The sequence below is a fragment of the Aotus nancymaae genome, unplaced genomic scaffold, assembly GCF_030222135.1.
Source record: "Aotus nancymaae isolate 86718 unplaced genomic scaffold, 86718_ANA_hifiasm-v0.15.2.pri h1tg000030l, whole genome shotgun sequence".
NCBI classification, from domain to species: Eukaryota; Metazoa; Chordata; class Mammalia; order Primates; family Aotidae; genus Aotus; species Aotus nancymaae.
Window position 1 is genome coordinate 12,800,573 of NW_026988443.1, and position 111,656 is coordinate 12,912,228.

Sequence of the window (111,656 nt, forward strand, 5' to 3'; positions counted from 1 at the left end):
GGGGATGTGAGGTAGGAATCAGAAAGCACCCGGAAGAGGGGTGCCTGGGGGTGAGAACTTGAGAAGCTTCCCCTTGAGAATTTCGGGACTGAGACAAGGAGTGAAGGGTGGGATGGGGCGGGGCAGGCACGGTTAGGGGTGACTGGGCCAGGGCCTGCCTGGAGGACTCTGTCCATTGGGGACCCTCCCAGGATGCCTGGAGCAGGGGCCGCTGTGCCCTTTCTGGGAAGAGGCCTCCATCCCTGCCTTTTGTCTACCTCAGTTCTCCCTCTATCTGGTGTCCTGCAGGAGGCTGGGCACTCAGCAGAATGAGCAGGACTCCCCACCCCCCTCGCCTCCGCCTCCCAACCCCACCAGCTGCTGGCTGGGGCCTGTTTTTATTACAGGCAGGTGAGTCTGGGCCCCGGATTCAGGCGGGGCCTGGACGGAGGGAGGAGGCAGGAAGAAACTCACAAAGAGTTGGCAGATTACGAATGAGGGGCAGCATCTCCCAACAGCCCTGGGCAGCCACTGAGACCCAGAGACACCCAAGGACTCCCCCAGGTAAATCCAGCAGCCCCTCTTTCCCGGGAGAGAGGTACTGAAGTCCACAGAGAGGCGAGGGGTGGGGGGACTCAGCACCCAAGGGCCAGGTTGGTCCCTGCAAGGATACCTGGGAATAAGAGAGGGTGGCGGCTTCAGTGGCTGTAGGGCAGCCGGAAATGGGGCGAGACAGCAGGCGGAGCCTTACCTGGGGCCTCCCGCCAGCCCAGACAAGCTCAGACTGTGTGCCTGTGGCCCAGGAGGAGGGGGAGGGGGAGGAGCGGACCACACAGGTGCCGCAGGGCGGTGAGGGACCTGCCCAGACTGGAGGTAAGAGGCGGGTGGTGACGGGTGGGAAAGGTAAGTGGGGCGCCGCCTACAGCCTGTTTCCCTTCACCTTGGTGCCCCCTCAGGTCTAGTTCAATGCCCTGAGGGTCCCAGTGTGTGTGGCCTGGCCCTCAGCCTGTTCAGGGTACTGAGTGTCTCTCTGTGGAGGCCCTGGCTGTTCTGGGGTTACCCCCTGCATCGTACAGTGTGGCCGGACATGCTGGCGTGGTGGCCATCCTAGCACCCGGACACTAGCAGGTGTGAGGTATGTCCCCAGCGTCCAGAGGAGGATGCTGCGGGACGCAGGGCAAGGGTGACGCCGTGGACCCTGAGCGTGGACGGGAGGCAGGCAGCAGGACCCAAAGCCTCCGTCCTGCTTTCCCCAGCGCCCTGAGCGGCTTCCTCCTGGTATCCCACAGAAACCGGTTTGGGAGCAGGTTGGCCCAGGTCAGGTCTTTTGACTTTTGACTTGGGGGAAGAAGACCAGCTCCCCTGGCAAGCCAAGTGGAAGGAAAGGGGTACAGGCCTGGGGGCGTGCCCAGCCAGCGGCCAGCAGAGGGACCCCCTGCTCGCCCCAGCTCCATGCACCCACCAGCACGGCCCTCCCTGCCCAGGCCTCAAGAGGCAGGAGGGGAACCTCAAAGGGTCCCTCCCTCCACCAGCTGCTTGTCTCCTCTGGGCCAGGCTCCTCAATGGTGGCCGAGTACTCTTTGGAACAGGGAACTGTAGTGGAAGAAAGGGCCCGGCCCTGCCACTGCCTCCTGTGGGACTCTGGGCCAGGCTCCCTTTCCCTCGGCCCGTTTCCCTGTCTGTTCCATGAAGGAGGGGCAGGGGCAGTGGTCTATAAACCCAGAAACTGCAGAAGTAGGCCCCTCCCCTGATCTCATGGGCCGCACACATCAGCCAGAGATGGGTGTCTGGAGTTGCGGGTGGGGTGCTGGCGCCGTGCCTGCTCTACCAACTTGGCTCCCTGGGGCGTGTGGGCAGCAAATGGGCCCCCCACATTCCCTCTGTTAATTAGGCAGCCCCTGCTAATGAGTGGCTGTCATCATTACTCCATTATGAGTTCTGAGCCATCTGTGCCCCAGCACTTAGGGGGAAACCCCGGGGGCTCCTGGCTGCTGGGCACGGCACATGCAGAAGGCGGCATTTCTGGGAGGTGTTGGGGGGCTGGGCGCTCCGTGGGCTTTCCACAAAGTAGTGTCAACTGCAGCTCTTTATTTTACCAAGAGAGGTGGTGGCAGCCCTGGTTTCCAGGTGAGGAAACAGAGGCACCGTCTTTATGATCCTCCCAGTGGGAGGTCTCTTGTAGCCAACACCTTAACACATTCTGTGCTGGGCACTGATGGGGTGTTACGTGCGGAGGGAGTAGGGGTGGAGGTGGGGTGCACAGGGAGATCAAAGCTGACATCTGGGGACACTGGCATCGAGTGAGATGATACACAGTCCTCCTCGAGGTGGAGCAAGTACTGCCATCTTTGCACACTGCTGTGCCGCCTTGTGGTTAGTTACTAAACCTCTCTGGGCCTCATTTGCCTCCCTTGGCACAGGAGCGACAATGCCTCACTGCCTGACCAGAGGCACCTGACCCAGGCCTGGCATCCGAGCAGCTGCCACTCAGACCTCACAGGCCAGGGCCAAGGGAGCTGCTGATGGCAGAGGCACAATTTTAGAGGCAAGAGCAGCAACTGGGCTGTGGCCTTGAGGTAAGGGGATGCTGATGACCCCATGCCAAAGCTGGGACCCCAAGTTCAGGAAGGGAGGTGTCTACAGAGGAGTCAGAAGCCTCTTCTAATGCCCTCTCCACCGGGGAAATTTGGATTTTAAAAGAGAACCCAAGCTGGGTGTGGTGGCCTACCTGTAATCCTAGCTCCTCGTCAGGCTGAGGTGGGAGGATCCTGTGAGCTCAGGCGTTGAGGCTGCAGGGAGCTCTGATTGCACCACTGCACTCCAGCCTGGGCGACAGAGCAGGATCCCGTCGCTTAAAAGAGAGTGGGGATCCCATATGTAACCCTAAGATACAGCAGTGGCAGTGACAGAGGTCCTCTAAGCTAGGCTGATAGCCCCATTTTACACATGAGGATACTGAGGCACAGACAGGTCAAATCTGACGATTTGATGCAAAATCTCACAGTTGGCTATTTGGAGCGGTTTAGGGTGATCCTGGGTGGAGTCCAGGTGGCATGATGGGCAGTTTGGAGCCTCCCAACCACTGGGGCTCCCCCAGACAAGGCTGCCTCTAGCCAGGCATCAGGCAGGGATTCTCCCAGGAGCCACACTCGGAGGAGGGGCTGTGCTTCTGGTTCCAATCCCCTGAGCTGCAGAGGGCACCGTGACATTCAGGGATATGTAGAGTCTTACCCAAGAACCCAGGCCCCTGGACGCCCAGTCATGTATACTGTAAGAGGGACCCACAATCACAGTAGGCATGTGATTGGGTGAGGAAGGGCTTGTTAGAGGTAGCTCAGCCTTGCTCTGGGCTCAGGGGCTTTTGAAGGCTGGAGGGGCAGGGATTTGGCCAGAATGACCTGTTCTGGCTGGATCTGACCTTCCTGCCAAGTGCTCTTGGGAGGCTAGGTAAAAGATCAGACATTCCGTCATGCTTAGGAAGAAGGGGTGGCCACGATGTCTACCTTCTATCTCGGGCATCGGGGCACCCAGGCGTGCCTTCCCCGCTGGGGAGGTCAGCAGGCGGGGGTGGGCCTTGGAGGCCCAGCCAGCCTGAACCCTAAGGAACTGCATTCTGCAGTAACCTCTTCCCGGCAGGGAGGGACAGGGTGACCCTGGGGGAGGGAGAACGTCTGTCTGCATCGGGCCCAAGGCCATTTCTTGTTGGCATGTGGTCAAGATGCCATTGGAACTAAGAAGAGGGTATGGAGGGGGGAAAACAGGACTCAAATAAGGCAGCCCTGGGCTCTAATCCTGTGTGATCTTGAGTCAGTCCCTTTCCGTCTCTGAGCCTCAGTCTTCTCTTGCATGTGGGGGAAAATGCGTCACCTGCCTGGCACAGGATAAGTGCTCGATAGGAGTCCACCTGCTCCATGTCTGAAACCTTCAGGGGCAGGGTGGAGAGAGGCCAGTGCTGCAGCCAGGTGTGGACACAGGAGCCCGGCTGGCATCCGGGGAGTGCCTCCTCCCTGACCACAAGCCCCCCGCTTTGAAACCAGATGCAGCTTAAACATGGGCAGAGCACCTGACCAGGCTCCACCCACCAAGGGAGCCAGCTAGGTGGAGTCTGTCCTCGGAGCTCCAAATAAGGTCTCAGAAAATAGACTTGGACCTGGGCACGCTCGCCCCTCCTGTGTGCCCGGCCTTTCATCCTTTCATCCGAGCTGGCACCAACCTCTTGCATCCCAAGGCTGGACTTGAAGTGCCATTAGATTTGTCCCATTTTAGCGGTGAGGATGACCTTGCTTCCCCCGCATCTTGGCTAGGCCAGGCTCCCTGCTTTTTCCCAACTGGGGGATGGGCAGTGGGTGGGGGAGGCAGGCTTAGGGAACCAGACACACAGCTCCCTTTGTGAAGGCGGCTGAGTCACATGTGCGCTGCAATCCCTGCTAGGCCCTGGGGCGGGTGTGATGGGAGATGGTGTTAATAGGGGTACCCCGCGCCTGTGTCCAGGCGGTTTTCCCACAGGAAAGAGCAGGGAGGCAGCTGGGAGCACTGGCTATTAAAACACATGGTCTGAGATCGGGTCCTGACTCTGTTGCCAACTTGCTGTGGGGCTTTGGGAAGGTCCTCTCTCTGAGCCTCAGTTTTCACCTCTGCTAAATGGGAATGATCATCACTGTTTTGTAGAGGAGGTAGTAGATGTGAAAGGCCTCTGCAAACTGCAATTGATGGAGTGCTGGGCCTTTGGCATCCATGTGGACTTTATGATAATAATAATGATGTTGGCCAAGATTTATTGAGCACCTACTGTGTACCAGGCATTGTGCTCAATGGTTGGCATCCATGTGGACTTTATGATAATAATAATGATGTTGGCCAAGATTTATTGAGCACCTACTGTGTACCAGGCATTGTGCTCAATGGTTTACACGGCCACTTGGCTTGCAAGGGGAGAAGCCTGGATGGAACTGCTCTTGTCTGAAAAATAACCACCTCTGAGGCCGGGTGCAGTGGCTCACACCTGGAATCCCAGCATTTTGGGAGGCCACGGTGGGAGGATCACTTGAGCTCAGGAGTTCAAATGTGGGCAACGTAGCAAGACCCCATCTCTCAAAAAAATACAAAAATTAGCCTGTGTGGTGGGGCATGCCTACAGTCCTAGCTACTTGGGAAGCTGAGGTGGGAGGATCATTTGAGTCCAGGAGATTGAGGCTGTAGAGAGCTATGATTGCATCACTGCATTCCAGCAAGGGCAACAGAGCGAGACCCTGCCTGGAAAACAACACAGAACAAAAACCCACTTTTGAGCAGGCAGAGGTTGCTTGGCCATTTGCACAGGTGGGGACAGCTCTTTACTATTTGCTAGGCTGGTTCCCACTACATGCTGCTGCTCTGGCTGGAGGGTTAGAGCTGGAACAAGGGGCTGAAGACCTCCTCCTAACCCTCCCAGCCCCACCACGTCTTCCTGCTCCCCCGGGCCTCAGTCATTGCAGACAGTAAGGATGCCCCAGCCTCTTCTCCCTGTCCTGGGGCCCTCGTGTTCTTGGAGATCTCCTCCTACTCCCCTGGCAGCTCCCTCTCTGCCTCTTTTGCAGGCTGCTCTGAATACCAGTGTCCTGGCCAACGCATCAGCAGTGCCCATTCTGTGCCAGGCCTGGGCTGCAAGATTTACTCCTGTGGCCTCATTTAATTGGCCCAATAGGAGGTGCTATTTTGGTCCCCACTTGGCAGGTGAGGAGATAAATGGATGGAGAGATGCTTTCCCGCGTCATCCAGCTGGCCAGCTGGGAGTAGAAGCCAGTTGGCCTGAACCTGAGTTCAGAGTCTGTAATCAGAGACCCCGGGCTCAGAGAGGGGGAGCAGCAGTGCCGCTCTCCTCCGCCCCTCAAAACGAAGGGCTCCTGCACCTTCAGATTTCTTTCTCCCTACACCATCTCTGAACTCTGTTGCCAGCCATGATCTTCTCTGGGCCTGGGGACCCCAGTCCCTCACTGCTGAGCCCCAGTGACGTGTTTCCAGCTGCCTTGGGAAGCAGGGGGACCCACATGCCACAGAGCTACCCCTGTTCCGCTGCACACAAGGGCAGTCTCTTCCTTGCCCTCCGGATCTGCACCCCATCCTGTGCCCCCAATGCTTCAGGGACGTTTCCAACATCTTCTTCCTCTCCTCTGTCCCCACCTTCACTTGTTGCATTGTGGTGGTTGGGGGTGGGGTGTCCCAGCCCTTTTCTTGGTCTGTAGGACCAAAGTCTCCTCCCCAGCTCTTCCCCCTGTCTGCTGCCTTCAAGGCCCCACCTGGACCTGACTTCCCCCCACCTGGACCTGACTTCCCCCCACCTCAACCTGACTTCCCCCCAGCCTGGACCTGACTTCCCCCAACCCGGACCTGACCACCCCTCCACCCATCCCTCCGCATCCTTGCTGATACAAGTCCCTAGAGTCCAGACCAGGGCTTCTCACGCCTCCCATTCTGGAATCCCCTGGGGATCCTGCTAAAACACCCATTCAGATTCAGCAGGTCTCAGGCTATCTGTAGGTCTGAAGACCACATTTTGAGGGCTAATCAGGCCTCTCCTACCCAAACACCTTCTCTGGCTCCCCAGTGCCTTCGATTGAAGCCAAAACTCCACATTTTCAAAATCTTCCAGAATCTGCCCCCTGCTCTCACTTCCTTCCAAGAAAGGCTCCACGTCCTGCCTCTCCCCCTCAGCCAATGCTGTTCCCTCAGCCTGGGATGCCCTTCCTGCTGCTCTCTGTTTATCAAAGCCCCATTCTTCTCCGTCAAGGCTCAGCAGGGGCTCTGGGGTCCACAAGCTCAGTTCAGATCCTGGCTTTGTTACAGAAAGGCGTGCGTAGCCCTCCCTGTACCTCAGTTCCCCTTCTGGAAAGTGGAGATAGACTGTTGCGAGACACCTGGAGGCCAGTTAGGTCCAGGCTGTGTGAGCTTGGCTAAGTTACTTCATGTCTCTGACCGTCTCTCACATACCAGTGGTATCCAGCCCACAGGGTTGCATGAATAAAATGAGAATGATCCGCATAAGCAGAGCATCTTACACCATAAAACCTCAAGACATAGCAGGTTATTATTGGTCCTGTTATCAGTGCTCATAACAGATTGTTGTGTTTAATCATTCATTGAATTTCTCCCTTTGACTCCCAGAGCCCCTTGGATGCTGATTACTAACTCTGGGTATCACTGCCATGAGAGCCAGGCTTGTCTCCCTGCTTCCCCACCTGCCTGCCCCGAGCACATAGCCTGATGGTGAGAGGGGCAGGCAGAGCGGGGCAGCTAACTCCTGCCTGGCCAGGTGGCCCCATAGGCCTCTCCTGTGTGGCAGAGTGGCAGCTGGCTCTGCATCTCTCCAGCCATCTGCAGAGAGAGTGGCGCCTTCAACTCTCCATCTGTGCCCTTCTGGTCGGCACCCTCTGTCAGGCATGTGTGATGGTGGGGGCGGGGGGACAGCTGCCCTGCGGCCCCGGTCCCTGGGAAATAGCTGAGGCTACCCCAGCTACTAATTGGTCAGGCCCTGAAGGACTGACCTTGGGGATACTGAGGCCGAAGTGGTGATATGCCTCGGACTCCCAGTCTTCCTCTGAATGACTCACTCATCCTCCCTTGATAGCAGGACCCGCAGTGTAGGCTGGCCCCTCTTGCCCTGGCAATAAGGGAGTGCTTACTGCAGCCCTAGGAGGGGTGGCGGGCCTGACATGGGCACAGCGCCCACTGTGCTTGCCTGCCCCAGGCATTGACCCACAGCCTGGACTGGGGGCTGCGAGGGTGGGGAGCTTGGCACTGTTTTCTGGAAGCTCTGGCCTTGTGGCCTCCCTGCACCCCACAGCGGGGCTTTGTGGCCCTTCCTTTCTGCAGCTTGATTTCAGGCAGGTAGGTGAGGGGTGCAGTTCACCTGGTGCAGCCTGGGCTCCTAGGCTGCCTGAGGCCCTCCATTCATTCTGCCTCCACGTGGCATCGTGGCATCGGGAAGCTTTTCCAGGCCCCCTCGTTTAGAATGCAGATCCCTGCCAGAGAGAAGGAATCTCAAATTCCCCTAGCATCCACGCCTGCAGGCCCCACACTGAGGCCTGGGGAGCTGGATTGCTGAGTGGTTAGGAGACCCGGCTATGGAGCCAGACCACCTGCGCCCCAGTCATTCCAACTCTGGCACCTCCCTGCCGTGTGATCTTGGGCAGGTAAATTCTCATCTCTGAGCTGCGCGTCTCTGCCTTATGCTCCCCTTTTCTTCATCCCACATTCATAGGGATATTTATTGAGGGCTTGGCAAGTACCGGGTGCTGGTCTGAGCAGCAGGTTTGCCTTCTCTCCACTGCCGGGGCGCTCTGGGGCTGGAATGCAGACGGTGGTCAGCCAGTGTAATTACTGTTATTGCCACTCACCCTTCTGACATTGTGAAATCCTCCCAGCACTTCTGATGGAGGAACCGTCTATCCTCTTTGCTCGGAGGAGGGCAGATGGGAGTCTCTGCAGGGAGTGTGAGTTATCCAAAGCCTCCCGACCCAGAATGGCACTGAACCCCAGCAGTGGGAGGCGCTGCTGACAGAGGAATGACCAGAAGGGAGATGAGGCTTAGCCAATTTCCACACTTCTCTGAGCTTTTGAGGCCACTGAGAATGGCTCTTCACCTGAGCCTCAGTTTCCCCTTTGGCTCGGCAGATGCATTAAAGGAGGCAGTTTCCAGAAGCCCCTGGGGTCTCAGAATCCAGAATGACTTGGGATGTTGAAACTGTGGGTGCTTGAAGAGCACTGAGAGAGGAGGTGGGTCACGGTGCAGGGGGGACGTGGGTCAGCCGGTCAGTCTCGCATGGCCTGGCTGGCCTCCTGCCCGGCTGCCTGTCACCCTCTCCCTCCCAGCTGCCTTCCGCTCTGCCGGTCAGCACCGGCTCCCATCGGCTGCCAAGGAGGCTGGACTCTCCTTCAGGAAGGGGCAGTTGTCGCCTTGACCTGGGGGGTGGGTGGACAGCATCCAAGGGCCCTGTTGCCGCGGCAACCCCGGCCTCTCTGCGGGAACTTTGGGGAGACTGGCCCTGGGGAAGCAACAGATGGAGGATGAGGAAGCAGAGTGATCCCTGGCCCCTGACTGTCCCTGAAGCCTGGCACCTGCCTGCCTGGATGAGGGGTAAGGCTGAGGTGCCCCTTTGCCTGGCGCTGAGTCATGGGCATCCCCCAGGGTCACTGCCTCAGCGCTCTCAGCCCTGCCCCCTCCTGGTCTCCCTCTGAGAAATCCATGACTCACAAATATCGTCCGTCATCCCCAGCCGAGCTCAGGGAGGAGGGAGGAGCCCAGCTGGGGCAGGAGGTGGGTATCTCCCCAGCAAACACACCCATTCCTCCCTCTTCCCACTGGCTGCCGCCCTGCCCTGCCGCAGGAGATGGGCTGGGAGCATCCCACGCTCTCCAGCTCACTCTGCATGCAGCGGGGACCAGGGCTGGCAGGTTAAGCCTCTGGAGGTGGATCCTGAGAGGTGGTCCGGCCGCCCGGCCCTGTGCGGGACCCTCCACCTGGCAGCAGGTACCCAAACAAGGGCTGGACAGCAGCAGGGAAGAGGAATAGTGTGTGAATGTGAGTGTGGGTGTGTCCATGAGTGCACGTGTGACTGCTGGGCAGTAGTGGGTAGGGGTGGTGGTGAAATGGGGAATTGGGGGGTCTTGGTATCTTGGTGGGATGTAGCCCAGATCAGCATGGCTGTGGGGGAGGTCTCTAGAGTGGGGATGGATCAGCAAGGAGATGCCTGGGAAGGGGCTGGGGCCCAAGGGAGCCGCACCTCTCAGGGTTGCCAGGCATTTTGTAGCTGGGGAAACAGAGGCTCAGAGTGGTACAGTCACTGAGTCTGCTCTCTGGGCTGTGAGATCAGTGCTCCCACTGTCCCAATGGGAGAACTGAGGCTCTGGAAGGGCAGGCGGCTTGCCCAAAGTCACCGAGCACATTCAGAGATGGAAAGGCAGGAACCAGGCTCAGGGAGGAGGGGGTGTTTGAGGGGACTCCTGAGGGCAGCTTTCCTATAGCTGTCCCTGGGGCTGGGTCTGGGGTCACCACTGAGCCAGGGGCCACCATGCTCTTCATCACCAAAGCCAGCTTTGGGAGGAGGTGGTCCCGCAGGGTCTCTGAACATCGAGAGTCCTGGAACCGATGATTGGCAGATGGGGAAGTGCAGGCTGCCGGCTGAACACCCTGCCCATCGCCACCAGACCTGAGGGCTCCGGCTGCCTGGGCCTGATAGGACTTCCCACCCTGGGCCCCTCGGGGGTTAGAGGCGTGTAGAAAGCTGATAGTTTCCTTGTGTGGTAGAGTTGGGGTCTCCCAGTGCCCGACTTGGAGGGGCCTGGTGCTCATTTTATGGAGCAGGGAGGAGGGGATGCATCAAGGTGTCCCATTCCAATGTGGAGCAGCCGTGGCCTGGGGTCCGCTGGCTGGGTAGGAATAGCCTTTATAGCTCCTTCAGCGGACCAAGAAGTTATTTATAGAAGTGTTTATTGAGCGCTTACTGTGCACTCTGTACTCTGCTGGGGACATGGTCGTGAGTGAGGCAAATAAGGTGTCTCAGAACTCGTGAGTGGCCCAGACCCAGAACCAAGTCCCCTGCCCCTCCCAGAGGGTAACCCGGGGCAGCGTGTTGGCTCCTTGGGGTCAGAGACTGTGTGAGAAGGGGCATCTCTGGGCACTAACGGCCATGGGCTGCCATGCTGGCTCCCCAGATCCCAGGCGGGGGTCCTGTTGGGGATCCTTTCTGCCAGCACCCAGGTGTGGGATGAGCTCTTAGGGCCAGATCTGACTGCTTCTTTGCTGTAGGGACCTGAGATATGGACCCACCTTGGTCACAGCATCGCCATGGCCCCTTCCCTTCCTCTCCTCTGGCCTCAGGAGCTCAGCTGCTAAATGGGTGTGTGGGGTGATAGCAGCTGCCCTGGCTCCCGCAGGCCTGGGGGGCTTGGCTCTGAGGGTGTCAGGGTGATGGAGAACACTGCTCCACATGTGGTCTGTGACGGACAGGCTGTGTCCCAGCCTGGGCCACTGGGCAGGGGCTAGTCAGCCTGAAGTGACACTTCCTTTTGTCAGGGACACAAACAAAGCAGGAGGTGAGATGGAGGCATGAGATAAGCTTGCTAACAGAGGGCCAGGGCAGAGGAGAAGGCAGGCTCTGCAGACGGCACTGAGGCTGGGCGTGGGAGAAGGTGGGCGGGGAAGGAGCGATGTCCGTATGAGCACTGTCGGGGGAGTCGTAGTGGAGGAAACTACGTAGGAAAATATCTGGGGACTGATACAAGCTGGGGACTACGTGGAGGGCGACACCGGAAAGCTGGTATGGGTCATTTCATGGGACTTGATGAGCCAGGCCAGCAGGTCCCAATCTGATCTGGGGTGGGAGGAGAGGCGGGAGGACTCGCCAGGTGGGTGCCGTGTGGGGCTGGGGACCCAGGCTGCAAACCCGGCAGGACGGAGAGGGCAGGATGGGTTTGCAGTGTGAGGCTGGTCAGGCAGTCCCAGTCTCTGGCTGCTGGGTAAAGACTCGAGCCTGGGGGCAGTTTCCTGTGTGAAGGAGACGAGGGGGAGGTGGTGCCCAGTGGAGGGGAAGGGCAAGAGAGGGCAGGATTGGTGTGGGGGTCGGCCTCCTGGCAGGGCCCCGAATGACAAAGGTAGGCGTGGGATGTGGGCAGGCCAGTCGTGGAGGGGCCACTGTGGACTGTCCTCCAGCTGGGCTGGGATGCGGGTCCCTCCATCCTGCGCAGAAGCTGCATGTGGTGTGGCCTGGGGGGCTGTATGGTTTCAGGGATGTGGGATGGGCTTCCATGTGGCAGGGCTCCCAGGGAGGTCAGGGAGGAGGCCGTGGGGATGTCGGGTGGATGAAGGGAAGAGAAGGAAGCATGACAACAGAGCCTCAAACCCCAGTGCCACCTCCTCCCAGACCGGAGCCCGAGCAGGGCTCAGCCCCCATCCCCATGCTGGGGGTGGCCTTGTGGACCCCGCCTTCTGACTCACAGCAGATGGGGGCGTCATGTGAGCAAACCCAGCAGTCAGGGGTGACCAAATCTGCCAGCAACTGGGCAGATGGCAAATGGGGGCAGGGCGGGCTGGCACAAAGGGGTCTCTCAAACCGGGTGGGGCGGGGCCCTCAGTCTCCCAGGCCTGCTTTCTCCTGAGCCGTCACTCAGCCGAGACCCTGCCCCTCCTCCTGTCTGTGGTGGTCCTGGAGGTCCCCAGGGGAGCCCTGTAGATTCTAGGCTCAGGCCTGGACTGCTGGGCAGAGGGGCTGAGGGTAGGGGAGGAGGAGGGGACACACGTTTTCTGACTACTGCCCGGTGCCAGCCTGCCCTGGCAGGAGGTCGGCTAAGCCCTAAACTCTCCCTGGTTCCCTGGTGGCTCAGCCTGGACAGGAGCAATCCTGGACCTTCCGTGACCTCAGACTCTGCCAGGCCCTGGGCTCAGTGCCTTGCACACGACACCCACTTTTCAGATGAGGACATTGAGGCAGGGGAGGCTTACCCAGTGAGCAACCCCACATCTTTGGGGATTCAGAATTTGGGCTCTTGTCTCTTGGTGGGGAGGGGCTCCTCAGCCAGCTGGGCACATGCTCGTGTCTTGAAGCCTGCCCCTGCCACTTCCAAATCCATGTGCCTGGGGGGTGACAGGGCCCATGGAGATAGCGAGGCTGGCTTGCTCAGGGAGAATCTCGGCTTTGTTTCTTTCTGGTTGTGTGAACACGGGCCCGTGCCTCAGTTTCTCCATCTGTAAACTGTGGATCACAATCACACCTGCTTCAGAGGCTGTTATGAGCCTGAAGAGAGTTGATATAGGAAAGTGTATGGGACAGTGCCTGCCCCATGGGAATGTCAGGTCTTTCTCATTACCTCTCCCATTGGACAGATGGGTATACTGAGGCCCAGAGCTAACCTGTAATAACTGTGAGCACTTTTTCCTGCCCTGGCTACTGCTGGGAGAGCTGTGGCCACCTGGATGCCAGTGGTGCTCACTTACCCACCTCCAGCCTGACTCGTGCTTTGGTGAGGAGGGCAGTGTGGTAGGCGTCGGGCTCCTGAGCTGGCGCCTGCGCAGGCTCAGGCAGATTGTGGTATGCTTGGCAGCTCCGGGCAGAGATAAAAGCTCAGTGCTGGGGAGCTGGCATGCTTCCAGGCACCGGTGGACAGGGCTCTCTGCATTAGTGGGAGATGGCATGGCGGGGGAGATGGCCTTGCTGTCCAAGTGCCAGCCCAGCCCTGGCAGGCTGAGAAGCTCTGCGGTGAATGGCTCCAGCCTGGCTTCCCAGACTCAGGGCCACTGCCACCAACTCCAAAACAAGGGACAGCGAGACAGAGAGCCGCCTCTGCCGCCTCCTAGCCCTCTTGCCTCCAGGTCTCTCTCCTCCTGCCAGTCCCCCTGGCCTGGATGCTCAGGGCCGAGGCCCACGGGGGAAAGCTGACTTTGGGGAGGAGCTGTGGAGACTCACATTCCACTGCCAAAGATCACAGCTTCTCTGGACCCATTTCCCTGTCTGTCAATGGAGATAACGCTACCACCCCTTTGCAGGGGTGCTGTGATATTTGGGGTGACAAATGGCTGCAAAGTATGTACCTAGCACAATGCATGACTTCAAGAGGTCCTCCCTAAACCTCAGCTCAAGGTTTGATCTTCAGGATCATGGGGTCGTTGAGTTAGGTTCAAATCCTTGAAAAGTGACTTTGAGCAAGCGGCTGGATTTCTCAAAACTTCATTACTTGGGCTGTGAAAGTCTCTGATATCTAAATGCGACCCTGTGGGGATGAACTGAGATTGCCACACGTCGTAGGGGCTCATGAGATGTAGACACTGTCCCCAGCTGTCCCAGACCCTTGCCTCCTCATCCCCAGCCAGGCTGCCTCCTGGGAGAGGCAGCACAAGGTGGGCTGTTAGGGGTATGGGCTCTGGGGCTGCCTGATTCTGTCCCAGCTCCACTGGCTGTGTGACCTGGGACAGGTATATTAACCTCTCTGTGCCTCATGTTCCTAATAGTAAAAATGAGGATGGTAACGGCACCTTGAGGGGGTTACGTGAGCCTCTAGATTTTAAGTGCTTGAGTACAGGGCCAGGCACACTTCAAGTGCTGTTGTCATTGTCCCTTCTGAGCCATGACCAAGCCTTGTTCTTAGAGAGCGACAGAGACTTTATCCAGAACAATGGCACCATCCTCCCAAGATACTACTGGGAAAGCCACCAATCCTGTGACAGCTTCCCCTTTTTGGACACGCCCATTACTGGGGTCTTGATCTGCTGGCCCGAGGCATTGTCCAGCCTGGGGCTCCTTCGTGTTCCCTAAGACCTGAGGCCCAACCCAGGTTTTGGAGTGAGTTGAAGTGACCCTGGGCCAGGGGAGCTGGGCTGGAGCCATTACCCACAGAATGGCTGACCTGTCTGGGAACCAGAGGCCACAGCACTAGCCCTGGAGAGGAGGCCTGGGTTCCAGGGAGCTGGTTTCCTGGGGCAGAGCTGCACTGTGGTCACTTCTCTGCTGGGTGAGCTCCTGTGGCCCCTGGGAGCTAGGCTGAGCAGCTGACCCCTTCTGGGTCCTTGGCTGAGTCTGGGGCTCAGGGCGTGGCTCAGTAGCTGGCACCCTGGGTCTCGGACCCTGTGGCAGGGGTCAGACAACTGCCCAGACCCACCTGCCTCGATGGTGACAGATGCTAGGGGTGAGCCCCAAGGGCTGGCCGGGGCCCCTGACTCATCTCAGCCCTGTGCCCTCTGCCCACTGCTCCTCTGCTGTGTCACCACCTGGGCACGGGCCAAACAGTTCAGGGGCGACTCACAGCCCAAACCCCCACCCCTGGGGCACACACTTCCCTGCCTACAAAGACCCTCATTCAATCGTGAGTGCTGCCAGCTCTCTAAGACTTGGAACTTTATCCACATGTTACAGATGAGGAATCAGGCCCGAGGGCTCGGAGCAGTCAGTGGCAGCAGGGCCCCAACCCAGTCTCCTGCCTCTTAGCCTGGGCTTCTCCCCATCGTATCACAGTGGCCATTCCCATGATAGGTAGTGAGTTCCCCATCTCTGTCGGTGTTCAAGTGTGGCAGGGGAGTTGCAGAGGCAGCTTGGGCAGTGCATGGGGCTCCTCTTCATGGCTCCTTCCAGCCTGAACTTTCCTAGCCTTGGGGGAGATGGGCACCCAATTCCCACGTTCCCCTGAGTAGTTAAGTCTCTAAGCGGCATATGGGTCATTCTAGCTGCATCAGGCCATGCTTGTGGGCAGGTGCTGCCTCCATCTAGACACCTTCTTCATAGCCTGGCCGACTGGCAAGGTTCTTCCAAGGAACTTCCACCATGAATGCCATGAATGCATTTTCGGAGCCTCCTGTCCATGTGTAAACAGCTCAGTGGGCTGGATGGGAGGGGGCAGAGCGGGGAGAAGAACCCAGCTGAAGAGGACGGGGGTGAGCTGGGAGGGCCTGACGGAGAAGTCAGGAGGGGCAGGACACCCACCTCCCGAGTCTTCTGGGCCCCTTGCTCTCCCTCATCCAACAGGCTTGAACCTGAATAGGGGTGTCCCTGACCCCACGGCACTCCCCCGATCCCCACCTGCCTAGAGCCGTGGGCAGTGGGCGAGGCTGGAAGAAACCCTTGTGCACAGCTTCCTCAAAGCTGTATTCCTACCATGGGGGCTCTACCACCTGTGCGCACACCCAGGGGACCAGGTGCCCAGCTGTGTCCTCCCAGTCCCCCCTGCCCGCATCCTGGCGCCTTAGCTGGAGGTCAGGGAGCTGGGACCAGTGCAGCACCCTCAGCAACCATGAAGGCGGAGGACAGCCAGTGCCTCTTCCTGGAGACCCTGCGGCAGGTGGCAGCATGCCCTGGGGTCCCGTCTCTGTCCCTCCACTTGGGTTTGGGAAACTGGAGTCAGAAGCTGTAGTGACTGTGATCTAGGAAGGACAGTAGTGTTTGCAAACCACGTGAGCATTGGAGCCAGCAAGGTCTGGCCCCGCCCCTGTTCCCGGGCCCGAGGCTTGGGCCCCTGGCTCAGCCCCTCTGAGCCTCCCTTTCCCCGTCTATGGAGTAGCTGCTGCTGACTCTCCGTGTCAATGCCAGGGCAGGGCCCAGGGTGCCATGCAGGACAATGGAGGCAGCCCAAGGCAAGGAGTACACCACGCTCCTTTGGATCCAGTTTTACCAGCTCTGTGTTCCTGGGCAAGCTCCGTGTCCCTGTGTCCCTGCTATAAAATGGGAATGATAGTACCTCCTCATAGAGCGGCCGTGGAAGCATGGGAGGCCACGTGCATATCCTATGGTTTGCACTTGTGCGTGGCTCCCTTCCCTGCCCCAGCTGCCTCGTGAGTTTCTGCAGACTAGTGCTTGGGACACCCCCCACCCCCAGCTTGCTAGACCCCAGGACCCATGGCCATAGGCACGTGCTCTTTCTCCTCCTTGCTTTACCTTGGAGAGCACATGGGGAGCCCAGGTAGGAGCTTGGCGTTTGCAGCAAAGGGAAAGTGACCCACTCTCATTGGCAGATCTGCCACCTGGGCCCCCCTTAGATCTGAACCATGGGAATGGGCCTTTGGGGGTCTTGGAGGTGGTAATTTTGCTTTAATGTAGAGAGAAAATCCCAGGTTCATGTTCACAGGTTCAGATGGAATCTCAGACATCTTCTCATCCAGCACCCATTAAAACTGGCTGTGGCCCCAGTGGCATAGGAAAGGCATGGGCTCCCAGGCTTCTGTGCTGCAGGACTTCTCAGAGCCTTTATCAGGAAAGCAAAGGGGAGCTTGCCCACTGTTTCAGGTCCTATCAGGCTATGCACAGTCTTGGAAACCCTTCTCTAGCCAAGCACCTGGCAGAGGTGTGCGTGCTCCTGATCCTGTGAGAGTCTGGGGAGTGGAGGCGGCTCAGTGCTCGAACCTTCCCCATTCCCTACCCCTCACATAGCCTGCGTGGCACTTTGGGGTTGGATCTTCTTGATCTTCTATAGATCTATCAGGAATGGCTCCTTTTGAGAAGAGGTGTGGAGGCTGCCTGCCCTGGCTTAGAGCCCCAGCTCTGCTTCAATCATTCATTTATTCATCCAGCAGTCACTGGGCGTCTTCTGTGGACCAGGCACTGTGCTAGGTACTGAGATGCTGGTGGTGAGGAACATAGGTGAGACAGTAAAGCTGAGCAAGGGATAACACGTAAGCTAATCGCAGAGTCACGTCAGCGTTAGGTGCTGTAAGGGTAAAACAAATCAAAGTCCCATGGAAGAGAGCGATGGATGCGGAAGATAATTTTGGTTGGGTGATCACGGAAGGCTTCTCAGAGGAGGGGACATTTGATTGAGACCTGAGAAGGAGGCAGTCAGGGGAAGGGTCCTGGAAAGGACGTGCTATGTTAGGGAAAAGTGCGTGTGAAGGCCCTGAGATGTGTCCGGTTGGAAGTCTAGAGAGGCTGGAGTTGGTGACTGTGGGAAGGGAAGGGGTGGCGTCAGGTCGGGGAATGGGAGTAGCTTGTGGTTACTGGCCTGTGATTTCAGCAGTCATGCTGCTCCCTGAGCCTTAGTTCCCTGACTTATAAAATGAGCGTCATCATTTCAGTCCCCGCCTCCACCCCGGTCGGGAACGTTGTAGGTGTGAAGTAAGACAGTGCTTCGGGTTTGGGCTCTGGGCGTGATGAGCAGGTATTTTTGTTATTACCACGGGTGGATGTTTAGGGACTGTGGGTGGGGCTGGGGAAGCTGTGCCTCTGTTTCTCTGGGTTGCCGCCATAAGGGAGTGCCCAGTGTGTGTAAAAGGCGTGGTGTGCCTCGTCTGTGCCTCCCACTGGGTCCCCTGAGCCGCAGCCCCTGCCAGCTCCCTTTAAGCGCAGGATCCTTTGATGCCACAGAGACCGCCTTCTCCAGCCCAGCAAGCGCTGTGAGGCTTTCCGGGAGAAGGTTTCACCAGAGAACAGCAAGTCCTTTCTTTGCTTTCTTTCCTCTTCCTCCAGGGGCCAAAAATAGGGCCTGAATGGGACCCAGCTCTGGGCCTGCAGTGAGACAATAGCGGCCTCCTGACTGAAGCCGCCTCCTGGCTCTGCGCCATGGAGGGGCGGGTGAGGAGGGGAGTTGCAGAGACGCCATCCCCTCGGCCCCAAGCCCCTGCTGCCTTTCCCATGGCCTCTGCCAGAAATTGTCCCAAAGCCCCTTCCTCCCTGGACTCCCCTCGGAGTGTGATGGCCAGTGGGGTTGCCCGCTTGTGTTCTGAGAAAGCGCTTGAAGCTCGTCCACTGAGACCCCAGGATCTTTTTCACCCCTGAGCAACCCCATCCTATCTGCTGGGCTGTTGCTTGTCTGGATCTGAAAGCCTCGGTGGGGGTTCTAACTCCTGGTTCTCTCCTGTGCCCTGTTTGGGGCACCCCACGGTTTTTATGTCCTTTTCCCTTTGACTCAGTGGGTATGAAAAACTTATTAGAGATTAAAGGCATGTGCCTTCTTGGAAGGAAGTGAGCTCCCTGTCACTGGAGATGATCAAATAAAATCTGGCCAAGCACTAAACGTTGCGGGGAGTTAGGGATTAGTCAGGCGTCACATGGACAATTGGTCTTGAATTCTTCATGTCCCAGGGAATATCTCTGTTTAAATTCTCTTTAACATCTTGGATGTGACTTGCTGTAAGCCACCCTTACCAGCTAGGTGGCTTACAGCAACTCACATCCCCTGAGCATCTGTTTTCCCATCTGTAAGGTGGGTCTCATAGGGCCAATCTTGAAGAGTGGTAGAAATGGATCTCCAAAATGCCCACTGTAGTTCCTGGCACACAGTAGGAGTTTCAGAAGCTCTGCCTCTATTTTCCCCCCTCTCCAGACTAGAAAAAGAGAATCTGAGCTCCTAGCCACCACACTGGGAGTTCTAGAAGGAAGCGAGGAGGAACCTCCAGGCCTAGGGCTAACTCAGAAGGGGGACTCTTGGTAGGCTGTGGCAATCTGGGAAGGCTTCCTGGAGGAGGAGTTTTCAGAGATCTATGATGCACATGTTGTGCTCACAACAGTCAATGTGGGATTAGAGGGTGTTCAGCTTGCTTTGAGGCCAGGGCCACAGGCTGGCAGCTTCCAGAAGCAAATCCAGCTACCGTCAGGCATAATTCGATTACTGGGCAGCCCGGACTGGGTTCTAAATAGATTTGATTTTAAAGTCAATATTGACAAACTTGCAGATTTCATCTAAAAACCTGAGGTTCTGCGTCTCTCAAGAAATTGAAAGCTGTGGCTCTTTGCGGTCCCGTCAAGACAGGCTCCCGATAAGTCACCGTCCTAAGCCCTGCCCTCCCTCCTGCCAGCTGCCTGTCTGGCCTGGGTAGCATCTGAGTTGAGGACTTGGGCACAGGACAAGTTACGGAGCCACGTTGCTTTGCTGGGTCTGAGCCGAACTGTGACGTAGTCCCTGCAGCTGCCAACGGTCGCCAGGGCAACGGTTGCTAGGGGCTGCTGTCACCTGCGCCCCTTCTCCCGCGCTGGCGGCTGCGGCTTCTCAGCCTCTCTTCCCTGGCTGTCCCCTTTGTTTGGAGCTCCAGTGAGGGAGCAGTGGCTGGGGTGGGCCAGCTTCAAAGTCTCTGTCCTCTTGAAAAGAGGTGGGGGACATTGACCCACCAGCAAAGGAGAATCCCCTCGTCTGCCATGCACATTTTTAATGTAGAGTCAGTAAGTCCACTTGACGCCACAAAGGACTTCAGGTACGATTCTCCCGCCTCCTCTCCCTTCCTCCCTGTCCCTGTCACTCCTGCTCCCTCTCCCCGCTACCCAGCCGCTCCCGTCTTCCTCCTTCACTCCCCTTCCCCTCCAGCTCCCCTCCTTCTTCCCCATCCCTTCCCCCTTTATCTTTTTCCATTCCCCTCCATCTCCCTTCTCCCCAACATTGATGGAGTAGCCAGTGGGTGGGGTGGCACTAGGGACTGTGGGGGGTGGTCACAGACGGCACTCCAAGGGACTTAGACAGTTAAAGACAGCAGTTTCAACTACAAGGAAGTGGTTGGGGGTGAGAGCTCCACACCCCTCCCTTCAGTGCAACCCTTACTGAAGATTCTTTTGGGTCACTGGGCTGCACCCCCGGGGGTCAGAAACAAGCCTCTGACAAGCTCAGGGCGTGAGTGGCCTGGAAGTGCCGTGGAGCTGCAATCCGAGCTCACCTGGGTGAGGTCCCATGCACCCCCTGATTTGGGCCCTTGGAGGGATGGCGTCCTGGTGAACCCATGGAAATTCACTGCTGGAAGCTTTCTTTACCGCGACTTTTCAATAGAATCGCTTTCTCAGAGTCAGGTAAGTTCAGGAGGGAAACATGCTTCGAGGTGAACAGCGTGTGTTGTGGAGCCGGCCCTGGGGTTCACATCCGACCTTTGTTACTTGCTAGCTGTGTGACCTCGGGCAGGTAACTTGAGCTTCCTGGGCTTCTCTGGCCTTATTTGTGGAGTGGGTGTCATGGTAATTGTCTCAAGGATTTTGAGGAGGCTTAAATGAGTCAACATGTGTAAAGGGCTCACAATCCTGTCTTGCACGTTCAAAGACCTTAATGAACACAGTTGTGTCGCTGTAGGCGGTGAGCATCCCCCTGACGCTCAGTGATGGCGTGCCGTGTGCTCAGGAGCTGGGATGGAACTCAGTGCTTCTGCTTCCCTTCCCCGGACAGGGTCCAGGCGCAGCCAGGCTCAGGCCGCCAGCCGTGGCAGCGGAGAACTGTGTCCTACCCAGCCTACTTAGTAGGGAGGGTGCGCTCAGGATCCGGGACCGGGGGAGGAGGAGGAGAAAAGAAAGGGAGGACTGGTGGCTGGCCTGGGGAATGCTAAGTGCCCTGTGCTCCAAAGATGGGAGTTTTGCCAGACCTGGGGTAGCTGAACTGTCTCCCTGAGAAAACAAGGAGGGAGGTGACTGGGCTGACCTTGCGGGCCTGGCCTTGGGCAACGTGGGAATGCAGATGGGGAAGGGGAACTTCAGCCAGACACTGAGGTCCGACTGTGGTTTGAGAGGGGAGAGAGTCTGGCCAGGGCAGGGGAGATGGCTCCGCATCCTCCTTGCCCCTCCCTGCCAGCCCGGAGGTAAGCTCTGCTCTTCCCTGTAGGCCTCCTGAAGCCTGCGGACCTGGAGGGCTCTGGCTCTAGAGAAAGCGGGTGGGGGACAGGCATCAGAGTCGCCCACTTGACAGAGGAGGAAATAAGGCCCAGAGAAGGGGCAGGCTGGCCCCAAGCTTCCAGGTGGCTGCAGAGCTCTTCTGAACCTTATGCCCCTGCTCCAGGCGCTTGTGTTCCCTGTGCAGGTGCTGACTGGTGTGTGCCCTGGCGCCCAGGAGGCTGGCCTCAGCGGCTCCTTGGAGAAGGCCAGGTGGAGACTTGGCCATGAGCCTCTGCCTGGATACAGACCACCCCAGGAGCATGCGCTGAGCAGGCCCGGCACCAGAGTCTTCCGACTGCTGGCTCTTTGGCTCTTTGAGGTCCCTTCAAAACAGGCTGGTGTCCCCAGTGTCAATCAATCCTAAAAGTCCTTTTTTTTTTTTTTGAGACAGGGTCTCACTCTGTCACCCAGGCTGGAGTGCAGTGGCACCATCTCGATTCATTGTAACCTCTGCCTCCCGGGTTCAAGTGATTCTCATGCCTCAGCCTCCCAGGTACCTAAGATTACAGGCATGTGCCACCATGACCAGTTAATTTTTTTTTTGGTAATGGGGTTTCACTGTGTTGTTCAGGCTGGTCGCAAACTCCTGGCCTCAAGTGATCTGCCCACCTCGGCTTCCCAAAGTGCTGGGATTACAGGAGTGAGTCGCTGTGGCTGGCCTCCAAAATTCTTCTTCTTCTTCTTCTTCTTCTTTTTAATTTGTGTTTAGAAACAAGGTCTCACTCTGTTACCCAGGCTAGAATGCTGTGGTGTGATCATAGCTCACTGCAGCCTCAAACTCCTGGGCTCAAACAATCCTCCCGCCTCAGCCTCCCAAGTAGCTGGTCCTATAGGCACACACTGCAGCCCTGGCTTCAGTTCCACAATTCTAAGAGGCTTTGCTTCTCAGCTCCTAAAACTCCTACATCCTCATATTCTCTCTCTTCCCCAACATCCTGAGTGTCTAAGCTGCTTGAGATGAAGCCACAGGCCCAGCTGGCCATGGCTGGCTTTAATGGAATGGCCCACCTGGGGACAGGCCTGGCAGTGCCCTTTTCCCATGAGCTGGTTCCACTGACCGAAGGGAGGTGGGATAGGCCCGAATATATCCCAGGCTCACCGGGGACCTCTTTCCTGGAAGTGTCAGGGATGATGATGAGTGACCCTGGGGAACACTGCAGCCTGCGTCTCCTGTAGCTCATCTCATGCTAGCTAATGACCTTTGGGACAGCTCAAAAAGGAAGAGAGGGGAGGGGGCTGGAGGTGCTGGCAGGCTTCTGTGTGGCGTCAAGATTTCTGAGCTTTTTTCCATGTTGATAACGGGTGTCCATGCAAAAAAGGCTCTACCTTCATGTTGGGCTGGGAAACTGCCCAACCAAGCGTTATGGGTTTCTTCCCTGCAGGACTTATCAGAGCCTTGGATATGCTAATATACAAGAGAAAGTAGGGCCCACAAGCATTTCTCTAATTTGGGAACTAGTGTTCCCTGAAAGTGCTTTGGCAGGCTATCTCATGGTAAATGTGGGGAGACTGAGTTCCAGAGAAGAGAAAGAACTCAGTAGTCCACAATGGCGAAAAGCGTGGGCTTGGAGGTTAGGCTGAGTCTGAGTCCTGGCTGACTACTTATTTGCTGTGTGGTCTTGGGCATTACTTAACCTCTTTGGGATTCAGTTTCCGTATTTTTTTTTTCTTTCAGTCAGAGTCTCACTCTGTCACCCAGGCTGGAGTGCAATAGTGTGATCTCGGCTCAGCACAACCTCTGCCTCCCGGGTTCAAGCAATTCTCCTGCCTTGGCCTCCCAAGTAGCTGGGATTACAGGCATGTGCCACCATGCCCAGCTAATTTTGTATTTTTGGTAGACACGGGGCTTCTCCACGTTGGTCAGGCTGGTCTCGAACTCCCGAACTCAAGTGATCTGCCTGCCTTGGCCACCCAAAGTGCTGGGATTACAGGCGTGAGCCACCGTGCCTGGCCTCTCTGCCTTTAAAGTGGGGGCACTGATACCATTTGCTTCACCAGGTTGTGTGAGGATTGCCTGACCCATGGGCTCTGCTCATAGGGTTATCATGAGGATTGAACAATTAATTTTTGCCAAGTGCTTTGCAGGATGCCAGCGGCTAACGGAGAACTTGGTGAGTAGAAGCTGTGATCCTCCCTCTCCTCCTAGAATCTCCCAGATTCCAAGGCCCTTTTCATTGCCCAGATAAGACCCTGTTTAGTCTCACTCATCTGGTGTCCTGCCAGGTACCATGGGGCCTGGGAGGGTGTGGAGTTTGAGGCCCAGGGCACCGGGACTCTCACAGACGTGTACAAGGCTGCCATCACAGGGAGGAGGACCAGTGTGTGCAAAGGCTTGGAGGTAGGAGCACCCAAGGCCAGGTTCCTTCCTGGCTGGGTGACTATATATTGGCTTCTCTGAGGCCTCTTAAGCAAATGCCCAGTTCCACATATGGGAGGCAGCAGGGTGGCTGACTTTGGACAACTGGCTGTCTGGGAGGACTCAGAGTCCCTGCCATGCCCTCCCAGGCTGGCAGGGAATGCCCCAACCTCTTCCCTTTCTCAGTCTCCCCATAGGGTGTGTCTGGGCAGGCAGAGGGAGTTGTGGCCCAAGGACTTGGGTAGACCAGAAGCCACGGGGACAGTGAGGCCTGAGCTGGTGGTATGGGGGGCAGGGGGATGTCCAGCAGGTCTGGTGAAAGAATTCGAGCCTCACCCTGGGCAGTGAGAGGGCCAGACCTGGGCACCCGCCAGCCTCCGAGGCAGGCAGCTTGCTTCATTTTATTCTCCTTTAGTGTAGGAAAATTCCTGAAAACTGAAGTCACTCTGCTTCCCCCAGTGATCCTGGAACACCCTTGTTGGGGAGGTCTCTGCGGTCACCTTGCTTGGGCTGCAGTCACCCCATTTGGGGAGTGGGAATAAGGATGGGGAATGGTTCGGCCTTTGGAGGCTGTTACCCCAGGACCCTGGGTGCGGCTGAGGAGCTGGGGAACTGGACTGGGAGATGGGTGTGGCCCTGGGTCCTACCTGGGTCTGACAGGGGCGTTTCCTTTGAGCTGTTGGGTACATGCTATTTCCAAGTAAGATTTACTTTTATAAAAAAATTTGGAAACCGTTGGAGGGAGGGTCCTCCCAGCCCACACCTCACCCTCCATGGAGGAAACACCTGCAGGAGCCCTGCTCTTGGCTCTGTTTCCTGCCCACCCCGTGCCCTCCCCGCCTGTGAGGTCTGAGTGGCTCCCTCATTCCTCCTCTGTGGAGCTAACTTGCCCAGTTCCCAGACCTCTCGCATTCTCTTCCTGGCCCCCTGCATCTCTTTATATGCACATGAACACACACTCATGCACAGACTCACACACATGCACACTCACTCATGCACACTCATGCACAGATACACATTCGTGCACAGACACTCATGCACACTCATGCACAGACACATTCGTGCACAGACACACATGCACACTCATGCACAGGCACACACGCATGCACAGACTCACACGCACATGCACACTCATGCACAGGCACACACACTCATGCACAGACACATGCACACTCATGCACAGGCACACACTCATGCACAGACTCACACACATGCACACTCATGCACAGGCACACACACTCATGTACCCTCATGCACAGACTCACATGCACATGCATTCGTGCACACACATGCACACCCACATGCCTGTGTAACTCACAGGAGTTCATCCTCATCCCGCCCCCCCGACCCCTTGGGTCAAATCCTTGCTTCCAAAGGCTCAGCAGCTCCATCTTGAGCCTCAGCAGCCCACGGGAGAGCAGCTGTGACGGGAGGGGAGCTGGGGCAGTGGAAGCTGGGCTGGGGCCTCCCCCCTGCCTCTCCCAGCGAGGGCCCACTTGAGTGGAAGGCCTCCAGGTGGGCAAGACTAGGCTGGAACCTGGAGAAGGCCTCCGGAGCTCCCCTCCCACCACTTCTCCCCCACCCGATGCCAGCTCTTCTCCCAGTGTCTTTCAGGAGGCGCCTTCCAGGGCCCCGCTAAATGCTGGGGAAGCCACAGAGGAGCCCGTCGGGTCCACGTCACAGGGCAGGGAAATGTGGGGGAAGCCACAGGGGAAGCCACAGAGGAACCAGGCGGGTCCGCCTCACAGGGCAGGGAAAAGGCGCTGCTGGGAGGCGGGCTGCCCTGGCCCCCAGTCCAGGCCCTGCCATCTAGCAGCTGAGGGTTGCAGGCCGGTCCCTCCCCTCTGTGACTGTCTCTAAACCTGCTGGTGCCTATCCCAGGTTCATAAACCCATGGTTCCCAAGCCTGCAGTGTGTCCCTCAGCGAGATGCTTGTTGAAGCCCGGCTCCCAAGCCCACCCCATCACATGCTCCGTGGCCCGGGCCTGTGAATCTGCATTTTAGCGCACTCCCAGAGGGAGGTCTGACCCACAGGCAGGCTTGGGAGCCTCCGATGTGAGCGCCTGTGACAATGCAGGGTGGGGGGCATGTTGTGTTCAGGGTGGGTCTCTGCCCGCAGGAACGCGGGTTAATTTTGGCGAGGAATGGACGGGCAGGTGAGGCTTCATGAGGAGGGCTTGTCTCAGCTCGCCTCAAAGATGAGTGGAATGTCACAGGGCTAGGTGCCATCCAAGGCAAAGGGACAGAAAGGGGCAAAGGTCTGGGGGTGGGATGCCTGGCTCAGGGGCGGGCAGTGGCTGCTGTGTGTAAAGGGAAGACGGAAGCAGCGGGGGGGCCAGGTGCAGGAGTCTTCCTGGCAGGAGACAGCAGCGAGGTGTCTGCCCGGGAGGGTTAATCCCAGAGCTGTCCAGGTCCCGTCCACTCAACTTCCATCTCCGAGGAGGAAATGGGTTTTCCAGGAGCTTGGCCTGGGCAGCGGTGACTCGTGGCTCCACAAGGAAGTGACTCAGGCCACCCCCCCACCGCCGGGAGAAAGTGAGCTGTGGGCCCCCCCCCCGACCGCCCACCATGCAGAGGGGCAAGGCTGAGCCGGAACTGGAGCTGGAGCCCTGGGGGATGGGCTGGGGGTGGGGTGGGGTCTCAGCTCAGACAAACTCTGGCCATCCTCCACTCTGCTAGATCCTTGGGGAACCCTGCGATGTGGCCCCCATTGTGTCAGGCTGGGCCAGCCTGTTCTGTCCTGTGCATGTTTACGGAAGGTCTGAGGTCAAAAGCCGCCGCTCTGGAGGGCCAGCGGGGGGTGGTGGGGGCTTTCCTGGGCCTTGGCCCCAGCACTCTATTTCCAGGCTGGATTCTCTGTGCTGCTCCTCTCCTTCCCTTTGGGGGGATTCTAAAGCCAGGGGGTCGGGGAGGACGTGCATCTCTGGGGCCTTTACCAGTGCCAGCTCTACAAGGAGGGGGAGGCTCAGCCCTAAGTCCACGTGATCTGAGAACACACAGCCTTCCCCAGCCTCAGTGTCTGCATCTGTAAAATGGTAGCAATTGGACCCGAATTACAGGATGGTTCTGAGAGTTTGGTGTGATAACGTGGATGTCACCACTGACATGATCATTGTGGGGGTGTCGCTAGAATACCCCCCGCTCAGCTGCCTCCTCTGGCTCCCTGGGAGCTGAGGCAAGGCCCTTGCCTTCGGGACCGTGGTTGGTACTGAGCGCAATGACAGGCCCTGTAGCGCTGGGGTTTCGAAGCTCCAGAGGCTGAGACAGGTCAGATCCCGGGAGTCTGTGTGGAGGCTCATGCTACATCCCTGGAGCCTGGGTGGGTGCGTGGGCAGGTGGCAGTTGTGTGTGCGTGGGGCTGACCTGGACGGGTGGCAGAGGCAGGGATGAAGGAGGGGCGCTAAGCAGACAAGCGGGATGGTGCCCTCCCCCTGCCCAATCTGCATGGCAACTTTCTCGTCCCCAGCCCAGCTCTCCTGCCTCCAGGGGCTTCTGGAGGAGGGAAGTTTTCTGGGTGGGGTTTCAGCCTTCCACTGGACTCCCGGAAAGGAAACTTCATGCAGTAAGAATTTCCCCTCAAGGTGCTCCAGTGGGTGAGCTGGCTGCTAGGGGTGGCACGGAAGAGTGGGAAACAGAGAGGAGGGGCCTGTGACAGGCCCAGGGGGCCGAGATAGGAGCAGACATGAACTGGTTAGAAAGTATGGAGTTACTTAGCGGAGATTCCTGGCCCCTGTCTCTAAGCCCTTTACAGGTATCAATTCATTTAATTCTCACATGACATTTGAGGTGAGCTTGATTTCTGTATTCTTCTTTACAAGTGAGGAAAGCGAGGTGAGTAACTAGCCCAAGGACACACAGCTAGTGAGTGAGTCAGGATTTGAACCCAGGCTGTCTGGCTCTAGAGTCTACCCCATGGGTTAAAGGAAGCCAGGCAGCTCTTCCCCGTCAAACCTCAAGCATGTTAATGGGCCAGAGCTGTCCACCTTGGAGTAGTTGTTCAAACAGCTGAGGTGGAGTGAGGATGGCTCAGGAAGTGGCAGGGACAGTTGGTCCCTTGTGTGTGTTTGGATTTCTTCCATGGCACCCCATGTTGGTGCTGCTTCACTTGTTTCCTTCCAGTGATGGGGAGCTCACTACCTGTACTCCCTCCCTTATTCTCAAGGGCCAATCCAGGAGGGCTAACGTGAGGCAGTGGTTCTGACTGACTTTGAAGGCCAGTGAGCCAGGGAGATGCTGGATTCTGGTCGGTTCCCTCCTTGCTTGCTGTGTGACCTTGAGAGGTCACTGGCCCTCTTTGGGCCTTGGATCCAAATTCTCCAAATGATTTGTCAGCTTCGAGTTTACAGGTGGAGAGCTGTGGTAGCAGTGAGGGCTGCTTGGAGGAAGTGGCATTTGGACTGACAACCAGGGGGACAGCAACAGAGACTGACAGGAAGCAGAAGGAAAGAGGGGGTCTGGGAGGGACGTGTCCCTGTCCCCGGATGTTGGGTTTCCTTGCTGAGAGAAGACACAGCGAAACCTTACAAATCACAACCTGGGAAACGGCGCCCTCCCTAAAACACCTTCCACATCCTTCTTCTCAAAGGGTCCTGTGATGCCGTCAGGGGCAGATGATGAGCCTGTCTGACCTACAACTGAACGACAATGCCTGATAAATTGGGGTTCCATTTCACATGGTGGGACGCAGGAGATTGGCTCTTGACTGAAGGGGCCAGGTTTGTTCGAGGGAGAACTGGCCTAGGAAGGAGATATTCAGCTCCTGCCTGGGACACCCCTCCCTTTAATGCTGCCCTCAATGATTCAGTTCCAAAGCCACCTCTTCCTGAAAGTCCTCCTTGGTTTCTCTCAAACTCATACTCTTGTGTGTATTCTCTGGCTTGTGGCCAGTGAGTTCCTCTGTCCCTGTGGCCAGCTGCCATGCTACACAGGATGAGGTTGCCTGTCCGTGAGCCCCCAGCTTTGCCACAGGGCCAGCTGGCTGTAGGGAGGGCCAAGCCTCCTGGCAACTCTACAAGTGCCAGGGCCTCAGGTTCCCCGCCAGGCACTACACTCCTGACCAGGCAGGGAAAGCCCCTGGCCTCGGGAGCATTTTGGAGCAAGTCATTTGGCCCCTGGGCCTCAGTTTCTCCATCTGTGCAATGGACCAACAGCAGTACCCACTTCATAGGGTTGGAGTGAGAATCAGGGCAGAGGTGCAGAGGTGGGACAGGTTAACACAGAGGCTGGCAGATAGCAGGCGCTCAGTTAATAGAGAGCTCGGAGGGTCAGATGTGCCCCATCCATGCCAGGTTAGGGCAATACCGAGTCCTAGCCCTCAGTGGAGACCATGGTTCCTTTGCTCCAGGCCCGGGAAACTGCCTCCCCCTGGCGGTCATGATAGGAAGCGCCCTTGCCTTCTGGCTCCTGTAGAGGGCGCCGTTGATCCTTTAGTTCCCTCACTCTCCATCCCCACAGCCGTTATCCAGCAACCTCTCAGTACGCCAGGCCCTGCTCACAGAGTGGATCAGGTGCTCCCTGGCTGACGGAGGAGGAGGGAACACACCATCTCCCACTACCTGGAGGAGGCTGATGGGGGATGGGGAGAGGTTTTGGCCAGTGGTGGGAACCAAAGGAGGCTGGGCCTGATTGTGGAGGGAGTTGAGGTAGGCTTCCTGGAGGAGGTGTCCTCTGAGCTAAGTCTCAGGAATGATAATAGGGAGGTAGCTGGTGAGAACTCTGGGACCCCCCTTTTTTCTGTGTTCCCTCCAGGCGTGGAGGGGCAAGGTGGTGGCGGTTCCAAGTGGAACCCTCACCACCAGATTCTAGACAAGATCAACCTGTCACTCTGGGTCCAGGAGAGAGGCATTATGGTTAGCCCGATTTTGAGTGACTTACACAAGGTGCTGCAGCAGGCAAAAGGCGGAGCTGAGACTGGAACTCAGCTGGACTCTGGACAGCCATCGCCTCTTTTCTTTTTTTTCCAGCAGGGTTTCACTCTGTCACCCAGGCTGGATTGCAGTGGCGTGGTCATAGTTCACTGCAGCCTTGACTTCCTGGGCTCAAGTGATCCTGCCACCTCAGCCTCTCTAGTAGCTGGTACCACAGGCATGCACCACCACACCTGGCTAATTCCATTTATTTATTGTAGAGATAGGGTCTCACTATGTTGCCCAGGTGGGTCTGAACGCCTATGCTCAAGAGATCCTCCTTTCTCGGCCTCCCAAAGTGCTGGGATTACAGGCATGAGCCACCGAGCCTGGCCCCACTGCCTCTTGAAGATCAGCTTCTGGCTGCTCTGGGGAGGTCCATGGGCTATTTCCACCTCACCTCCCACATCCTTGCGACACTGGCCTCCTCTTCTGCAGGACCAGCCCAACCCCCACACAGTCTAGACTCCCAGCTAACACTCCTGGCCTCTTCCAGGTGGTGACTTCCAAGAGTGACTTCGCGGGAGGAAGATGACTGCCCAGTGCCTCCTGCAGAGACCACTGCTCCTGCTGAGTCTGCTCTTCCTGGTCCAAGGCAGGTCTTCCCAGGGGTGCCCCGGGGCTGCTGGGACTTATGTTAAAATGCCTCTGTGCCTAGGGTGGCTGCCAGCACTCCTTTAGGCAGGTACAGCTCAGCTAGTGGAGGGTACCTTGGAGAAAAGAAAGATACTCCTTCCTTTTGGTAGACGCAGCCCTGCAGTGCACAGCTTAGGGTATGGAACATGGATGGGATACTGCCCAGCTCACCTTTGCAGCCAGAGCATTTTTGTGCAGTGTGCCACCTGCACAACCGTCTGTGGCAGCCATGACCTCATTAAATTACTTGATTGCTGTTAAAAATTTGTTTTGCCTTTGAAATTACTACTCGTTTTCAGTTTCCTCTTTTTATATTTTGATGCTGATAAGTTTTGAGTGGGAAAGACTAACACATTTTTGTAGACCCTTGGAATGTGTGTGAGTCTCAGGCTCCAGGTTCATGTGTTCTCAGCCCAAGGCCTGTCCCCTTCCCTGCTTCTGCTCAGCCCCTGCCACGGGGTGCCATCTGCAGCCTCTGCCTCCTCAGGTGCCCACGGCAGGGGCCACAAGGAAGACTTTCGCTTCTGCGGCCAGCGCAACCAGACACACAGGAGCAGCCTCCACTACAAACCCACGCCAGACCTGCGCATCTCCATCGAGAACTCCGAGGAGGCCCTCACAGTCCACGCCCCCTTCCCTGCAGCCCACCCTACTTCCCAAGCCTTCCCCGAACCCAGGGGCCTCTACCACTTCTGCCTCTACTGGAACCGACACGCTGGGAGATTGCATCTTCTCTATGGCAAGCATGACTTCCTGCTGAGTGACAAAGCCTCTAGCCTCCTCTGCTTCCAGCACCAGGAGGAGAGCCTGGCCCCGGGTCTCCCGCTGTTCGCCACCTCTGTCACCTCCTGGTGGAGCCCTCAGAACATCAGCCTGCCCAGTGCCGCCAGGTTCACCTTCTCCTTCCACAGTAAGGCAACTTCCAGGCAGAGGGAACAACTGGGCAGTGGGCAAAGTGGACTGGGCTCGCAATGTCAGATCATGAAGCTTGGGCTTTACTCACAGGCACTGGGGAGTCATTGAAGGTGTCTGAGGAGGGGAGGAGTGTGATCCAAGTGCTAGGATTACAGGCATGAACCACCGCGCTTGGCCCCACTGTCCCTCGATGGTTATTTTGTGGGCAGGCAGGGGTGAGGATGGAGGGGCAAGGGTCCATCCTGAGGCTGCAGAGAAGGTCTTGGAGAAGGAGGATGAGGTCTGAACAGGGTGGGAGAGCAGAGACTGGAAACGGAGTGAAGATCAAGGAAGAATTCTTCCCCAGCATCAGTGTAGATTGTTCATTTCCATTTCACAGAGGAGGAAACTGGGGCACCGAGAGGCTGCCCACAGGTGCACAGTTAGCCAATGGGAGAGCCAGGATTTGAACCCAGCAGCTGATTGGAGGGGAGTGGGGGTCAAGGTGGAGCATGAGAGGTCAAAGGTCAGGAGAGCACTGGGGAGGGACTGACTCTGAGGTCCAGAAGCTGCATCTTCACCCTGGAGTGTGGCAGGTACCATGTGGCCACTACCATTCAGCGCCATTCAATGCTGAGTGGAGGCCAGGCAGGGAGGAGCATCAGAAGGAGCTTGAGGGTCTACTGGGGGGCTTTCATGTCTCTCCAGCACCTCAAGTTTGAGGCAGGGCTGTCAGGGGTTGGGGGCACAGCACTTTGATTATGTTCGTGTGACAGGCTAACTGATCATCTCCAGTGCGACAGGCAGGGGTCAGGGCAGACCCCCCAGGGGGGTCCCCACACCCCAGGCTGGGCTTCTGCTCCCAACGTGGGAGGATTTAGGGCAAAGTCAGTCCTAGTTACAAATTGGCATTCTGAAGACCAGACTGAGCCTCGTCTTGTTTGACCTGTAGAAGGTTTTTAAAAACATGCACCAGTTTCCGAATCACCTAAAACCCAGGTTTTTTGGGTGATACATTCAAAAGATGGGGCTACGCAGGGCCTACCTTTCTCGGTGGCACAGAAAATATACCCCTCAACCTCCACTGTCTGTCTTCCTCATCTGAGTCCCACCTGATCCCTGGAGATACCCGAGTCGGCCGCCTTTGGGTACAGGCTACCTGGGCAGAGGGGCCGAGCCTGGGGTCAAGGAGGCTGATGGGTGTGGAGTCCCAGGAACCACCACCAAGCCCCCGACATCCCTCCTAAGCAGGCCTGGCTGGGCCCTCCCTGTTCCGTGTGTGTAGCTGAGGGCACCTGTGGAGGCTGCTGAGCAGGGCGCATCCCACCCCGTCCCGCTGGGGCTGGCATTGCTGGCGGGTTCTGTAAGACACAGCCCCTGGGTCGGCCTCATCTGAGTGACCTTGGCAGCGTCTACTCCACTTCTTTTTTTTTTTTTTTGAGACAGAGTTTCGCTCTTGTAGCCCAGGCTGGAGTGCAATGGCACGATCTTGGCTTGCTGCAACCTCTGCCTCCTGGGTTCAAGCAATTCTCCCGTCTCAGCCTCCTGAGTAGCTGGGATTACAGGCACCTGGCTAATTTTTTTGTACTTTTAGTAGGGACTGGGTTTCACCATGTTGGCCAGGCTGGTCTCAAATTCCTGACCTCGAGTGATCCACCTGCCTTGGCCTCCCAAAGTGCTGGGATTATAGGAGTGAGCCACCGCTCCCGGCCTCCACTCGACTTCTTGAAGCCTCAGTTTCCCCTTTGTAGAGTAAGGATCGAAGCATTCAGAGTCATGTCGGGGTGGCATGGGGCAGAATGGGAGGCTCCTGGGACCTGAATCAGCAGCCTCGGTGGGGGCCTGTCCACCCCTCCCCCAGGTTCTCCCCACACGGCAGCTCACAATGCCTCAGTGGACATGTGCGAGCTCAAAAGGGACCTCCAGCTGCTCAGCCAGTTCCTGAAGCATCCCCAGAAGGCCTCGAGGAGACCGTCGGCCGCCCCCGCCAGCCAGTAAGAATGGTGCCGGGGCAGCAAGGGGATCCAGGAAGGGATCAGAGCCTGGACCTGGAGTGGGGGCCACCGGGAGGCCTTCCGTGGGGCTAGAATACTTCCTTGATTCTCTTTCCTTCCCCTGGGAGTCAGCACACACCCCCCATGCAGAGCCCTCTCCTGTCTGAGTCAGTAACCAACCCCGCGCCTGCCATCCCAAGCTCTCCTCCCCGACATAAAGGAAGGACGGGTGGCCCATGGCACAGCCCAGCAGACTGAGGCTCAGAGATGGCAGAGCCAATCCAAGGCCACAGAGTGGGTTGGCACAGGCAGAGCTGGGCTTGTACCCGCTGTGCTGACTCCCAGGACGGCCCCCACCACCCCATCGCTCTCCTTTCCTGTGGCTCCCAGGCCCCGCCTCCTCTGTCTGCCCCTCCCCAGCTCAGTCGTTCTCTCCATCGCTCAGGTGCCGGCTTTTCTCTTCTGAGGGCTCTCTACGCTCTCCTGCCCACCCCGCCCCTCTCTCTGTCTCTGCCCCTGCCCTGTGTCTCTGTCTGAGTCTCTCCTCTTCCTGCCTCCGTCTAGCTGCCGGCCGGCCCCCTCCCCACCGTCACTGCCGCTTTCTCCTCCCTGCCAGGCAGTTGCAGAACCTGGAGTCGAAGCTGACTTCCGTGAGGTTTGTGGGGGACACGGTGTCCTTTGAGGAGGACCGGGTGAATGCCACAGTATGGAAGCTCCAGCCCACCGCCGGCCTGCAGGACCTGCACATCCACTCCCGGCAGGAGGTCAGGGGCCGGCCCGGGTGGGAGGCAGGTGCGGGCTGGGCCTGGCTGCCAGGAGGTGGGGCTGTGAGCACTCCCCGAAGCTCAGTGCCCCCGTAGCCTCTCCCCAGGGCCTCCCTGGAAGGTTCCAGGCCCAAGGATAGATAGCCATCCTCAGTCAGTAGCTCAACCATGGAATTGAGGACCCTGCCTGGCACAGTGGCAGGACCTGATTCCTGTGCCAGTCTCCTGGGGCCACCTGTGTGAACGGAAGTCTGGCTCCTGAATGCCTGCCATGCACCCCTGTCTTTTTCTCTTTTTCTTTTTTGAGACAGGGTCTTGCTCTGTCACGCAGGCTGGAGTGCAGTGCGATAATCATATCTCACCGCAGCCTCGAATTCCTGGTCTCTCTCAAGTGATTCTCCCACTTCAGCCTCATGAGCAGCTGGGACTACAGGCTTGCCACCACACCTGGCTTAAAAAAAACTCTTTGTAAGGCCAGGCACAGTGGCTCACGCCTGTAATCCCAGCACTTTGGGGGGCCCAGGCAGGCAAATCACTTGAGGGCAGGAGTTTGAGACCAGGCTGGCCAACATGGTGAAACCCTGGCTCTACTAAAAATACAAAAATTAGCTGGGCGTGTTAGTGTGTGCCTGTAATCCCAGCTACTTGGGAGGCTGAGACAGGAGAATTGCTTGAAACCGGGAGGCGGAGGTTGCAGTGAGCCGAGACCACGCCACTGCACTCCAGCCTGGGTGACAGAGCAAGACTCTGTTTCAAATATATATATATATATATATATATATATATATATATATATATATATACATACACACACACACACACACACACACACACACACACACACACATAGTGGTAAAGATAGGTCTCATTCTGCTGCCCAGGTTGGTCTTGACCTCCTGGGTTCAAGCAGTCCTCCCACCTTGGCCTCCCAAAGTGCTGGGATTATAGGCATGAGCCCCTGTGCCCAGCTGCACCCCTGTCTTGAGACTGCCCCTTGAGTGGCTCTGGTTAGCTGGGAACCACGTGCCCTGCCCACATGGCCACCCCCCACCTGGCTGCTGTAGGCAGAGCTGGCATCTGAAGCCCCAGACAACACACCACCACGTGGTTCTCCCAGGCCTATTTGCCCTGGAGTCCTGGAGTCCTGGAGTCCTGGAGTCCAACCACAGGGCTCCCCAGCCAGAGCTGGGAGCAAGGAAGGGAGGGCTGGCATGAGTCAGGCTTGGCTTCTGAAGAAATGGGCTTAGAGGTGGCAGTGTCCGGGAAGGGATGGGTGCGTGTGTGCTGGGGCGGGGTGCACGGATCTGGGGGCCTGTGTTTGGCTGAGCCCTAAAGGGACCCTGGTCTGTAGGAGGAGCAGAGCGAGATCTTGGAGTACTCGGTGCTGCTGCCTCGAACGCTCTTCCAGAGGACCAGGAGCGGGAGGCGGGAGACTGAGAAGAGGCTCCTCCTGGTGGATTTCAGTAGCCAAGCCCTGTTTCAGGTACGAGGCCCTCACCCCCATGGCTCCCCAGGGGAAAGCAGTTTTTGTCAGACAGAGGTGGAAAGAAGGCATGCAGATGAGCTCCTTCCTCTGGGAATCAAAGCCTTCCCTTGTAAAGTCAGAAGTTGCGCTGCAATGTGCAAATCTCCCTGTGAGAGGGCCAAGCAATGTTGTTCTTACTATAGTGTAAATGACTACATGGGCACAATTGGTTCCAGAGGGAGACTCAGCATCTCAAGGGAATATGCTGGGAGAGAGAGTTAGGGGCTTCTGGGCCCTTCTTCTCAGCCCTGAACTCCCTCCCTACTCTCTTCCCCCAACCCCGTGTATCCAGGACAAGAATTCCAGCCAAGTCCTGGGTGAGAAGGTCTTGGGGATTGTGGTACAGAACACCAAAGTGGCCAACCTCACGGAGCCCGTGGTGCTCACCTTCCAGCACCAGCCGCAGCCGGTGAGTGGGGCCAGCCGTCACGGGGACAAGCGTCCCTTCTTGGCCATGTCACCCTTTCCGCTCCTGCCCTCCAGACTCATTTGTCTTCATAACGAAAAGATTGCCTGGTTGAGGGCTCCAGCCAGTCAGGTCCAAATGGGGCAGGTGGTGGCTTGACTGTGTTCTAGACTTCCTCTGCCTGGCCCGTAAATGGGGGGACTGTCACAGAATCCACTCTCCGTCTTTCTTGTCCTTACAGAAGAATGTGACCCTGCAGTGTGTGTTCTGGGTTGAAGACCCGATATGTGAGTATGTGGGGATCTCCGGGCCAGACAAGGATCCGGAAGAGAAATGGAGTCTGGGGGAGTCAGGGAGGTGGGGTTAATCACCGAGGGCTTCTCGGAGAAAGGTGGACTTTGAAGAGAGGGCGATGGCAGGCTTCGGGTAGGCCTGGTGGAAGAAAGCCGCAGTCGTGCTTTTGGGAGTGGGCTCAGTGGGGTCCTGGGGGACTGGATTTGGTTGGAGCCGCATGCCGTCCCCTCCTCAGTGAGCAGCCCAGGGCATTGGAGCAGTGCTGGGTGTGAGACCGTCAGGAGAGAAATGCAAACGTCCTGCTTCTGCAACCACCTGACCTACTTCGCAGTGCTGATGGTGAGGGTCCCGCTCCTGCCTCGCAGCCACACCCCAGGCCGTGTGCTTGCTCTGTATGGGCACTTTTCACGCATTCAGTCATTTATTCCTCATAACAGCTCTCCAAGGTAGCTTCTATTGTGTCCCAGGCGCAGAGAGGTTCAGCAGTGTACCCGCAGCCACACAGCTAGTCAGTGAAAGAGCTGGTTTGTAAAGTCAGCTCTTTATTCCCAAATTTTGGTGTGTGCTAAAATGCAGATTCCTGGCCCTCACCTAGGGTTCTGATTTGGCAGTGCTGAGGCCAAGAGTGTTTCTAATGAGGCCCCTGAGGTGGCCTCCAGTGCCCTCAAGACCTCAGAATTCATGATCCCAGGATTGTAGGATTCTCCCTGTGGGGGTCCAGCTGGGGCTTGGATACCCCCGGGTGTGGGAAGCTCATTCCCTCACAGGAAACCTATTCCCATGTTAAATGTTATAGAGGAGTATCAATGCCGGGACAGAATAGGGCTTCTCTCATGAAGGGTTCTTGGCCTCTGTGGGTCAGGAAGCTGCTTGAGAATGTGGTCAAATCTAAAGATGCCCCCACTCCAGAAAAATTCACTCATGGGACCACATTCTGCTCAGTTGGGAGAGGAGGTTCTTAGGCCCACCAGGGACCCCAGGTTAGCCCGGCACGCAGGGCAAGCCTGCGGGTTGGGTGGGGGACGTGGAGGCCAGCCCTCACCTGTCTCCTGTGGCCAGGTGTCCTCGGTGGAGCTGGACGCTGTGCACAGGCACTACCTGAGCCTCCTCTCCTACGTGGGCTGTGTCATCTCTGCCCTGGCCTGCATCGTTACCATCGCCGCCTACCTCTGGTCCAGGTGAGGCCTGAGGGGGTGGGACAGGGGAGGGGGTCCTCCATGGTATACTCCCCCGCCGGGGCCTGCAGCCGTGGAGACCTGCTCCTGGGATCAGCCTGCCCGAATGACCTGGAACTGTGTGTGTGGTTAGGGGAGCTGTGGGGGGTACAGTGTGTTGACCCCTGGGGGCCACGGCTCCTCCTCAGATCTGTGGTGTTTTGGTAACATAGCAATTACACATTTTAACTAATCGTCAACATTTCATGTATGTATGTATGTATGTAGGACAGAGCCTTGCTCTGTCGCCCAGGCTGGAGTGCAGTAGCACGATCTCAGCTCACTGCAACCTCTGCCTCCCGGGTTCAGGTGATTCTTGTGCCTCAGCCTCCTAAGTAGCTGGGACTACAGGTGTCTGCCACCATGCCCTGCTAATCTATGTATTTTTAGTAGAGACGGGGTTTCACCATGTTGCTCAGGCTGGTCTCAAACTTCTGACCTCAGGTGGTCCATCCACCTCAGCCCCACAAAGTGCTGGGACTATAGGTGTGAGCCACCGCGCCCAGCTAATTTTCAACATTTAAAATTGAGAGAGTCCACCTAAGAATCTGTTCCTGGAGTAAGACGGGAAAGCAAAACAAAAAATTTTAAAAAAGAATCTTCATTTCTGCCTTTGAATAAGCAGATTTGCGAGAGCGCTGGTGGACAGAATAATATCCCAGCAATGATGATGATAGTTAATACGTGTGTCAAACTTCCCACGTGCCATGCACTCTTCTCAGTGCTTTACCCACGTCAGCTCAGTGCGTCCTCACAACAGCACTATGAGGGAACGCTCAGAGAGAGTAAGTGACTTGCCTGAGGTCACACAGTGAGGAAGTGGCAGAGGTTGTCAGATTGTCAGTGCTTGGCTTGGCCTAAATTGGGGTGTGCTTGCCCTCAGCACTGAGTCCATTTGGGGAGAGGAGGGACACCCTCAGTTCTCACTGTCCCCAGGCACGAAGAAGGAGGAGAGGGAGGTGAAGCTGTGTTTATGTGTGTGCACGAGCATGTGTGTGCATATGACTGTCATGTGTGTGCACAAGCATGTGTGTGCATGACTGTCGTGTGTGCACGAGTGTGTGTGTATATGACTGTCATGTGTGTGCACGAGCATGTGTGTATATGACTGTCATGTGTGTGCATGAGCATGTGTGTATATGACTGTCATGCGTGTGCACGAGCATGTGTGTATATGACTGTCATGCGTGTGCACGAGCATGTGTGTATATGACTGTCGTGTGTGCACGAGAGTGTGTGTATATGACTGTCATGCATGTGCACGAGCGTGTGTGTATGACTGTCATGCGTGTGCATGAGCATGTGTGTATATGACTGTCATGTGTGTGCACGAGCGTGTGTGTATATGACTGTCGTGTGTGCACGAGCGTGTGTGTATATGACTGTCATGCGTGTGCACGAGCGTGTGTATGTGACTGTCATGTGTGTGTATGAGCATGTGTGTGCATATGACTGTGATGTGTGTACACGAGCATGTGTGTGTATATATGACTGTCATGCATGTGCACAGCTGTGCACCCGGGGAGCTAAGTAGGTGATGGTGATGAGGAAGGACAGCTGGGTGATGAGATGGGCTCGGTGGAAGGCTGAGGGTGCGGGCAGAAACTCCCGACACCCCGCTGCTCACAACCATGCTGAAGGACACAGCCCAGGGACCCTTAGGAACTGAGCGCCTTATCTGTGCCTGATGCTTTGTATCAGTGTAACTCTCACGCCGACCCTATGAAGGCACCATCCTCCCACTTCACAGATGGGCAAAGTGAATCTCAAGGGGAGGCCGGGCGCGGTGGCTCAAGCCTGTAATCCCAGCACTTTGGGAGGCCGAGGCGGGTGGATCACGAGGTCAAGAGATCGAGACCATCTTGGTCAACATGGTGAAACCCCGTCTCTACTGAAAATACAAAAAATTAGCTGGGCATGGTGGCACGTGCCTGTAATCCCAGCTACTCAGGAGGCTGAGGCAGGAGAATTGCCTGAACCCAGGAGGCGGAGGTTGCGGTGAGCCAAGATCGCGCCATTGCACTCCAGCCTGGGTAACAAGAGCGAAACTCCGTCTCAAAAAAAAAAGGGGGAAAGGACTAGCTCAAGACGGTGCCCTGAGTTAGGGGCAGGGCGGGGTGGGACTCCAGGATGGTGACGCTGGGGCCTGCATGTTCTGCCACACCCTCAAGGGCCACGTAGAATCCTGGAGTGGGGGTGGGGGTGGGATGTGCACACGTTGACTTGCAAACCAGCAGACAGACTGATGCTCACAGCCCACACTCGGACTCACAGACACACGGCTGTGTGGACAGATGGGCAGACACAGAACACGGACGGTGTGGATTCTCCAACGCGGTGGGAATGCCAGTGCTTCCTCTCCGACTTTGGGAGTGTCTGGTTTACTGTAGCGGCTGATTTGTCTTCTTCGCTCTGCCTGGTCGAGGCTTCTGTTAAACGTGCACCTGGTGCCTGAGTCTGTGGGTGCTAGGCACACAGTAGGAGCACAGGGGGAATGTGGGGAGCAGCTTGGCTGCGGCCACAGGAGCAGGATGGGGGAGGGTATGATTGTGTGTGTGTGTGTGTGTGTGTGTGTGTGTGTGTGTGTGTCGGTGGGGGGCAGTCTGGGAAGGCTTCCTGGAGGAGATGTGGGCACACTCCCCTCTCTACCTTCCCACACTGGCCCACCAGGGTACCCCTGCCATGCAGGAGGAAACCTCGGGACTACACCATCAAGGTGCACATGAACCTGCTGCTGGCCGTCTTCCTGTTGGACGTGAGCTTCCTGCTCAGCGAGCCGGTGGCCCTGACGGCCTCGGAGCCCGGCTGCCGTGCCAGTGCCATCTTCCTGCACTTCTCCCTGCTCGCCTGCCTCTCCTGGATGGGCCTCGAGGGCTACAACCTCTACCGACTTGTGGTGGAGGTCTTCGGCACCTATGTCCCTGGCTACCTGCTCAAGCTGAGTGCCTTGGGCTGGGGTAAGTGGGTGGGGCCCCACACCTGCCTCTCCCACGTGGCTCTGGCAAAACCTAGGCACCTGCTTCTGCCTCTCCACCTATCTCTCTGGCTTCCCTCCCGGCTTCCTTCACTCATCCTCAGGTGTCCTTCCTCTTGGCTGGGTCAAGGTCCCCTTTAGGAGGAAGTGGTGAGCCCTGTCCCCAAGAAACACTCCCAAATTCTCCACATCACTCACTCTGTTACAAAGGGGCTTTATGAGCAAGTCCACCATGTGTGAATGTGCAGGTTGTGCACTGCTCAAAGGCACCCAGTTCGGAGATCGGTGGGGCTGAAATCCTGCTCCACTCATTTAATCACTCAGTCTGGCAATGGCCCTGCCTCTGGAGCCCACGGGACCTTGGGTAGCAGATCAGATTCTCTGTGGCTTTGGCACTTTGCTCTTGGCCAGTGACTGTCAATTCCCCTGTGGCCCAGCCCTCTTATGTCAGACCCAGAGCCCAGGGGCTCCTGATGCCACTAGTCTGTTTGGACATTGCACAGACCCCCAGCCTCCGCATGCCCCTGACCCCAGCTTGCTGCTCCTCATGGGTTGGTCATTGGGCCCCTTCTTTGTCCACTCCCTCATTTGCATGAAATTCCTCTGGAGGTGGCTCTGTGTCAGGACACTGTGTCTGGAGGTGGGCAGCCTCCTCTAGGGAGCTTCCAATCTCCACCTAATGGGCGAGGTCAAGGCCTAGTGCAGACGGCCCCTGAAGGCAGAACTCTCGCTGTCCCTCCTAAACTGTCTGCCCCTCCCATCTCCCCCGTGACATCCAGCCCTGCCACAGAGACCCACAGGCCTTTCTTCCAGGGGCCCCCAGGCTGACGAAGGGCAGAGCTAAGGTTGGAGGAGATGGCTTCCCCTTATAGGAAACCCAAACTGGAATGGGGAAGGGGAGGGTCCAAGCTTGTGAGAACTTCTCCACCAGATGGGGCTGGGTGGACTTCAGGAGCCCTGACTTCAGAGGGGGCCTCGCCCTTCAGACCCCCTGAGGCCAGCAGGGAAGGGGCAGGCCTCAGAGAGCAGGAGATGGAGCGCCATGCATTGCCATCCTCAGGCTTCCCCATCTTTCTGGTGACGCTGGTGGCCCTGGTGGATGTGGACAACTACGGCCCCATCATCCTGGCTGTGCATAGGACTCCAGAGAGTGTCATCTACCCTTCCATGTGAGTGGCTGTGAGCGATGGGGACAGGGAGGTGGATCTCTGGGTGTGGAGGCCAGAGTGCAGCCCAGGTCATGCTGGCCAGGAGACGCCTGTGTTCCAGTCTCCTCAAGGAATTGGCCTGGCAGTGGCCTGAGCACTGGTTTAAGAGTCATGGAGCTGAGAAAAGGCCTGGATCCAGCACTCACTCCCCAGGTGACCTTGCACAGGCGCCGGCACTTCTCTGAGCTTTGGTTTCTTCATTTGTGAATGGGTGCATGGGTTGAAGCAGATGAACCTCGCTGCCTTCCTCAGCAGTACCTCTCTGTTTCCCATGGGAAAGACGGAGGCTCAGGGAGGGGAGGGATCTACTCTTGGCCACTCTGAGGTGGGTGTGCTGTTCAAAGGCAGGGGGTGAGTGGGGCTGAAGTCCAGTCGTTCTCCACTCCCCGATTCTCCCAGGCTGGCAGTGGCCCTGCCTGTGGATCCCCTGTGGATTCCTGAGCTCCAGGCTGGGAAGGGTCCTTCCCAACGGCTCAGTGGTTTTGAAATTTTCAGCCCTTCATGTTGTGACCCGGTGATTTCTGCCTCACTTTCGTACTATCTATATTATTACTTACTTAATATTTTCCTTTAAACAATCCAACTTGTTAACGTAAATGTATTTTTAAGATTACATCAACACTGTGAGTAGAAAACAAGCAGCAGTTGCTGTAAGCAGTGAATAATCCTAAAAACAAACAGGACCATCACAGCCTGGGACATGCCGCCCCTGCTGGCTGCGCACTGAGCCTCCGGCCCTTGCCTGCAGGTGCTGGATCCGGGACTCCCTGGTCAGCTACATCACCAACCTGGGCCTCTTCAGCCTGGTGTTTCTGTTCAACATGGCCATGCTGGGCACCATGGTGGTGCAGATCCTGCGGCTGCGCCCCCACACCCAAAAGTGGTCGCATGTGCTAACGCTGCTGGGCCTCAGCCTGGTCCTTGGCCTGCCCTGGGCCTTGATCTTCTTCTCCTTTGCTTCCGGCACCTTCCAGCTTGTCGTCCTCTACCTTTTCAGCATCATTACCTCCTTCCAAGGTAAGGAGAAGATCCGTCCCTCGGCCCAGGCAGGGTGCTCACACATGGAGCACGGGGCAGGGAAGAGATCACCCAGGGAACATGAAGGTTTCCCTTCTCTGGGCCTGTCATCCCATTCATAAAATGGGGCCCTCCGGGCCATAGTGGACAAGTCTTTAGTGAGCACCTACTATGTGCAGGCCCTGTGCTAAGCCACACAGCTATGGCTGAGCTGGTTGGGTGTGGGCCTTGCTCTTGTGCAGCTCAGCTCTAGTGGGGAAGACTGGGCATCGGTGGGCAAGTGTGTAGCCGTCAAAGGTGGTCCCAGATAGTTGAGAAGTCATCGTGAGCATGTGCTGCACAGGGCCTGGACTGGGGTAGGGGACACCCTAAGAAGGGTGGCCAGGGAGGCCTCTCTGGATAGGAGACGTGTGAAGACAACAGAAAGACCCCACTATGGGGGGATGGAGGGCCTCCCTGCTTCAGGTGTGGGACTAGCAGCAGCGCTGTTGGGAGCTTATTGGAAACTCAGCCTCTGGGCCACCCGGGCCCTGCTGCGTCAGACTCTGCATTTTCATAAATGCCCAAGGGGTCACATGCACAGGATAGGTTCAGGAGCCCTGGTCTAGGGGAAGGAAGCTCCAGGCGGAGGGAGAAGCAGGAGCAAAGGTCCTGAGGCTAGAACCGGCTGTATGTAGGAGGGACAGTGAGGGAGAGCGTGGCCAGAGGGCAGTGGGTCAGGGGTGGAGGGGTGAGATCCCAGGGCAGGGTCGTGAGGACCCTGGCTTGATGCCAACCAGGTCCCTTCCTGGGCGCATACCTGTGTGTGTGTATTCAGGTGCACACACAGGCAGGCACACCCCTCTGTTCCTGGCCGTGCAGAATGGGAGGGGGTTGTATGGCCAGGCCCAGGGGCTCACCTGGGGTTCAAGGCCAGCCTCCCATACAGGGTCACCTTAGAATGGAAGCTGAGAGTTGGCGGTGGGGAGATGTTACCAAATTTCAGTTATTTAGTGTTCAAGCCTTCATTCCTGCCTGTGAGACACAGGGGACTCAGGATTGGGAGTGAGGCCCATCCATTCCCACAGACATCTACTGAACTGGGAAGACATCAGAGTGCTAGTAATTTGGGGAGTGCAAAATCGCACAGGGCGTAAGTGGGTGGGCTCCAGAGCCTGTTCACACCGTTTGAGCCCTGGCTCAGACACGTCCCCTTACCTGGGCCTCCTGGGCCTTCGTTTCCTTGTTTACAAGAGAATAGTAATGAATAGGATGGGTCTGCAGGAGGCTTGTGACACAGTGAGAGGCCACACAGGGACTTAGCACAGTGCAGCGTGGTCCCATGGGTGCCCGACAGCACGTGCTGGGCAAACACTGGTGGTGAGGTGGGGCAGACTTGCGTCTTGGTGGCTGGGGACGGAGGAGGAGGGAGGGGCGGGGCTCCCCCACCTGCTGAGCCCGTGCCCTCCCTACCCGCAGGCTTCCTCATCTTCCTCTGGTACTGGTCCATGCGGCTGCAGGCCCGGGGCGGCCCCTCCCCTCTGAAGAGCAGCTCTGACAGCGCCAGGCTCCCCATCAGCTCGGGCAGCACCTCGTCCAGCCGCATCTAGACCTCCAGCCTACCTGCCTGCCTGCATGAGGAAGCAGAGACTCAGGCTCATCTCACACTGCCAGTGGCCCCTGAGCAGGGCCCAGCCCCAGGCCGGTGGGAAGGCCCAAGGACCATGGATGGATGGGCTGTTGCCATGGCGGACGGGCTCCCGGGCTGGGCTTTCTCAATTGGCCTTAGGGACTACTCGGCTCTCATTCAGCTCCCAAGGGGCTCAGGAGCTTGCCGCCTTGCTGGCTGGGGGACTGTCCCCACATCTGTCCTAATCCAGGTGGAGGCCTGGTCTCTCCCCACCACCCCCAGGCCCAGCCTCGTTGCTGGGAGCCAGGCCTTGGATCTTGAGGGTCTGGCACGTCCTTAGTCCTCTGCCCCTTCCTGGAGCAGAAACGTGGCTCCAGCTGCTCTGTCTCTCGCGATCACCCTGAGGGCGCTCTGCATCCTCTGTCATTTTAACCTCAGGTGGCACCCAGGGCAATGGGGCCCCGGGCTGAGCTTCAGGGCCGGAGCCCTGGAGGAGGAGAAGCCCGTTGCCAGGAGCACAGCAGCAGCTCGCCTACCTCTGAGCCCAGGCCCCCTCCCTCCGTTACCTCCCAGCCCTCCCTCGGTCTTCCCCGGGGTTCTCCTCTCCCAGGGCCTCCGCTCCTTCGTTCACAGCCTGGGGTCCCCTATTCCAATGCTGTTTTGTGGGGCGTGGTTTCCAGGAGCCGCCTGGTGTCTGCTGTAAACGTTTATCTACTGCACAAGCCTTGCCCTGCCCCTGACCCAGGCTCAGTACAGATGCCTGGGCTGGGCAGGTCCCTCTGTCCATCTGGGCCTTCTTCTGAGCTGCATTGCCCTTGCGCACACTGACTAAGCACACACCTCACAGGCGCCACGGCCTCTCCTGAAGCCCTGTTGTGGCAAGAACTGGGGACCATGGCAATCCCACCTGGTTTGCATCCCAGCACTCCAAGGACTGAGACCAACCTCCTCTGGTGACACTGGCCTAGAGCCAACACTCTCCTAAGGGATTCTCTCCAAGTCCTGCAAATAACTCCAGGCACACTCGGCCCCCATCATGGTTAATGCTGTCCAACAAACACGCGTGGGTCTATTGCTGGCCTGTGCTAGGTGGTAGGGACATGGATGACCGACCTGGTCACTCCCCCTGCCAACCCTCAGCATGGTATGTGAGGCATGCATGAAGCAAGAGCTCCTGGAGCTACAGGCACGAGGAGAGCGAGCCATCATTCCTGGCTGGGAATCCCGGAAGACTTCCTGCAGGAGGTAGCGTGTGATCTTGACCTTAAAGATGGGAAGGATGCTCTTTTTAAGTACCCATTCTTTTGTCTTTTGATATTAAAAAGAAGTACATGTTCATTGTAGAAAACTTGGAAACTGTAGAAGAGAATCAAGAAGAAAAATTAAAATCAGCTGTCGTTATCATCTAACAAACTGGCGTAAACATGTTGGGGCATTTCCTTCTGAGCTTCTTCCTGTGCTTCTATTAAAAGAGTCACTGAGGCTGGGCGTGGTGGCTCATACCTGTAATCCCAGCACTTTGGGAGGCCGAGGCGGGTGGATCACGAGGTCAAGAGATCGAGACCATCCTGGTCAACATGGTGAAACCCCGTCTCTACTAATACAAAAAATTAGCTGGGCATGGTGGCGCGTGCCTGTAATCCCAGCTACTCAGGAGGCTGAGGCAGGAGAATTGCCTGAACCCAGGAGGCGGAGGTTGCGGTGAGCCGAGATTGCGCCATTGCACTCCAGCCTGGGTAACAAGAGTGAAACTCCATCTCAAAAAAAAAAAAAAAAAAAAGTCACTGACACGAACACCTTGGGGCCAATCAGGAAACGTGAAAGAGAGAAGAGGGCTGTGTGTGAAGGAAAAAAAAAATTGACTGCTAGAAACCTCATCAACCAGGGAAAAGGGGAAAGTAAATGGCAATTGGTGTCTATGCTGGGGAGGTAATAGGGAGTGGTGGGGTCTGTGGCAAACTGGAGACTTCCAATTCCATGCTGAGGGGGCAGCTGCTCATCAGCTCCAGTTGGTCACTGCCTTGTAGGAATGAGGGCCCGTGTAGCCAGACTGCCTGCCTTTTTTTTTTCTTTTTTTTTTTGAGATGGAGTTTTTGCTCTTGTCGCTCAAGCTGGAGTGCAGTGGCACAATCTTGGCTCACTGCAACCTCTGCCTCCTGGGTTCAAGCGATTCTCCTGCCTCAACCTCCGGAGTAGGTGGGATTACAGGTGCCCGCTACCACACCTGGCTAATTTTTTGTATTTTTAGTAGAGACAGGGTTTAACCATGTTGGCCAGGCTGGTCTCGATCTCTTGACCTCATGATCCACCCTCCTTGGCCTCCCAAAGTGCTGGGATTACAGGCATGAGCCACCATGCCCGGCCAAAACCTTATAATTATAGTTGTGTGTGTTTCTCTTTCTGAAATATAACAGTGTCAGAACACAGGAAGGCCCTAAAACGTGAAGATACTGAGGTACAGTGGATGTTCAGAGAAGAATATCACATTTTAAAAACCTGTAAAAAAGTTTTATAAGATCTGCAGGTGGGGGGCTCCTCTTATGCCCCCCAGCTCCAGACGACAGAGGCCAAACCTTCCCAAGCCTCCCACACCCCTGTGTCAGGATTGGGCAGCCCGGGGGGATCAGAGCCAGCTTCCCTCCTTATAGGCCTCTAGGTCTCCGTGAGGAGGTCTCTCAGAGCCCCATGGCTGGGCTAGGTCCTGGGGTGGGGGTTGAGGCAACTCCCTACATCCTCCAGAAGGGAGGGAAAGGACCCAGCCCCCTTCCCCAGGAAGAGAATACCACCCCACCCTGCAATTCTCCCACTTCTCAATCATCTAGTTTCTGTGTCTGAGGCTGGCTCAAGTAATGGGGAGGGTCTTGGATTGGGTTTCACCTTCTTGGGAAGGCCCTGGATGGGGCACTCACAGCTCTGTGCTGCTCCTTTGACCCTGATGGTTCTTATCATGCACTTTCCTGGGCTGTGGGGCTTTGGACAGCGGGATCACCCTTTCTGCCAGCACATGGCCAGGCCTGCATCTGGAAATATCCCTCTAGCTTGAGAATCGGATTGGAGTGGCCGAAGGTTGAATGTTGGCTGGGTCTGACTGGAGGACTTGAGGCCCTGCCCTCTGGAGTCATTGGGAGAAGTGGGGCAGGAGGTGGCAGGAAAGGATGCTACTGTTTTGTTGGCCCTGGGACTCGGGGGTCTCAGGGTTCTGTGAGTGGCTCCAGGCCAGTCCCTGGTCCCCATGGGGCCTTTTTGGGAAGGGGTCGTGGGGAAAGGTTGCTCTCCTTCCAGCCCCACCTGACCTTCCCCTGTTCTCCCCCAGGTGCCCTGATCCCACATTCCCAGGTGGGCAGGGTGCTCAGAGTCCCAGCCCGCTCAACCCCAGGTCCTTCTTCACACACTGGTACCTGTGAGCCTCTCTGGGGGCCCAGGGCCAGGATGGGGCTCCAGCGACAGGCCCAGCTCATACAAGTCCACTGCCCCACCCCACCCTCACCTGCAGCTGGGAGGGAGGCCGGCAGGTCGTGTAGGAGAAGGCTGGGCGGGTGTGGAGCAGTGGCAGGCCCGCCATTCATCTGCCTTCTCGGCCCTCCCTGCAGAGGAAGTTTTTGGGGCTCAGGAAGCCCTGGGCTCTGACCTGCTGCTCCATGCTGGACTCCCACTTGCTCCCACCCTGTGAGTGACCCAGACATTCCCTCCCCACCCCTTCCCAGACCCAGAGGGCTCAGCAGGAGACACTGAGTGAGAGGAAGGGGAAATGGAGGCCAGCAGGGGCCGAGCGGCTCCCCAGTTCAACCCCAAGGCTGAGCAGGGCAGTGCCAGCGCCGTGGGCCAGAGGGAGGTGCCAGTGACCACACACCTTGGCGGGGTGTCCTTCACCTTCCGATCTCCAGGTGGCCCTGGGCTCATCCACTGTGCCTCCCTGGGGCCTCCAGAGCTGAAGCTCGAGTGGCTGGCGGCCCGATTCCTTTAGGCTGAAGCCCAGGCGTGTTTGCCGCCCCCGCTTCCCGTCCGATCAGTGACCAGCTGGGTTGGGAAGACAACGATTTCACAGCACTGTTGATCAGAAATGATATAACGGCCACACCCACCGGCCGAGCGGCTCTGCATGCGTCATCCGTGAGTGCATCACACGCCTCGAGAGGCTCCGGTGACAGACAGCTTGTGCAAGGCCACCCAGCCAGGAAGTGGTCAGGACGGATGTCAGGCCAGGCCTGACCAACCCCTGGGGCTGCACTCCTGTCTTCCCGCTACCCTGTCTCTGAGTACGTTCTGTTATCCAAGCTGGTGGGGGAGGCTCGGGCCACAGGGCCAGCTCCGGCTCTCCCATGCCCTCCAGCCCGGTTCAAGCCTTAGGCACCATCCGGGTCGTCGTCCTCATGCCCAGAGCCAGGATTGTGCCCGGGTTATTGCAGGTCTCATCAAACCCTGACACAGCCTTAGGAGGCAGCCCTATTGCCATCTTCACTTTACAGAGAAGGAAACCGAGGCTCAGAGAAGCCCCCAGCTTGTGAGAGGAGGGGTCTGAGTAGGTGCACCTGGCTCCACGCCTGTGCGCATCACAGTTCCCAGGGGTCTGCTCTAAGGTGAGGCCTCTGTGGCCACTCAATGCCCCCACCCCTCCGCCTCGTAGATCCCACCCCAGTGGGACCCTGGGGCACATCCCTGGGTGGGCTCAGCAGCTCCCTCTGCAGGTGGCCCCGGGGCGCAGTGAGGCTGGGAACACTGCCCAGTTCCCCACACTCACCTTTCACAACGCAACCGATGGCGCCATTGAGCAGGAAGGGTGAGAAAGAGGACACAGGAAGCCAGAGCGGTGGGGCCACAGGGTGGGGGCAGGCCAGCTCAGCGGATCCTGGGGCCAGAGGGCCAGACAGCTGCAGGACTCTGGTGGCGTGGGCAAGGCTGGCCAAGGATGGCGATGCCCAGGGGCCTGGGGGCCCTGCTCCTCCCGCTTCTCCTACTCCTGGCCTTAAGTAAGTGACTGGCTTCTCACCCCTGTGGAGGGAGGGAGGGAGCCAGGGACAGATGCAGGGACAGGAGAGGGTGGGGAGTTGGGGTGTCTGGGACGTGTCCTCCGAGAGTCCCCCGTGGCCGCCTCAGCACCTCCTCTAACCCTGTCCCTTTGGGTCAGTCCTGTCCGCCACTAAACCTTGCTCTTGGATTCCCGTGTGCCCTGGAGATGGGGGAGGTCAGAGGGTGCTCGTGACTCCCCAGCCTGGGCTGCGGCTCCCTGTTAGGCCTGGCTGTGGGACAGGGTTGGCTCTGGGCAGGTGATTCTCCAGCTGGCTTGTGGGATCCTGGGGACAGGATTCGGACACTCAGGAAGCTGAGGCCAGGAAGGCCTATCACCTCATTGGTCTGGCCCTCTCCTCCCGCACCCCACCCTGGCCCCCTCTCCCAGTCTCAGCCATGGCCCCTTGGTCCTCAGTGGCCTGAGCCAGGATCCACACTCCTCCCCGTCACCCTCCCGTCTCACACGGGAACACATGTTGCATCTCCAGAGGCCATGGAAGCACCTGGGCCTTGCCTTTGCTGGCCTCTCTCCCAGGAAAGCTGCTCCCCTACCCCTTGCCCACCTAACTGGCTCCATTTACTCTTCTTGGCTTCTGTGGCATCTTAGCAACCCTCTGGGATAGAGGGAGGTGCTCCCCATTAGTGCTCCCTCCTGAGTGCTCCCTCCTGAGTGCTCCCTCCCGAGTGCTCCCATCTCCGGGTCTTGTGGGCCGCTCTTGTTTTGCTCCTGACTCGGTGAGGGGCCTGCATGTCCATCTCCCTGGGTGTCCAGTGTGTGGTCACATGGCTTTGGCCTCATAGATCAACCTCTTTGGGCTTCAAAGAACCCTCTTCTCTTCAAACATCGGGAGATTCAGTGGAGTGAATCAGTCCCTGGCTCAAAAACAGGGTGGAAGATGGCAGCACTGTCCTCCTAGTGGCCGCGGGAGGTCCTGGTGCAGAGCAGGCCACCAGGCAGCCCTTGATGGATGGATGAACAGAGCCACCGATGGCAGCTGTGACCGGGGCTTATGGGCGTCCTCAGGTCCCAGCCGCCATTGCTGGTTGGGCCTTCGAGGCTCCTCTAGGTGATGCTGTTTTCTGCATGGTGACGTGCATGCTCTGGTTGGGGCAGAGCAGCAGCCCTTTGATTGAGGGAGGAGCTTTGACAGGTCTGCACCCAGAAGTAAGACTCCCTCCTGTGTGGACAGTTATGTGTTAGTCTCCGTTCATCTGTCTGCCCATTCGTTCATTCATTCATTCAAGAAGCATCGATGGTGCCCTCTGCTCCTGCTGGTACCACTCGGCCCCCACCCTCAAAAGGCTCACAGTCTGCAGGAGTGACGCGGTGTGGTGGGCACCAGCATGTGGGACCCAGCTGTTAAGGCTGAGCAGGGGACAGATGCACTGGAGAGGCTGCCATAAAGGGACACGTGACAAAGGTGTGCGCAGGGCACGGGGAGCAAGCAGGGTGGTTGCTGGGCAGGCTGGCACCTGGGGCAGCCTTTGGCACCGTGAGTTCTGGCCACCTGAGCTTTTGGAGCCAGACTGTGGCTGTGGGAGGGAAATGGTGGTGGTCTGCTTGCGGTGAGCCAGCAGGGGCTGAGGGAGCTGTGCCGGGTGGGGGCGAATGCCCACCCTGCCCTCCTCCTGCCCTCTGACCTCCAGTCCACTCCCCATTTGCTGAACCCCAAATGAGGCAGTCCATGGAGGCCAGGCTTTAGAGCACAGAGGGTCTGGAGAGGAGGGGGCGCTATCCCACCCACAGGCCTAGCGCAGGGTCTCCTTGTCTACATGAAGTGCTTCAAAGAATAAACACAGAAAAGATATGTACCGATTGTCTCTGTGCAGGGTGTTTGCCGAGAGCTTCACTTACATGCCTGCACTGAAATTCTTGGCAGGCCAGGCGGGAGGCTCTGATGTCACCCACCAGCAGGCTGTCTGCACCTGTGCCCATTCACGACAGCAGGGCTGGGATGGCAGAGAACCGCACTTGCCCTCAAGCGGACCATATTCTCTCCGCTCCTCTCCCGTCCTCCTCTTCCTTCCCCTCCCATCCCCTCCTCTCCCGTCCTCCTCTTCCTTCCCCTCCCATCCCCTCCTCTCCCGTCCTCCTCTTCCTTCCCCTCCCATCCCCTCCTCTCCCGTCCTCCTCTTCCTTCCCCTCCCATCCCCTCCTCTCCCGTCCTCCTCTTCCTTCCCCTCCCATCCCCTCCTCTTCTCTCCTCTCTTCCTCCCTCTCCTTGCTTCTGTCTTCCTCCTCCTTTCCCTCTTCTCCCCTTTACATAAAAGCAAACATGGATCATATTACATGCATGCTCGTCTATCATTTGCATCTCCCATTAAACAATGCATACAGAAATTTAAAGTTCCTTATAAGCTGTCTAAAACGAATTGTCACATGTCGAATCCATTATTACAAAATCCACTCCCAAATGTTTTTTTGCCCTGCCATTACTCTTTATTCAGCCATTATTTTTATCATGTATTTTTTTTGTCTTAACGTTTAAAAATGAACAGTTTTTTTTAAATGACATTAATAGTGGACATGATTTTTTAAAAATCAAACAGCAGAGAGGGAAATAAAAAAATGGAAAGCAAATGAGCCCCTGCCCGCCTCACCCCCAGCACCACCCGTGGCACAGGGAGCTCCCCTACCAGTTTCTGGGGGAGCAATCCAAAAAATGAGGATTCAGAGCTGAGACCACGTCCCACCATCAATGGGAGAAGGACACGCCAAAGCAATTCAGAGTAGAAGACATATAATCGGCCGCATACAGGCAGGTGCTCAAAAATACAGAAGTTTAGTAAACTATAGAATAATAGGCATGTGGATAAATAGTCTCTCTTACGCACTTTTGGTGAGAGTTTAAATAGGTGCACCAGGTTTTGAGGGAAATTCAGTAACACCCGGCAGTTTTTGAAAGCACATACAGAAAGTTCTATGATAGGAATGTTTTCTTGTTCTTTTTTTTTTTTTTTTTTGAGATGGAGTCTTGCTCTGTGGTCCAAGCTGGAGTACAGTGGTGCGATCTTAGCTCGCTGCAATCTCTGCCTCCCTGATTGAAGTGATTCTCCTGCCTCAGCCTCCTAAGTGACTGAGATTATAGGTGCCTGCCACCAGGTCTGGCTAATTTTTGTATGTTTAGTAAAGGCAGGGTTTCCCCATGTTGGTCACACTGGTCTCAAACTCCTGACCTCAGGTGATCCACCCACCTCAGCCTCCCAAAGTGCTGGGATTACAGGTGTGAGCCACCACGCCTGGCCTTCCTGGCAGAGTTTTAAAGCACATACAGTTAGATCTAGATAGTCCTACGATAGGAACGTTTTCTATGAGTTCTCAACACAAGCTGAAAAGATGCACACTCAGGAATTCTTAGGGCAGATTGTGAAAATCATTGTCCACCAACAGGAGACTGGTTAAAAAAGGGTTGCAATGCCCATGTAATGGAATAGTTTGTAGCTATATAAAGAATGAGGTGGAAAGTTCTTCAAGATATATTGCTCGTCCAAGCGTGGTGGCTCATGCCTATAAATTCCAACACTTTGAGAGGCCAGGGCTGGCGGATCCCTTGAGCCCAGGGATTCGAGATCAGTCTGGGAAACACAGTGAAACCTGTCTCTACAAAAAATAAAAATAAAAAATATAACAAAATGAAAAACTAGCTGGGCATCGTGGCATGTGTCTGTAGTCCCAACTACTTGGGAGGCTGAGGTTGGAGGATAAATCGAGCCTGGGAGCTATAGGTTGCAGTGAGCTGAGATCATGCCACTGCACTCCAGCCTGGGTGACAGCACAAGACTCTGTCTCAAAAGAAAAGAAAAAGCATATATTGCTAAGTGATTTTGTGTAAATTTTAAAATGATGTATTGGCCAGGCATGGTGGCTCACATCTCTAATCCCAGCACTTTGGGCAGCCGAGATGGGAGGATCGCTTGAGGCCAGGAGTTTGAGACCAGCCTGGGCGACACAGTGAGAACCCACTCTTCTCAATAAAAATTGTTTTAAATTAAAAAAAAATGATGTGCTTATAAATACTTGCATATGCATACCTTCTGCAAAATTTCCAGAAGGTTGTGCAATAAACTGTTAAAGGTGGTAACTCTTTGAACACCTACAATGAGCTACGTCCTTTATCTCTAATTCTTCCCAAAACTTGGAAGGAACGCATTATTAGCTCCATTTTGCTGGCAAAAGGTTGAGCCTTAGAGAGTTTAAGTAACTTGCTTCGGGACTTACAGCTAGTAGATGACTCAAAGCTTTCAATTCATGCCCTGTATTAGGTGAAAGGGAACTGAACTTAAAGTCACAAAAGCTGGTCTTCAGTCCTGGAGCAACCTCCAACTAGCTAGTAACCTTTCTCAAGTCATTTTGCTCGAGAGGCCTTGGTTTGCTGCATTTTCTGCCTGTCCCGGGAGGTAGCTGTGAGGGTTGTAGGGTAAACGTGGGAGAAAGTGGCAAACCGAGACAGAAGGCATCCAAGAGTTCCACAAGAGTCCACAGCTGTAAGGGCTTTGGAAGGTCTGATGTGGAATAACTGTGAGAAGCCAGGAAGACTCCCTGGAGGAAGGGGTAAAGAAGCAACAGCATGAACATATGAAACCTTTTATTTACAGAGCCATGTGCCAAGCCTTTTGCACATGCTTTCCCCAAAGCATCCTACCAGCTCTGGGAGATGGGGCATCTCCCTTCACCTTGGATACAGCCTGAGAGAGGGTTTGCGTCCCACTCAAGTGCACTGTTAATGTGACGCATGGAGCTGGGTTCCAGGCCAACCACCAGACTCCGGAGCCCCAGCTCCTTTCCCCCTCCTCCTCCTTGCTGCCCATCTTCGTCCAGCCCATTCACACTCTCTGCATCCCTTCCTTAGGTCAGGAAAAGACCACCGAAAATCCAAGACGCAGCTGCCTGGGGTCCAACATGGACGAGTACGGCGCATTCAACTTGAAAGACAAGGCTGGGTGCTTCACCAAGTGCAGGAAGTCCGAGAGCGAGCCCTGCAATGTGGGAAATTTGCAAAAGTAAGGGGGTTCCCTGAGCTGGAGGGGGAATCTGAAGCTGCCAGGAGGGGGTGCTATCAGGAAGGGATGGGGTCATCTGCCCCCATGGCCCCAGAAAATGCCACTCCCATCTCACCCTTCCACCTTGTTTGACACCACAGTCCCCACACCCAACACCTCCATCCTGGCAATTGGGGTCCCTACTGATCTAGGGGATTCACAGATGAATCCACTCCTATCCCAGCCCTTGGGAGTTGTGGAAGGACAGATACAGACCCAAATAATGATGACTCCAGAGTGTATACACAAGGGCAGACAAGGTGCCAGTTTAGCCTGGAGGAGGGAAGTCGGCCAAGGCTTCACAGAGGAGGAAACCCAGAAAGGGCTTTGAAGGGTGCATAGGAGTTTTCCAGTTGGATCTAAGCAATGGTGGGGATACAGGCAGCAGAACTGAGAGTATTCGGGGATAACTTTCAATGCTTTGAACTGTAACAATGTAAACTGCTTGGGGATGAAAGAGGCAATGGGGAGATGCTATGAGTGGGAGATAGGACTGGAAATATAAGCAGACTAAGGTGTGAAGGATTGTGTAAGTTATACCAATGGCGGGGTGCGGCAAGGCAATGACTTTTTATTTTATTTATTTATTTTTTTGAAATGGAGTCTCACTCTGTTGCTAGGCTGGAGTGCAGTGGCATGATCATGGCTCACTGAAATCTCCGCCTCCTGAGTTCAAGCGATTCTCTTCCCTCAGCCTCTCGAGTAGCTGGGATTACAGGCGTGTGCCACCATACCCAGCTAATTTTTGTATTTTTAGTAGAGACTGGGTTTGACCTTGTTGGCCTCGATCTCCTGACCTCATGATCCGCCAGCCTCAGCCTCCCAAAATGTTGGGATTACAGGCATGAGCCACCGCACCTGGCCGGCAATGACATATTTTAAGCACAGGTAGAGTATAGTCAACTCTGCATTTTGGAAAGATTGCTGAGGCCTCAGGAACGGTGATGGGGGTGGTGATGCAGGAAGACATGACCCCGTAGGATGCACTAGAGGGGCCTGGGTGGGAGTGAGGGCTGAGCCAGCACCACCAGCAGCAACTGGCATGATGTAAGACAAGAGACTGGTTAGATGCGGGGGTGAGGGAGATGGAGGGGTTTAGAATACAACATCTTCAGGAGCCATCTCCAAAAACATCCCTGCCTCTCTTTCCTTCTTCCACTCCTAATAGAAGTTGTCCATAGCTCTTCTGGGATACCTAGCAAAGCACCTGGCTTGTATTAGTACTGAGTAAATATGTGTTAAAGGAATGAATGAAAGCCTGCTCTCAGGCTTGGTGTTAGGACAGCAATCTCATTGGATCATGTTACTTCAGTGGCCTGAAAACACTTCCCTCCCCACCTGCAGCTGATCCAGCAGCTTCTTAACACCGCAGAGCTGTTCAGAGGCTCCTCTCTGTGCTGCTCAGGGACATACCCAAAAGAATTTCAAACAAGTCTCCAAATAAAAGCTTGTACGTGGGCCAGGCACGGCGGCTCACACCTGCAATCCCAGCACTTTGGGAGGCCGAGGTGGGCAGATTATTTGAGGTCCGGAGTTTGAGACCAGCCTGGTCAACATGGTGAAACCCTGTCTCTACTGAAAACACAGAAAGAAAAATTGGCTGGGCGAGGTGGCAGGCACCTGTAATCTCAGTTACTCGGGAGGCTGAGGTCGGAGAATTGCTTGAACTCAGGGGGCGAAAGTTACAGTGACCGGAGATCACTCCACTGCACTCCAGTTTGGGTGACAGAGCGAGACTCAGTCTCAAAAAAAATAAAATAAAAAATAAAAATAAAGCAGCAGCTTGTACATGAATATTTGTAGCAGCACTTTTCACAATAGCCAAAAAAAAGGAAAATCTCCAAATGTCCCTCAATGGTTGAAGGCATAATCAAAATATGATCTCTCCATACAATGAAATAGTATTCATCCATAAAAAGAAAAAAAATACAGGGGCCAGGCACAGTGGCTCACTCCTGTCATCCTAGAACTTTGGGAGGCTGAGGCAGGAAGATCACTTGAGGCCAGGAGTTCAAAGCCAGCCTTGGCAATAGAGTGAGACCCCGACTCTACTAAAAGGAATTTTAAAAAAGAAATAGGGCCAGGTGCAGTGGCTCATGCCTGTAATCCCAGCACTTTGGGAAGCTGAGGCAGGCAGATCGCTTGAGGTCACGAGTTCGAGACCAGTCTGGCCAACGTACTGAAACTCCATGTTTCTAAAAATACAAAAAATGAGTTGGGCATGGTGGTGCACACCTGTAATCCCAGCTACTCAGTAGGCTGAGGCAGCAGAATCACTTGAACCCAGGAGGTGGAGGCTGCAGTGAGCTGAGATTGCACCACTGCACTCCAGCCTGGGCGACACAGTAAGACTCCATCTCAAAAATAAAATAAAATGGAATACTGGTACATGCTACAACTTGGATGAACCCAGAAAACATTACGCTAAGTGAAAGTCAGAAACCAAAGGCTGCATATTGTATAATTCCATTGGTGTGAGGTATCTGAAATAGGCAAACTTGTGGAGACAGAAGGTAGATTAGTGATTGCAGAGGCCAGGGGGAGGGAGAAGGGCGTGCTTCATGGGCATGGGTTTCCTTTGGGGTGATGAAATGTTCTGGAACTAGACAGCATGATGGTTGCACAACATCGTGAGTTACTTAATGCCATTGGATTGGACACTTTATTGTTAAGATGGTAACGTTTATGTTATATGCATTTTACCACATGCACACACAAAAAAAGACAAATGCATGAAATACTCAGAAGGGACTCTAGCTGAAATCCTGCAGGAGCAGTCTGGGTGGCTCCCAAGCCATCTTTCTTCCTCCTGCCGTGATCCCAGGGTCTTTACTTTGATAGTTTGTGTCAGCCCTCTCACCCCAAGAGCCCAAGGTGTGAGTAATTCAGCCTGCGGGATTCTATCCTCCCCTGTCCCTGGCCCCTTGCAGATACTGGCTAAACTACGAGGCCCACCTGGTGGAGGAAGGCTTGACGGAGAAGGTGAACATGTCTTTCCTGAAGGCTTTGGTCCAGAACCTCAGCACCAGCACCGCAGAAGACCTGTACTTCTCTCTCAAGCCCTCTCAGGTGAAGAGCTCCCCAGCCCCCTTGACTGGTTCAGACCCTATCTTTCTTGGACAATATTTCAAAACTCTAAGAGAGTTATATCCTGTGATTGGTTCCCATCAGGGCTTGTTCCCCCCACATCCCGACTGGCAGAGCTGCACCTGTAAAATGAGCTCTAAGCCTCCTCCACGCCTAAAACTCCCATGAGCTCTTCTGCTGAGGCAACATAGTTGAAATGAGGGAAAGGGTTCAGTGGGCAGACTCTGGATTTATGCTGGGCCATATTCAAATCCCAGCTCTGCCCTTGTGATCATGGGCAAATTACTTTTCTGAGCCTCCGTTTCCCGATCTGTAAAAAGATGAAGGTACTGCCCACTTTTAAGATTAACATGGCCAGGTGCAGTGGTGCACACCTGCAATCCCAGCACTTTGGGAGGCTGAGGTAGGAGGATGGCTTGAGGCCAGGAGTTCCAGACCAGCCTGGTCACCACACTGAGATTCCATCTCTACAAAAACAAACAAAACACACAACAAACAAAAGATGAATGAGAGGAGCAAATGAGATAATGCACAGGGAATGCTCGGGACAGTGAGGGCTCAGAAAGTCTCTGGCCTTCCAGAAGAAATGGACATGGTGGTAGAGGTTGAGGCAGCAAGGTGGGTTGGTTAGGAATGAGGGACTTTTGGGTTTGTCTGGAGAAAGGGAAATGGAAGATAGATTTTTTCCTCAACCCTTTATTATGTCACTCAAGCAGCGGAGCCCTCTGCCTGGGTTATGCCCTGGCCCCAGAAATCACCCACCTGTCCTTTTGATGAGAGTCTGGACCGGGAAGGAGAAAGTTGAGGCCTTCAGCTCCAACAATAGCCCCCCTGTGCCAATGCACATGTGGTGCTTCTGAGGCAGGCCCGGGGTGGGTCAGGCTGTAGCCTTTGCGGGGACAGGGAGCTCAGAGAATGAAGGAAACATGCTTTGTAGCCGGGCGCAGTGGCTCACGCCTGTAATCCCAGCACTTTGCGAGGCTGAGGCGGGCTGATCATTTGAGGTCAGGAATTTGAAACCAGCCTGACCAACATGGTAAAATAAAACCTCGTCTCTACTAAAAATACAAAATTAGCCAGGCATGGTGGCACATGCCTGTAATCCCAGCTACTTGGGAGGCTGAGGCAGGAGAATCACTTCAACCTGGGAGGCGGAGGTTGCAGTGAGCCGAGATTGCGCCATTGCACTCCAGCCTGGGCGACAACAGCGAGACTTGGTCTCAAAAAAAAAAAAAAAATGCTTTGCAATGACCACTGATATGTATTTCAATATTTTGACCATTCTTTGTTTTTTAAAACTGTGTTGTGGTTGTTGGGTGGGGAGGATTTCATATTCAGAGTAAACTCGCGTGTCCCCCTCTGCCCTTGTTCCCTCCGTTCCTCAACTTCCTTCCTGATGGTTTCATTCTTTCCATCAAGCCTTGTGTAAACAATGGGACTGTTAGGGCCCTGGCCAAAAGCACGTGGCCTTCAGCCACCCTCACACTTGCACGTTCAGCTTGCCCAGGTGTCAGGTGGCCAAACAGGCACAAGGTTAGCTCTGCTCTCTGTATTGGGAAAACCGAGGCTCCATAAGGGCTGTAACTTGTCTAGGGATGCACCGCCTGTGAGGAGCAGAGCTTGCACTGTGCCCCAGGTGTCCTGCCTCTCAGACCTGACAGTCCTCAGGTGCTGCCCCGACCCAGTATGCCTCAGTTCCCCCTCCCAGCTGGGGGAGGGCAGGGCCCGTGTTGGAGGCTGGGTACAGATGGAGCTGCTGAGTCTGTGGTTGTAGATTCCAAGGCAGGTGATGAAGGATGAAGACAAGCCCCCTGACAGAGTGCGACTTCCCAAGAGCCTTTTCGGATCCCTGCCGGGCAATAGGTCTGTGGTCCGCTTGGCCATCACCGTTCTGGACATCGGTCCGGGGAATCTCTTCAAGGTGAGGACTCGGGGAAGCTCTGAGGTAAAGTGCTAGGTCCTCGGGGGCCCCATGCCACAGCTTGCGGTCACCGGCGTCTGCTGAGGGATCCGATGGGGACGGAGCAGGCGGTGAGTCTCTTAGTGTTTCTAATGCAACCCGTGGTCATCCCAGACCCCTGTCACTAGAGTCTGTGGCCTTCAGACTCACACTGGTCACACGCTCTTGGATGTCTGACCCCATACATCAGTGCCCTCTGACCTGTACCTGTGTCCTGAGGGTGCTCATGTGCCCTTGTGTGTCCTCATGTGTGCGCAAACACGCATGTCCTTTCTATTCCTGTGCACACAGCATCCCCTGTGCTCAGGTGTGACATATCCACATGTGCGAGTGCAGCCATGCCCTGGCACGTATGTGTACCAGGTATGCACACGGTATGCACACCCCAGAGGTGTGCGTCCACTCGTGTGCAGACGTGTGTACCCCTGAGGGCTGTGCTCCCCCCACCAGCCCCCTTTCTACTGAAGCACCCTCACGCTAAGACCCTCAGGGGCACGCTGTCCTCCCCACTGACTTCCATTTCTTGGCTCATCTTGGCCCCGTGCCCCCTCTAGTTAAGAGGGCAGAGGAGCTCTGGAGGCCAGCAGTGGAGAGTGGTCACATGCACAGCTTTGCAGCCAGTTGGCCTGGCCCAGCCCAGGCAGGAGGCCACTGGGAGCATCAGGGAGGAGGCTGCCCATGACTCCTTAGCCCCCTGGTCCCCTGGTCTTGAACTCCGCCCTCCAAGCAAGGGCCGTGGGTTCCTGGAGACTGCTAGGAACCCCAGCCCGGGTGGGTCGGGATGGCCCCTTCTACAGCCTGGCCCCCTGATCTCCCCACTCACAGGGCCCCCAGCTCAGCCTGGGAGATGGCAGCAGCGTGTTGAACAATCGCCTGGTGGGCTTGAGTGTGGGACGAATGCGTGTCACCAGGCTGCCTGAGCCTCTGGAGATCATCTTCTCCCACCAGCGTCCACCCACTGTGAGTCCCCCGACCAGGCCTGGCAGTCACTGTGGGGCAGACAGGTGGGTGGGCACACCCAGGCCTATGGGCCCTGCATGGGACACTGCACATCTGTCCCTCCCCTTCCACAGCCACCCAGGAGGAGTCATTAGGGCCATACATACACCTACGTCCAAGGCCACACACTCTAGAAGTGCACATGAGGACCTGGCAAGCCCACCTGCATCCACACGGCATTCCGCATGCTCCACATGCAGGCTCCCCGACACGTGCACATGCACGCAAACATGCAAACCCCCCGCCCCGCCCACAGCCCCACACCGCAGTCGGCCAAGGGCTCATCAAATGACACACTTAATTTTTCTATGCAGCCCATGGGCATGAAGCTTGCTTTCTACCTCACGCACACTCACGCTAGGACCCAAGGGAGCACAGCGTCCTCCCGCTTCCCCTGCCCTCCCCCAACCTTCCCCTTTCCTGTCTCCTGACTCCCGCTGTTTGGTTTCAGAACATGACCTTCACCTGTGTATTCTGGGATGCGACCAAAGGTAGGGAGCGTATGGGCTGCATTGCGGGGCACAGCCAGCTCCTCTGGCTAAGTCCCTCCCCTCCCCTCCTCTCCACTCCCTCCATCCTCTCCCTTCCCCACCCCTCCTCTCTTCCCCTTCCCCCTTCCCTTCCCTATATTCCCCTCCTCCTCTCCCTATATTGCCTTCCCTTCTGTTCCCCAGGCCTCCCCTCCCCTCCCTATATTCTCTTTTTCTCTGTTCCCCTCCCCTCCCTTCCCCACTCCCCTCCCCTTCCCACTCCCCTCCCCTCTCCTCCATATATTCCCTTCTCCTCTGTTCCCCTCCCCTCCCCTCCCTTTCCCACACCTTCCTTCCCCTCCCTTCCCTATATTCCATTCCCCTTTGTTCCCCTCCTCTCCCCTCCCTTTCCCTCCGCTCTCTATATTCCCTTTCCCTCTGTTCCCCTGGCCTCCTCTCCAGGGCCCACTGGAGACTGGGCTTCTGAGGGCTGCTCCACGGAGGTTGGACCTGAGGGGACCGTGTGCCGTTGTGATCACCTGACCTTTTTCACCCTGCTCCTGGTAACAGCCCCTTCTACTCTGATCCCAGGTGTTCCAGGGATTTCCAGCTCCTGTCTAGGGGAGGGGGCTGCCTGGTGGTCTTGGGGTACCTGGGCCTGGCTTCCAACTGATGTGGTCTCGTTTCCGGGGTCACCCACAGAGACCCATCTTGGACCAGTCCACGGTGCACATCCTCACACGCATCTCCCAGGCAGGCTGTGGGGTCTCCATGATCTTCCTGGCCTTCACCATTGTTCTTTATGCCGTCCTGAGGTGAGTGACCCCCACCTCCCCACCATGTCTCCCTCCCACCCTCAAGAGAGGCAGCAGGGCAGGGTGGGAAGCACTCAGGTTGTGTGGCCTCTGACTAATGTCCTCTCCACACCTTAGTGTCCTTATCCCAAAATGGGGTTGGAGGTTGAAATGTGTCAGGGCTATTTCAGGAAAAGTGGCAGAAATTTAACTCAAATTGGCTTAAACATAGCAGGGAATGTGTGGTTCATGTAACTGGGGATAGCAAATAGTGAATAGGGTTCATGTAATTGAAAAACCCAAGGTGTATGGACTTCAGGCAGGGTTCGATCCAGGGGCTCAAAAGAGGTCCCCAGGACTTCGTCTCCCTCTGCCTCTCACAGCTTTGCTCGCTCTTTGACAGTCACATTGGGCAGTTTCTTTACTCTTGGGGGCTGCCTCAGGATTGCATCACAGCTCCTTTGCTTAGGCAAAAATAAAAGAGGTCTCCTCTTTCCAAGTATTCTAAGCTAAATCCCAGGATTGAGAAGGGTTTTTTTTTTTAACATTTTATTTTGAGATAATTATAAACAGAAAGCTGCAAAAAATAGTGCAAAGAGTCCTGTGGTTCCTTCTTCCAGCTTAACCCCGATGGATATATCCTAGACAGCTGTAGTTCATACCAAAACCAGCAGCTGGTGGTATAGTACTGTTGACTAGAATATAGTCTTTGCTCAGTTTTCACCATTTTTTACATATATTAATGTGTGTGTCTATGTGTGTGTGTGTGCAGGACAGATCATTTGCAGGGCCCAGTCCAAAATGAAAATATAAAAGGTGGGGCATGGTGGATTATATCATGCCTATAATCCCAGCTCTTTGGGAGGCCAAGGTGGGCGGATCATCTGAGGTCAGGAGCTGAGACCAGCCTGACCAACATGGGGAAACCCCGTCTCTACTAAAAATACAAAACAATTAGCCAGGGGTGGTGGCACACGCCTGTAGTCCCAGCTACTTGGGAGGCCGAGGCAGGAGAATCGCTTGAACCCAGGAGGTGGGGGTTGCAGTGAGCAGAGATCATGCCATTGCACTCCTGGCTGGGCAACAAGAGCAAAACTCCATCTCGAAAAAAAAAAAAGAAAGAAAGAAAAAGAAAAAAAAAAAATGGCCCCTTATTCAAAAAATTTTAAGAATGTCAAGATGGCGACAGTAGAACATTAAGTCCTTCTGAGGATGGGGCCCTGCAGAGGTCACACGCTCATGAAACTGGCCCTGTGTGAGCATGTGTGTGCGTGTCTGCGTGTATCAGCCTGTGCAGTGTTATCCCGCGTATACACCAGAGCTGAGTCTTACTGGTCTAACTTGGACCATGTGCCCATGCCTGCCTGGGTCACTGTGGTCAAGGGCTAGAATACACATATTGGCTGGCCAGGCCACGTGCCTGCTCTTGGGTTGGAGCTAACAAAGAACCCCTGGCCCCTGACTTATGTCATCGTCATGAGTGGGGACGGGCGGGCGTTCCTCAGGGAGACCTGGGGCTGTGTCCAGAAGGGGGAGTGAGTACAGGTTAGGCAGAAACAGCAGGGGGCGCTGCAGCCCCGCTTGCCTGGGCCCAGACCATGGCTGAGGGACCCACAGCACTTGCAAGCTTGAAGGTGCCTAGGGGAGCCAGTGCCCCAGCCTGTCCTGTCCCCCAGCATCCTGGGGGTGCCTGAGGGTGGCCTAAAGCAGCCTTTGGGTTTCCTGCCCCTGAGTCCAGGGCTGTCCCACTGCCTTCTCCACGTGCCTCTGTGTCACCATTTGGCTCTGGGCTGCAGCCCCCACTAGGCCCACCTACTCCATCACAGACCAACCCATGAGTGTAAGCGGTGTCCCCTACCCCCACCCTCCAAGCCCTGGCCTAGGACACGGTCTCCATCCCCAACAAGCTGAGCATGCCTTGCCAGCTGGCTGCGTTGCTGGACCCTGTGAGCGGGGCTTGGAGCGCCAGGAGAAATTGCCACCAGCTCCCCAGGGTGGGGCCTGGTATCTCAGGTGAGGTGGACACGGTTCCAGATGTTCCTCCAGGAAGCCCCGGGGCCCCCCTCCCTTGGCTGAGAGCCCTTTTGGATCCGGTTTGCTAAGAATTTGGAGCAAGGGGCTCCAGAGAGAGGGAGGTGAGCCTGGTGAGTCACTGGGTAGGGAGTCTGGAGCCCGGGGTTGGAGCCCCTGCCCTGCCCTGCTCTACAGCCCCGTAAAACTACGTCCCTCTCTGAGCCTCACTCTTCTACTGCATTTTCAGCTTCATGCATCCACCTGCCTGTCCAGCCACGTCACCAATGAATCCATGGCCCCTCCACTGTTAGGCCTGTAATTCACGCATGGGAGAGACCCGAGGAGGGAGAGGATGGGGAGTTACACTATGCTGCAGGAAACGTCCAAATCAGCTCAGGCTAGGGGGCATGCAGAGACAGCCTCCTCAGAAGGAAACATCCAAGGGGCATTTGAAAGGCAGAAGAACAGGAGTCAGGCAAAGAAGGTGGGAGAAAAGGCATTGGGAGCAGCGAGAAGAGCACTGGCAGAGTCTGGGCGGCCTGAAAAATCAGCATGCATTCGGGGAATTGCAAGTTATGCAGTTGGGCTAATGCAACTGTTACCGGGTGGTGCTGCGCAGTTCCAGGCTCTTGGCGCCCCGAACAAAGAATTGGATGAGATACACGCAGATAGCCAAGCAAAGCGACATGAGTGTATTCCACGCAGTATTCCGCTCTCAGAGCGGGAGAGCGGGCTGACCTCTGTAAAATGGGATCAGCCTCAGCTCCGTGTAGTTTGGGTGGTTCCAGGTGTGTTTTTTTCTTCTCTTCTCAAGGCTGCCTAATCTCTAGCCAGTATCTGGCTTTTGATTGATAGATGTGTTGCTCAGTTACTTCGGGCCCTGGTGCATTTATGCATCGCCTCCATCTCATAATTTTAAGTACGTGCATGATATGCAGCCCATATGCATGAAGCTTAAGTAGCTAATTATCATATGGGGTTACGTGAAGGATACTTTTTCTCTAAAGCAAATGCCCATCTCTGAAGAGCTGCCCCTTACTGCTTTGGTCCAGAGCTTGCCAGCCGTGGGATTCCCCTTTTTATTTTTTATTTAATTTTATTTTTTTTTTGAGACGAAGTTTCGCTCTCGTTACCCAGGCTGGAGTGCAGTGGCGCAATCTCGGCTCACCGCAACCTCCGCCTCCTGGGTTCAGGCAATTCTCCTGCCTCAGCCTCCTGAGTAGCTGGGATTACAGGCACGCGCCGCCGTGCCCAGCTAATTTTTTGTATTTTTAGTAGAGACAGGGTTTCACCATGTTGACCAGGATGGTCTCAATCTCTTGACCTCGTGATCCACCCGCCTCGGCCTCCCAAAGTGCTGGGATTACAGGCACGCGCCACCACGCCCAGCTAATTTTTTGTATTTTTAGTAGAGAGATTCCCCTTTTTATCTCACTTTTGTTTTGCTTGCTGAACCTCTGCTTTTCATCTTGCTTCTTGCTCACCCACCCCTTCACCTTGCTTCAGTTCTCTGCTTTTACTTATTCTGCCCTTTATCCAACTTGTAATTCCCCTCACTATTCTTCTGCCTCATTTTCCCTATCCTCCTGCCTGACATTGGTCAAGGATGAGGTCGACAGGATCTGGAACCCACAGGGCCCCGTGGGCCATGAGAGGCTCCTGGACTTGAACCTCAGGATGCTCCCACTCTGGCTGCCGGCCGGGCTGGAAGCTGCATGAGCAGGCAGGAGCTGGTGTTGGGGGTGGAGAGCCATGGGCTGTTGTGGTGGACAGGCCTGAGTGCCCCATGGGAGCTCCCATGGGAGCTGCGGCCCCTTGGGGCCTCTCATTTCTCGCTCCAGGCTTTCCCGGCAGAGGTTCAAGTCAGAAGATGCCCCTAAGATCCACGTGGCCCTGAGTGGCAGCCTGTTCCTGCTGAATCTGGCCTTCTTGATCACTGTGGGGAGTGGCTCGAAGGGCTCTGATGCCGCCTGCTGGGCCCGAGGGGCCGTCTACCACTACTTCCTGCTCTGTGTCTTCACCTGGATGAGCCTGGAAGCCTTCCACCTCTACCTGCTTGCCGTCAGGGTCTTCAACACCTACTTCGGGCACTACTTCCTGAAGCTGAGCCTGGTGGGCTGGGGTAGGTGCTGCCTGGACGGACAGAATAGACGGCTGGCCCCAAGGGTGCGGAGGGAAATAGCCTTGGGGAGAGAAAGGAGGGGTTCCCAGAGCTGAAGGGACGGGCATCTGGAGGGGATGTGGAGGAGGACGTGCCAGCGAGCCCCCGTGATGCCATGCCACTTCCCCTTGTGCCCAGGCCTGCCTGCCCTGATGGTCATTGGCACTGGGAGTGCCAACAGCTACGGCCTCTACACCATCCGAGACAGGGAGAACCGCACCTCTCTGGAGCTGTGAGTGGCAGCTGTGGGAGCCGGGGTGATGCCAGTTCCCCAGCTTCACATACTGGGGCTGGAGGGAGGTGGGGAGAGGAGGGATTTCTAGGAAAAGAGACCAAATATGTCAAGACCAGAAGAATCCTCAGATCCAGCCAGCTCATGGCACAGAGGAGTAAACTGAAGCGGGGAGAGAAAGAGAGAGAGAGAGAGAGAGAGAGAGAGAGAGAGAGAGAGAGAGGAAGTGAAATGAGAGAGGGAGCCTGAGAAAGGAGAGGGAAAACTGGACCAGGAGGCAGGGTGCCTTACTTGAGCCTGGGCCGACACCAGCCCATACGGCAGCTTAAGGCAAAGTGAAGAAGGTCACCCCGTCCGCATGCTGGGTGCACAGCCTGGAGAGGAGAGGGTGTGTTGGATTTCAGCCCCCACTGCTGCCCAGCCAGCTGCCCTTGTTCAGGCCACCACCTGCCCAGTGATTCCCAGTAGCCTGGGTCCAGTCCGGGCTCTGCCCTGCCTGCTCTGCATGTGACCTTGGCAGGCCCGGTCTCTCCCAGAGCCTCAATCTCCTCATCTGCAGCATGGGGGAATGGATCAACATGCTCTCTAAGGCCCTTTGCCCTGCAGTGCAGGGGCCAATGGAGCTAAGTTGTTTCTAGACAACTTGGGGTCCGTGGGGCACCTACCACTGGGCCCATGGCTCTGTGCTACGAGGAGCTGGCGAGGCCTTGGACCTGTCCCCAGGGCCTCAAAAACAGGGGCCCAGGAGCTGTCACATACATGCAGGCATTGGACCAGGTGGGGACTGCAGTGGACTGGCAGTCACAGAGCCAACTAATGGGCGGCCAGTTACTGTCCTTCAGGAGGGCATCCACAGAGCTGCCAGGTATATGGTTTTCTAGGAGAAGCAGAAAATCTGGGTGTTTATATCAAATCTTCAGATTTTAAAGGCAGCCACTAATTCAGTTTTTTTTTTTACATCATATGGTGCCAACGAAACATGCCTTTGAGGTCACTCTGGCATTAAAGAGACACCAGACAGGAGCCTGATAATGGTCCCTCCCCAGTGGGAGAATGGGGATTGATGGGTGGTAATGGGAGAGGCACCTTCACGGATGGAAAAGCTCAGCCAGGGGACTTCCTGGGCTTGCTGGCCAGAGGCACCTCTTCCGGTCCCACCACTGCCGCCCCCGTCCTCCAGATGCTGGTTCCGTGACGGGACAGTCACGTACGCCCTCTATATCACCGTCCATGGCTACTTCCTCATCACCTTCCTCTTTGGCATGGTGGTCCTGGCCCTGGTGACCTGGAAGATCTTCACCCTGTCGAGTGCTACAGCGGTCAAGGAGCGGGGGCAGAACCGGAAGAAGGTGCTCACCTTGCTGGGCCTCTCAAGCCTGGTGGGTGTGACGTGGGGGTTGGCCATCCTCACCCCCCTGGGCCTCTCCACCGTCTACATCTTTGCACTTTTCAACTCCTTGCAAGGTGAGGCTCCTGCACCAGGGAGGTGATGGGCTGTGTTGTCTGTCCCAGGAGGTGTTGGGAGGTGGGGGAGAGGGTGGTTTGCAAGACACAGGACTCTGATCAGGCTAGCGCAAGGCAAGGATGTTGATTTCAAATATTCAGAGCAAGGATCCAGGGCAACAAAGTGTGGCTGCTGTATTAGTCCATTTGTGTTATGGTGAGGCCTCAGGAAGCTTCCAATCATGGCAGAAGATAAAGGGGAGCCATGGCGAGAGTGGGAGCAAGGGAGTGGGGAGGCACCATGCTGTTTTAAACAACGAGATCTTGCATGAACTCCCAGCAAGCACTCACCCATCACCGAGGGGATAGTGCTAAGCCATTCATGAGGACCCACTCCCATGACCCAGTCACCTCCCACCAGGCCCCATCTCCAACGTTGGGAATCACATTTCAACATGAGTCTTGGAGGGAACAAACATCCCAGACATTATCAGCTGCCTTCACGGGAGCTGCTACCAGGATCAGAAAGAGCCACCCAAACCAAAGCAGATACGTTCTCCATCTTTTTCCTGGAGCTGTGGAGTCTCTCACCTAGTGTCTGTGGAAACTCCTTCATTCTCTACCTACTCACGCTTTACTATGACCCCAAATGGTTATCCAACATGGCCGCCATAGCCCTGCACGACCTTGCAAGTCAGGTGTCCATTGTCCATCTCTGGTCCAATCAGCTGTGACCAGAAGGGCAGAGTCATGAGATCTGATGTCCACATGACATGGACGGGATCTCCAGGGATCTATGGAAGGAAGGAAATGCTTGCTGTGTTTGTTACCGGCCCCCACAGGGTCCTTCCTCTGAGATCGCCGCAAAGGAGTAAGAACAGTGCATGGGTTATGGTTTGTATGTGTTCTCTTTGCTTCTGACGTCTACAGCTCAGAGAGGCATCACAGCCTGAGGGCGAGAGAAACAGCCAAGACGGGAGTGACGAGACTCACCCCGTCCAGAGGAGTCACTAGAAACCCAGGCCTCCTAGATGCAGCGGGTACAAGCCCCCAAGACCAGGGCTGGCTCCCAGTGCCCCATGAGACTGTGTGGCTTAGTGACTGGGACCAGGCAACCCTGGGGCTAAATCCTAGCCCCATCCATCACCAGCAAGTCACTCAGCTCCTCCGATCCTCATTCATCTCGAAATTGGGAAAACCTCCTACTTACCTCACCAGATTTATTTATTTATTTTTTTGAGATGGAGTCTTGCTCAGTCACCCAGGCTAGAGTGCAGTGGCATGATCTTGGCTCACTGCAACCTTCACCTCCTGGGTTCAAGCAACTCTCCTGTCTCAGCCTCCCGAGTAGCTGGGACTACAGGCGTATGCCACCACACCCAGCTAAGTTTTGTATTTTTGGTAGAAACGGGGTTTCACCATATTGGTCAGGCTGGTCTCAAACTCCCGACCTCAGGTGATGCACTCGCCTCAACCTCCAAAAGTGCTGGGATTACAGATGTGAGCCATCACACCTGGCCTGCCAGATTATGATGAACAATGGCAATGCATATGTGGGAACCACTAGGTCTTCAATACATGGGAACTATATTAATAATCATAGAAATTATGACCGTATGGCCATCTGAAGCTGTCTCCAGCTGGAGAATCATGAGTCCATGCCTGGAGAATCCCAGGGCTTGATGGTTGGGAAGAAAGTCACCTTGAAACTATAGATGACATCGCTATTCTTTCAGAGGTTACCTTAATATGTAAGCCTGAACGCTTCACTCTACTGAGTTCGCGTCCATTGGGTCTGAGTTGTTCTGTATTTCTCTCTTCCTCCCCAATACAACAGAGCCCTTGGTACCTTGAATTGCCCATTGAACTCCTCTCAATATTTTTCTTGTATATAGAGTTTTGGTTATAGATTTCCTTGAAACACAGAGTTTTTCTAAGTCATGTTCTGTACTTACGATAATTTCTTGTGCCCCACACTTTCCCTTTTCCTCTTGCTGGAGTGCCCCCTTTAATAATCCTTTATAGAAGGAATGATGGTTGTTTTGTATGTCTGAAAATTCCTCAATTTTGCTGTTTCTTTTCTGTGATAGGTATAGGTAGATATGTTCTTTGAAGGTCTCTGTTTTTCATTTCCAAGATTTCTATTTGGTTCTTTTTCATTTCATTTTGAAATGGTTGTGTAATGGTTGCATTTTTGCCTGACTTTTCCAGTAGTTCTTGAGTGGTTATGGTGAGTCTCCTCCCTCTCAGCAGCCACCAGCCCAGGTTGTCCCACTCCCTGCCCACCCCTCCCCAGGCTCACCAAGGCCTCTCCTCCCTGACAGGTGTCTTCATCTGCTGCTGGTTCACCATCCTCTACCTCCCAAGTCAGAGCACCACAGTCTCCTCCTCTACTGCACGACTGGACCAGGCCCACTCCGCATCTCAAGAATAGGAAGGCATGGCCCTGCAATCTGGACTCAGCTCTGACTGCTGTGTGACCTCGGGCAGCTCCACGCCTCCCTCTGGGCCAGTTCCTTTCTCTGTATAATGTGGCTGGGGAGGGAGAGGACCAGGTTGGACCACGTGGCTTCAGAGGTCCCATCCAGATCCAACTACAGGTCCACATGAGAGTCCATGTAAGCATGTTTGCAGGGGTCTAGAGTTCCTGTAGTCCTGAGACCCCTGCCAGCAAAGAGTGACAGTCACCTCCACGCCCTGCCCTCATTGCAAAGCCCTCACCTACCTTCTGGTCCCAGCAAGGGAAGAGTCTGTGGTTTGTATAGCCCTGGAAGGAGCCCCCAGCCTCTCCCCTCCTCCTCCTTGTCACTGGCCTCCCGCAACTCCGCCTCTGGATGCCTGTAACCTTGAGGGGCATTCAGGAGGCCAGTGTGCCCTCAGGTATTGGGGGTTAGTTTTGGTGGGTAGGAGTTGATCCTCCCACCCAGTCTGACCCTGGTCTCTGCCCATCAGAGCCCACCCTCCTGGAAGAGACCCCAGCACGTTCAGGGTGCTGGCAGCCCTGCAGGTGTCCAGGGACACTGCATTTCTGAGAACCACTGAGTGGGTGAGCTACCTCGGTCAAACCCTCCACTCCCTACTCTGACTGCCATGTGGGTGGCCCAACCTCTGACCTGCTGTCATCATAGAGGTAGAAGGCAAACTGATCTGGGGCTCAGCGCACCTGGGGGTGCTCCCATTCATTCAGCATGTGGGACCCAGGGGCGAGGGTGGGGTTGAGGGCTCCCTGAGCAGGGGCTGGGCATTGCCACTAGAACCTGAGCTCCCAGAGAACAAGGACCTGGGCAGCCTCAGTCACTGTTCCAGCCCAGGCCAAGCACAGTGCTTGGCTTGTGGAAGTCTTGAATAAATATTTGTTGGCTGAATGAGTGGATGTATGAGTTTGGCACCAGCCTGGCAGAGCCCTGAGCTAAGGGGGTGTCTCAGGCCAGACCTAAGTTGGGTAGGGTGCTTCTGGCAGCTGGGCCTCCCTGTCACAATCGCATGCAGGTTTCTCAGTAGGAAGCAAAAAGAGGCAGAGATAGCAGAAATGGGGGTAGAGATACAGAGATGGAGAGATGGAGAGAGAGACTTAAGAGACAGGCCAACACCAAGAGGGAGAACGGAGGCAGAGAGGTGCAGAGAGATGGCGGCCCCACCCCAGCTCCTGCGACCCCCTACGCATGGGGAGTGGTGCATGTTGACATCATCCCCCTCTCTGGAGCCTCACTGCACAAGTCCATCCCTCACTCTATCCACAACTTACCAACCATCCTCCCTACCCGGCCCCCAAGCCCCTCCAGGGAACTCTGCGGACCGTCAAGCCCTGTCTGCTGGTGAGAAGTTATTGCCACTATTAGGCCTCCCCCAACAGCCCCCGAAGCTGCAGGCTGCAGCCCACCTCCCTGTCCAGGTGCCAGTGCTAATGCTGACTGCACGTGGACGCACTTCGCTTCCCTCCCAGCCTGCAAGCAGTTGAAAGACAGGAAGGCGGCCCTCGCTTTATGCAAGTCGCTGTGTTCCTGGAAGGGAAATCTGGGGTGTCGACGTTGCATCAGTTGAGCCACAGAAGCAATTCTGGTAGACAAACTGGAGTGTTTTGGAGCTTATCTTCACAGACATCTGTTTCCCACGGTGAAGGTCTTGACTCCCTTATCTCAAAGTCTCAGGGTGAGTAACCTGAGAAATGGCTGCTCCACCATCTGACAGGTATGGGCTTAACTCCTGGCTCGGCTACTTAAGAGCTGTGTGATCCTGGGCATGTTACATCACCTCTCTGAGCCTTAGTTTTCCCCTCTATAAAATGGGAATTATAAAGTCCTCACCTCATCCTGACAGCATTAAATGAGGTGACAGAAATAAAGTGCCCAGCACTGAACTCAGCAGGAGTTAGTCAGCTCCCTGAACCCCCCTTGATTTAAAGAAAGACCAGCCAAGGGTAATGGCATGAGGGAATGGAGGCCCAGACAGGCCCCGCCACCCGCCCAACTAAGGTCACTCCATGGGCTGGGCTGAAGCCGGGGCCAGGCCTCCCTGGGTTGCCAACTACTCCTCCCAGAGCAGTCCCTGAGTTTAAGGATTCTCACCTGGTCCTTGACTGCGCTTGGTGGCTCACACCTGTAGTCCCAGCACTTTGGGAGGCTGAGACAACAGGATTGCTTGAGCCCATGGGCTCAAGATCAACTTGGGCAACATCTCCAAAAAATAATTGTAAAAAAGTATCTAGGCATGGTAGCTACTTGGAGGAGGAAGCAGGAAGACCACTGGAGCCCAGTAGTTCGAGACTGCAGTGGGCTGTGATGATGCAACTGAACTCCTGGATGACAAATCGAAACCACGTTTCTAAAAAAAAGAAGGAGGGGGAGAAGGAAGGAGGAGGAGGAGGAGAAGGAGGAGAAGGAGAAGGTGGAGGAGAAAGAGGAGAGAAGGAGGAGAAGGAGAAGGAGGAGGAGAAGAAAGGAGAAAGAGAAGGAGAAGAAGGAGGAGGAGAAGGTGGAGCAGGAGGAGGAAGAGGAGGAGAAGAAGAAGGAGGAGAAAGAGGAGAGAAGGAGGAGAAGGAGGAGGAGAAGGAGGAGAAAGAGAAGGAGGAGGAAGGAGGAAGAAGGAGAGGAGGAAGAAGAGGGAGGAGGAAGGGGGAAGAGGAGGAGGGGAGAGGAGGAGAGGAGGAAAAGGAGGAAGAACAAGAAGGAAAAAGGAGAATTATCATGTAGTCCCAACCCCCAGTCTCAAGGGAAATCCTGGGTTGCAGAGTGTCCCAAACTGCTCCGTGGGATGTGGGACCAACATGACCACAAGCCCCTGATGGCTGAGCTTCCTGACTCAGATGGAGAGGGCAGATAAGGAGGTGTGGCTAGCATTGGGGATGTACTGCTTTTCTGGCTGGCTCTCCACCCTGGGGCTAGTCAGGGGGCAAGGGACTGGAGGTCCTCATCATCTTTTGCAGGGGTTCCTGCAGAAGTGCTCCAAGTGCCAGGCTGAGCACCCATAAGGCCAAGGGGGCTACGGTGAGAATACACCCCAAAGCCCAGAGCGGATGGATGGAGTTCCTCCGCCATTGCACAGCAACAGTAGCAACCTAGGTGATGGGTCATCATCACAGGTGGGAGTGGAGACCCTGGCCTCAGTTCATCAGTTTCAGATTCTGCCTTTGCAACTTGTCCTGGGTAAATTCTTCACCTACTGAGCCTGTAAAACAGAAATAGCAGTAGCTGCCCCACAAGGTTGATGAAGGAAATGAATAAATGAGACAGTGCCTGCGAGGAATGCCCACTGCCTGGCCTGCCTGGCCCAGAATGAATGTGACTAAGCCAGAGCTTTGCCTTAGCCATCGTCTCATGAGGTCCTGGGCACAGAGAGGGTCCCTTCTGCCATGGACCCTGCCTGGTTCTCGGTTCTGCCCAAATGTCTTCCTTCCTTGTGTTTTTTTATTACATCATAAATACACAGGAAACAAGACTTCTTTGCCCCATGCTGTCAGCGAGACAACTTAACATTAAAAGATATCAATCCTTCATCAACTAATGAATTCAATGCAATGACAATAAAGATTCTGGGGCGGGCATGGTGGCTCACACTTCTAATCCCAGCACTTTGGGAGGCTGAAGCAGGAGGATTGCTTGAGCCCAGGAGTTTCAGAACAGCCTGGGCAACATAGCGAGACCCTGTCTTCACAATAAAATAAAAGAAAAGAAACATTAAATATTTCGATTGATTTTATCTTTTTTTGATTCTCCAAAAACTTCTAAGATTGATATGGAGGCATATAGACCTCAAAGGGCTAAGTCAATCTTAATGAAAGAGGGCACACAGGAGGCGGAGGTTGCAGTGAGAGTCAAGATTGTGCCACTGCACTCTAGCCTGGGCAACAGAGCTAGACCCTGTATCAAAAAAAAAAAAAAAAAGGCATAGGAGGAAGACTTGACCTCTAGACATAAAGAAATTACAAGGCCAGCATGGTAAATGCAGCGTGGTGTCTGTTCAGGGATAAGAAAGGAGATCAGTGGAACAGAACAGAGTGCTCAGAGGCAGACCATGGACACTTGGGGGAATTAATACGCGACAGGGTGGCATCATCATTTTCAGAGGAGGAAATACCTAAAACTAACACATCAGTTCGTGAAGACACATTTAAAATCATTAGTCATCAGAGAGCTGCAGATTGAAATGACAATGAGATCTCATTGTATCCTTATTAAACTGACAAGCATCAGAAAACTAGAAAATGGGCAGGGACAATATGGGAGCCAGGGAGAGTCTAGACTGCTTCAGCTGCCTGGAAAAAAACACATGCATCTACTGAGCCTGCAATCTTGTTCCTGGTGTTTATCTTAAAGAAACATTCCTCCAGATCTAGACCCTTCTGGACCTGTGTAACATTGTCTGTGGTGGAAGAGAATTGGTAGCAAATCTGAATGGTCTGTCCAGCCCACCAAACGTTTGCTGGGGAGTTCCCTCAAGACTGCCCCAAACCATCATGAGATAGGGCAGCATGCAAAACAATATTCATTTTGCATGCTCTATCACCCAGGTTGGAGTGCAATGGCGTGATCTTGGCTCACTGCAACCTCCGCCTCCTGGGTTCAAGCAATTCTCCTGCCTCAGCCTCTGAATAGTTGGGACTACAGGTGCATGCCACCACGCCCATCTAATTTTTGTATTTTTAGTAGAGACGGGGTTTCACCATATTGGCCAGGCTAGTCTTGAACTCCTGACCTTGTGATCCACCTGCCTCAGCCTCCCAGAGTGCTGGGATTACAGGCATGAGCTACTGTGCCTGGCTGTCCCTTTAATTTTTAATAATGGCTGTGTTTCACAAAAATTTCAGAAAGTTTAACAGCTAACAAGTTAATGCCCCACTATACCAGCGCACTACGGACAGAGGGACCACACAACCTTGGAAGACTACATTTCCCAGAAGCCTTCTCTCCCTGGACTGGCCCTCAGCTTGGGCTGTTACCATGGAGACAGCTAACAGCTAGCACAGGCTGTCCTCGGAGGGGTGAGGAGGGAGCAAGGGACTGAGGGTGGCTGGACCTTGTCTGGCAGGGAGGGGGGAGGCTAGTGGCCCCCTTCTGCCTGGGGGCCTCCTGCCCTGATCTTTCTGGGGACGTTGTTGGGGTGTGTGTGTATATGTTGGGGAAGAGGAAGTTGCTGGTGGAGTGCAGGGAAGGGTCTGTGGGTTGGGGCCAAATCCTTGAGACAAAACTGCCTTCCCCACACTGGGCTGTAGCTGAAGAGGCCGCCTGTGTAGGGAATAAGGTGCTGTGGGTTCTTCTCCCCAGCTCTGCCTCTGCTGGTGTTCTGGGACTGACACCTTGGCCTTCTCTTTGATCCTACTTATTCCTTGCCCCCCACTCCCCGACCCCCACCACCCCTTCTAGCCCTTCCCCATCTCACATCTCTTCCAGCCTGAGACACAGGGTTCACAACCAGAAATACAGGGCTTCAAATCCCAGCCCTGCCACTTACTAGCTGTGACCTTAGGCAGTGCACTTACCCTCTCTGGGCCCCAGTCTTCTCATCTGCAATGTGGGTGTCCTAAGTGTCTGCCTCATAGAGTCAGTGGAAGAAAAGTGAGCTGATCTCCGTGTAACCCTCAGCACAGGGCCGGGCACACAGTAGGCGTTCAGCAAACTGTAGGTGCCTGTAATGGTATGACTGCCCTCCCTGGGCTCATTCCCTCTGGGCCCAAGAGGCCGACAGCTGGATCTGATGACTGGGAAGTGCTGCATAGCTAGAGGCTCTCCCCTGGGCATCTGAGATCCTGAATGGTGTTGGCCCACCTGGGCCTTGGGTGGCTCCAGCCAGAAAAGCATTCGTGCACTCCTGAGTCCCAGAGCACAGAATGTCAGAACTGGACAGAAAATATCTGCCCTCCCTTCCTATTGCAGAAAGAGAAACTGAGGCACAGAAAGGAGCAGAGAGCGACCCAAGAGTCTAGCAGGAGCTATTGGCAAAGCCAGGGTTCCCAGCCAGGCTCAGTCCTGACTGCTGGCCAGTGACTCACCTCCCCAAGAGGCCCAGGCGGCTCGGGTGGGTGTGGAGTGGGGGGTTGGGGCCAGCCGTTATCTGCTGGTCCCTTCTGCCCTCTCGTTCCTGGCTTCACCCCAGGGTGGGGAGTGATGACAAAGCCGGGGGAACTCTGCTTTTTTGTCCTCAGTACTCGCCCCCTTCGCCCTGTGGGTTCCATCTGTTTTCCTCCTCTCTGGACCTGTTTGCTGTAAGGAAAACAGATTTTCCAGGGGAGAAATGGAAAGATCCCAGCTGGGAGGCTGCAGATAGTGGATCAGCTGGGGTGGCGCTGGGTGGCGTGGAACAGGCACCCCCGTAGAGGCTGAGGTTTCTCATACAAGGAAAGGCTGGAGGTGGCACTCCAGGCCTCTGTGGCACTGCTGGGGACCCCCAGCTCCCCCATCTCTCTGCCCTGCCATCTTCAGCAGGCAGCTTTGGCCCTCATGTGTGGTCACCTCATGGTCTCACCTTGGCCGCCCCACTTCCCACTTTATCTCCATGTTCCAGGTGGGAGGAGGAGAAGGCCAGAGGGCTCCCCAATAACTTCTGCCCACATCTCATTGGCCAGAACCAGGTCACATCACAGGGCCACGTCTAGCTGCAAGAGAATCTGGGAGGCTGAGCAATTCAAACCAGGCACACTGCTGCCCCCCACGCAACTGGGGCACTGCCGTACAGGAGAGGAGACTGGATCTTTGGGTAGGTGACTAGCAGTCCCCGCTCAGTGAGGCTCTGCTCTATGGCCGCAGGACATATGGTGAGCACATGTGGCGTCTCTGCGTGGATCACAGAATGAAGCCTGTCCTCTGGGCCAACACAGGCTTTGGCCAAAAGACAGCAGGCTCTGTCAACCCCACCCCCTACTCCCTGTTTATGTGCCCTGGTGGCAGGTACCTTGCACTCTCTGTGCCTCAGTTTCCAGTTTGGTGAGATATCATTCACCAAATGATATCTCACTCTCTTTGAGTGAGATATCTCACTCAGAGTGAGATATCATTCACCTGCCATCTTCATTTTTGGGTGGGTCATAGTTCATATCACCTTAATATTAAGATTTTCTTTCAATCTATTTATTTATTTTTTATTTGAGACAGAGTCTCACTCTCTCACCCAGGCTGGAGTGCAGTGGCATAATCTTGGCTAACTGCAACCTCCACCTCCCAGGTTCAAGTGATTCTCCTGCGTCTGCCTCCTGAGTAGCTGGGATTACTGGTGCATGCCACCACCCCTGGCTAATTTTTGTATTTTTAGTAGAGTTTCACCACATTGGCCAGGCTGGTCTCGAACTCCTGACCTCAAGTGATTCACCCTTCTCAGCCTCCCAAAGTGCTGGGATTACAGACGTGAGCCACTGTGCCCAGCCAATTCATTTATTTAAACAGGAAACTTACCAATACTATAGTAATCCCCACAGCATTAGCAGTACTTGTCACAGATAACTGTCAGCTGGCACAGTGGCTAATGCCTGTAATCCCAGCACTTTGGGAGACCAAAGCAGGAAGATTGCTTAAGGCCAGGAGTTTGAGCTGGGGAAACATAGCCAGACCCTGTCTCTACCAAAAAAAAAAAAAAAAAAAAAAAGCCAGGTGTGGTGGTGCATGCCTGTGGTCTCTGCTACTAGGGAGGCTGAGGTGGGAGGATTGCTTGAGCCTGGGAGTTTGAAGCTGCAGTGAGCCATGATTGCACCACCGCACCCCAAGCCTGAATGACAGAGTGAAACCTGCCTCAAAAAAATAAAAAATAAAAAAAGATAACTGTCAAATGTACTAAAAGCAAATTGACAAATGCCCTGCCCTGACCTGATGATGGCTCCCAACCTGAGGCCTGTGTTGTCTTTGTTGTAAAGGAGTATTTGCCAGGATTAGATGGTGTTACAGACGGCGTAGCACCAAACAGAGACTTTCTTCATGTTTGAAAGGAAGTCAAAGAGGGAATCACTGCCATCCTGTGTGCTCTAAACCTCCCCCAAACCATCTCCCAGGCCTCCTGGTGATGTCCCGGTGGTGTTGGTGGCTTCTGCCTGGTCTGACAGTCGGCCATGGAGTATACTTACCCTTCCCCACAGAGACACTCCATCTCCAGACAACCAGAGACGCTCCAGAATGGAGGTTCTGAGGGAGAAGGTGGAGGAGGAGGAGGAGGCCGAGCGGGAGGAGGCGGCTGAGCGGGCTGAATGGGCGAGGACTGAGAAAATGATGAGGCCAGTCGAGGTGCGGAAGGAGGAAACCACCTTGACACAGGAGATGCTCAGAGACCTGGAGAAGAAGCTGTCGGAGATCCGGATCCCCGTCTCAGTGGAGGTCCCGTGAGTGTGGCAGGGTGGGGGCCCTGAAAAGGGCAGACCGGGGATGGGCACAGGAGGACCCAGGCAGCGTGGTGGTGCCTGGTCTGGTGGGGGGACCAGGGGCTAGAGCAAGGCAGTTAAGAGTGAAGGCTTTCTGCTTTCAAATGGCCTGGGCCAAGTGTCCACACTCCCTCCAGTAGCTGTGTGACCTTGGGCAAGTCACTGAGCCTCTCAGTGCCTTTATCCATCTAAAAGTGCAGATGCTGGCTGGGCGCTGTGGCTCATGTCTACAGTCCCAGCACTTTAGAAGGAAGACGTGGGAGGATCACTTGAGGCCAGGAGTTCGAGACCAGCCTGGGTAACATAGGGATACCCCCTATCTCTATAAATAATTCAAAAATTAGCCAGGTGTGGTGGTGCCTATAGTCTCAGCTACATGGGAGACTCACGTGGAAGGATCACATAAGCCCAGGAATTCACAGGGAGCAATGATTGTGCCACCGCACTCCAGCTGGAGCAACAGAGTAAGACCCTCTCTCTTAAACATAAATAAATGAAAGTATAGATGTTCATGATACCTGCTCCTCAGTAGCTGTGAGGATTAAACAAGAACGAGGTAGAGCCAGTGGCAACTCAGTGGACCCAGGGCTCCTGCGTGCCAGGCATGGCTTCCCTAATGCCATCCCTGTTGTACCACAGGGCCTTTACCAAGGACACCATTGACATCTCCATGTTGCCAGTTTCCTACAAAACCAACACGCCCAAGGAGGAACAGCTGCTGCAGCTGGCAGACAACTTCTCCCGCCAGTACAGCCACCTGTGCCCGGACCGCGTGCCCCTCTTCCTGCACCCTCTGAATGAGTGTGAAGTGCCCGTAAGGCTGGCACATGGAGGGCAGGGCCGGGGGCCTGGGGGCTGAAGAGCAAGAGGGCACAGGGAAGTGGGGCAGGTTCTCCGAGGTCACTGAGCCAAATCACAGACCTCTTGTGGGCCAGAGAGCTTCTAGTCAGGTGCGACATAAACTCAAAAACACCAGCAGGCCCCAGCAGGCCCAGTGCAGATGACCCTGGAGGGTGGTGGTGGCCTGGAGACCCCATGCCCCACCCAAAGAGGCAGGTTCTGATTGCTGCAGGGAAAATGCAGGCCTGGGGATGCTGGTGAGGCACCATAGCTCACATCTGTAGTCCCAGCACTTTGGAAGGAAGAGGTGGGAGGATCACTTGAGGCCAGGAGTTCAAGATCAGCCTGGCAACATAGCAAGATTCCCCTATCTCTACAAAAAAATACAAAAATTAGCCAGGTGTGGTGGTACCTAAGTCCCAGCTACGTGGGACTCTATCAAGATGAGAGGAGACTTGGGTTTTTTGTGGGAGTCTCTGGCTTTTATTATTTTATTTTTTATTGTACTTTAGGTTCTGGGGTACATGTGTAGATCATGCAGGATTGTTGCATAGGTACATACATGGCAATGTGGTTTGCTGCCTCCATCCCCCTGTCACCTACATCTGGCATTTCTCCCATGTTATTGCTCCCTGACCTCCCCACCCCCACTGTCCCACCCTTGGTCCCCCCAACAGACCCTAGTGTGTGATGCTCCCTTCCCTGTGTCCATGTGTTCTCATTGTTCAACACCTGCCTATGAGTGAGAACATGTGGTGTTTGATTTTCTGTTCTTGTGTCAGTTTGCTGACAATGATGATTTCCAGATTCATCCATGTCCCTAAAAAGGACACGAACTCATCGTTTTTTATGGCTGCATAGTATTCCACGGTGTTTATGTGCCACATTTTCCTTGTGCAGTCTATCATCGATGGGCATTTGGGTTGGTTCCAGGTCTTTGCTATTGTAAACAGTGCTGCAATGAACATACGTGTGCATGTGTCTTTATAATAGAATGATTTATAATCCTTTGGATATATACCCAGTAATGGGATTGCTGGGTCAAATGGAATTTCTATTTCTAGGTCCCTAAGGAATCGCCACATTGTTTTCCACAATGGTTGAACTAATTTACACTCCCACCAACAGTGTAAAAGTGTTCCTATTTCTCCACATCCTCTCCAGCATCTGTTGTCTCCAGATTTTTTAATGATCACCATTCTAACTGGCGTGAGGTGGTATCTCAATGTGGTTTTGATTTACAGTTATCTAATAATCAGTGATGATGAACATTTTTTCATATGTTTGTTGGCCTCATATATGTCTTCTTTTGAAAAGTGTCTGTTCATATCCTTCGCCCACTTTTGAATGGGTTTGTTTGTTTTTTTCTTGTAAATCTGTTTTAGTTCTTTGTAGATTCTGGATATTAGTCCTTTGTCAGATGGGTAGATTGCAAATTTTTTTTCCCATTCTGTTGGTTGCCAGTTCACTCTAATGATTATTTCTTTTTCGCTGTACAGAAGTTCTGGAGTTTAATTAGGTCCCATTTGTCTATTTTGTCTTTTGTTGCCAATGCTTTTGGTGTTTTAGTCATGAAGTTCTTGCCTATGCCTATGTCTTGAATGGTTTTACCTAGGTTTTCTTCTAGGGTTTTTAGTTTCTGGCTTTTAAATGCTGGCAGCTGACATAAATGCTAAACATTGCCACATGGGCCAAATAAAGCGGGTCTAAGGGTCCCTCAGCCATGGGCAGCCGTTTCACACCCCCTGAACGAATTCCATCTACAGATGGAGAAACAGAGGCCCAGAGAGCCTCAGAGACATGATCTGGGTCACAGGGCCGGAAGGAGGAACCCAGAGCTTAGGTTCTTATGCCTGTCCTGGTCCACTTTGTCTTATTTCTCTGCCCTTCCTTGGACAGGCTGACCTCTGGGGCTGCAGACTGTACTTGGCCATCAGCTGGCGCCAGATCAGAACCTCTATAGGCCCCAGGGAGAGCATCACTCCTGGGAAGACAGCATAGTGCTCCCAGGAACCCCAGGAAACAGACCTCATCTCCTCATTTAGCCCTGACTTCTCAGTCACCTCAGGCAGCTCTCAAGCCCTCTCTGGGCCTCAGCTGTCTCCATGGTGCCTATGGGTTGAAGGCGGCAAAACTTCAAAGCCCTTCAAAGTCCGGATTCAGAATATGCTTGTGCCATCTCCAGGTGCCGGTGACGTGATGGGGGCCTCCCAGGCATTGCCACTGTGCCACTGATGGCTCCCACGCACCAGATCTAGGCATCATCTTCCCGACCAAGGGCTGCTCTGCCACCCCAGGATATGTGGGTCTGGCCTCCTACATTTGCTGGAGCCTCGAGGGTCCCCCCGTGGATTCAGGGAAGGTCCCAACCAGGCATTGGAGCTCACAGGTTCCTATTGCCTTGACCTCACTGGCACCATCTCTCTCCTTGCAGAAGTTCGTAAGCACAACCCTCCGGCCCACACTGATGCCCTACCCTGAGCTCTACAACTGGGACAGCTGTGCCCAGTTTGTCTCCGACTTCCTCACCATGGTGCCCCTGCCTGACCCCCTCAAACCGGTAAGTGCCACTCACAGGCTGGATGCTTGAGTCCACCAGACCTAAGATGGTGGGAGAAACAAACTCATCTGTCCAAACCCAAAGAATGGACTTAGAGACCTGGAGAACAGTGAAAGTGAGACTTCTAATGATGGTCTCACAAGATCAGGTGTCTGATATGCAGGCACACCCAGCACAGTTTTAAGCAATTTATCCCCCGAGTGCCCAGGTCCCTCCCCTGGTCCCTCATAGGCTGAGTACTGTGGGGTCACAACTTCCCAGACATCGCCTATTGGTTGTTGGGTAGGGGCTTTAGGTGTTTTCTTTAGGGTTGTCTTGCTGCATTTTGTTGCATCCCACAATGCATTGCAATCCTAGTTAGCTCAGGGGATCTTTAAGTATTTGACTTATGACCTATGTAGCTGGGCAGGCTGATAAGAACAGACAAAGCAAGCTATTTTGCAGGCTAGTAAACTTTTATCTTAGACTAAACTTTTTTGGTTTGGGTGAGAGCAACTAAGGCGGTAGGGAATGGGGAGGAAGGAGGAGGCCGGCAAGCAGGCATTGGCTATTCAAGCAGAGGGCTAGGATATTATGTTTTGTTTTGTAGTTTGCTGACCTAAGCCAATTCAAGGCACTTTGTCTTGGAAATGGATCACTGTGTACATTATTTCCTTCAGTGGGAAGCCAGGCATGGTCTGGGAAAGGGAATTTCAGCCAGGCTCAGGCCACAGCCTCTAAGTTTCCCTAAGGGCAAACAAGCCCAGAGAGAGACAGCCACTTGCCTGAGGACACACAGCAAGCCTGGGCTTCTGGTTCCCACGTCTTTTCTCCCTTGCGTTCAGAGCTTCCCTGCCATGACTTCAAGTGGTGCAGGAAAGAGAGAGAGGGCAGGGCCCAGTTGCCCATGGCCCTAACCCCATCTTTGGGCTTCTGACCAACTCTGTCAGCTTCTCCTTCAGAACAGAGGGAGGGAGGAAGAAAGGACGAGGTCTACAGTGGAGAACTGATAAAGGGGGAAAGAAAGAGGGGATGGGAGGAAAGGGGAACATTGGAGCAAACCGGTAAATGCACCAATCAGAGCGCATTAGACTAGACACTTCCGCAGTCCAGGTTTTCCCTACCAGGAAGTCTATAGCCCCTTCAAATAATAGGCCAAGGTGAATTGCATGGCATCTGGTTATTGTCATTCCTTTTCTAGCAGGCTCCCTGACCCCACAAGGGTTAGGGGCCCAAAGCGGTTTCAGCCTGTGGATTGACCCTGGCCCCCCGCCCTGACAGGTGGTGGGCTGTGACCGGTGGGGAGGATAGGCTGGGGCATCGGGGTCCTGGCTGTGCTGACCGTCCCACTGTGACCAGCCCTTGCACCTGTACTCCTCGAGCACCGTGCTCAAGTACCAGAAGGGGAACTGCTTTGACTTCAGCACGCTGCTCTGCTCCATGCTCATCGGCTCCGGCTATGATGCCTACTGTGTCAACGGCTACGGCTCGCAGGACCTGTGCCACATGGACCTGACACGGGAGGTGTGCCCACTCACCGTGAAGCCCAAGGAGGTATGGCCGGGCTTGAGCTGCCCGGGTTTCCCAAAGGATGCACGATGCACGTTCCCGGTGCTGTCGTACCATCCTTAGAGACGTCCATCCCTGCCGCCTCATCCCTGGCCCTGGCCACATGGACACAGATCCCTGACCACCAGCCCTTCCACTGCCCTGGAGTTTGTATTTCAAACCACCGATGATCTATCTGTCCTTGGTGTCTTAACACATCCAGCCCTGTTTTCCAAGCTGTTCTTGTCTGTCTGTTGTAACTCAGTTGCAGCTACTGTTCTCCCCGCTTGGTAAATTTCACAAATGCCACATAGCTTATATCTTAAGTCAAATGATTCCAAATTTACCCTATGCATTTGATAAAAATCCAGCCAGCTGTTTTTATTTAAGAAAATAGGCTGCGCATGGTGGCTCATACCTGTAATGTTAGCACTTTGGGAGTCTGAGGCGAGCAAATCACTTGAGGTCAGGAGTTCAAGACCAGCCTGGCCAACATGGTGAAACCCCCGTCTCTATCAAAAATACAAAACAATTAGCTGGGCATGGTGGCACGTGCCTATAGTTCCAGTTACTCAGGAGGCTGAGGCAGGAGAATTGCTTGAACCCAGGAGGCAAAGGCTTCAGTGAGCTGATATTGTGCCACTGCACTCCAGCCTGGGCAACAGAGCAAGACTCTGTCCCCCAAAAAAAAAAAAAGAAAAAAGAAAAAAACCCAGACAAGTGGACAGACATTTGGTTCTCAGTCCCATACTCCCAAGGTAAAAAGCCCCTCCAACCCTGCTTTTTTTTGGGGGGGACAGGGTCTCTCCTGCTCTGTCACCTAAGCTGTGGCATGATCTTAGCCCACTGCAACCTCAACCTCCTGGACTCAAACAGTCCTCCCACCTTAGCCTCCCAAGTAGCTGGGACTACGGGCATGTGCCACCACGTCCAACTAATTTTGTTTGTTTGTTGTAGAGACGAGGTTCTTACTATGTTTTCCAGGCTGGTCTCGAACTTCTGGACTCAAGCAATCCTCCCACCTCACCTCAGCGTTCCAAAGTGCTGGGATTATAGGCATGAGCCACGGTGCCTGGCCCTCAAGGCCCCTTTTTAATAGCAAACAAAACAAAACAAAACAAAACAAAAACACAAAACCTCACCAACCTTTCAGTAGCTGGTGGCTGTGTTTTTAGATCTGCTCATTAAGAACTCCGTAAGGACCAGAAGCTGCTACAGACACAAGAAACACTCTGAAATGAATTTTAATCATCAGAATCACAAAAGCATCTCTTTACATTTAGAAAATAGTCATACTACAGACAGAAAATGCTCTTCATGAGGTGGATTAATTCCAGGACTCTGGGATCGGAGTCAGGCTCCCGTGGGTGTCTGCAGCTCAGGGATGGGAAGCCAGGGGTCTGAGGCACCCAGCAGGATCACTGTGCACCTGCATTACACCTGGGTGAGCAGCCGGGGACCCTAGAGTGGGTGCTCTGGTGGGAGAAGGGTGAGACAGCAGGGGAGGCACAAGGAGAGCCTTGCTCTCTCAGGCCCACCTCCCTAAGAGAAGGTGGAAGCACAAGCTGCACCATGGCTTTTAGCTTCAAAAGCCTCGGGCCGGCGCGGTGGCTCACACCTGTAATCCCAGCGCTTTGGGAGGCTGAGACAGGTGAACCACATGAGCCCAGGAGTTTGAGACCAGCCTGGCCAACATGGCAAAACCCCATCTGTACTGAAAATACAAAAATTAGCTGGGCATGGTGGTGCATGCCTGTAATCCCAGCTACTCGGGAGGCTGAGGCAGGAGAATTGCTTGAATCTGGAAGGTGGAGGTTGCAGTGAGCTAAGATCACACCATTGCACTCCAGCCTGAGTGACAGAGCAATACTCTGTCTCCAAAAAAAACAAAAACCTCCGAGCTCCCACATGGGCATCTCAGCTCTCTCAGCTCAACCAAATGCTTAATGATCAACATTGTATCAGTAACAAAAAGATGCAGAGAGATTTCGGGTTTCAAATCCACTTTCATGTCCATTGTGCTCGTTGCTCCCCACGGTGGCCCAGTGTGGTAGGTACTGTCACTTTTATTTTATAGGTGAGTATGTTGATGAAATTGAAAGGTAATATAATGTGGCCAAAGTCACACAGCGGGAAAATGGAGACTCAGGGACTGAAGCCCGGGTCAGGTGAACGTTAAACCCTGGAGATTCACTATTTCTCCTTCCTGATGGTCACAGGCCCCCTTCTGCAGCCTCTGCAGTGCTGTTTCCTGGGAACACTTCTTGCCATCTAGCACACATTTGTACACGTGCAGGTGTACACACATACGCACAGTTTCTTCTCCTTCCTGGCCCAGCAAACTCTTACTTTAAGTCAACATATGAGGCCCTCCAATGCCAAGGTCTGAAAACTCCAACTCCTGACAATTCTCCCCACTTCTGGATCAGACCCAAGTCATGGCTAGAGTGGGTGGTGAGGAAGGAAGAGGAGAAAGTCACCCCTCCTGAGTTTCTGCCCCACAGGTACCTCCCTTGGGCATTTTTTCTGTCTTTACTTTTCAGAAAGAGGCTGGGGAGAAAGTTCCCATTATTCTCACACCACGAACCCGAGATTCAGAGAGGTGAAAGGACCTCCCAAGGTCACGGAGCTGGAGTTGGGGGCTCCCTCTGCATTTAGGGCCTGAAAGGCCACAGGCTACAGGAGTAGCTGCCATTCCCAGGTCCAAGGGACTGGCTGGGCGGGTCTTACCTCTTGGAGTTGCATGTGTGATGGGTGGATGCAGGGCCACTGACCCCTCCTCTTTTTTTGGGGTGACAGACCATCAAGAGGGAAGAAAAGGTGCTACCTAAGAAGTACACCATCAGACCCCCCAGGGACCTGTGCAGCAGGTTTGAACAGGAGCAAGAGATGAAGAGGCAGCAGGAGATCAGAGCCCGGGAGGAGAAGCGGCTGAAGGAGGAGGAGGAGCGCCTCATGGTGGGTCCTCAGCCCTCAACCCCCTGGGCTCAGCTATTGAGAAGGGACTGCCAGGGATGGGAAAAGAGGCACAGGTCATGGAAGGGATGTGTGTATGGATCCCCCAACTAGGTCCGCCTCACAACCACCCCCACTTCTACCCAGCCCTGCAGGAATCTCCCACTGGTGGTCAGCCAGCTTCTCATGATAGACTCTGAACATTAGGCCACAGTACTGCCTGGGGTAGCCCATTCTATGCAGGGCAGCTCTGTTGTCCTCTTTGCTCTAGACTCTTACTGGGGATATACTTGCATACATCCTCCCATCTATTCATCCTCGCATCCATCCTCCCATCCGCCCATCCTCTCATCCATCCATCCTCCCATCTATCTATCCTTCCATCCATCCATCCTTCCACCCATCCTCCCATCCATCCATCTTCCCATCCATCCATCCTCCCACCCCTCCTCCCATCCATCCATCCTCCCATCTCTCTATTCTACCCATCCTCCCATCCATTCATCCTCCCATCCATCCATCCTCCCACCCATCCTCCCATCTCCCCATCCTCCCATCCATCCATCCTCCCATCCGTCTATCCGTCCATCCTCCTATCTATCCATCCTTCCACCCATCGTCCTACCCACCCATCCTCCATCCATCCATCCTCCCATCCATCCTCTGATCTCTTCTCCCACCCAATTTCCCATCTATCCATCCTTCTACCCATCCTCCCATCCATCCATCCTCCCACCCCTCTTCCCATCCATCCATCCTCCCACCCATCCTCCCATCCGCCCATCCTCCCATCCATCCATCCTCCCATCCATCTATCCTCCCACCCATCCTCCCATCTGTCCATCCTCCCATCCGTCCATCCTCCCATCCATCCTCCTATCTACCCACCCTCCATCCATCCATCCTCCCCTCTCTTCTCCCATCCATCCTCCTATCCATCCATCTTGCCATCACTCCTCTCATCCTTCCTGCCACCCATTCTCCCTTGCGTCCTCCCATCTCTTCTTCCAACATCTATACTCCTATCCTTCTTCCAATCCTCTTTCCTCCCTCCCTTCTTTCCTTTCCTTTCATAGAATATTCCTTGAGCGTCTCTTCTGGTCTAGACCTATTTATACACAACGATGAACAACAAGACAGTCACAGTTCTCTCAGAGGGAGGCAGATAAGGAAGCCACTTGGTCTCCCATTTCCTTTCTGTGGATGAGACCTCAGCCAGAGCCACAATATATAAAGCCAGTAAACCCCAGATGCCCGGTGCCCCAAAGAGTCCAATTTGTAAACCACAGATCCAGTCAGACTCTCTCATTGTATTGATTTTACAAATGGGCTCAGCGGTGGGGTGATGGGAGGCGAGGTGGGTGGTCACACTCCAGCTGATGGTGCAGTCTGCATCAGAACTCAGCTCTCCTTCTGGTTCCCCAGCCCCAGGGAGATGTCTGGGCCCCTGATGCCCCTCTTCCAGCCATCTGACTCATAGTCACCCACCTTTCCTGGGCAGGAAGCGGAGAAAGCAAACCCGGATGCCCTGCACGGCCTGCGGGTGCACTCCTGGGTCCTCGTGCTATCAGGGAAGCGCGAGGTGCCTGAGAACTTCTTCATCGACCCATTCACAGCACGCAGCTACAGCACCCAGGATGAACACTTCCTGGGCATTGAAAGCCTCTGGAACCACAAGAACTACTGGATCAACATGCAGGATTGCTGGAACTGCTGCAAGGTGCCTGGGGAGGGGGAGCTGGTGGGTGTGGCAGGCACGGTGCGGGAGGCAGGAATAGAGGCAAGTGATGACAGCCAGACCTGGGGGAGAGCTGGACACCAGGCCACGAGGGCTTTGGACCTTCTCCATAGCTGAATCTCCATGGCCCACTCCCTTGCCCATGAATAACCATTCTGATATGCTAATTGTCTCTCCTGATTTGTGTATCCTTCTAAAATGTGGATTGTTTGAATGCATTTTTTTAACTCTATCTTGAAGGGTAACCTACATGCAGAAAAGCGCACTCATCCTAAGCATACATACAGCTCAATGAAATTTCACAAATTGAACACACCTTGGTTTCCTGCACCCAGATCAAGAAATAGAAAATTGCCCAAACCCCGGAAAGTCTCTTTGTACAATTACTGTCTTCTCCCAGTGTATTTTTGACTTATGTATGCGGCACTGGTACACACACTCACCTACAAGGGGGTACAAAGGAGGCCATATCATTGAATTATCACATACTGAACACACCTGCACAGCCGGGACTAGCAGAAGCCACATCATGTCCCCTCCTGGCCACCAACCGTGCCATTGTCCCGAGTTAAGCACTATCCTGACTTCTAACAACATCCATTAGTTTCATCTGTTTTTGGAGTTTACATCAATTGAATCACACAGTGTATACTCTTATGCCTGGATTCCTTCACTCATTGTTATGTTCATGAAATTCATTATGGTTGTGTGGTTTGTGCGTTTTCATGTTTTATTACTTTTCCATTATTTGAATACACCAGGACTTATCTATCCATTCTACAGTTGCACATGGAGATTGTTTCCAGTTTGGAACTATTTTGAATAGTGCCTCTATGAACATTTGCATACGTGTATTTCAAGGAACACATATACACATTTCTGTTGGGTAACTACTGAGGAGTGGAATGGCTGGGTCACATGATGGGCACGTGCTCGGTCTTAGTAGATACTGTCCACCAGGCCATGAGGGCTTGGCCGATTTCTCAAGTGATTGCATCAGTTTACACTCCCACCAGCAATTTATGAGTGTAAACAAATTCTCGGAGCTCCATCCACATCCTTGGCAATACTGGATACTTTCTTTTCCATTTTAGCTATTGTAGTGGACATGTAATGGTATTGCATTGTGGTTTTATTTTAAAATGCAATTGATTTTTGCCTGGATGCGGTGGTTCACACCTGTAATTCTAGCACTTTGGGAGGATGAGGTGGTTGGATCACTTGAAGTCAGGAGTTCGAGACCAGCCTGGCCAACATTGTGCAACCCCATCTGTACTAAAAATACAAAAAATAACTAGGTGTGGTGGTGGGAATCTGTAATCCCAGATACTTGAGAGGCTGAGACAGGAGAATTGCTTGAACCTGGGAGGCGGAGGTTGTAGTGATCAGGTATCACGTCACTGCACTCCAGCCTGGGCTACAGAGTAAGACTCTGTCTCAAAAAAACAAAAAAGCAACTGCTTTTGCAAACTGTTCACATATCCAGTAAGTTTTAAACCTGCTTATTCATTTTAAAAATTAATCTGTAAAGACTTTGGGATTTTCTGCATACACAATCAGTCCTATTGCTGAATGGTGGCAGTTTTGTTTCTTCATTTTTAGTCCCTAAACTTTTTCGTTTTTCTTCTTTTATTTCTCTGGTTAGAATATCCAGTATAATGTCAAATTGAAGTTTCTGGGCATCCTTGTCTCAGTCCTGATTCACAAGTAAAGCCTTAGTATCATAACGTTTCACTATTTGTATGAGGTTTATCTTGACTGTAAGGTTTTTATAGCTAGCTACACTTTATTTAACTAAGGGATTTCTTTCTTAGTTTGCTATCAGGTTTTTAAAAAAATCAAACAAAATTTGTTTATATCAAATGCTTTTTTCCATCTATTAAGTGATCATAATTTTTTCTTCTATTAACAGGTAAATTAGACTGATTGGGTTTCCCTCCTTTTTAAAATTGAAGTATAATTGACATAATATAAATCCACAATTTTAAAGTACACAAGTTAGTGGCTTTTAGTATATTTACAAGACTGTGCAACTATCATCACTATTTAATTCCAGAATTTTTCATCACCCCAAAAGAAGATTTTTATTTATTTATTTTTTGAGACAAGGTCTTCCTTTTTTTCTTTCTTTTTTTTTAAGATGGAGTCTTGCTCTGTTGTCCAGGCTGGAGTGCAGTGGCATGATCTCAGCTCACTGCAACCTCTGCCTCCCAGGTTCAAGTGATTCTCCTGCCTCAGCCTCCCGAGTAGCTGGGATTACAGGTGCCCACCACCACACCTGGCTGATTTTTGTATTTTTAGTCTTCCTTTGTTGACCAGGCTGGACTGCAGTGATGCGGTCATGGCTCACTACAACCTCAACCTCTGGGCTCAAGCGATTCTTCCACCTCAGCCTCCTGAGCAGCTGGGACTACAGGCATGTGCACGATGCCTGATTCATTAAACTGCGGAATTGCAATAGAAAAAGAGTACTTCACACAGAGTCAGCTCTGCGGGAGACTGGAGTTTTATCATTACTCAAATCAGTTTCCCCCGAGCATTTGTGCATTCAGGCAGCAGAGTTTTTAAGGAAAACTTGGTGGGTTGTGGGAGGCCAGTGAACCAGGAGTGGTCAGAAATGAAATCATAGAAAGTCAAAGCCGTCTTCCTGCACCAAGTCAGTTCCTGGATGGGGGTCACAAGATCAGATGAGCCAGTTTATCCATCTGGTGGTGCCAGCTGATCTGTCAAGTGCAGGGTCTGCAAAATATCTCAAGCACTGATCTCAGGAGCAGTTTAGGGAGGGCCAGAATCTCGTAGTCTCCAGCTGCATGACTCCTAAACCATAATTTCTAATCCCGTGGCTAATGTTAGTCCTACAAAGGCAATCTGGTTTCCAGGCAAGGAGGTCTGCTTTGGGAAATAGCTGTTAATCTTTGTTTTAAACTGTAATAAACTAAGTTTCTCCCAAAGTCAGTTCAGCCTAGGATGAACAAAGACATTTTGGAGGTTAGAAGCAAGATGGAGTCGATTAAGTTAGGTCTCTTTCAGTGTCGCAGTCTTAATTGTGCAAAGACAGTTTCAAGAGTAGCAGCTCAGAGGCAGTTCTACAGTCATATTTATATCCACTTCAATCACATGCAAATTAAGGGGCAGATTATACAGAAATTTCTAGAAATAGGATGGTAACCTCTGGTTCACTTGGTCGTTGCCATGGAAAGGTATAATTTGTGGGTGTTGCCCTGGCCCTGTTTTAGCTAGTCCTCAATTTGGTCCAGTGTCTGAGCCCCCACTTGGAAGTCAAGTCCCACCTTCTGAGTTGAGTCCCACCTCCTACCTCATCGTCAGTAAACCAGTTTGGGCTTTTATAGTTTTTCTCCATTGTTTTTGCTTTCTATCTCATTGATGTCCACTCTGATCTTCATTATTTTATACCTTCTGCTTACTTTGAGCTTCATTTTCTCTATTCTAGTTTCACCTCCCTTAGGCACTAATTCCAGGGTTGTGGTGGAAGCTGAGATAACTCATCTAAAACTGTTCTTTTCTAATATAAGCCTTCTTTCTCTCGGAAGTACTGCTTTAGCGGCATCCCACACATTTTACTGTATCGTGTTCATTTTCTTTCCATTCAATATGCTCTCCAATTTCCCTGTTAATTTCTCCTTAGTTCATGGGCCATTTGAAGACGTGTTTGCAGATATTTAGAAACTCTCTGGAGATATTTCTATTGCTGATTTCTAATTTTGTGGTGATTAGAGAATATAACTTGGTGTGACGTCTATTATTTTACACTTGCTATAGTTTGTTTTATGGACCATAGTATGATCTGTCTTGGAAATTCAACAGATTCTTAATATGGTGAATTTTCTGTGTGTACTTGATGAGAATGTGTGTTTTGCTTTTGGGTGGAATGTTTTACAAATGTCAATAATCTCAAGTTGATTGATAGTGTTGTTGAAATCTTATATATCTTCGCTGATTTTCTGCCTACATTTCTTTCAATTATTGACAATATTATTGAAATCTTGGGCTACAATTTTGGATTTCTCTATTTCTTCTTTCAGTTCCATTAGCATTTGCTTCATGTATTTTGAAGCCCTGCTAGTAGATGAGTAAATATTTGAGATTGTTATGTCCTCGTGATGAATTGACCTCTTTATCAGTATGAAATGAGCATCTTTATCCCTAGTAATATTTTTCATTCTGATCTCTATTTTGTGTGATATTAATATGCCACTGGACCTTGATTTGTATTACCATTGGTTATCCTCTTTGTGGAACGGTGAGTCCACTAAACCTCTTTTTCTTTGCAAATAACCCAGTCTTGGGCATGTCTTTATCAGTACTCTTTTGTTGTCTCAAAGGCACTCTGTTTCTGACAAGGCAAGTTTTCCAGTTTCCCAAAAGTAGACCTTTTTTCATTTTTTGAGATGGAGTCTCACTCTGTCATCCAGGCTGGAGTGCAGTGGTGCAATCTTGGCTCACTGCAACCTCCGCCTCCCGGGTTCAAGCAATTCTCTGCCTCAGCCTCCCAAGTAGCTTGGATTACAGACACGTGCCACCATGCCCTGCTAATTTTTATATTTTTAGTATAGATGGGGTTTCACCCTCTTGGCCAGGCTGGTCTTGAACTCCTGACCTCATGATCCACCCGCCTTGGCCTCCGAAGTTGCTGGGGTTACAGGCATGAGCCACAGCACCTGGCGACCCTGGGACCTTTTTAAGGTAACCCTGAGGAATGGCTCACTCAGTTGCTTGGTGGCTTGGTCTGTCTGTCCATCTGCATGGCAGATGCAGCCAGTCTGGTGCTCCTGAGCTCCCATCTCGCCATCCTGTCCCAGTTGCTTTTGTGGGTATGAGGCTCTTCCTTCAACAATAGGTCAACATACTTTGGGGCAGCAAGTATTTCAGCTTCCTGGTCCCTTTAGTTACACTCAGTCCATTGCCGGCATTGATGGGAGGTGCAGGTTGTTCACAGGCTTAACTCCACAACTGCTTGGGAGTTCATGGTCAAGTTTTACAGTACTTAGGACCTGGAAATGTACTGAAAGCTATCTCATCTTCCTTTGACCGAGTTATCAAGGAGGTAACTCGAGAGAATATCACTCATTCTGCTGCTACTCCCATTGGACATGCCTTCTGCATGTACTGAGATTTATGCTACAATTCATTGACAGAGAGTCCAAGTGCTGTGAACTTTGTGACTCCATAGTAACCATCTGTTGGGAAACGGGCATCAAGGGTTTCTTGTGTGTCTTGTTCCTCTCCTCCTAGGCAACATTTCTTTGTGGCTTTGTAACTCAGTGGCTTACCTCATCAATACCTATGCACTCTGGTGGGGTACGGTGGCTTACGCCTGTAATTCTGGTACTTTGGGAGGATGAGGTGAGAGGATTGCTTGAGTTCAGGAGTTTGAGACCAGCCTGGGCAACAAAGTGAGACCTCGTCTCTATAAAAAAGTTTCAAAAAATTAGCCAGGCATGATGGCATGCACCTGTAGTCCCAGCTACTAGGGAGGCTGAGGTGGGAAGATTGCTTGAGCCTGTGGGGTCAAGGCTACAGTGAGCCATGATGGTGCCACTGCACTCTAGCCTGGGCAACAGGGAGAGACCCTGTCTGTCTGTCTGTCTCTCTCTCTCATACACACACACACACACACACACACACACACACACACACACACACAGGCACTGGACAGTGAGAGTTCTGTTGGGAATGAAATGAAGACTATGAAGAGTTATTCTCAAGCTGTCACAGGACTTTTTGCCAGTCTGTCGCCCTATTCCTTTGTGCTTGTCTCTGATCTTAGGTTGTCAACAGCCGTGGGCTTGCTGGTGAACCCCCTTCTTCCTTCCCCGTATATACTACTTGCATCAATTGCTGGTGCATGCTACAAAAAGAGGAAAATATAAGCCGAGGAAATAGCTTGTTTTTCCCGAAGAATCCTTTTGGGAAGAGTTATAATTGTGATCTGAGAATGTTCATTTGAAGATGTAGGACAGGGACAGTGACATTTCTATAGTCCTGGATGCACCAAATTGTGGGAGACAATGTTGATTTCTATATAGTGTTCCACACATTTATTTTATTTTTGAGACAGAGTCTCACTCTGTCACCCAGGCTGGAGTGTAGTGGCACCATCTTGGCTCACTGCAACCTCTGTCTCCTGGGTTCAAGTGATCTTCCCACCTCAGCCTCCCGAGTAGCTGGAACTACAGGCATACACCATCACGTCTGGCTAATTTTTTTGTGTTTTTAGTAGAGACAGGGTTTCACCATTTTGGCCAGGCTGGTCTCAGACTTCTGACCTCAAATGATCCCTTCACCTCGGCCTCCCAAAGTGCTGAGATTACAGGCCTGAACCACTGTGCCTGGCGACACACTTTTTTACTGGTCATTTCATCTTGGGGAATGGATAAATAAGTAAATAAGTCTCAGAGGGATGACTGCCGGCCCCTGCGGGAGACAGGAAGAGTTGGTGCATGAGGCTGGTTGCAGTGGCTCACGCCTGTAATCCCAGCTCTTTGGGAGGCCAAGGCGGGTGGATCACCTGAGGACAGGAGTTCGAGACCAGCCTGACCAATATGGAGGAAACCCCGTCTCTACTAAAAAAAAAAAAAATACAAAATTATCTGGGCATCGTTATGGGTTCCTGTAATCCCAGCTACTTGGGAGGCTGAGGCAGGAGAATCTCTTGAACCTGGGAGTTGGAGGTTGCAGTGAGCCGAGATCACGCCATTGCACTCCAGCCTGGGCAAAAAGAGTGAAACTCCGTCTCAAAAAAAAAAGTTTATGCATGATTGCTTTTCAGATTGCTCTGTCTCTGTGAAGTAGTCAGAAGCTCTGAAATAGAGAAACTTCTGCCTTCAGCAAAGGAGACATCTCTGGTCACCCCACCTCCCTTAGGCACTAATTCCAGGGTTGTGGGATGTAACACTCAGTAGGTGCTTAGAATGGTCTCTAGCTGTTCAATAAATGTTACTATCGTTGCTCCCATTTTACAGGTAAGGAAACTGAGGCCAAGTGAAGTGACATAGCTTCTCCCACACCACACAGATGGGGCAGAGCCGATGCTGCCCTCCCCTAGGGCCTGGGCTCATAAGCACCATGGTGGTCGGTGTCCTCTGAAGGATAACAGCCCTTCAGAGGATGCTACAGTCCCCCTTCAGCCCTCTTCCAGCCTGAATGTCCTCGTCCTGTCCATCAGCCTTCTAGGTGAAGGTGGAAGTGAGGCCAGAGGGGCAGCACTGCACCAAGTGAGAGAGCGAAGAAGAGATTGTGACTTGGGCTGTCCCCTTTACCGCCACATGAACGTTGGAGCAGGTGCTTTGTTCCTTCAAAGAGCCTTAAAAGAGCAAGGCATTGGAGGAGGATGGCAAGGCATCCGCAGAGAGACTGCCTGGGGCACACATACTCTGGGCACATGGGTGTGGCCGTTGTTCCTTCAATTATGCTTTTTCTAAAGAAGTAGAACTTAAGTTAAAGCAACAAAGCATAATATCTAACTAATGCTTACACTGGTTTACAAAAGCAATGGAATTCAGGCCAAGAGTGAAAGAAGGCTGACCGGACATGGTGGCTCACGCCTGTAATCCCGGCACTTTGGGAGGCCGAGGTGGGTGGATCACTTGAGGCCAGGAGTTCAAGGGCAGCCTGGCCAACATGGGGAAACCTCATCTCTGCTGAAAATACAAAAATTATCTAGGCATGATGGCGGGCGCCTGTAATTACAGCTACTTTGGGAGGCTGAGGCATGAGAATTGCTCGAACCCGGGAGGTGGAGGTTGCAGTGAGCCAAGATTGTGCTAGTGCATTCCAGCCTGGGCAACACAGCGAGACTTCATCTCAAAAAGAAAAAGAAAAAGAAGACAAATATCTATACAGTTGGGTTCCTCTCCATGAAGCCCACTAAGCGTTGACTGTCCACAGTGGCTGCGAAATCTACCAGCGGCTCTCTTCCCGACTCTCCTCTGTTGTGGCCCTCCCTTCTCTCCCCTCCACCCACCAGCTAGGGCAGAGAAATCCTCGGAGGCCTCTCAGGACCCACACACAACAGTGAGTGCTAGGCTTAGTGTCGGCTTCAGGACTGCTTAAAATTGACACCCCCACCCCTCCAGGCTGCTGTTCTGCAGCCTTTGATTTCCTCTGGACATGATTTAGGGTAGCGGAGGGGTACTGTGCTCTAGGAAGGTTGATTATAATGTGAGGTGCTCCCCACCTTCCAGGAATTATCTGACAGATGAGCCACTTTTATTGAGGGGAACAAGGCCTCAAGGCGGGCTGGGTGAAAAGAGGTTCAGAAGTTCGAGACCAGCCTGATCAATATGGTGAAACCCGAGGTCAAGAGATCGAGACCATCCTGGTCAACATGGTGAAACCCCGTCTCTACTAATACAAAAAATTAGCTGGGCATGGTGGCGCGTGCCTGTAATCCCAGCTACTCGGGAGGCTGAGGCAGGAGAATTGCCTGAACCCAGGAGGCAGAGGTTGCGGTGAGCCGAGATCGCGCCATTGCACTCCAGCCTGGGTAACAAGAGCGAAACTCCGTCTCAAAAAAAAAAAAAAAAAAAAAAAATATGGTGAAACCCCATCTCTACTAAAAATGCAAAAATTTGCTGGGTTGTGGTGGCATACGTTTGTAGTCCCAGCTACTCAGGAGGCTGAGGCAGGAGAATTGCTTGGACCTGGGAGGTGGAGGTTGCCGTGAGCCGAGATATGTCACTGCACTCCAGCCTGGGCATCAGAGGGAGACCCTATCTCAAAAAAACAAAAAAGAAAGAAAAGAAGGTGGTAGATACACTCCATGGAGGAGAAATTCCCACCCATTTACTATTTTGTTTTGTTTTGTTTTGGAGAGACAGGGTCTTACTCTGTCTCCCAGGCTGGAGTGCAGTAGGGTATTCACGGCGCACTGCAGCCTCAGCTTCCTGGGATCAAGTGATTCTCCTGCCTCAGCCACCAGAGTAGCAAGGACTACAGGTGCATGCCACCATGCACTGGCTAATTAACAACAACAAAAAAAAAAACCTGGACAGGCACAGTGCCTCATGCCTGTAATCCCAACACCCTGGGAGGCCAAGGCAGGCATATCACTTGAGGTCAGGACTTCAAGATCATCCTGGCCAATATGGTGAAACCCTGTCTCTACTAAAACTACAAAAATAAGCCAAGCATGGTGGCATGTGCCTGTAATCCCAGGTACTCGGGAGGCTGAGGCAGGAAAATCTTTTGAACCTGGGAGGCAGAGGTTGCAGTGAGTGGAGATCATGCCACTGCACTCCAGCCTGGGCAACAGAGTAAGACTCTGTCTCAAAAAAAAAAAAAAAAAATGTAGAGATGGGATCTCCCTTTGCTACCCAGGCTGGTCTTGAACTCTTGGGTTTAAGTGATCCTTCTGTCTCGGCCTTCCAAAGTGCTGGGACTACAGGCATGAGCCACCATGCCCAGCCATCCATCTGCTTCTTATGTAAACCTCCACGTGTGCCTGCTAGTTCCCTTGTTCCTGGCATGGGTAAAAGAAACACGAGGTGCCTTTTTAAAAACCCTTCCACTTCCTGGAAGCTGCTGTATCCTTCTGCCATCAAATCTTGCTGGCTTCTTTCATTGTCTCTAAGCACTGCCCAGCCAACGCAGAGAGACCTGCACATTCAGGTCTAGCCCAGGCCCAACAGCCTCCTAGTCTTTCACAGAGGTCAACATGAGATTTCCTCCCCGGGAGGCTGAATGACGGGCAGGGAGTTCTGCTCCCCCTCAGGGCCTCAGTTTCCCTGTTGGGATGAGGAGGGGGTGGGCATGAACTGTCAGAGCCACCTGGGACTGACATTCTGCTCTTCCAAGCCATGGGCCCAGGTCCCTTCTCTGCCCTGGCGTCGCCGTCTCCCAGCTCCCCATGGAGCAGGTGGAGATGTGGCGGCTGTGGGTGTGCTCAGCTGTCTGCTTTCATCCCCAACAGGACTTGATCTTTGACCTGGGTGACCCTGTGAGGTGGGAGTACATGCTCCTGGGGACAGATAAGCCTGAGCTGTTCTTGACTGAAGATGACAGTGGGATCAACAATGAGGATGACGTGGAAAATCTGGTGAGTCTCAGCAGCTCGAGAACCCAGGGAATGTGTGTGAAGGCTTCGGGGAGCCTGACAGGCAACCCCAGCAGCATGTGTGTGGGGTGGGGGACAGCCCAGGTAGACCAATGATCATTCCTCAAAGCAGGAAGGCTGCAGCAATGCCCTCATTTCACAGATGGGCACGTTGAGGCCCAGAAGGCCAGTAACCTGCCCAGGACCTCCCGGTGGGCCGGTGGGTTAGCGAAGGGATAGGAGTTGAAGTCGGGTCTTCTGCCCTGACATGGTCCACCTTGTTCAGGAGCTGCCCTGCTCCTTTGGAAAGCATGCCCCTTGCCAGCCTGGGCAACATACTAGGACCCTGTCGCTACAAAAAAAATTGTTTTTAATTAGCTTGCTGTGGTGACATGCACCTGTAGTCCCAGCTACTTGGGAGGCTGAGGCAGGAGGATCACTTGAGCCTGGGAGGTCAAGGCTGCAATGAGCCATGATCATGCCACTGCATTCCAGCCTGGGCAACCCCATCCCCCCAAAAATAAAAAAAAATAAATTTAGAAAAAGAAAGTATCCCCTTGGAGCAGGGTCATAAGACCATCTCTGCAACCCCCTGGGAGCCCCGGAGCTGGCCATGCTCAGTTCCATCCCAAGTAGCCAGCATGAGCCGCACACACTGCCAGGCTTTCTTGTCTGTTCCGTCAGTTCCTCTGAAAGTCTTCCCCGCATACCCAGCCTCCCTTCTCTGAACTCAGTTTCAGCCTTTATGTGAAATGGAGGCAGAAGGGTCATAGTTGTATTCATAGTAATTCTAATAGGTGCCTTAGTCTGCCGTCACAAAGCACCACAGACGGGGGGTGCTTACACAACAGAAATTAATTTTCTTACAGTTCTGGAGGTTGGAAGTCCAAGATGAAGGTGTTGGTAGGGTTGGTTCCTTCTGAGCCCTCTGTCTTTGGCTTGTAGATGACTCTCTTCTCCCTGTCTTCATATTGTCTTCCTTCTGTACAAATCTGTGTCCTAATCTATTCTTATAAGGACACCAGTCATATATATATATATATATATATATATATTTTTTTTTTTTTTTTTTTTTTTTAGACAGAGTCTCCTCTGTTTCCCAGGCTAGAGCGCAGTGGCACAATCACAGCTCACTGCAAACCTCAAACTCCTGGGCTCAAGTGATCCTCCCACTTCAGCCTCTTGAGTAGCTGGAATTGCAGACACACACCGCCACACCTGGCTAATCTTTGTTTTTCACGGAAACACGGTCTTGCTATGTTACCCAGGCTGGTCTCGAACTCCTGAGCTCAAGAGATCCCCCTGCCTTGGCCTCCCAAAGTGTTGATACTACAGGGATGAGCCACCATGCCCAGCCAACAACAGTCATATTGGATTAGGGCCCACTCTAACGAACTCATTTTACCGTAGTCACCTCTCTAAAGACTCTGTCTTTAAATACAGTCATTCAGACAGCAAGTGATCAAGACAACAACAACAACAAAAGAAAAAATAAGAAAAATAAATAAAACAGTCACTTTCAGGGGTTAGGACTTCAGTCTATGAATTTTAGGGGGACGCCATTCACCTGTAGCAAAAGGTAGCACTCATATGGTCCTTGCTAAGTATTGGGCTCCATTGTGTCTACTTAACCTCAAGTAACTCGTTTAAATCCCCACAGCCACCTGGTGAGGTGGGCACTGGTATTGCCACCCATGATTAGTGTTATCCCGTTTTACCGATGGGGAGACTTACACCCGAGGGGTTAAGTCACTCACCCAAAGCAACACAGCTGGTAAGTGACAGAGCTGGGATTTGAACCTACACAGTCTGGCTACACAGTCTGGGTTCTCAACAGTGACTCTGTTCTACCTCCTGGGGCTGCTTGGCACAGCAGTGTAGACCGCCTGAAAAGGGTGCTAAATGTTCCCAGCGCCCTCATCTCCAGAGATAGGGGGCATCTCCTGTGCAGTAAATCTGGGCATAGGCGCCCCCTGCTGGCCGTGGGGGTGTGGACCAGCCAGGGCCTTGGGAGCCCAGCCAGCCCTGCAGGCAGCAGCCTTAGCGCACACATAGCTGATGATCGAACAGTTGCAGTCCCCCCAGCCCAAGAGCCCCCGTTACAGCAAAGATGGACAGAGGGCAGCCCGAAGAGTCAGAGCCCAGTCATGGACCCCCAGGAAAAACCAGAACCCCGGTGACAGCCCACTCACCTGGCCACCTTAGAGATTTTTGACAATGCTAACTGCTGACTGCTCACCCATTTTTGTCCCCTGCAAAACGTCACAATTAGATAAACAGGTGTCAGAGGTATGAGCAATATTTGTGGGAGAAAAGTTTTAAGTCGAGAGAGTCTTGTCCAAGTTTCTGTGATTATCTAGTTTGAGGACCATTTGTCTAGATTGGGCCTTATTTCACAAGTGGGGAAATTAAGTATCAGAGAGAAAATAGTAATAGGCCAGGCACGGCAGCTCATGCCTGTAATTGCAACACTTGGGAGGCCGAAGTGGGTGTATCATTTGAGGTCAGGAGTTCGAGACCAGCCGGGGGCAACATGGTGAGACCCCCCATCTCTACTAAAAAATACAAAAATTAGCTGGGTGTGGTGGCGCATGCCTGTAATCCCAGTTACTCGGGAGGCAGAGGCAGGAGAATCGCTTGAACCTGGGAGAAGGAAGTTGCAGTGAGCTGAGATCAAGCCACTGCACTCCAGCCTGGGAAACAGAACAAGTCTCCATCTCAAATAATAATAATAATAATAAGCCAGGCATGGTGGCTCACATCTGTAATCCCAACACTTTGGGAGGCCGAGGTGGGTGGATCATGAGGTCAAGAGTTCGAGACCAGCCTGGCCAATATGGTGAAATCCTGTTTCTACTAAAAATACAAAAATTAGCCGGGCGTGGTGGTGCACACCTGTAGTCCTAGCTACTCGGGAGGCTGAGGCAGGAGAATCACTTGAACCCAGGAGGCAGAGGTTTCAGTGAGCCAAGATCACGCTACTGCACTCCAGCCTGGGCAACAGAGAGAGACTCCATCTCAAAATAATAATAATAATAATAATGACGATGATGAGGATGATGATGTCAGCCAGGCAGAGTCCCAAGGCCTTTACAGACATTATATCATTTAATCCTCCTAAAAGGTCCAGTTTACAGTTAAGGAAACTGAGGCTTAAAGCCGTTAAAAGACTTGCTCAGGCCCTTAGCTGGTCTTGGAGAGAGGGTGGGGCTTGGGTGCCCTGAATCCAGAAACACCTCTCTAATAATGAAGGGCCTGCAGCTGGGGCAGGGCAGGCCCGGCAGGCAGGGTGGGGTGCTGCTGTCCTAAGCCAGGCAGGTACAGGAACGGCTCCCTGCCCAGAGCCGAGTCCTCCTCTTCCACATCATGGGTGCTGCTCATGACCTCTAATTCCCCTGGGGAGGCCAATGGATCACCTTGGCTTGGCTCTGTGGGCAGAGATAGAGGTTTGACCATAACTTCTGCTTCAAGGCCCTGACCAGCACCACCTCCCCCACCCCCTTCTCTCCCATCAGGACAAGGAGGATGAGGATAAGAGCTTCGACATGCCCCACTCGTGGGTGGAGCAGATTGAGATCTCCCCAGAAGGTATTTGCTATTTGTGTGTTCACTTTTCCTCTCCAGACCCAGTTCCTGGGCCTCCAGAGAGGTCTGTAGCAGCAGCAAGGGGGAGACAGCAGTGACACAGGGGATGTGCAGCAACGGCGGGGGGGTCCAGCAGTGAGGGGGAGACAGCAGTGACGCAGGGGGTGTGCAGCAGCGGGGGGGGCCAGCAGCGAGGGGGAGACAGCAGTGACGCAGGGGGTGTGCAGCAGCAGGGGGAGGTGCAGCAGTGAGGGGGAGACAGCTGTGACGTGGGGGAGGTGCAGCAGCGAGGGGGAGACAGCAGTGACGCAGGGGGTGTGCTGCAGTGGGGGGATGCAGCAGTGAGGGGGAGACAGCAGTGACGCAGGGGGTGTGCTGCAGCAGGGGGAGGTGCAGCAGTGAGGGGGAGACAGCAGTGACGCAGGGGTGTGCTGCATCAGGGGGAGGTGCAGCAGTGAGGGGGAGACAGCAGTGAGGTGGGGGGTGTGCTGCAGCAGGGGGAGGTGCAGCAGTGAGGGGGAGACAGCAGTGATGCAGGGGGTGTGCTGCAGTGGGGGGATGCAGCAGTGAGGGGGAGACAGCAGTGACGCAGGGGGTGTGCTGCAGTGGGGGGATGCAGCAGTGAGGGGGAGACAGCAGTGACGCAGGGGGTGTGCTGCAGCAGGGGGAGGTGCAGCAGTGAGGGGGAGACAGCAGTGACGCAGGGGGTGTGCTGCAGCAGGGGGAGGTGCAGCAGTGAGGGGGAGACAGCAGTGACGCAGGGGTGTGCTGCATCAGGGGGAGGTGCTGCAGTGAGGGGGAGACAGCAGTGATGCAGGGGGTGTGCTGCAGCAGGGGGAGGTGCAGCAGTGAGGGGGAGACAGCAGTGATGCAGGGGTGTGCTGCAGCAGGGGGAGGTGCAGCAGTGAGGGGGAGACAGCAGTGATGCAGGGGTGTGCTGCAGCAGTGAGGGGGAGACAGCAGTGAGGCAGGGGGTGTGCTGCAGCAGGGGGAGGTGCAGCAGTGAGGGGGAGACAGCAGTGATGCAGGGGGTGTGCAGCAGTGGGGGGATGCAGCAGTGAGGGGGAAACAGCAGTGATGCAGGGGTGTGCTGCAGCAGTGAAGGGGAGACAGCAGTGATGCAGGGGTGTGCTGCAGCAGTGAGGGGGAGACAGCAGTGATGCAGGGGTGTGCTGCAGCAGTGAGGGGGAGACAGCAGTGAGGCAGGGGGTGTGCTGCAGCAGGGGGAGGTGCAGCAGTGAGGGGGAGACAGCAGTGACGCAAGGGGTGTGCTGCAGCAGGGGGAGGTGCAGCAGTGAGGGGGAGACAGCAGTGACACAGGGGGTGTGCAGCAGTGGGGGGATGCAGCAGTGAGGGGGAGACAGCAGTGAGGCAGGGGGTGTGCTGCAGCAGGGGGAGGTGCAGCAGTGAGGGGGAGACAGCAGTGAGGCGGGGGGCGGGTGTGTGCTGCAGTGGGGGGATGCAGCAGTGAGGGGGAGACAGCAGTGACGCAGGGGGTGTGCAGCAGCAGGGGGAGGTGCAGCAGTGAGGGGGAGACAGCAGTGAGGCGGGGGGCAGGTGTGTGCTGCAGTGGGGGGATGCAGCAGTGATGGGGAGACAGCAGTGAGGCGGGGGGTGTGCAGCAGCGGCGGGGGGGGGACACAGCAGAGAATGCCCTACCCCACATTTCTTCCCTTCCCACCTTCAGCTGCACCCTGCCTCCCTCCTCCCTTCCTGCCACACACACTCAGCTCTGTGACCCCAAGCGCCTGACACCGTCTGGCACACAGGGCAATGGGGCTCAGTGAGCCTGTGCGGCATGATGGCATGTGGGCAGGAGCAAGGCCTGGGAACCTAGCCCGTTCCCCTCTCACACTATTCTACCCAGAGGAGGCCACGGGCAGTGCCCAGATGGTGCAGGGGGTCTCAGGACCGGAGAGGGGTAGGTAGAGAAGGCAGGAGGGCAGGGACTGTCATGCTCCATGTTAATATCTGCTGGTGCCCACTTAGGAGCACCCAGACCTATGGGAAGGGCATGGGCCATTTCATCAGAATGGGAACCGCCAGAGAGGGTGTCATGGGAACCCAGAGGAGGCACACCCAGCGCAGCACTGGGGCTAGGGCCTGGGGATGGATGGGCAGAAAGGGGTACTAGAGTAGGCTAGGGGTCACTTGGGCTAAGTTTTGAAGGCTCCGAAGGAGTCAGTCCAACCAGGGGAGGAGGGGATGATGGTGTTTCTGGCGGAGACTCGCACAAGCAAAGCCCGACAGTGGGAGAGTATGGCTGGCTGCGGTTCAGACCCTCTGATGGGGCTCAGATCCCATTCTTGGGTGGATCTGTGCTCCTGCCTGGCCTGAGAAGTCCTCCAGGGCTGCAGCCACCCCTGGTGACTATTCTCCTCGGCCTCTCTGGATCGGGCTTGGGGCTGGAGGAGGTCAGTACACAGCGAACAGGCAGTGGGTGGATGAGTGGCTGGGTAGGGCTGGCCCCTCCCCCAGTGTAGGAAGGAGAGACCCCAACTGACTCTGTGTCCACAGCATTCGAGACCCGCTGCCCGAATGGGAAGAAGGTGATTCAGTACAAGAGGGCAAAGCTGGAGAAGTGGGCCCCGTACCTCAACCACAACGGCCTTGTGAGCCGCCTCACCACCTACGAGGACCTGGAGTGTAAGGGGGATTGCTCTGGCCATGGGTCCAGGCCAGGCCGGGGTGGGGGAAGCTTCTGCTGTCTCTGTGGGCATTGCTGGCCTCCGTGTGCCTGGAATAAGTGGCGGGGGTGGGGGTGGGGTGAAGGCCAGGGGAACTGGCCCGGCTGCAGCAAGCGCCCATCGGCCTCACAGGTACCAATATCTTGGAGATAAAGGAGTGGTACCGGAACCGGGAGGACATGCTGGAGCTGAGACACATAAACAAGACCACAGCCCTGAAGACAGACTACTTCAAGCCCGGCCACCCCCGGGCTCTGCGAGGTGCGTGGGTCCTCTTTCCTGGGCCGGCCAGGAGCCCGGGCTGGGGCCTGACACACCCTTTGGCAGGTGGTATGTGGTGGGAGGAGCCAGCATACATCTTACACAGGGGTTCTTGGACGGCAAGCAGTGGAAGTGCCCTGCCTCCCTCAGCAAACCAATGTGTGGGAGGTCAGGGAAAGCTCAGCAAAATCCAAGGAAACGTGACGAATGCGCCTCAAGCCAGGGCCGCATGCCGCCTCTGTGGTTGGAATCAGGCAGGAACCTCACCATGAGGTCACACAGTGGAGGCCACATTTAAAGAAGGCAGGGCCGGGCACAGGGGCTCACACCTGTAATCCCAGCACGTTGGGAGGCCAATGTGGGCAGATTGGTTCAAGACCAGCCTGGGCTATATGGTGAAACCCCATCTCTACAAAAAATACAAAAATTATCCAGGCATGATGGCACTGCTTATGATCTCAGCTACTCAGGAGACTGAGGCAGGAGAATCACTTTAAGCCCAGGAAGTCAAGGCTACAGAGAGCCGAGATTATGCCACTGTGCTCCAGCCTTGGTGACACAGTGAGATCCTGTCTCAAGAAAAAAAAAAAAACCCTGACCAAGAAATTTACAAAAGAAGCATAGGGCTAATATACATTTAAAAAATGATCAACCTTGGCCAGGCATGGTGGCTCATGCCTATAATCCCAGCACTTTGGGAGGCCAAGGTGGGTGGATCACCTGAGGTCAGGAATTTGATACCAGCCTGACCAATATGGTGAAACCCCATCTCTACTAAAAATACAAAAATTAGCTGGGTGTGGTGGCGGGTGCCTGTAGTCCCAGCTACTCAGGAGGCTGAGACAGGAGAATTGCTTGAACTCGGGAGGCGGAGATTGCAGTGAGCTGAGATTATGCCACTGCACTCCAGCCTGGGTGACAGAGTGAGACTCTGTCTCAAAAAAAAAAAAAAAAAATGTGTACACTTTTGGACCCAGCAATTCTGCTGAGAATTTATTCTTAGCTAATAAAGGACAAGAACAAAAAATGCACGATGCAGATGTTTATCGTGGTGTTGGTAATCATCAGAAAAAGCTGCACACAACCTAAACACCCCGCAATAGGGGGCTGGTTCCATAGCTAATCTCATCCATAATGCGGAGCTGTCTTCTCCCTGGGCCTGGGGTTGGGTGATCAAGCCAGCAGCCACATAGTTCCTAGTGCTCATGAAGCTGTCTCCTCCCATCTCCCGCTCCCCACCCAGTGCACTCGTACAAGTCCATGCAACCCGAGATGGACCGTGTCATTGAGTTTTATGAAACGGCCCGTGTGGATGGCCTGATAAAGCGGGAGGAGACACCCAGGACAATGACAGAGTACTATCGAGGACGCTCAGACTTCCTCTCCTACCGCCACGTCGACTTCGGACCCCGAGTCAAGAAGCTCACTCTGAGCAGTGCAGAGTCGAACCCCCGGCCCGTTGTGGTAAGAGCTTGCCAGGGCTGGGGACAGGTCGCCCTCCTTCTCTGGCAGCTGATGTCACCTCTGAATGGTGAGAGCCCTGGCTCTGGGTGGCATCAAGGTCTGAGACATAATCCAAAGGCACCAAGCATGCGAGACTCTGTCTCAAAAAACACACAAACACACATGCACAAAACGTGTACACTTTGGTTCCAGCAATCCCACTGCTGAGAATTTATTCTTAGCAAATAAGAATTCTTATTCTTAACAAATAAGTTATTCAGTGATGAACCAAGCATTTTGCCAAATGTATTTAGCTGCTATGAAGAAATACCTGAGACTGGGTAATTTATAAAGAAAAGAAGTTTTATAGAGTCACGATTCCGCATGGCTGGGGAATCCTCAGGAAATTTACAGTCATGGCAGAAGGCACCTTTTCACTGGGCAGCAGGAGCGAGAATAAGTGCTGAGCAAAGGGGAAGCTGCTTATAAAACCATCTGATCTCGGGAGAACTATCAGGAGAACAGCATGGGGGAAACCACCCCCATGATTCAATTACCTCTGCCCTTGACACGTGGGGTTATTACAATTCAAGGTGAGATTTGGGCGGAGACGCAGAGCCAAGCCGTATCACCAAATGCACGATCCTGGGCTTGTCTAGGACAAGACTGTGCCCTCAGCCACGGGACCAAAGATGTGTTATTTTCTTATTGTTATAAAAAATACACACTCATGACTACACATTTGGAAAATATGGGAAAATGTAGAGAAAAGCAAAAATACCTCAGAATGGCATCTCTCATATATTACCACGGTTTATAGGTTTGGTTTTGGAGTTTTTTAACTTAATTGAGATCAGGACCCGGGGATTAGAGTCCCTGTGTTATCCACTTAACATTAAATTGTCCATTTTCCCCTCCATGTCATTACAAATTGGCAACTGTGTGTAATGGCAGCATGCCAAAGAAGCTCTTTCTAGCAGTGGGGGATGTCTAGCAATGGAGTAGGCTGCCTGAAGAGGTGGTGAGCTCCCCATCTCCTGAGGTGGGCGAGCAGGGTCTTGAAGGAGCTGAGGAGGGGCCCAGCACCACGTGGGACTGGAGTGGCCTGGCCCTAAGAACCCACAAAATCCATCCCCACACGAATCCCCAAACGACCCCAGACTCCAGTGTCCTGAACATCCGTTGCTCCTGCCTGCGGGCATGCACAGAAATCTCCTCTCACACCCTCACCCTGCATGTTCTGGCCTCCCAGAAAATCACAGAGCGGTTCTTCCGCAACCCCGCAAAGCCCGCGGAGGAGGACGTGGCAGAGCGCGTGTTTCTGGTCGCAGAGGAGCGCATCCAGCTGCGCTACCACTGCCGCGAGGACCACATCACCGCCTCCAAGCGCGAGTTCCTGCGGCGCAGCGAGGTGGACAGCGAGGGCAACAAGATCATCGTGACGCCCGACATGTGCATCACCTTCGAGGTGGGCCTGGGGGCCACGGCGGGCAGGGGTTGGGTGCCGTTGGAACCGGAGCCCTCTGCCTCATTCCAGTAACTTGGGAGAACGAGGATAGGCACTAGTGAATCCCGGCCAGGAAATTTATCTTCGCCCCTTAGGGAAACCAAAAGTTCCCATTTGGGGAACGCTTCTCTTTGCAGCTGCTCTGAAAATCTTCCCTTTTCCACCAAAAAAGAGAACTCAGCAGGCTAAGACGACTCCTCACGTTCCCAACTCCTGGTCAGGGCAAACCTCAGATCCTAGGGAGTCTCTGTGGGAGGGGAAGATTCTCACCACCTCTGAGGGGCTAGTCTTCCTAGTCAAACAAACCCTCACTCTCCTGGCACAGTCTCCAGCTTCTCTGAGCCTTCAGTTCCTCTTTTATTATTATCTGTATTTTTGTAAGTGAGAAAATTGAGGCTCAGAGAGGTTTAGCAACTTGCTCAAGGTCACACAGCTAGAAAGTGGCAGGGGTAGATTAGAACCCAGGTGATCCTATGCCCCGATCATGGCAGCCTCTGTGTGTCACTGTGGTGGTTGTTGGCCCAGGTGGAGCCCATGGAGCACACCAAGAAGCTGCTCTACCAGTACGAGACCTTGATGCACCTGAAGAAGGAGGAGAAGCTGTCCAGACGTCAGGTCTGGGAGTCGGAGCTGGAGGTATGGTCCTATGGGAGAGTGAGCAGGTGGGCAGTGTCTCTGTTTTTGAGATAGGGTCTCGCTCTGGCACCCAGGCTGGAATGCAGAGTGCAATTATGGCTCTACATCCCCAGCTCAGGTGGTCCTCCCACCTGATCCTCACAGGTAACTGGGACCACCAGAGCACACCAACATACCCAGCTAATTTTTTGTATTTTTTTTTTTAAAGACAGGGTTTTTCCATTTTGCCCAGGCTGGTCTCAAACTCCCGAACTCAAGCGATCTGCCCCCCTTGGTTTCCCAAAGAGCTGGGGTTACAGGGGTGGGGGTGTCTTCATCACACCCTCCAACACTTCCCATCTCAGGTGCTGGAGATCCTGAAGCTTCTCAAGGAAGAGGAGGAGGTGCACACACTGACCATCTCCATCTATGACACCAAGCGGAATGAGAAGAGCAAGGAATATCGGGAGGCCATGGTCAGTATCAATCCCTTGTCCAGCCCCCAGCTTTTCCTAGACCCCCCTGGCCTCAAGGGTGGGGTGGACCATGAGGGATTCTGCTGAAAAACCCTCTGTGGGGGATGAGGTTATTGATACCATGAGGTCATCCTTGCTGCTGAGCTGACCGTTTCTATGGTTCACCTTAAAGAAAACCTGGGATTTGGGCCAGATCTCGCCCCATCCCCAGGGGCTGTAGCCTAGCCAAGGCCTGTGGTGCATGGGAAAAGAATTAAAATTATATGCCCACCTCCACTTAGGGCTCCCACTGAGGTTGCACCCTGGGCCAGTGGCCCCAGTGAGCTACCTCTGGCTCCAGGCCTGAGCTCTCCTGCTCTGGCACAGGGAGGGCATTCAGGTTGCAAGTCCCTGCTTGGTTTTCAGGACCAATTTCTGAATCCCTTTCACCAACCAAGTTGAGATTTCTAAAAATAGTTTGGGGTTAGTGAGGCACAACGGGGCATCAGATGACTGTTCTCAGATCCCGCGGGGCGGGGGGAGTCGTCCCCCCCCCGTTTCCAACTTCACTGTCCCATGTCTGCAGATGTAGGACACAGGCCCTAGGGGGGAAAAGATAAGTGAAGAGAGTTACTGGCAATTTTTAACTAACATCATTAATAACCGCTACCATTGACTGAATAAGCATCTACTATGGATTGTCAGGCATCAGGCTGTGTGCTTTACAGACATGATCCTGTCGAATCCTCAGAGAAGGAAACCAAGGCTCAGGTAGAGAGACACACATTCATGGAAGAGAAAAAGAGTTGGCTGTCACCAGGTCCAGATATCAGCGCGTGGGCCCTTCTAAGACCTGTCTTGGAGGCGCCATGCACCGGGACCTGGCTGTGAGGTCTGGTTTTGTGCTAGCACACTGCTGATACAGAGCTGGTGAAGAGTTCTCTGCAGCCCCTGCTGATCCAGCTGACTCCCCCTCACCATTACAGGAGCGCATGATGCATGAAGAGCACCTGCGGCAGGTGGAGACCCAGCTGGACTACCTGGCCCCATTCCTGGTCCAGCTCCCGCCAGGAGAGAAACTAACACGCTGGCAGGCGGTACGCCTCAAGGATGAGTGCCTCAGTGACTTCAAGCAGCGGCTCATCAACAAGGCCAACCTCATCCAGGCCCGCTTTGAGAAGGTGCCACCAGTGCCTTGGTTGGGGAGGGGATTTCAGCATCTGCATCCAGAAAATGGGCCCAGGGCTGCCTGCCCACCACCTCACAGGCTTGTGAGGGCCTGAGGAGGGGGATGAATATGTCAGTGCTTGGGGTTTCCAAATGGCTGAGTTGTTCCTCCTCACACTTCTTTATCAAATAGACGAATGGATTGGGGGATAGATGGATGGATGGATGGATGGATGGATGGATGGATAGATGGATAGATGGGTGGATGAATGGATGGGTAGATAGTTGGATGAACTGGTGGATGGATGTGTAGATGGATTGATAGGTAGATAGATGGATGGGTGGGTGGATTGATAGGTGGATAAATGGGTAGGTAGACGGGTGGGTGGATGAATGGATAGGTGAGTAGATAGATGTATGGGTATATGTATGGATAGGTGGGTGGATGGATGAATGAATGAATGGGTGAGTGAATGGATGGATGGATGGATGGATGGAGAGATGAGTGAGTGAGTGGGTGGGTGGATAGATGAGTGGGTGGGTGGGTGGATGGATGAGTGGGTGGTGGGTAGATGGATGAATGGGTGGGTGAATGGATGGATGGATGGATGGATGGATGGGTGGATAGATGGGTGGTTGAATGGATGAGTAGACGGATGGATGGATGAATGGATAGGCAGGGATGGGTGAAGGGATGGGCAGAGGAATAGATGGGTTGGATGGATGCATAGACAGAGGGATGGTACGTTATAACAACTCCTCGTCCTTGACCCATTTTTGTTGGTCAGGCACACACCTTGTAGTTTCATGCACTACTAAAATTATGTCACTTAATTTTGACAAGGAGCTCTACAGGGGAGGGGGGAGTACAGTGACCCTCATTTTGTAGACAAGAAATTACAGGTTCTGAAAATGCCAGTAAGTTGTCCAGAGCTACATGGCTGTCTCAGTCTTGACCCCTGCTCTGACCTCATGGACATGACATCCCTATAAACATGACCCCACTGGCTCCCACTCAAGATATTTTGTGGCCCCTGCTTCTGTGTCTCTGGCTTGTGTGGGTGGAAACAGTGGGGCCAACCGTCATGGGGCTGTCTGGTGACCAACGGCATTGCAGCCTGCAGCCTGGGTGAAGCTCGGCCTTGTCAGCCCTCCTGCTCTGACCTCCCTATGTCCACAGGAGACCCAGGAGCTGCAGAAGAAGCAGCAGTGGTACCAGGAGAACCAGGTGACGCTGACGCCCGAGGATGAAGACCTGTACCTGAGTTACTGCTCTCAGGCCATGTTCCGCATCCGCATCCTGGAGCAGCGCCTTAATCGGTGAGCAGGCGGGGCAGCCGGAAAGAACCCAATGGGAGGCTGGACCACCAGCTTTGTAACCCCTCACCCTCTCTCCATCCCCCTCTGACTTCAGACACAAGGAACTGGCTCCACTGAAGTACCTGGCTCTAGAGGAAAAGCTCCACAAGGACCCACGCCTGGGGGAACTCCTGAAAATGTTCACTTGATGTCCCTCCTAGGGCTTCAGCCAGAGCTCCCAGAGAAAGGAAACCTCTTCCCAGGGCCTGGCTCCTGTGCTTCCTCTATCCAGCCAATGCCTGTTTATGCAGACACCTGGCCTCACTACCAGCCCCCCTCCCCTACAGCCCTGTTTGTTCCTGCTTCTCACAATTTTCCTCTAAATAAACACACTCTTTATTTGCCATTTGTGCCTCTCACTTCACAAGTTCCAGTGGCGGCCTTCTTCTTCCCTTATCTATAGCCTGGGACCACCCACTTCCTCCCCTTGGTCTGTCATTTGTTTCCTGTCCTCTGTTGGAATGTCAGGTCTTCACAGCACCTCTGCAGATGGTCCCACAGCCATCTACAAACAACTGGTTAGATCTCAATGTGACTAGGGTGGCCCCACTCACAAAGTGGGATGGGGAAAGCTAAGATGCATACCCCAGAATTTGAGGGCTGAATCCCAGCCCCTCTTCTTACCAGATACTACTTACCCATCTGTGAAATTGGGTAGCATTATTGTATTAAATAAGACTTAATGGCCAGCTGTAGTGGCTCACACCTGTAATTCTAGCATTTAGGGGAGGCTGAGGCAAGAGGATCACTTGAGCCCAGGAGTTTGAGACCAGCCTGGGCAACATAGTGAGACCCCATCTCTTAAAAAAAATGAGCCAGCATGGTGGCATGAGCCTGCTGTAGTCCCAGCTACTCAGGAGACTGAGGTAGGAGGATTGCATTCACCTAAGAGGTCAAGGCTGCAGTGAGCCATGACTGCACCATCGCACTTTAGCCTAAGCAACAGAGCAAGACCCTGTCTCACAAAAAAAAAAAAAAAATGACATAAATTATAAAGCAGAGAGACTGGGAATGGCACATAG

General features: G+C 54.1%; 3 protein-coding genes and 1 pseudogene across 16 annotated transcripts; all 4 read left to right on the forward strand.

Moving 5' to 3' along the window:
* The first annotated feature begins 435 nt into the window (after positions 1–435).
* Positions 436–45,229, forward strand: ADGRG1 (adhesion G protein-coupled receptor G1). Of its 13 annotated transcripts, XM_064383116.1 has the most exons (15): positions 782–852; positions 2,400–2,555; positions 29,803–29,901; positions 30,430–30,852; positions 32,698–32,830; positions 33,447–33,594; positions 34,946–35,077; positions 35,412–35,528; positions 35,767–35,812; positions 36,055–36,158; positions 36,879–36,997; positions 39,704–39,990; positions 41,068–41,176; positions 41,964–42,232; positions 43,691–45,229. In XM_064383116.1, exons 3-15 carry the CDS (start codon positions 29,838–29,840, stop codon positions 43,819–43,821), a joined length of 2,082 nt encoding a protein of 693 aa, XP_064239186.1. In that variant the 5' UTR covers positions 782–852; positions 2,400–2,555; positions 29,803–29,837; the 3' UTR covers positions 43,822–45,229. The 13 variants fall into 13 exon arrangements, with proteins under 13 accessions (XP_064239190.1, XP_064239192.1, XP_064239186.1 ...); XM_064383120.1 differs by lacking the exons at positions 782–852; positions 2,400–2,555 and adding an exon at positions 436–543; XM_064383122.1 differs by lacking the exon at positions 2,400–2,555 and having other exon boundaries at positions 776–852.
* A 3,465-nt stretch (positions 45,230–48,694) lies between these two features.
* ADGRG3 (adhesion G protein-coupled receptor G3) lies at positions 48,695–70,384 on the forward strand. The gene is made up of 12 exons (XM_012447873.3): positions 48,695–48,808; positions 53,699–53,849; positions 56,819–56,957; positions 58,750–58,896; positions 59,761–59,895; positions 60,386–60,425; positions 60,867–60,967; positions 61,107–61,219; positions 65,053–65,333; positions 65,511–65,604; positions 66,785–67,068; positions 69,372–70,384. Exons 1-12 carry the CDS (start codon positions 48,748–48,750, stop codon positions 69,479–69,481), a joined length of 1,656 nt encoding a protein of 551 aa, XP_012303296.2. The 5' UTR covers positions 48,695–48,747; the 3' UTR covers positions 69,482–70,384.
* Positions 70,385–71,883: 1,499 nt separating this feature from the next.
* On the forward strand, positions 71,884–111,323 carry DRC7 (dynein regulatory complex subunit 7). 2 transcript variants are annotated; one of them, XM_064383127.1, is made up of 20 exons: positions 71,884–72,018; positions 72,470–74,524; positions 76,045–76,236; positions 77,603–77,842; positions 78,521–78,695; positions 81,156–81,281; positions 82,620–82,814; positions 85,608–85,766; positions 87,265–87,483; positions 97,433–97,558; positions 101,071–101,143; positions 103,658–103,786; positions 103,960–104,088; positions 105,332–105,552; positions 106,784–106,999; positions 107,564–107,674; positions 108,019–108,129; positions 109,095–109,289; positions 110,456–110,595; positions 110,690–111,323. In XM_064383127.1, the coding sequence occupies exons 4-20, from the start codon at positions 77,640–77,642 to the stop codon at positions 110,781–110,783; spliced, it is 2,622 nt and encodes an 873-aa protein (XP_064239197.1). In that variant the 5' UTR covers positions 71,884–72,018; positions 72,470–74,524; positions 76,045–76,236; positions 77,603–77,639; the 3' UTR covers positions 110,784–111,323. The 2 variants fall into 2 exon arrangements, with proteins under 2 accessions (XP_064239197.1, XP_064239198.1); XM_064383128.1 differs by lacking the exons at positions 71,884–72,018; positions 72,470–74,524; positions 76,045–76,236; positions 77,603–77,842; positions 78,521–78,695 and having other exon boundaries at positions 81,203–81,281; positions 82,685–82,814; positions 110,690–110,970.
* On the forward strand, positions 92,265–93,587 carry LOC105730489 (mitochondrial carrier homolog 2-like; annotated as a pseudogene).
* Positions 111,324–111,656: the final 333 nt, after the last annotated feature.

Excerpts from the sequence above, each read along its gene's own strand:
- ADGRG1 (XM_064383120.1), top strand. The coding sequence starts at position 29,838 with ATGACTGCCCAGTGCCTCCTGCAGAGACCACTGCTCCTGCTGAGTCTG. Across the intron at positions 36,998-39,703 it reads GCCGCCTACCTCTGGTCCAG|GGTACCCCTGCCATGCAGGA; the intron begins GTGAGGCCTGAG and ends CTGGCCCACCAG. Across the intron at positions 42,233-43,690 it reads CATCATTACCTCCTTCCAAG|GCTTCCTCATCTTCCTCTGG; the intron begins GTAAGGAGAAGA and ends CCCTACCCGCAG.
- ADGRG3 (XM_012447873.3), top strand. The coding sequence starts at position 48,748 with ATGGCGATGCCCAGGGGCCTGGGGGCCCTGCTCCTCCCGCTTCTCCTA. Across the intron at positions 53,850-56,818 it reads AATGTGGGAAATTTGCAAAA|ATACTGGCTAAACTACGAGG; the intron begins GTAAGGGGGTTC and ends GGCCCCTTGCAG. Across the intron at positions 65,605-66,784 it reads AACCGCACCTCTCTGGAGCT|ATGCTGGTTCCGTGACGGGA; the intron begins GTGAGTGGCAGC and ends CCCGTCCTCCAG.
- DRC7 (XM_064383127.1), top strand. The coding sequence starts at position 77,640 with ATGGAGGTTCTGAGGGAGAAGGTGGAGGAGGAGGAGGAGGCCGAGCGG. Across the intron at positions 77,843-78,520 it reads CCCGTCTCAGTGGAGGTCCC|GGCCTTTACCAAGGACACCA; the intron begins GTGAGTGTGGCA and ends GTTGTACCACAG. Across the intron at positions 101,144-103,657 it reads GATTGAGATCTCCCCAGAAG|CATTCGAGACCCGCTGCCCG; the intron begins GTATTTGCTATT and ends CTGTGTCCACAG.